We start from the raw sequence: 101,108 nt of genomic DNA, 5'->3' as shown, positions 1-101,108 counted from the left end.
TTCCATCCTAGTCGACGTAGCTCAACCCTTCAACTTAAATTAGTGTAACTCAATGTTCGATGATGAAGGATCCAATTCTGGGACAAAAGATGAGTGAAGTCAATTATGATTGAGAATTTAGACTAATTGATTTGGGTTGAAGGTCGATACGAACTAGTCTAAGTTAAAGGAGTCAAATTAGTTTAATCCAAAGGTTGAGATAAATATTTTTAAAATAAAATTTTGCCTTAAAAGAAAAATTATTTTATTTTTTCCAAAAAAAAAATCGAAATTCAAGATATTTCAATTATTCCATGTAAACAAACTATTTAAGAAATAAAGATAATTCAATTACAAGTAATTCAAATACTATATATTTTTAATTCTTTTTGGAATGTTTTGAGTGTAGGGTTGAATGTCTAGTTAAAACAACTTCCTCATCACCTACTTGAATGTCTAAAATAATTTGTTCCCCAACAGATTAGGAAGTATTTATTACACGTACTCCATTGTTAAAGTCATTTCAAATTTGATTGATTAAATAATTAATATTACAATAAATATGTGATAAAAGTTTCAAATTTAATTGATTAAATAATTAATATTATAATAAATATATGATAAAAGTTTCAAATTTGATTGATTAAATAATTAATATTACAATAAATATGTGATAAAAGTTTCAACACTGTCTTTAACTTGTATTTATAATTTTTTCGTAAACATTTAACTAAAATCAACTTAATTACAATCAAACTCTTTTTAAACTTGATTATTAATCTATTTAAATTAATTAAATATTAAACTAATTTTTATCTTTACTGACAGATTTTTTTCATACTCAAACAGTCTGTCGTATTATTATGAGTAATAATCGCATGTATGAGTAAACTAAAATTGTATCTTCACAAAAGGATTTAATGAATATATTTTGCAAGTCAAATCACATAATCATATTTGTTATATTAGTGAAATAAGGATAATAGTATAAAATATTATTTTATTATAATCTTTCATTTATATTATTATGTTAATAGAATATTTTATTATTGGAAATATCATTGTAGTGGATGTATTAAAAAATGGGATGTCAAAAGTGAAAATTTTCTTCAACCATATAAATTTTCAAATGTTACATGGACTTGCACAAATATAAAGACACATTTGAAAGATGTCATGGTATTAAAAAAAGATAGAAGATAATTAGTAAATTTGAAAAAGATCATGAACATGAGAATTAAGGGAAATACTAATAGGTTTATGGTAAATGAGATTATCACACTTCTATATCTGGATCTTTTGCATGATATCCTGGATGAGCAGGGTGACATTAGAATGAGAGGATCCCCCTTTCTCCACGGCTCTTTCAGCCATCTCACTCAATTCTTTGACCCTTTTTCTTCGTTCTTCACTTTCACTTGTCACATCCATTATCTCCGTTATTGCCTTTTCAACATCTTCCTTTTTGACTGCCACGCCAATTTCCTCTTCCTTGCCCCATGTCATCTGAATTTCCACCCCAACCTTCACTCCAACTTTTAGAACGTGCACCACAAAACTTTCATTCAAAAACTGATCCGCAAACAGTGGCCACGTAATCATTGGAACACCAGCACATATGGCCTCTAAGGTAGAGTTCCAACCACAGTGTGTTATGAACCCTCCAATTGCAGGGTGTGATAATATTAACAATTGAGGTGCCCAACCCCGAATCACAAGGCTTCTACAACTTGTTCTTTCCTCAAATCCATTTTCCTCGATCCACTTTTCCAATGCTGCTGAATGATTTCCTTCCCTGATGACCCAAATGAAGGGTCTTTCTGATGCTTCCAAGGCCAAACCAAGCTCTATCAACTGGGGTGCTGTTAAATTGCACAGGCTTCCAAGGCATGCATAGATTACACTCCCTCCCTTCTGACCATCAAGCCATTTTATATGTTCAGATTCATCAACTGAATCCCTACCTCTTTGAACCTTATCCAAGTGATCCTTGTTAATAAGAGACACAGGTCCTATGCACCACACTTTATCATCTTTCACCTTCTTGTAATCCCTTGCATATTCTGGCTCCAATTCTTCAAAAGAATTCATGATTACCCCATAAGTATCCATTTCAGCAGCCATAATTTCACTACTAAAATATTTCCAGCTTTCATTCATCGGCTGTGCAGACTGGGCTTTGGTGATTTCAATTTTGTCAGCGATACCAGGCACAACAAAGAAATCGGACTCAGACGTTATACTCTCCAGAGCATTATAGATCATTATATTATGCTTACACAGAAGAAAAAAGCAACTTACTCCGACAAAAGAAATCCTTGGAGTATTGAATATTTTGGCGATGTGGGATGTATATGGTAAGCACATATCAGATATGATGCAGCTTGGTGCTGGTGTTAACTCTTGAAATAGTTTTTCCACCGGTTGTTGCAGAAGGCTTGTTGCTTGGAAGAAACCTGTGGCAGTGCCTAGTGAAGGTATCATATCGAGATTCTCACACCCATGTGGTACTCCTGCTTCTTCACATGGGAATTGAACTTGAACTAATCTGATGGGAAAGCCAGACTGAATATAACGATCAAAGATTGAGGTGAAACGAGATGCATTATGTGGCGTTGTGACTACTGTCACAATAATATTGCGTTGCACCAATATTTTGGCGATGTCCATCATAGGGATCATGTGGCCTTGGGCCATCAATGGAAACAGGACAAAGTGTAGCTTTTGTTCTTGCGAAGGCATGCTTTTCGGGTGAAATGACAAGTACATACAAATCACAATACAATGAATTCGACTGGTTCATGTATAGTCTTTTTGTAAGTTATATATAATTGATGTATAGGTGAATGTTCACGTAAGCACTTACGTAACATAGGATTGTGTGCCGCTTCTGATTCAAGTATTTAGCTTTTTTGTCCTCTGGTTTCAATCACATCATTAGAAGTTTTTTTCTAAATATTAATCCATTTTAATTAAATTTACCTAAATGAATTCATCTTGATATAATTCGTAAACTACACTTATTCACATCCTTGATATCATCAATTTTATTTTTCTTCTTCTTTATCTATTTTCAAAAACAAATTGGAACTTCCGATCAATTTTCCAACGTGAAATTAGATATATTGAAAATTTGAAATATATTCACTTGAAATATATCTGGGTTGGTATATCAGGAAAATCAGGACAGCATATATAAAATAAAATAGTGATTATATTTTTCCTCTTTTCAAGGGTTATATTGTTGCTTGAAGAAATCTATTGTATGATTTTGATATTATCTTGTTGTCTTTAAGAATCATACAATAGGTAAGATATTTGCGTTTCATTCCACACAAGACATGTACGGGAGGAGTAAGAATGAAAATGACTTTATCCCACTTTTTTATGTAAAAGATATCTATAACAAATATTCTTTTCTGACACGTTTCATAAAATTAATAAATAACAATTAAATTTAGAATATAATTAATAAGTTATTATATTAACTAAATTAAAAATTATTGATATTTAAAATAATCTATAATATTAATAAAAATTATATATTAACTTGTGAATTAAAATTAAAATTAATTTATAATATTATAGCTACTTACTATTATTAATTTTAAATTATTTCATATTTTCAAATTAGAAACTAATGTAAATAAATAATAAATTGTAATTCACAAGCTAAACCTTAACCAGGTGGCTGTTGTTTTTATTTTCCTTTCTGGTTTTTGGAAAAAATAGTGTTGTTGGTAGGTTTAGGAAAGATATTTTAAGTTTCGGGGGTTTCAAGAATCATCAATTCAGGAGGACATCGTCAGAGGGACAATGTTGTTGATGTGCAAAAATGTTTTGGACACTGTCGCTAATCTCACCAAAAGAAATGTTGGTGGAGTCATTAGAACTGGTCTCAACGTTGTTGTTCAAGAGTTGATGGCCTCACCGCCTTCTTAGGTCAAATATGCATCGACTTTGGTAGTTGATTGTTGCATGATGTCTTGGATAAGGGAAGTGATGGCAAGATGAGAAGAGCCTCCTTCTTCAACAGCTCTGTTTCCCATTTGGCTAAATTTGCATACCCTTTCTCTTCTCTGTTTGCTTTCTTCTCCATCTTCATCCATCACCATGCATATTGCCCTCTTAATATCATCCTTCTTCACCATCACACCTCTCTTCTCTTCCTCTCCCCCACTTCAACGGAACTTCTACCCCAACGCTCACCCCAATCTTCAACACATCAGTAACAAGCTTCCCATTAAAAAACTGATCAGCAAATAAAATGTATTATAAACAAGAATAAACTATACTTCACTTCATCTAACATAGAAAACTCAATTATTTTCGTAATAAATACTATAATATTTGTTCAGAAAATAATAGTAATAATAATAATTAAATAATGTTACTTGGGTATTTAAAATGTTAAAGTAAAATTAATAGTTATCTATGTGCTTTAATTTGAAATATCTAGGGCTATATAAGGCCCATTTACGGTTGGAGAATTTGTCAATGATATTAGAACATATCACAGATTAATCTTTACATGTCGTATAATTTTTTTTAAACTATATTTTTTTAGATACTATATAAAAATACATTAGAATACATATTATTAAATACCAATTTTAACACAGATAGCATAAACATAGACACTAATATCTAAATTTGTTTATATGTGCATTCATAAGTATATGTGTGTAAATTATATTACTTATACGATGAAAATTTAAATTATAAAAAAAATGTATATAATGTTAGATTATGAATATTTTTAAATTAATAATAATGAGCAATAAACCCTTTATTAATCAAGCAATCTTTAATATTCCATAAAATATTATCTGATTGGTTATGGGTAATAATGGATCAAATAATGTATTTTATTTTTTAATTGTGGAGCTTCACTAGTACAAAAACTATAAAATTCAATAAAATTGAGCGGGAGATTGAAAATTCATCCACTTTATCTTAGCGCGTAAGACCCTCTTTTCTTATCGAACTTTTCTCGAACCAAGTTTGACGACCATCACATGTAATCTTTATTTCATTTGATACAAATACATGTTAATTAATTACTTTATGTATGATTTTTGTTTGTTTTGACCGATTATTTTCGTGTTCTTGTCCTTCATATACGCATTCTGTTTCTATGTCCCTGGTGACAACACTTTATTATAACGAACCCACCTTTTGAAGGTTAGTTTTCATTTTCGTTTTGAAGAACTTATTTGTTGAATTTGTTTGTTGTTTTTTTTGTTGAACTTGTTTGTTGTTTGATTGAACTTATTTCTTGTTTGATTGAACTTGTTTGTTGGTTATTGTTGTTTGATGTTGATATCACACTACACGTTCATAGTTCTTGCTTTATAAAATACCAAAAATTAAAATTTGTTGTTTTTCTGCTTTTCAGGTCTCCTAGAGTTGTAAAAAAGAGATCACAATTAATTAAAAAAACAAAAAAAATAGATTAACATCGTATATTGACAAAATTCAATGTTAAGTTAACATCGTATGTGGACAAAATTTGACCTTATAATTTAACCTCCTGATATGACGTCTTTCGCGAATTCGCCGTTAAAAGGCCAAAATATTCGACATTGTACGCGATTTTTGTACTAGTGTCTTTAGGTTTTGATTTCTCTTCCAACGAGAATGAAAAGAAATAAACAAAAACAATTATATATAAACAATTAACGGGTTAGTGGGTTAAACAAATTGACTCACTAACTCATTTAGTTATAATTGTTTTTAATAAAAAAATTACAATTTTTTAATTCAAATATAAATAAACATCACACTAAAATGATGTTAAACTCCACACACAATTCAAAATAAAAACACAAAAGTATCATACAATCCAAGCATAATTCAAAAACAGTTTTTAATATTGATAATTTTTGTATCACTTGTCCATTTATAATATTAGAGTCCTGAATAGATAAATCTATAATATTTTTCTCTCTTTAAACTTCTTATTTATCACCATCTACAATATATAAAACTAATAATATTAAAACACAAAATAATAAATAATTAAATTAAATTAGGTGGGTTGGTGAGTCAACTTGTGAGTCAGGTTGAAAACTAACCCACATAAAAAATTACATATTTTTCAAACCTAATCCGACTCAAACTCCGAGTTGACTCACATATTAGAACCCATTTTTACAACACTAATATATATATATATATATATATATATATATATATTATATATAACCTAAATTGATAAGTTATAATTCATATTCTAAAGTCGTGAAGAAAGTCTGGGAATTAAAAGAAATTTCACAAACCGAAACAAAAGACGGAGAAGCAACTGATATTAGTTTCAGGGCTTCAACCTTGACGTGGACCCCACGAACATGCTAAGCTTTTCAATTCTCATACGGAAAGTGAATGACAATTGTGTTTTAGGCCACTGGAATTGTATCTGAAACTTTTTTTTATTGAAATGTGGACAAAAATAATATTCCACCGATAATTTTTTATAATATTTTCCTTTCAAAAAATTAATCGGTGTTCCTTAAAATGCCATAAAATGTCTCTTAAATTTCATACAATGAGAGTGTGTGGTAAGTGTTTAGAGTAATATGTATCTAAACCGTGCCCATGATCCAAATTGAAAAAATTCAATACGACGTAGATGAAAAACATACCACGCGTATACAAAAAATTGATTATCTACCGAGTATCGTGTCTAAAATAATACTTATTTTTTACAGCCTGGCATAATTATATTAGGAGTGCTTCTCCCTACACCTCACCAGTCACACTCCTACACCTCCCAATTGATAGTTATATCTTTCATTTAAAAAAATCTAAAAAATTATAATAATGATTTAATGATTTTTCAACTGCCAAGAACTCTTAATCCTATACTATTATACTGTAACTCCTGCATGCACACTATGCTGTTTTAGTTTTATGCTTTTATTTAGGTGTTTTAGTTTTTATTTTGTTTTTCATTTTCTTATATATATTATTATAATAAATATGTTTAAAATAATCAAATAAATATATAATAATAAGTAGTTAATAAATAATACTTAAATAACTACAAATTATAAATTAAGAAATAAATTAATAAGTCAAATATTAAAAATTTAAGCATAATAAATATTATTTAAATAAATAAATAATTTCAAAAACATTAACAAACAGATATAAATTTCAAATTAATTACATTATAAATAATATTTAAATAAACATCAAATATTAAAAATTAAAAAAAGTTAACAAATCAATAAAAAAAGTTTTAAAAAACAACAAAAACACAACAAATTAAATTTAAATTAATAAAGGGTTAAATATGTTTTTAGTCCCTAAACTATTGGCCGTTTCTGGTTTTCGTCCCTCTTTCAAAGTAAGGTACAATTTGGTCCTCATTTTGTTCGAAACGTTCGTTTTAGTCCTCGGAATTTTGGTTTTAGTCCTCATTTGTTGCTAAATGAGGACCAAAGTTTTAAACAGTGTTTAGTTTTCGAGGACTAAAACGAACGTTTCGAAAATAATGAGGACCAAATTGTACCTTACTTTGAAAGAGGGACGAAAACCAGAAACGACCAATAGTTTAGGGACTAAAAACATATTTAACTCATTAATAAATGAATCAAAATCTAAAAAAAATATAGAACAAATAATTAAATAATAATTCATATGAAAAATAAAATATCAATAAATAATTATAGACTAAAAAATAAACAAACAAATTTAAATTTCGAAATTAAGAAAAATTAATTACATTAAAAATAAAATTTAAATAAATATCAAATATAAAAATAAAATACAAAATTACAAAATATTAACTACAAAATATTTAATATTTAAATAAACTAAAAATAATATAAAAAACAAATCAAGTTTAAAAAACAATTAAATGTAATAAAGCAAATAAAAGGAATGAAAAAGCAATGCTTGAACGCATTCCAAGCTGTGACAACAGTAAAACCGCACTTCCAAGTGCGGTAGCCGCATTTTCAATTGCGGCGCGGTATGAACCACACTTTCAACTGCGGTTAGACGGTACGACGAGCTCTAAATCGCACTTCCAATTGTGAAGAGTTCTGCAACCCCTCTTCCAACACTGGCATGCTCTCAATTAGTGGGGTTAAGGCCTCGACTTTCGTCCCATCCAGCTTACAAATGCATCCCAAGCACATACAATCTTAGCATACAAATAGCATATACAAATACTACATACAAACAATTCATACAAACAACATATATAAACGCGACAACAAGTAAAGTGAGAGAAATGGGAGGAGCACTGTGAGAAGAGAGGAGAAAGGGGTGTAGGATTTCAAACAAGAGTACAATTAGAATAATAGAAAAATAAGAAGATGTAGAGATACTGGTGAGTTGTAGAAACAAACACTCTTATATTAGTTTGTGATTGATATATTTACATATAAATAATGAATTTGAAGGATTTAATAATAATTTATTGTGGCTGCAGTGCATGGATACGGAAGGTGTAAGAGTTTTGGCGTCACAAAATTCTCTGCCAAAAAGATGCAAACAAAGTTGATAACACAAATACGTGTTGTCACTCTTTGCATGTGATGGTCAGCTCAGGAACTTCTACTTATCTCTCCCTACCACCTCTTCAGCTGCAAAGATAAGCTTCCTTATGTGAATCCATGAAATTTATATTACATCACCAAACGAAAATTATTAGGAAAATTTAGTTAATAATCATTTATTTATGTGTTTAATCTAAAGTTTAAATAAATAAATTACATAAAAATATGATACTCTTTCGAGGGTTGACTATGCTCCAATCGTCCAATTCTCTTCAAGAATGCAATCCACACAAACCGGTGAAAGATACTCCGACACTCAAGTCAGATAATTTTCATAAAGAGTTTTCTATTTTTCTAAGATAGAAAAATGTATCTTTCTTTAGCTGGACATTAATAGTATATTTACAGGGCTTATAACAATCAAGTCCATTAATTAATCATTAATACCATTTAATATGACAATCAAACCATTAATATCGTATATTTATATTTGACAGAACAATCAAAACATTAATGTTGCATATACGACAGTCAAACCATTAATACTTGTTAATATAACTATTAACTACTCATAAATAACCGTGACACTCTTAATTAGACTTTAATTAAATTTGGAAGATAAAAGAATAGAAAAGTTTAATAAAAATATGTGAATAATGAAAAATAATAAGAATCAATATTGGAAGTCTTATATTTATATACGTGGTTATAAATATCATTTTACAAAATCCATTTATTTGAGATTAATTTATGTTTGAAGTCTAATTTTTAACCATAAAAATTAAAATATGATATAAAATAACAAATAAATAATTTAATAATGACATTATTAATAAACTAAAAAAAATAAATAACAAAATATTGAAAATAATATACTTTATTTAAAAATTTATGTTAAATTTAAATAATATTTTAAAAATAATCTCACCAACTATATTATTAGAAGGTGAAAATTGTAAATTCCTTAAACTTTTAAAGATATAAAAATAACTAACTATTTCAGTATCAATTTGTTTTTCTAAAATTAATGTTCATATTGCAAAATTTAAAATTCGAAATATATAGTAAAAAAGTTTGAATTTGAAATGGTAACAAGCTTGAATTTGAAAATCAAAATGTAAAATAAATATATAAAAATTGAAGCATTTTTAATGGACCCCAGGACCCACTTAATGTCTCTAAAAGAATATCATATATTTTTAACCTATAAGAAAAATTCTTATTTAGGATGCAAACAAAAATCTAAAAAATAAAAGATAATTTTTTAATAAAAATATGTAAATAAAGAAAAAAAATAATAATAAAACTTAAAATTCATACAAAACAATAAATAAATAACTGAATAATGACATTATTAATAAACTAAAAATAATAATAATATAAGATTGTTGCATGATGTCTTGGATAAGTAAAGTGATGGCAAGATGAGAAGAGCCTCCTTCTTCAACAGCTCTCTTTCCCATTTGGCTCAATTTGCATACCCTTTCTCTTCTCTCTTTGCTTTCTTCTCCATCTTCATCCATCACCATGCATATTGCCCTCTTAATGTCATCCTTCTTTACCATTTTCTTTACCATATCCATTGATGTTACCATGTCGAAATTCTCACAGCCTTCAGGTAGTCCTGCCTCTTTTGCTGGAAAATGCAGCTGTAGAAGTCGGATTTGGAGACCAGATGAAACAGCACGAGAAAGGACTGAATTGAAACGTGATGCATTTTTTGGTGTTGTGAATATGGTAACAACCACACCACGGTGTGCCAATATTCTTGCAATATCAATCATTGGGATCATGTGGCCTTGAGCCAGTAGAGGAAACAAGACAAAGTGAAGATTTTCTGTTAGGAAAACCATGACTGCAAACGAAATGAGGCTTTCGAGTGTGGCTTTGATGTTGCCCTTCGCATTTGCTTAATTGTCCCAGTTTTTATAACGAGTGCCATAATTTTTTAAGGATAATGTAAGAGAGAATATGCATATATTTTGAGGGATTTAATAATAATTTATTGTGGTTGGAGTGCATGCAGTACATGGATACCGAAGGTGTAAGAGTCTTGGCGTCACAAAATTCTCTGCCAAAAAGATGCAAACAAAGAAGTTGATGACAAAAATCTTTGCTGTCAGGGCTTCTTTCAAATTCTAGTTATCTCTATAAAAGATTCAAATATTCCAGTATATGATAAATGATCGGGGCAACTAGAATATAATAATCATTAATAAATAGTTACTTTATTCTAGTTAGCAAAGTCAGTATAGGTGATTCTCTTACTAATTTTTTTCTTAAATAATAATATTTTTAAAAGAATTACCTATATAAGCCAAGTGAAATAATTTAGCTAAATAAATATTTTTTAGTGTTCATCATGAATATAATTTAGCTAATTGTTATCACTCAAATTATTTTTTGTCAATAAAAACAAATGTTATTTTTCAGTTGATATGACAGTATTAAATTTTCTTTGTAAATATGAATGATGATGGATTTCTTTTTCAGTGATATAGACCATAAAATTTTCAATTTATGTGAATTAAAATTGTTTTCAGTTAATGTAACTTGAGATTTTGTTTTTCATTCTAATATTTAAGTTAAAATTATTTTTCAACTAACGTTAATTGGGTTTTCTCAATTATATAACTGCAATATATGTTTTCTTTGAGTTAATTGTTATTTATATATTGAATTAGTGATGATTTTGACAATAGTTTAATAATAAAATAGAATGTTAGAATAGAATGTTATATATAACATTTTAAATTTCGTAGAAATTTTAAATTTTCTATCCAAATCACCGTATAGAGGAGTAGTAATTATGCTCAATTGATGAAGAAAATATTTTTGTACTTTGGACTCTCCATATACCGTAGGTATATTAAAAGATTTAATATTAATTGAATGCCTTTTTTACATTTGATATTATTATTTGCTTTTTGAAGCATTTTGGTTTGAATTTGGCTCCAGAAACACAAACCATCCTAAGGTAATTAAATTGCTTAAATGAAAAATCGTTTTTAGTTTCACAACACGACAGAGCCCTCCATGATACTCAATGACATTTTGAGGATGAAACTCTTGAAAAATGGCGGTAAGGTGAGATTAAGAGACAAGAACTCCAACTCCAGTGTGATGTTGAGGTGCTTAATGAAATTTAAGATGAAACTCAAATACTCAAACAAAATTTAAACACTTTAAACATAAAAGATCATATGAGATTTCAAAGAAAATTACCAAATAATTGATAATATTTAACAGATATTTAAATAATTCGGAGTCACTTAGTTAAGTATAATTTAATTTTTAATTTACAAGCACAGGGAGGCAGGGAGGCAGGGAGGGAGAGAGGGAGAAAGAGAGAGACTTGTACACCATTAATTCTTTAATATAGAAAAGCAAATAATGAAAATACTAAAAAAAGTCCTCCCTCGTGTAGTTTCAAGTGTATAATTAATATACAACAATTTACACGATCACGACACTAATATAAATGTACATTTAAAAGGAGAAAGAAAGGAATAATGTTCAATTTCAAACTTTACAAGAAAACAACATACTTGAGGAGGGAAATGGATAGAATAGAATACAGAAGAGGCGATTGCTAAAGCAAAACCCCGTGCAAGAACGTCACCAACAGCCATGTTGCCTTAACATGACAAACATACAAAGCAGCAGGCTGATCCACTCAACCTTCCTAAAAAAGCTCATGGCTAATCCTCATTTAAGTTATATAATCTAGAGCCGTTGCTAGTTCTTCACGGACTCTGCATCATTGTTCCTTGATGTTGAGTCCACCCATGAACATAAATTGGAGGATTTCAGCAACAAGCCCAGAGCGGCAGAACATGTTGCTCTAACAACAGAATCAGGTGATCGACTCATTTTCCCAACCAGCATACCAAAGACCTAAAAGAAGACAGACAAATCTGGTGAAACCGAGTTTTAGCCGAAATGCCTGAAAATTGCAACCGCGTCCTGAAAATACCTGTGAATGATAAACAGATAAAATATGCTGATTGTCCGATAGAGAGAGCATGCTGCTGCAGAAGTATATAGCATTTGCCTGAATTATGGGCCATGGTGCGTCAAAAGCCTGCCTCATCAAGAAAGCAAATAATTAAATTCTCAAGGCCTTAGATTTAAACAGCAGGAAAAATAATTCATAACACACCAGTGCTTGGTGAGGTTTCTAATGCCTTCTTGTACAATTATTTACAAGCTTACTTGCATTGGGGAATTATCAAGTAGGAAAGTCCATGAAAAGAAAATTCAGCTAAAATGCATGAATTAAATAATGTTCTAATACATATTGGCCCTTTATCCAATCTTACTATGCTCTACACATTCGACCAAAGTTGACAGATCATGCTTCAACAATGCAGAGAAGATGAGGAATATTTTGTACGACTTAATACTTGAGAAGAGGATGTTTAGAGAGATTTATTTTTTAGTTACTTGAATGGAAAAGCACCCAGCAAAGACGGATATATATGCACGCACACCCTGAAATAATTTCCTTTTAAGATTACAAGGAAAATGAATAAGAATGCTTTCTCCCAGGTTTATGAATGGTGTTTTCTATGTACATGAAGCTATATCCATAAACCTTAATATGAATCTGAATAAATTCCAACTTGTAATTCCAATACAGATAATTCTCAAAAAAGAAAAAATGAAACTTATATACACATATATAAAAGAGATACAGTATCTACATTAGATTCTTTCAACTAAAATGGAAAAAGAAAAGATATTACAACTCATTCATCCCAAAAGAGAGATTGTTTAGGAATGGGGTAACAAAAGAACTGCATGTTCAATTTTGATTAATTTCGAGAGAAAATGAATTATAGTGCACAAACAGGGTAACCTTGCAAGGTCAATGATTTCTAAATAGTATAAAAAAATTTATTCTGATAGTACATGAATATTAAACTCCAAGAGAAAAAAAGATTGGTTTTAAAAAAATTCAAATGCTGTCTCATACATTAAGATTAAAGCTTTGGCTATAAAATTATCATGAAACACAAAAGTAAGTTGATCCAAGCACATATAATCTTAATTTCAGTCAGTGAAAAATATGACTAATTGTGTTATAACCAAAATTGTGAACAGGAACCTGCACCGATGAAGCCATATAACTATCAACTCTGATGGGAAGATGTTGAGTAAATTGCTTTGCAATATCTCGGAGAAAGTCCTCATAGTCACTTCTATATACACAAAAGACGCCATTGTCATAATTATACAGCATAATTATACGTCATTGTAAATTATTCAAAATAATAACAAACTAGGCAATTTTACAATCTGTCAAACCATACCGATGATCAGAAAGGAAACTGTGTGTGTTTAGTACAGCATGCAATCGTTCAATTTCCATCAATGGGCAAACTTGTTTCATGGTATTCTATCAAAAAGGAAGCATTTATCATGTCAGATATTTCTTTACAAATCTCCAATTCAAGAAAATCCACGATGATGGTCAATTACCCGACAGGCTGATCGGACACTAACATCTTCATCATGAAGATGCAAGACCAGGCGAGGAACAGCAGCATGCACCTTTCAAAAAAATCATAAAATGAGCTTGCCGAAATACTTAGAGAAGCTAAAACATGACGATCACCAGTTCAGTTAGTCTACTATGCAATCAAAAGGTGCACCAAAATAATGGAAGACATATCACCTTGGAATACTTGGATGATAAACTTGTCAACTTGGTTGGTAATATTTCTAAGAATATATGATTTTTTTGGATACTGGTTATATAACAAGAAAGAAGTATGATGTGTACCTACTAAGAGATTAACCTTTTGTTTTCCTTGTAATAAAGTATTTTACTAGGTTTTGAAATTGCCAAGTTGCAAATTCCAAATTTGGTTATTGGATAAAACCAACTACCTTTAAATTGGAATATGTGAAGTCTAAGATTATCATATAAACATATCAGTGCATAACTTTATAGTAGCACAAGATAAGAGTGAAATTCTGTATTTGGAGATTAGTTAAGGATGGAGGGAACTGGGCATTGTACCCAGCTCGGGGCTTTAGTATGGGTAAGTCTACAAATAGCCGGTTGGCAGAAATAAGGCACAAATAGTTCTTAACTACAAGCTTAAATGTGGCCAATTTTTTTCCTGTGTATGTACCAAACTTGTATTAATTATCATTTTAAGTTAACCCAAATGGTATTCAGAATGAAAACGTGGTAAAATTGCTATCAGCTAGTTATGTCACCTGTTAGAATCCCGTTTTTTTATGCTGCAGTCAATATGTCCCTGTACAGTTGTAATTACATAATTGGGAGATTTAACTGCATTTCATAATTAGGAGGGTTAATAATCTGACAATATATTTTATATTTATTGTACAAGAGCATTGATCCTAAATTGTAGAGATAGATTATATCCATCATAAATTAGGGTTTTCAGTTGTTATGTCTTTGTATTCTATTTAAGAGCAATTGCTCCTCTATGAATAATATCAAAAATAATTTTTCTAACATGGTATCAGATATTTAAAATCCTTGGGGGCCAGTGTGATCTCTTGCGCAGCCTACATTGCAGAAACATCACAAACCTTTCTTTATTCTATTGTATTCCTTCTCGGCCTACATTGTCACAGTTCAAACCTAAAAAAGGTCTGATACTCAAAAAGCTCGATTCACCACATAGGAGATTCTAAGATTAATATGGTTGTTGGACACACTAACAAAACATGTAGACTCAAGTAATTGCTCCTTAGCATTCGCATTCGCAGGTAATATTTTGTACTCCTACACACGTGAATTTTAAGCATAATTCAACCCTACAAAACTGGTTTGTCTAAAATTAATAGGATTGTTGAACACATTAACAAAACATGTAGACTCAAGTAATTGCTCCTTAGCATTTGTAGGTAATATTTTGTACTCCTATACATTATGTTAAGAAGTGAACTTCAAGCCTAACTCAACTCCACAAAACTGGCTTGTAAAGTGAGGTTTGTACCCACTTATACATTATAAATTAGCATTTTCGCTAGGATAGACTCAAACCCATAACTCTAATACCATGTCAAGAAATAGACTTTTTAAGCCTAACTCAACCCCACAAAATCTGCACCCACTTATACATTATAAGTTAGCATTTTCGCTAGGATAGACTCAAACCCATAACTCTAATACCATGTCAAGAAGTAGACTTTAAGCCTAACTCAACTCCACAAAATCAGATTGTAAAGTGAAGTTTGCACTCACTTATATATTCTAAATTAGACTTATCTTTAGTTGACGTGAGACTTCTAACATACTTAATGTCGTAAGTTCCTCTAAAGCTCTATGGGTAGTTGATTCTAAAGCCAAATACCACATGTCTCAATGTTCTAGTGGGTTTATATCTTATACAGCCCATGCAACTAACTAAAAAGTTGCACTTCGAGGATGGAACTTTCATCATAGTTGCTGGAAAAGAAGATATTATGATAAATCAGAATCTAATTCTGAAGGGTGTTCTAAATGTTCCAAAATTATTTGCTCTAAATCAGAATCTAACACAAAAAATCGCTATAGGAAAGACACTGCCACACACCACTACTGTCCCCGGCGTGTGTAGTCCATATGCTAGTTTCGGTGAGACTCACTTGTCGCCGCTGTCACAAAAAGGGTCGCCGAAACTTCCTGAGACTATTCCACGGGTCGATGGAGTCCTATTTGGCCCAAATTTGAGTAGAATCTTATCAAGTCCTTATTTCCCCATTTGTTTACCAATAAGTCTCTTGAGTCTTTTAATCGTGATATTTGTCAGTTGTCAAAACACCATCGTGCATCTTATCCTATTAGTCATAAAAAGAGTACTTCTCAATTTGATTTAATTCACTCTAATGTTTGGGAACCTGTCCTAGAATCTATTTTTGAAGCAAAATGGTTCATTACCTTTATTAAAAATTGTATTCATGTCACGTGAACATACCTTATAAAAAATAATAAGTTTTCCAAACCTTTGTTAATTTTTTCCATTTTGTCCAAATTCAATTTGGAAAAAATATCAAAAGAATCAAGTCTGATAATGGTACTAGGTATGTGAATAATGAATTTCTCAATTTTTTGTCTCATAATGGTATTGTTCGGGAACTAACATGTGTAAACACCACATTGTACAAAGAAAGAATTGTTATCTTCTTGACATAACTTGAACTTTTCTTTTTCAGATGTCTGTTCCAAAAAGTTACTGGAGAAAAGTTGTGTTAACTGCCACACATCTCATCAACAGGTTACCCACCCTATCTTAAATGACATTAGTCATATAGAGCTTCTATTGCCTATTGTTCCTTATTTCGCCAAAATATCGAGTCTATCTAGTCAAGTCTTTGGATGTACTGTAATTGTTCACTCTCATCATCCTAATCGTGGTAAATTAGATCCCAGAGCTCTTCAATGTGTTTTTATTGGGTATCCTTCTAATAAAAAATGGTACAAATGTTATCACCCTCAAAGTCATCACATCTTTAACAGCATGGATGTCACCTTTCATGAAACACAATCCTTTTATATCAGTCCACCACTTTAGGGGGAGAAAGGACTTGAAGTGGATGAGCTCCCCTTCTTGTCATTACCATATTTCTCTTTGCAGGATGCCCAAAATCTGAGCAATGAAGCTACCATAGTCCACAATAAAGAAGAAGAGAAAGATGATATTTTTTGGCAAAAAATATGAAAGAAAACAACCAACTTTGGCTCTCGAGCAAAAAAAATGTCTAATATGGAGGTGAGGATCCCTGAAGATAACAATGAGAAGGTAAGTATTAACTAAGGATTTACCCATTGCATTGAGAAAGGAAAGAAGATCATGTACTAAATATCCCATTTCTCACTATGTTTGCACTAATTGTTGAATAAAGTGAAAACTATGTAAGAGATTAATCTCTCTTTTTGTTAAATATGCACAGAGGGTCCTCTATTTATAATAGAAGAAATATGGGCTAAGCCTAAAATATAAAAAAAAAATAATAACAAACTAACTAAAGATAAAAGATAAGATAAAGATAATATATCTAACACTCCCTATCAAGCTAGTGCATACAAATCGTATGTACTAAGCTTGTTGCTAATATAATCCCATAACGTCTTAGTGAAAATATCTGTTTCTGCACTCAAGTGACACCAAATTGTTAATGATTTATGAACACGACATAAAAGACAAAATACCAGCCTAGAAGATTCTCCATTTGCAACAAATCTGGGAGGTTGCTCTATATATATATCTTCTTACAAATCACCATTGACGAATACATTATTGACATCCAGTGGATAAAGACATCATTGTTGAAGAGCCACCATGACTATAAATAAACTAATAAAAGTCATATTTACCACGGGAGTAAAAACATATATAGACAGGTTAAACACAATGGTGACCAAAGGGAGGTCAGACGAGACAACAGCAGAAGAAGTCATGGGTGAACATGAGAGAAAAACCTTAAAAATCTAAGATTCTGCAATCAAGGCACCTGAAAAAGGAAAAAGAGCAATCTCGATGCTCTGAATAGTTGCCTAAGAGGAGACAAGACGTGTGACAATGCATGACGAACTTGAAAGAGGAAAAAGAGCGACCTCGACTCTCTTAATTGCTGTCTAGGAGGAGACGCGACGTGCCACACACACGACGAAAAAGGGAGCAGATCCACAACTTCAAAAGGCACTAAAAGCGCGTCGGAACTCCGATGAAGGTGTTGTTGACGGCACAGTGGTCACCTGGTCGAGACGATCAAAACCGTGTGATCGTCGGTCGAAACTGGAACTCCAATAGTGGTAGCGGTAGACAACGACAGTAGACGATGACAATGCCGACAACGGTAGATGGCTTCGCCGCCAACATCAGCAAGTGTAATGATAGAGGCAACAATTTTTTTCCTCATAATAACCTTATGCTTTAGATATCATGTTGAAAATAGTGACAACTATGTATGAGATTAATCTCCCTTTTTGTTAAATATGCACATAAGGTCTTCTATTTATAATAAAAGAAATATGGGCTAAGCCCAAAATACAAATAAAAAGTAATAACAAACTAGCTAAAGATAAAAAATAAAGATAATATATCTAATACTAATAATCTTTCTCATAAGCACAAAAACTTTATTGCTGCCATTGGTGCCACAAAAATTCCTACCTCAATCCAGTAGACCATGAAACTTGAACATTGGAATCAAGCAATGAAAGAATAAATGAATGCATTAGAAAGAAATTCAACTTGGGAGATTGTTCATAAGCCAAGACACAAGAAGCCAGTGGGGTGTAGATGGATATTCACAGTGAAAGATAAGGCAAATGAAACAATAGAAAGATACAAAGCTATATTGGTAACAAAAGCCTATACCTAAACTTATGAGATTGACTATGAGGAGACGTTTGCCTAGTGACAAAGAAGAATACAGTTCGAGTTGTTCTCAATTTGGCTGCTCATTTTGGTGAGGACTTATGCCAGTTGGATGTGAACAATTCCTTTCTTCATGGAAATTTAGAAGAGGAAGTGTACATTTAGCTTCCCTTAAGTTTTGAAGTGAAAAATGAAAGAAAGAGGGTATGCGTCCTAAAGAAAGCATTGTATGGTCTTAAGTAATCCCCTAAAGCATGGTTTGGAAGATTTACAAAAGCAATGGTTTCCTTGTGATACAGACAAAGCCAAGGAGATCATATTCTATTCATAAAGCACTCTTCTACAAGTAATTGATTAGCAAAAAATTAACGTTAAAAGAAAAATTAGCAGCCTAACTTGAAACAAAAGACCTAGGAAAGCTCAAATATTTTCTTGAAATAAAGGCTGCTTACTCCAAGAATGGTGTGACCCACACGTCGTCGTCGTCTCGGAAAAGGTCCCCCGAGAGTCATGATTGCGTTCTACGGCATGTCTGAAGTAAAAATTATTCCTTTGGGTCTTAATGACCTACAAAATATAGGGGGTACCTGTCAGTTGGATGGTCGGAATTTCTTACAATGGAGCCGGTTTATTCGAAGGATTCTCAAGGGACCTTCAAGACTTGATCACATAAATGGAGGAAGACCAGGACCAGGACCAGACGACACTCATTTTTCAATTTGGGACAATAAAGATTCATTAATTATGACTTGGATGTGGCAATCCATGATTCCCGAGATAAGTAGAAATGATATGTTTCATTCTTCTGCACAAGAAATATGAGATGATTTACAGAGTACATTTTTATTAAAAAAGGATCTTGCTGCTTACTATGCCATTGGAAGCAAGATATTTAATACAAAACCGGGCTCCCTTTCTGTATCAAAATATCACAAAATCTTGAATGGTCTTTGGATGGAATTCGATTAGAACCAAACAATAAAGATGTGTAAAATAGATGCTGCCGCACTTGATTAATTCAATGAAAAGGGAAGAATCTTTAAATTTCTCCATGGCCTGAACCATGAGTACGACCCAATCTGGGTACGGATTTTTGAAAAAGAAAAATTACCCACCCTATCAGAAATTTTTTTATGGTAAGAGGAGAAGAAACTCGGAAAACTGTCATGCTTAATGAGGGGATCTCCAATACAGGCTCTGCCATGACAACTAGAAAGGGAGTCCACAAGGGAAAAAATACTGGGGGAAAGTCGTTTGATAAAGGTACTCATGGGGATTGTTGTTCATACTGTAAAAGATCTGGACATACCAAGGAAACATGCTTCAAACTCCATAGAAGAAAGAATGTTCTCGAGCACATGGGAAACAACAAAGGGTCTACTCTTTTGAGTCTGTGAGAAATAGAGAAGATTACGAGAAATCTCCCCTTGTGTATCATGCATACACATAGGGTAGTTTATTTATAATGTAAGATATGGGCCAAGGCCCTTAATACAGAATGGGCTGAGCCCAATTAACATAAACACACATCTTAACATCTAACACTCCTCCTCAAGCTGGAGCATATAAATCATATGATCCAAACTTGTTACAAAGATAGAGTCAATTCTAGGTCCTCGTAAGGACTTAGTGAATATGTCTGCCAACTGGTTACTTGAGTTAACGAACTCAGTCTTGATATCTCCGGATATGATTTTTTTTCGAATAAAATGACAATCAACTTCAATGTGCTTGGTTCTCTCATGGAAGACAAGGTTAGAGCTAATATGGAGAGTAGCTTGATTATCACATATAAGTGTCATGTGAGTGACATCTCCAAATTTCAATTCACTAAGTAATTGTTTAAGCCACACAAGCTCGCAAGTAGCTGATGCCATAACTCTATTCTGCTTCTGCACTGGACCTTGCCACAACACTTTGCTTCTTACTTTTCCAAGATATCAGGTTGCCACCAATAGAGACAATATCCAGAAGTAGACCTCTTATCAGAAGGGGAACCAGCCCAATCAGCATCTGAATACCAAACAATTTTTGTATCGTTGTTAGGACCATATAACAAACCTGTTCCAAGTGATCCTTTAATATACTTCAGTATGCGAACAACTGCATCTCAATGGTCTTCACATGAGGAGTTTAGGAATTGACTCACCATGCTAACTGCGAAGGAAATACCAGGACGCGTAACAGTAAGATAGTTTAATTTACCAACTAATCTTCTGTGTCGTTCAGGATCTGAGAAAGGCTCCCCTTGATTTGGTAGGAGTTTGATGTTAAGATCCATAGGTGTATCAATAGATTTAGATTTCATTAACCCTGTTTCCTCCAAGATGTCTAACGCATACTTCCTCTGAGATATGACAATACCAGTGTTGGATTGTGCTACTTCAATACCCAAAAAGTACCGGAGTTTGCCATGATCTTTGGTTTGAAAATGATGACAAAGGTACTAGATGCCAAGATAGTCGCTTCCTATGAGAACAATGTCATCGACATACACTATTAAGTAGATACATCCAGCACTTGAGTGGCGATCGAACACTGAATGATCCGCTTCACTGCGAGACATACCAAATTGTTGAACAACACAGCTGAATTTACCAAACCAGACCCGAGGAGACTGTTTTAGGCCATATAAGGATTTGCGAAGACGACATACCAATCCAGATGACATCCCCTGAGCAACAAAGCCGGGCGGTTGCTCCATATAAATTACTTCATGCAAATCACCATTAAGGAAAACATTTTTGACATCAAGTTGGTAAAGAGGCCATTGTCGAAGAGCGATCATGGCAATGAATAGGCGAACAGAGGTCATTTTTGCCACTGGAAAAAAAGTATCACCATAATCCAAACCAAAAATATGTGTGTAGCCTTTGGCAACCAGTGGAGCTTTCAGACGATCAATTGTGCCATCAGGGCCAACCTTGATAGCATACACCCACCTGCAACCAACAACAGACTTTCCAGATGGTAATTGGACAAGCTCCCAAGTTCCACTTTTTTGTAAAACACTTAATTCATCCAGTATGGCTTGACGCCAACCAGGATGAGTTAAGGCATCACCCACCCACAGACTTGGGAATTGACACAGAAGAAATGGATGAGAGACATGTATAAAAAGATGGAGATAATTTGTGGTAACTAAGAACAGTATAATGGGGGGAAGGGTTACGGGTAGAGCGTATACCTTTACGGAGGGCAATGGGCAGGTCAGACTCATTTGCTGGAGCCGAAGGAGACACAGGAGGCGGCACAGGAAGTGAGTCATGAGGGAGACGATTGCGACGACTATAAACTTGAAGGGGTGGTGGTGAAGTACGATCCTGTGGTGAATGAGAGTCTAAAGGAGGAGGCAAAATGGGTGGAACATCACGAGGAGGATCACAGAAAATAGGAATATCAACAGTAGCAAGTGGAGGTACAGAACTAGAAGATAGATATGAAAAGTAAAAAGAAGATTCATCAAAAGTGACATCAGCAGAGATAAAATGACGATTGAGGGAAGGGGAAAAACACTTATAGCCCTTTTGTGACCGTGGAAATCCTAAGAAGACACATTTGTGAGATCTAGGAGATAACTTATCAAGACCAGGACTAAAATCAAGAACAAAACATGTAAACCCAAAAACTCTAAGAGGTAATGGATGTAGAAGGTCATGAGGAAATAAGATAAAATGAGGGATTTTGTTATCTAGGACTGAAGATGGCATGCGGTTTATAAGGTAACATGCACGGAGAACTGCATCACCCCCAAAACGCGAGGGTACTTGACCATGAATTAGAAGTGTACGAGTTGTTTCAATAAGGTGTCTATTCTTGCGCTCAACCACCCCATTTTGTTGAGGGGTATAAGCACATGAGGTATAGTGAAGAATTCCATGAGAAGCCATAAAATGTTTAAACGGTTGAGAAAGGTATTCACGGCCATTATCACTGCGTAAAGTTCGAAAAGAAACCCCAAACTGTGTTTTAATTTCATTGAAAAATGATTGAAAAATAGGAAACAACTCAGAACGATTCTTTACTAAAAACAACCAAGTACATCTGGAATAGTCATCAATAAAGGTAATAAAATACTGAAAACCTAAAGTGGACTTAACATGACTAGGTCCCCAAATATCAGAATGAACCAATGAAAAGGGGGACAACGCTCGTTGTGAGACACTACGAGGAAAGGAACTACGGGTATGCTTTCCTAACTGACAAGACTCACATGACAAACTTGATAATTTCGACAACCTCAGAACAAGTTGCTGCAATTTGGCAAGACTAGGATGACCGAACTAAGCATGAAAGGATGATGACTTCATGATTACGCCAATATGTGGAGAAGGGCAGAGATGATATAGGTCATGAGACTCGCATCCTGTGCCAATCATGTGTTTCGAACTCCGATTCTGCAACCAAACAGAACCTTTGGTAAATGAAATAACATAATTAAGGGCACAAGTTAGACGACTTATGGACAATAAGTTGAAGGGAGACCCAGGGACATAAAGTACATGATCAATGGATATAGACGGAAAAATATGAACAATACCAACACCATGAGATGAGACTCTAGACCCATCAGCCATTGTTACCGAGGGTAAATTATCCGGACATGACAAGGAAGAAAACAAGGACTTGTTACTAGTGATATGATCGGTGGCGCCTGAGTTAAGGACCCAAGGTCCGAGGGAGTGAAAGTGAGTCAGACCAACAAAAGGTGTACCTATACGTGCAACAAATGCAAATGTACTGGAACTAGAGTGTTGACGATCCTCGTACCATCTGAAAAATTCGTGAAAGATTGCAGGGTTTTATACAGTATTAGATGAAGTAGGATGGTCTGCAGACGGTGATCGGGGAGATGGATCAGAATTAGCCATTGCTACAGGTCGAGGAGGACGTCCATAAAGCGCATAACATCTATCAATTTTATGGCCTAACTTGCCACAATGGTCATACTTTGGTCGTCCTTTACCTGGCTTGCGAGACCGACTTCGATCATCACGTTGGGAAGCCATATCTGAGGAATCATCAGTATGAGGAGATGTCTCAGTGACTGGTTTGCTCGGTATATGCAAAAGAGCAAAACAAGTAGAAGTAAAGTTGAGTATGACAGAAGAACCCAAAATTTGATCACGGACATGAGAGAAATCATCAGAAAGTCCGTATAATGCCAACATGAAAAACTTTGATCGTTGTTCCAGTTCTTCAGTAGGAGTGGAACCAGGAGGTAATAGCTCATTAAAATCATGAAGAAGGACATATGAACTTTACCCAAATATTTTGTCATGGGACCAGGACTCGCGGACCAGTAACAGTGAATAGGTCTTGACAAACACCATAAAGACGCTGAGTGTCATTTCTGTATAACAACTTCGCTTGTGCCCATACTTCTGAACATGTTTCATATGATCGAAACATTTGTTTTATTGAGGAGTGAATGGTGGACTTTATTACAATGCATAGCTGCACATCAATTTTCATCCAGCGGAAAGTGTCATCTATGGTAGCAGTAGTCACATTTTGAGTAAGGTGATCTACGTACCCCTGACTTTTCAACCAAAGTTTGATGTCGGACGCCCATGTTGCATAATCTGTGCCATCTAACTTGTCAATGGACAAGTGTACATTCACATAATTGGTGTATATTGAGGGATCAGAAGATGAGCCACCAACAGAGGTGTTTGTAGACGAGGAAGACGCCATGGAGAAGTAGAAACCCTAAAAATCCAAAGTGCTTCGATTGACGCAACGATCACAGATCCAGAAAGAGGGCGAGGAGGCGATCACGACGGTCCTGATCGGCGGCGGAACTCTCCGGCGACGCGCCGGCACACGCGGCGGGAAGCGGCAGCATCGACGAATGTTGCGACGGCGGTGATGTGTGTCGGAGACCGTGGAGTTGGCTGGAACTAATCCTAAGCTCTAGATACCATGTGAGAAATAGAGAAGATTGGGAGAAATCTCCCCTTGTGTATCATGCAGAATGGGCTGAGCCCAATTAACATAAACACACATCTTAACATCTAACAAAGTCTTTTACTTGTGATATTTGTCAATTGTAAAAAACACCATCGTGCATCTTATCCTATTAGTAACAAAAAGAGTATTTCTCCATTTGATTTAATTCACTCTGATGTTTAGGGTTCTGTTATAGATTCTATTTCTGGAGCCAAATGGTTTGATACCTTTATTGACGATTGTACCCGTGTCACGTGGACATACCTTATGAAAAATAAATCCAAAGTTTTTCAAATTTTTGTTAATTTTTTCCGTCTTGTCCAAAATCAATTTGTAAAGAATATCAAAAGAATCAGGTCTGATAATGGTACTGAATATGTGAATCATGAATTTCTCAATTTTTTGTCTCATAATTGTTTTGTTCATGAACTGACCTGTGTTAGCAGCCCTCAACAAAACGCAGTTGCAGAAAGAAAGAATCGTCATCTTCTTAAAGTAACTAGAGCTCTTCTTTTTCGAATGTCTGTTCCAAAAAATTACTCGGGAGAAGTGTTAAGTGCCACATATCTCATCAACAAGTTTCCCACTCGTATCTTAAATGACATTAGTCCTATATAGTCTTTATTGTCTTTTGTTCCTTCTTCTTCCCTAATAACGAGTCAACCTATTCGAGTGTTTGGATGTGTTGTTTTTGTTCACTCTCATCATCCTAATCGTGGTAAATTAGATCCCAAAGCTCTTAAATGTGTCTTTATTGGGTATCCTTCTAATGAAAAAGGTGTTATCATCCTCATAGTCGCCGCGTCTTTATCACCATGGATGTCACCTTTCATGAAACACAATCCTTTTATGTTAGTCCACCACTTCAGGGGGAGAAAGCACTTGATGTAGATGAACTCTCCTTCTTGTCATTACCATGTTTGTCTTTGCAGGATGCCCAAAACCTGAGCAATGAAACTACCATAGTCCACAGCGAGGAAGAGGAGGAAGAAGACAGTTTTTTGGCAAAAAATATGAAAGAAGAAAACAACCTACTTCGACTCTTGAGCAACAAAAATTGGCTAATCCGGAGGTGAGGATCCGTGAAGATATCAATGAGGAGGAGGTAATTATTACTGAGGATTTACCCATTGCATTGAGAAAGGAAAGAAGATCATGTGCTAAATATCTTATTTCTCAGTATGTTTGCACTAACAATCTTTCTGATAAGCACAAAAGTTTTATTACTGCCATAGAAATTCCTACCTCAATCCAGGAGGCCATGAAACTTGAACATTGGAATCAAGCTATGAAAGAAGAGATGAATGGATTAAAAAGAAGGCAGTATGGTGCAGGTGGATATTCACAATGAAACATAAGGCAGATGGGACAATAAAAAGATATAAAGCTAGATGGGTGGCAAAAGGATATAAATCGAACTATTCTCGCTTTGGCTTCTCATTTTGGATGGGACTTACACCAGCTGGATGTGAAGAATGCCTTTCTAAATGGAAATCTAGAAGAGGAAGTGTACATGGAGATTCCTCTAGGTTTTGAAGTGAAAAATGAAAGAAACAAGGTATGCCTCTGGATGTGTGAAAAAATGATAGAGTACCCCGTTCTAGTGCAGAAGATTAATTTCGAGCTCTTGCTCAAAGAATGTGTGGAAGACTCTGGATGAAAAATCATTTTCGATGATCATAAAGTCAAAGTGGATAACCCGGTGCAACTACACTGTGATAATAAGTCTGCCATGAGCATAGCCCCTAATCCAGTACAGCATGACAGAACCAAACACATTGAGATTGACAGACATTTCATCAAAGATAATCTTGACAGAGACTTTGTGATTACAACTCATGTTCCTACAGAACTTCAAATAGTAGATATATTTACAAAAGGGCTTCCTCCAGGTAGATTTCAAGATCTTGTAGGCAAGTTGGGAATAATGATATCCATTTACCAACTTGAGGGAGAGTGTTGTAATTAAAGAAGATATCTTTAGAATCTTCCTAATTAGAAAAAATAGATGTATAATCTTGTATTTTATGTTGTTTCCCTAGTTTCCTTATGTCCCTTTTTAGGAGAATTAGATTGTTACAAATAGAGGATATGAGAATGTATTTTTGATCATTCAGAATAATAAAATCAGTTCTATTTTCTACTGAATATATACATAGGGTACTCTATTTATAATAGAAGAAATATTGACTATGCCCAAAATACAAATAAGAAATAATAACAAACTAGCTAAAGATAAAATATAAAGATAATATATCTAATAACAAAATTTGAAATTACGAAGCTAGGCAAATTGAAATATTTCTTCGGCATTAAAGTGGCTCATTCCCGTAGTGGAATTTCATCTCTCAACAAAAATATGTGTTGGATTTATAGGCTCAAACTAGTAAATTAGGATGCAAACTAGTAAAGACACCTATTGAACATAATCGCAAGCTTGGTGAATCAATTGAAGATGTAGTTAGGGATAAGCAATCTTATCAAAGGTTGCTCAAGAAATTGATCTACTCATCTCACACTAGGCTGGACATTGCCTATGTTGTAGGGGTTGTAAAGCAATTCATGCATAATCCAAAGGAGACTCATCTCTAAGTTGTTCATCACATTTTACAGTACTTGAAAGTAACTCTTATAAAAGGAATTCTATTCACAAAGGGGAGTGAAACAACCTTAGAAGCCTACACAAGCATTGACTATGCAGTTTCTATAGATGACAAAAGATCTACCTCGGATATTGCACTTTTCTTGGAGGAAATTTAGTTACTTGGAGGAGCAAGAAACAAAATGTTGTAGTGAGATCAAGTGTAGAAGCAAAGTTTAGAGCCATGGCGTAGGGATATGTGAAATGGCATGGTCAAAGATACTTTTAGAAGACCTGAAGATTGATTGAAAGAAGCCTATGAGATTGTATTGTGGTAACAAGTCAACAATAATTATTGCACAAACATGTGCAACATGGCAGAACTAAGTATGTTGAAGTAGAGAGATACTTCTTCATATAGGAGAAATTGGATAGTGGGACAATATGTAGTACACCTTTTGTATCTTCTAGAAATAAACTTGCAAATGTATTGACAAAAGGGCCACATTCAGTTTATTTATCACAAGTCGGGAATGGATGACATCCACTCACCAACTTGAGGGCGAGTGTCAAAATCCCTTGATTTATGCTGTGGTTAATATTTCCTGTACAGTTTTAATCACATAATTAGGAGATTTAATTACATTGCATAATTAGAAGTATTAATAGGCTGAACGTATATTTTATGTCTATGTATTCTATTTAAAAGCAATTGTTCCTCTATAAATAATACCAGAAACAGTTTCTCTGACATCACCTAATAGCAATCAAACAAAAATGGATGCTAACAAAAATAATTGCAAATAGTAGTGCCCCAAAAGCAAGTTTCCTTATTACAAGAATAAATGCCCTTTTCTATACCCATCCACATATATCCACTTCTGACAACCACCAGTTACATAGTAGCATTAGAGTCCATAATTAAAAAACAAAAATGGGAGAAAGAGGAAAGAATAAAAGCTACTACTGCAATCAGAGTTAGCTATAAACCTGCTCAACAAATGCCTCACTTAGTGCCCCAGTTCCATATTTGCTTAGGGCCCCAAATACTGCAAAAGAAGTGGCTCGCATCTTTGCATTCATGCTTGCCTGTTTCATAAAAGTGGTAAGAATTTCCGAAGTAAGAGTAATTAATGGAAAGTTCTCTATTCTTTCTTTTACAGAAACTAAGGATATTAGTAATATGAAGGCAGAATAAAATATCCAAAGAAAATTATAAAAGCAAGAAAGTACCTTCTAATATACAGATACATATATAAATTCTCACTTTTGATAGAGATAGTGCATTGCTGACTTCTTGTTAAATGTGTGCATTTAGTATATGCAAATACAAAAAATAAAGAAATATCCAATTACTAGATATTAGGGATTTAATTGATTTTTTGTACCCTTTACAGTTAACATACTTCAGTATAAATAGAGAAGAGCTTTACGGTATTGCACAAATTAGTCAATAATTGCCCACAAACCACTGTGCCTCTGCCTGATTATGTCCATGTGACTACACAACTAGCAAGGGCTCCCTCCAGTGAGCCCCTCTGGCCCATCCTTGCCAGATGTGGCTTCACGTGTTCCTGGGTGAGTATAGTTCTTGAGCCTATCATTGTGTTTAATTGCAAGTTTCAAACTACGAGCTTGAACCCCTATCCCTTCCTATGACAAGGTGGTTAGTCAACAGCAGTTTCATTTCTACATTCCAAATGCTCTTGGACATTCCACATCTTCTGATGATTCTTCTACTCTAGTCTCTCACTTTTAGCATTCAGTGATGCCAATGACACCATAAGATTTTGGTCTAAATCAAGTGTGCTGGTGGTCCAAGAAAAAAGCAGGAATTGACAGCTTGATCTACCACAGAAGGTGAATATTGCAGTCTTGCCAGCAGTCTGGCCAACACTGCTGATAAACTCCTTTAGCTGCAGTCACTACTAACTGACTGCAGATTCCTATCTAAATTCCCGTGCTTTCATGTGACAGTACCTATCTCATAATCCAGTTCTATATACAAGAAAATGATATGGAACTTGGTACCTTTTTTGTTCGATAGAAGGTGCTTAAAAGGAGTCTCTCAGTAACTCACTATCATGCTGCTGACCAGAAGGCTGACATTTTAACCAAAGTTCCCTCACCTCTTCATTTCTCCATCTTTAAGAGCAAACTAGGAGTGATTGAAAGATTTTCTCTTGGTCAACCTCACTGAGTTTGAGGGTGATTTGCTACAATCGCTACCAGAACTGCTCCACTACAGCATGCCATATAGTGGGCAGGGGATGCTCCCCACCCTTATATCCTAACTAAGGCAGGTTGGAAGTTATCATAACTAAAATGAATTTCAGACAACCCTGTTGAAATATGGTGTAAATATTGCACATCTACTGTACAATAAATATAGATTTTTTGTTAAGAAATCCTTTAAAATTAAATGATTGGGATTAGGAGTTTATTTGGTAGATTTGTATCAGATATAGTCTTTATGCCTGGAGGTTTATTTCCTCTATTTGAAGAGATTTATTTTCTTTCATTAGGATTTTGTTTTTCCTTTAAATACATATGTATTGTTTTTTTCTAGATCAAGAAAAGTAATTCAATCATTATTGAACCTACAGTTTTTTTCACAAAACCTCATACTCTAATTAGGTGCATCCTTTGCTTCAGGCATCCTTTCACAAAGCTTAGTTTGCCTAGTGTTTGGGTTAGCTTCATATAGCTTGTTCTAACTAACATGAATACCTATTAATTAGTAAATGTGAAGGTTCCAGGACCTCTAGCAGTTAGTTTGGTTAAATTACTGCTTGTAACTGAATGTCAACTAGGATCCGTTGTTGTTAAAAAATATCAGTACGTATGCATCTAAAAATGAGTGAAAACATTTAAGCTTCAAACTCTCATTCTCTCTCACTGCTTTTTTTGTGATTCTAGTTGAGAAGTCTCCCATCACCATCCTTAGTTATTAGAGTGCAACTTATATATCTGTTGGGCAATTTCACTTAATGTCAACTAGTTTTAAGATGAAATCTTACACAGTATCATAGCCTACTACTTATCTTGGTATACACCATCGACTGGTTGGTTTACAAAGCATCTATGGAAAAGGATCTAGGGGATTTCATATTGACTAAAAATAGGATCAAATTATAGTATATTAGTAAGTACAAACCTCACTTTACAATATGATTTTGAGTCTGAATTAGGCCTAAACTTCTCTTTCTAAAATGGCATTAGATCTCATCCTAGCAAGGTCTGTTCAGTTATTGTGCCACCTGCTATTTAGTTGTTATTGGACCACCTAAAAGTATTGTTGTAATTAGAGAAGATATCTTTAGAATCTTCTTAATTAGAGAAAATAGATATATAATCTTCTATTTTATTTTGTTTACCTAGTTTCTCTATTACCCTTTTTAGGAGAATTAGATTGTTACAAATAAAGGATATGAGATTGTATTTTTTAATGATTTGAGAATAATAAAATCAGTCCTATTTTTCAACTTGGTATTAGAGCCATGTTTAGAGCCTATCCTAACGAGATCTATGTGGGCATTCTGTTCCACCCGCTATCGGATCACCCATTAATGTCTACTCTCACACTCGAGATCTCTATACTTCGGCGTGAAGGGTGTGTGTTGGAAGTCTCACATGAATAGCGATAAGGCCAATTTATAATATATAAGTGGGTGCAAACCTCACCTTACTATCCGGTTTTATGAGGTTGAGTTAGGCTTAAAATCCACTTCTTAATATGGTATCAGAGCTCCCGTTCTTGGGGCTCTGTTCCGCTGCACAGTTGCGCCGCCACTGCTGTTCGACCACCACCACCGTCGTTGATTGAGGTTGTTGATAGGGCAGAAAGGTGTACCCAACACCGGCGATCACAACGCCGGAAGTCACTCCGTGAGAGAAGCCGCCACGCGCCGCCACTGTTGTCGGCACGTGTAGCCCACACCACCACCTCCGGCGAGACCCTCTCGCTGCCGCCGCCACAGAAAGAGTCGCCGGAGCCTCCTGAGTTTGTTCCTAGGGTCGGTGACAACCCGTTTGGCCTATATTTGAGTATATTTGAGTTTTAAGTTTTGATCCTTTTCTCGGTGTGACCCACACGCCGTCGTCGTCTCGAAAATGGTCACCGAAGACTCCTGGTTGCGTTCTACAGGATGTCTGAAGTAAAGATTATTCCTTTGGGTCCTAATGACCTACCAAATATAGGGGGTACCTGCCGGTTGGATGGTTAGAATATCTTACAATGGAGCCAATTTATTCGAAGGGTTCTCAAGGGTCGTTCAAGACTTGATCACATAGATGGAGGAGGACCAGGACCAGACGACACTCATTTTTCAATATGGGATAATGAAGATTCATTAATTATGACTTGGATGTGGCAATCCATGACTCCTGAGATAAGTAGAAATTATATGTTTCATTCTTCTACAAAAGAAATATGAGATGGTTTACAAAGTACTTTTTCATTAAAAAAGGATCTTGCCGCTTACTATGACATTGAAAACAGGATATTTAATACAAAACTGGGCTCTCTTTTCGTATCAGAATATCACGAAATCCTGAATGGTCTTTGGATGGAATTCGGTCAGAACCAAACAATAAAGATGTGTAAAACAGATGCTGCCGCATTTGCTAAATTCATTGAAAAAGGAAGAATTTTTAAATTTCTCCAAGGCCTGAATCATGAGTACGACCCAATCCAGGTACAGATTTTTGGAAGAGAAAAATTACCATCCCTATCAGAAGTTTTTTTTATAGTAAGAGGAGAAGAAACTCGGAGAACTGTCATGCTCAATGGGGGGATCTCCAACACAGACTCTATTATGACAACTGGAAAGGGAGTCCATAAGGGAGCAAATGCAGGGGGAAAGTCGTTTGAAAAAGGTACTCATGGGGACTATTGTTCATACTGTAAAAGATCTGGACATACCAAGGAAACATGCTTCAAACTCCATGGAAGAAAGAATGTTCTCGAGCACATGGGAAACAACAAAAGATCTACTCAAAGATGGGTAAATCATACTACCTCAGAACAGGAAGCCCCCATCTAGTCCCCCCCCACCACCAGATCTTGATATGCAAGCTTATAAGGAGAAACTCGAGTGCTTGGAAGCAATGGTTGAATCAATGTGTAACCCCTCTGGATCATGTACTTTGTCCATAAAAGGTAAGATTTGTCTCAACATTGTTGGTCATGTGTCTCAAGGTATTTGGATCCTTGATTTGGGTGCGACTGATCATATGACACCTTTTAGTGTGTCTTTCGACTCATGGTAAAAGAAATAAAGAACAACTTATTACAGTTGCGAATGGTCAGGGTATACGTATATGCGGCTCTAGGAATTTAATTTTGGAATGATCTATTGTTTTGAGGGATGTTTTACATGTTTCTCAATTAACTAATAGTCTTATCACTATGCAAAAACCCACAAAGGATTCAAATTGTTCAGTAACATTTTTTTTAACTTATTGTGTTTTTCAGGACCTTGTCACGGGGAAGACGATTTTAACTGCTAAGGAGCAGAGTGGGTTGCATTTTTTAGACTTTGATGACCAAAGCAACCTAAAAATCATGAGTCAACAAGCTACATTTGAGACGTGGGCAAATTCCCAAATATGGTTATCATCAAAGGCTTGGGCATCCTTCATTTAGGCTTATAAAATGCTTGTTTCCCCATTTGTTTACCAAGGAGTATGTTGAGTCTTTTAATGGTGATATTTGTCAATTGTCAAAACACCAACATGCATCTTATCCTATTAGTAATAAAAAGAGTATTTCTCCATTTGATTTAATTCACTCTGATGTTTGGGGTCCTGTCACAGATTCTATTTCCGAAGCCAAATGGTTCGTTACCTTTATTGACGATTGTACCCGTGTGACGTGGACATACCTTATGAAAAATAAATCCGAAGGTTTTCAAATTTTTGTTAATTTTTTCCGTCTTGTGCACAATGAATTTGGAAAAAATATCAAAAGAATTAGGTCTGATTTTTGGTACTGAATATGTGAATCATGAATTTCTCAATTTTTTGTCTCATAATGGTATTGTTCATGAACTAACATATGTTAACACCCCTCAACAAAATGGGGTTGCAGAAAGAAAGAATCGTCATCTTCTTGAAGTAACTAGAGCTCTTCTTTTTCAAATGTCTGTTCCAAAAAATTACAGGGGAGAAACTGTGATAACTACCACATATCTCATCAACAGGTTACCCACTCGTATCTTAAATGGCATTAGTCCTATAGAGTCTCTACTATCTTTTGTTCACTCTCATCATCCTAACCGTGGTAGAGCTCTTAAATGTGTCTTTATTGGGCATCCTTCTAATAAAAAAGGGTACAAATGTTATCATCTCAGAGTCGTCGCATCTTTATAACCATGGATATCACCTTTCATGAAACACAATCCTTTTATGTCAGTCCACCACTTTAGGGGAGAAAACATTTGAAGTGGATGAACTCTCCTTGTCATTACCATGTTTGTCTTTGCAGGATGCCCAAGACCTAGGCAATGAAGCTACCATAGTCCACAGTGAAGAAGAAGAGGAAGAAGACAATTTTTTTTGCAAAAAATATGAAAGAAGAAAACAACCCACTTCGACTCTTGAGCAAGAAGAATTGTCTAATCCATAGGTGAGGATCCCTGAAGATATCAATGAGGAGGAGGTAAGTATTACTGAGGATTTACCCATTGCATTGAGAAAGGAAAGAAGATCATGTGTTTAATATCCTATTTCTCAGTATGTTTGCACTAACAATCTCTCTGATCAGCATAAAAGTTTTATTGTTGCCATTGATGCCACAAAAATTCCTACCTCAATCCAGGAGGCCATGAAACTTGAACATTGGAATCGAGCCATGAAAGAAGAGATGAATGCACTAGAAAGAAATTCAACTTGGGAGATTGTTGATAAGCCAAGAGACAAGAAGACAGTAGGGTGTAGATGGATATTCACAGTGAAACATAAGGCAGATGGGACAATAGAAAGATATAAAGTTAGATTGGTGGCAAAAGGATATACCCAAACATATGAGATTGACTATGAAGAGACATTTGCCCGAGTGGCAAAGATGAATACAGTTCGAGTTATTCTCGCTTTGGCTGCTCATTTTGGATGGGACTTACAACAAGTGGATGTGAAGAATGCCTTTCTTCATGGAAATCTAGAAGAGGAAGTATACATGGAGATCACACTCTATTCATAAAGCACTCATCTACAGATAAAGTCACTTTATAGCTTGTTAGGATATAGGGTATTTGGATATAATGGGAAATGGGATTAGGATAGAAGGCAGAGGAATTGTATAAATAGATTGATTGTATAGTTAGAAGGGACTTTTTGAGACTTTGATTGTTGACAGGCCTTAGACCTGTGAAGGGGATTATGCCCCTGTATCTTGACTGTACAGACTATTCCTTTGTTAATAATACCATATTCTTTCCATTCTTCTCTGTATCTTTGTTGTGAGAGGTTGAGAGGGAGTTCTTGATTAGGTTTCTTGTTCAGAAACCTATCAAATTGGTCCGACCTGTCGGATCTCCTTAGAAGAGGGGAACCGAACGACTGAAGGCAGTGAGGCTACCGAGCAAGGCCAAGCAGTGAAGAAGAAGGAGGACACCGAACGACTGAAGGCGGTATTAGAAGGCAACCGAACGATGGAACGTAGGAAGAGGCTGAGCAGTGAGGGAGAAGAAGGGAACCGAACGGCTGAAGGCGGTGATCCTTTTCGAGTGATGGAGCGGAGAGTGGTGGCGGTAGAAGGTCAGTTGGAGGCTGTCGAAATTGCAATAGCGGAGACGAAGGCGGACACGGTAGCTCTGCAACATGAAGCGGGGGCTTTGAGAAAGGAGTTGGCGGCGATGTGCCAGGACATTCAGGCGATTTTGAGAATGCTGGAAGATCGTAATCACCACCCGAACGGCCAACAGCAGGATGGAAATCAATTTTCGGTGAATGAGAACGACGGTAGACGCGACAGAGAGAGAGAAAGAAAAGGGGAATGGAACCAGGACAGACAATCTAACCGGAGGAAACGGGTGGAATTACCCGTGTTTAAAGGAGGGAATCCATTGAATTGGATCAACCGGGCAGAAAATTTTTTCAAAGTGCAGAGAGTGGCCGAAGAAGAAAAATTGCAATCAGCCTTCATCAGCATGGAGGGATACACGGGGTTTTGGTTTCGCTTTTGGAGGGAGAAAACCAAGAACAACTCTTGGGAAGGCTTCAAGAGAGCGATGGTGATTAGGTTCGGAGGGGGAACTCGAGGGTCGGTCTATGAGAGGATGGCGACCATTAAACAGGTGGGGCCGGTGGACGATTACATTTGAGATTTTGAAGTTTTGGTGGGACAGACGACCAAGATTCCCGAAGAAGAACTTCTGGGTTACTTCATGGCGGGTCTCCAAGAAGAGGTGTGTGATCACGTGAGACCGCATGATCCACAAGATTTGATGACAGCCATGCAAATCGCGTGTAATGTGGAGAAGCTGTGTAACCTTTCAAAGATCGGAGGCGGACTGACGACCAAGAATCAAAGTTCATGGGGGAGGACGACCAGGGTGGTAGTGCGAGTCGAACATAGTCGCGATGCGCAGGGCCGAGGAGGGGTAGCAGAGAGTGTAGGATCAATGGATAAGGAGGCGACCCAGGGAAGCGGAATAGTGAAACCCAGTTTCGATGGTAGGGGAAAAATATCTGAAACTTACCTTACTCGGAGTTCGTGAAGAGAAGGGAGGAGGGAAGGTGTTTTAGGTGCGCAGGGCCGTTCAGTCCAGGCCATCAATGCCAGGAGAAGGGATTACGAATGTCATATTGGCTGAAGAAGAGGAGGAGGATTTGCCACCACCCAAGCCTCCTGACTTGAATTGAGGGCATAGCCAGTGGATTCCCTTCATATGATAACCCGACGAGGAAGAGGAGCCATGAGACCAAGCTTCCTGATTCCAACCTTGAGGACAAGGTTGTTCTACAACGAGGTGTAATGTTAGGATATAGGGTATTTGGATATAATGGGAAATGGGATTAGGATAGAAGGCAGAGGAATTGTATAAATAGATTGTTGTATAGTTTGAAGGGACTTTTTGAGACTTTGATTGTTGACAGGCCTTAGATCTGTGAAGGGGATTATGCCCCTGTATCTTGACTGTACAGACTATTCCTTTGTTAATGATACTAGATTCTTTTCATTCTTCTCTGTATCTTTGTTGTGAGAGGTTGAGAGGGAGTTCTTGATCAGGTTTCTTGTTCGGAAACCTATCACTTGCCCATGTGGATGATATGATTATTGCAAGAAATGATGAAACAAAAAAATCCACATTAAAAGATAAATTGGCAGCTCAATTTGAAATGAAAGACCTAGGAAAACTCAAATATTTTATTGGAATAGAAGTTGCCTACTCCAAGAATGAAATTTTCATCTCCCGAAGGAAATATGTACTTGATCTCCTCAAAGAAACAGGAATGTTGGGTTGTAGAATCTCAACAGTTCCTATAGAACTGAATCACAGAATTGGAAGTGAAGAAAGTGCTCCTGTAGTGAAGGCCCAATATCAGAGATTGGTAGGAAAATTGATTTATCTATCACACACAAGACCAAATATTGCTTATGGAGTTAGTGTAGTAAGCCATTTTATGCATGATCCAAGAGAGAGACACATGCAAGCAGTCGACAAAATTCTCCAATACTTGAAGTCAAGTCCAGGAAAGGAGCTATTATTCAAAAGGAAAGACACATTGACTATGAAAATATATACTGATGCTGACTATGCAGGTTCTATTCATGACAGAAAATCTACTTCTGGGTATTGTGTGTTTCTTAGAGATAGTCTGGTAAGCAAAAAAGCAAGATAGAGTATCCCGTTCTAGTGCAGAAGCTGAATTAGGAGCTCTTGCTTAAGGAATGTGTGAAGGACTCTACATGAAAATCATTTTGGATGATCTTAAAGTCAAAGTGGATAACCCGGTGCAACTACACTGTGACAATAAGTCGGCCATGAGCATAGCCTATAATCTAGTACAACATGACAGAACCAAACACATTGAGATTGACAAACATTTCATCAAAGATAATCTTGACAGAGGCTTTGTGATTACAACTCATGTTCCTACAGAACTTCAAATAGCAGATATTTTTACAAAAGTGCTTCCTCCGATTAGATTTCAAGATCTTGTAGGCAAGTTGGAAATGATTGATATTCATTTACCAACTTGAGGGGGAGTGTTGTAATTAGAGAACATATCTTTAGCATCTTCCTAATTATAGAAAATAAATATATAATCTTCTATTTTATTTTGTTTACCTAGTTTTCCTATTTTCCTTTTTAGGAGAATTAGATTGTTACAAATAGAGGATATGAGAATGTATTTTTTAATGATTTGAGAATAATAAAATTAGTCCTATTTTTTCAACTAGTATTTTTACTTTCACACTTGAGATGTATTGGAATCCCACATCAACTAGAGATATGGTTTAATTATAACATATAAGGAGGTGCAAACTTCACTTACAAGTCGGTCTTATGAGATTGAGTTTCACCTATCTAAATTTTGACTGCCTTGATGTCAATTGGTTTTAAGATGAAATATGTCAAACATACTAGCTTTAATAAACATTTAGAACCAAAATAAATACTTAAGCAAAATAAAAATGATACATATAAAAGTAACTTTACATACTTGAAGATTTCGAAGCCTTATTGAAAGACTAAGCAAAATGGGCTCAACTGCATCATCAGGTGAAGAATCAAGAATCTACAAGAAACTCAAAAGCAAAATAAAGCAACTAAACTTAGAATGAAAAAAAAGTAAATACAATCAAAATTGGAAACAAAGAACCTCACCATTAGTAAGCATGATACAGCAGTTAATTGCACAGATTCATCAGAATCATCTAGTAGAGCTAATATAACCCCCAAGACTTGAGTTGTATACTTCAGAATATGAATCAGAGGGATCTGCAATTTCAAATTTAGTGATGTTGATATATAGATTTACTACTTGTAATTCAAACTCTAACTCATAACATATGCCACAATTCAATGATCATATTGGATTAAGGACTATATATATACATACATATATATATATATATATATATAGAGAGAGAGAGAGAGAGAGAGAGAGAGAGAGAGATAGATAAGCTATTAAAAAACCTTAAAACTGAAAAATAAACTAAAAACAACATAGAAGTAAATATGATAACATTCATCAAAGTCTCAATCTGATGATTGTCACTACACAAACAACCACATTTCTCATATAGAAAAACTAATTATATGCAAAAAAGAGAAGATAGTTGGCAAGAAATCAAGCATATAAATTGGCTTAAGTTCTTGTTAAAATAAATATTATTGAAGACAAAGAAACCATGGTGGCATAAGTCATGACAAAGTATCATAGGTGAAACACAATACCTGCACTAATCCTCGCAAACATAATCGTCGAACAGTTGAAGACTCATCTGATACATGTCGACATAAAACCTCAACCATTTGCTCCAAAAGTGAACCAAGTCCACCACTATATAATGAAGATGAAATCAATATGAACTTCAATTGAGGATCATAATAAGTCAACAAATGCATAAAGGAAAGCAGGTGATTAATTAATATAGTGCCAAGACAATAAACTGCAATATTCCAAATATTTCAAGTTAAAAAGATAAACATTGTCAATGAATGACTTCATCCATAAAATTATTTCAAAAGTTCTATTGAATCAAGAAAATATACATTGCATACAAACAATTATACTGACTAGAGTTTATTCTAGTTAATGCTAACTACAGTTTACAATTTCAAAATATTCTCTTATTTATACACAATTATTTTAGAAATTAAATCAATTTTATAACATGTTGTTTACTCAACTTTAAAGAAATGATTATTTGTTTCATTGACTTTTAAGATTTTTTGGTTGTTGATGAAAAGTCCCTATAATTGTGATCACCCATGACCCTACTTAGTTGCAACCTCTTTTGGGGTTTCCTTATTAGAGACTCAAAGGTAGGGATTAGAGATTGACTAATAAGACCAATATCTACAAACTTTAAAACAAAAATTTTACTATCGAAATTTTAAAATATTTTATACAACCAATATAAGCATGATAAGATCCAACTACAAGTTGTGACTTGAGTCTCATGTTGGAAGCATGGAACTCTTTTCTAGAAGTTGCTTTCAAGTACTGTAGAATGTGATAAAAAGTTCCAAGATGAGTCTCCTTCCTTTGGATAATGCGTGTACTGATTTATAACCCCTACAACATACACAATGTTGAGCCTAGGGTGAGACAAGTAGATCAATTTCCCAACTTGTCTTCTATAAGAACGCCTATCAACAATCACATCTTCAATTGATTCACCAAGCTTGTGACTGAATAGGTGTCTCTACTTATTTGCATCCTAATTTACTAGTTTCAGCCAATAAATCCAGCACATATTTCTGTTGAGAGATGAAAATAGCACTATGGGAATGAACAACTTCAATGCACAAGAAATATTTAAAATTCAGTAATCAAACATTTTTTCAAGGCTTCCATTCTCCCCTGAGTTTGTTCTCCAATTATCTTTGGGCTTCAAATTAGGAGAATAAATAGGAGAAGGAGCATAACTAGACTGAGTAGATGGCAAATTATTAGGAACATGACTAGACTTAGTAGATGGTTAAGTATTAGACTTAATAGATGGTGGGGGTACTAATGGGACTTAAATTTGGGAAACTTAGGTACTATGTCGAGAGTGAATTAACCTTATCTTCAATGCATAAGTGATAGGATCTAAGGTAAGAGGAGAGAAGGAAAGGGAAGTGTACTTTGTTCTCAATATCAATACAGAAATCCATTCTTTCTTTGTTCTTTTGATTACTGTGAGTGTTGATAGTTAGGTTTCCAACCCAGGAACCTAACATAAGCTTTCCCCCTAAGGCTGAAAATATAGTGTGTTTTGATCAAAGGTGACATCATGAGACACCAATAAATATGCACTTAACAGCCCCAAAATCAAGTTTACCCCATGATTAGGATAAACATGGACAACAAATACACAACCAAAGACTTGAGGTACAACATGATCTGTTGTCCTAAAGTCTGAGAAAAATTTGGAGAGTACTTGAATGAGACTAATATTGTTTAGACTTGTTAAGGGTAGAAGATTGACCTAATAGGTAGCAGTAAAGACAACTTCTCTCCAATATTGTTTTGGTACATTCTTATGGGGAGGAGAGGCTCAAGTTACATTTATGAGATGCCTAATTTTTCACTTTGCCACCCCATTTTGTTGTGGGGTGTTTCCACAACAAGATTCATGAATTTAGAGAGTACTTGAATGAGACTAATATTGTTTAGACTTGTTAAGGGTAGAAGATTGATCAAATAGGTAGCAGTAAAGACAACTTCTCCCCAATATTGTTTTGGTACAATCTTATGGAGAGGAGAGGCTCAAGTTACATTTATGAGATTCTTAATATTTCATTCTGACACCCCATTTTGTTGTGGGGTGTTTACACAACAAGAATTATGAATTATCCCTGATTCATTGAAGAAGGAGGAAAGTGTTCGGTTGAAAAAATCTTTGGCATTATATGAACACACTCTTTTAATGGTTGTCTGGAATTGATTTTTAATCCTGTGGATGAAGATGTTGAAAACCTGTTGTAATTAGAGAAAATATCTTTAGAATCTTCCTAATTAGAGAAAATAGATATATAATCTTCTATTTTATTTTGTTTACTTAGTTTCCCTATTTCCCTTTTTAGGAGAATTACATTTTTACAAATAAAGGATATGAGAATGTATTTTTTATGATTCTGAATAATAAAATCAGTCCTACTTTCAACTTGGTGTCAGAGCTATCGTTCTTGGGGCTCCGTTCCGCTGCACAGTCGCGCTGTCGCCACTATCCGACCACCGCCGCTGCCACCGTTGTCAGTTGGGGTCCTTGATAAGGCAGAAAGGTGCGCCCAACATAGGCGATCACAACGCCGGAAGTCGCTCCGTAAGAGGAGTCGTCACGCTTAGCCACGCGCCTCCATCGTCGCTGGTGCGTGTAGCCCACGCGCCCACCTCCGGCAAGACCCACTCGCCGCCGCCGCTGCCACCGCCACAGACAGGGTCGTCAAAGCCTCCTGAGTCTGTTCCTAGGGTCGGTGACGATTCGTTTGGCCTATATTTGAGTAGATATGAGTTTTAAGTTCTGCTCCTTTTTTCTCGGTGTGACCCACTCGCAGCCATCGCCACAGACAGAGTCGCCCGAGCTGCCTGAGTCTGTTCCTAGGGTTGGTGATGAACCGTTTGGCCTATATTTGAGTAGATTTGAGCTTTTAAGTTCTGCTCCTTTTTTTCTCGGTGTGATCCACACGCGATCGTGTTAAAAAGGGATCTCGAGCACTTGAAAGCAATGGTTGAATCAATGAGGTAAACCCTTTGGTTCATGTACTCTGTCCATAAAAGGTAAGATTTGTCTCTATATTGTTGGTCGTATGTCTGAAGGTATTTGGATCCTTGATTCGGGTGCAACTGATCATATGACACCTTTTAGTGTGTCCTTCGACTCATATGGTAAAAGAAATAATGAACTTATTATAACTGCGAATGATCAGGGTATACCTATATGTCGCTCTGGGAATATAATTTTGGACTCATCTATTGTATTGAAGGATGTTTTACATGTTCCTCAATTAGCTCATAGTCTTATCTCTGTGCAAAAACTCACAAAGGATTTAAATTGTTCAGTAACATTTTTTCCAAGTTATGTGTTTTTCAAGACCTTGCCACGGGAAAGACAATTTTAACGGCTAAGGAGCAGAGTGGGTTGCATTTTTTAGAGTTTAAAGACCAAAGCAACACGAAAATCATGAGTCAACAAGCAACATATGAGACATGGGAAAAATCCCAAATATGGTTACATCATCAAAGCCATGGACATCCTTCATTTAGTCTTATTAAGTCCTTATTTCCCCACTTGTTTACCAAAGAGTTTGTTGAGTCTTTTAATTGTGATATTTGTCAATTTTCAAAACACCATCGTGCAACTTATCTTATTAGTCATAAAAAGAGTATTTCTCCATTTGATTTAATTCACTCTGATGTTTGGGGTCCTGTCATAGATTCCATTTCTAGAGCGAAATGGTGTGTTACTTTTATTGACGATTGTACTTGTATAACGTGGACATACCTTATGAAAAATAAATCCGAAGTTTTTCATATTTTTCTTAATTTTTTCCATCTTGTCCAAAATCAATTTCCAAAAAATATCAAAAGAATTAGGTATGGTAATGGTACTGAATATGTGAATCATGAATTTCTAAATTTTTTGTCTCATAATGGTATTATTCATGAACTAACCTGTGTTACCACCTCTCAACAAAATAGGGTTGCAGAAAGAAAGAATCGTCATCTTCTTGAAGTAACTAGAGCTCTTCTTTTTCAAATGTCTGTTCCAAAAAATTATTGGGGAGGAGCTGTGTTAACTGCCACATATTTCATCAACAGGTTACCCACTCGTATCTTAAATGGCATTAGTCCTATAGAGTCTTTATTGTCTTTTGTTCCTTCTTCCCTACTAACGAGTCTACCTAGTCGAGTCTTTGGATGTGTTGTTTTTGTTCACTCTCATCATCCTAATCGTGGTAAATTAGATCCCAGAGCTCTTAAATGTGTCTTTATTGGGTATCCTTCTAATAAAAAATGGTACAAATGTTATCATCCTCAGAGTCGTCGCGTCTTTATCAACATGGATGTCACCTTTCATGAAATACAATCCTTTTATGACAGTCCACCACTTCAGGGGGAGAAAACATTTGAAGTGGATGAACTCTCCTTCTTGTCATTACCATATTTGTCTTTGGAGGATGCCCAAGACCTGAACAATGAAGCTACCATAGTCCACAATGAAGAAGAAGAGGAAGAAAACAAATTTTTTGGCAAAAAATATGAAAGAAGAAAACAATCCAATTCGACTCTTGAGCAAGAAGAATTGTCTAATCCGGAGGTGAGGATCCCTAAAGATATGAATGAGGAGGAGATAAGTATTACTAAGGATTTACCCATTGCATTGAGAAAGGAAAGAAGATCAAGTGCTAAATATCCTATTTCTCAGTATGTTTGCACTAACAATCTCTCTAATAAGCACAAAAGTTTTATTACTGCCATTGATGCCACAGAAAATCCTACCTCAATCCAGGAGGCCATGAAACTTGAACATTGGAATCAAGCCATGAAAGAATAGATGAATGCATTAGAAAGAAATTCAACTAGGGAGATTGTTGATAAGCCAAGCGACAAGAAGGTAGTAGGGTGTAGATGGATATTCACCGTGAAACATAAGGCAGATGGGACAATAGAAAGATATAAAGCTAGATTGGTGGCAAAGGGATAAACCCAAACATATGGAATTGACAATGAGGAGACATTTGCCCCAGTGGCAAAGATGAATACAGTTCGAGTTATTCTCACTTTGGCTGCTCATTTTGGATGGGACTTACAACAGCTGGATGTGAAGAATGCCTTTCTTCATGGAAATCTAGAAGAGGAAGTATACATGGAGATTCCCCCAGGCTTTGAAGTGAAAAATGAAAGAAACAAGGTATGCCTCCTGAAGAAAGCATTGTATGGGCTTAAGCAATCTCCTAGAGCATGGTTTGAAAGATTTACAAAAGCAATGGTTTCCTTGTAATACAAACAAAGCCAAGGAGATCACACTCTATTCATAAAGCATTCTTCTACAGGTAAACTCACTCTATTGTTTGTCTATGTGGATGACTATGGAGGTTTTATGAATGACAAAAATCTACTTTTGGGTATTGTGTGTTTCTTGGAGATAGTATGGTAACATGGAGAAGCAAAAAGCAAGATAGAGTATCTCATTCTAGTGCAGAAGCTGAATTTCGAGCTCTTGCTCAAGGAATGTGTGAAGGACTCTAGATGAAAATCATTTTGGATGATCTTAAAGTCAAAGTGGAGAACCCGGTGCAACTACACTGTGACACTAAGTCTGCCATGAGCATAGCCCATAATCGAATACAGCATGACAGAACCAAACACATTGAGATTGACAGACATTTCATCAAAGATAATCTTGACAGAGGCTTTGTGATTACAACTCGTGTTCCTACAGAACTTCAAATAGCAGATATTTTTACAAAAGGGCTTCCTCGGGGTAGATTTTAAGATCTTGTAGACAAGTTGGGAATGATTGATATTCATTTACCAACTTTAGGGGGAGTGTTGTAATTAGAGAAAATAGATATATAATCTTCTATTTTATTTTGTTTACCTAGTTTCCCTATTTTCCTTTTTAGGAGAATTAGATTGTTACAAATAGAGGATATGAGAATGTATTTTTTATGAATTTGAATAATAAAATCAGTCCAAATTTCAACTAAACCTGACTCACTTCACTTTTTTGTTTCAAGAGAAATACCCATAAAACTTGTGTGCAATCATCAATCAATATGACAAACCAATGAGCCCCAAAAAGATTAGGAAAAGTAGCACAATCCAATGATGGTATTGTCATATCTCAGAGGAAGTATGCGTTAGACATCTTGGAGGAAACAGGGTTAATGAATTGTAAATCTGTTGAGACACCTATGGACCCTAACATCAAACTCCTACCAAATCAGGGGGAGCCTTTCTTAGATCCTGAACGGTACAGAAGACTAGTTGGTAAATTAAACTATCTTACTGTTACGCGTCCTGACATTTCCTTCGCAGTTAGTGTGGTGAGTCAATTTCTAAACTCCCCATGTGAAGACCATTGGGATGCAGTTGTTCGCATACTGAAGTATATTAAAAGATCACCTGGAAAAGGTTTGCTATATGGCCCTAACAATGATACAAAAATCGTTTGTTATTCAGATGCTGATTGGGCTGGTTCCCCTTCTGATAGGAGGTCTACTTCTGGATATTGTGTCTCTATTGGTAGCAACCTGATATCTTGGAAAAGTAAAAAGCAAAGTGTTGTGGCAAGATTCAGTGCAGAAGCAGAATATAGACCTATGGCATCAGCTACTTGCGAGCTTGTGTGGCTTAAACAATTGCTTAGTGAATTGAAATTTGGAGATGTCACTCACATGATACTTATATGTGATAATCAAGCTGCTCTCCATATTAGCTCTAATCCTGTCTTCCATGAGAGAACCAAACACATTGAAGTTGATTGTCATTTCATTCGAGAAAAAATCATATCCAGAGATATCAAGATTGAGTTTGTTAACTCAAGCAACCAGTTGGCAGACATATTCACTAAGTCCTTACGAGGACCTAGAATTGATTATCTTTGTAACAAGCTTGGAACATATGATTTATATGCTCCAGCTTGAGGGGGAGTGTTAGATGTTAAGATGTGTGTTTCTGTTATTTGGGCTTAGTCTATTCTGTATTAAGGGCATTGGCCCATATCTTACAATATAAATAAATTACCCTATGTGTATGCAAAACACACAAGGGATATTTTCTCCCAATCTTCTCTATTTCTCATAGGAAGCATTCAGGTCTCTGGGTATTGTGATGCAGATTGGGCAGGTTCACCTATTGATAGACGGTCTACTACAGGATATTGTGTTTTTCTGGGAGGAAACATTATTTCATGCAAAAGTAAGAAACAGAATGTAGTAGCTCGATCAACGCGGAAGCCGAGTATAGGGCAATGGCATCACTAACATGTGAACTTATATGGGTGAAACAATTCCTTCAAGAGGTTAAATTTTGTGACATCCATACTATGAAGATGTATTGCGACAATCAAGCTGCTCTCCACATTGCATCAAATCCAGTGTTTCACGAGAGGACTAAACATATAGAAATTGATTGTCATTTTGTTCGTGAAAAGTTGTTGATCAAAGAAATATGTACTGAGTTTATTGGGTCAAACGATCAACTCGCAGATATATTGACCAAGTCATTAAGGGGTCCTCGATTGAGTTTATTTGTTCCTAGCTTGGTACATACAATTTGTATGCTCCAGCTTGAGGGGGAGTGTTAGGATATTTATCCTGTTTTATCATCATTATAGTGTGTCAAGGGTTATCTTATTTATCATGATTATATTGTGTCTAGGATTACTCTATTTATCATGATTATATTGTGTCTAGGGTTACCCTATTTATCATGTACTTGTGCATCAATTTATTCTTATAAATAGAAGATTGTGAGAGGGATCAATCAAGCCCTCTAGAATTATTTTACAGTTTACTAAATGATTTCATGATCTCACATACAAACTAGGAACGATACATATTTATTCACTATCTTGAGGGGGAGTGTTATTAGTAGGATATTAAGTGTACTACTAGAAGCTATTAGAAGATTTTAGAGATCTCTCAACAATTATTACTAAGGGTTTCGGTTCTCTATATATAGATAGAGGTTGAGGTATTGTTTCAAATTAATCAAATGAATAAGAATCTTCTTTCTTACAGATTAATCTTTTCAAGTGGTGGCAATTATTCAAAGTGTCATTATATACCCACTCACCTATACCGAACAAATTCTGATAGTGCAGCTGCTGCAGCTTCCCTCTGATATTTCTGGGGTCGATGCAATGAGTTTTTCAAAAATAGACAAATATTTTGTACCTATATATCGAACAAGGAAAGAAAGTTGGTAAATCAGGTTAACACTTCAGAAGGCATACAATGTTTTACTAAATAGCTCTCAAGGAAAGAAAATGATCCCCAACAATATAACTTTTCTATCGTATTATTTGCCGAAAATGAGAGCAGAAGGTCAAATGCAAGACATTCTTAAAAGCAGAAAAAAAAGGTGCAGTCACTTCTGCTGGTTAGTCAGGTTCTTTCCTTGATGTAGTCTATTCCATAGTCCAAATATCAGTCAAATCAGTATTCGTGAAGGAAAAAGAGTAGGAAGGTGACTGATTGGAGCTAGAATAAGTAACTAATAAATAAAGAAAAGATGAGACACCTCCTATTGAAAAAGAAAAGGGAAACTGAAATTAACACCAAATCACAGACCACTATATTGATGACAATAGTATTTTAAACAAAACAATCAGCTAAAGTAATCATTGTATTCCAGTGATACCATCATAACCTATCCAACCTAATGTATGCAAAAACTGATTTTTGAAATATTGATTTCATTTCATTAGGAATAATAGATATTCATGACTAGTGGGCAGGCATCAAATAGCCTATTACGCACAGTCCTTCAAACTGAACTAAATAATATTAAATTATTGAGACTTGTCCAATACAAATAAAATAACAGTCAATTGATATAATTATCATAACTTTCAATAAAAACCAAGGCTTAAAACATATAAAAGCTTGCATTGTTAAGAGAATAATCAAATGGTTCAGATTCGTATCTCCAACATGCATAACCACTAATAATCCAATAAAGAGAGAATTGAACTCCAAACATTTTATCAAAGAGATTACAATTTAACATACAATGTCAACAACTTAATCATCATAAACTGAAAAGCCTTGACCTATCAAACAATTTCCAGAAATGGGTTTACTTGAAAAGGTGACTCAAGGTTTGATTTACATCTCCAACACCAACAACTAAAATTTCATCAATATATACTCAAATATCCTATTAGCATTTTCCCTTTGGTCATATAATCATTAACTCATGGGGTATTCTGGATATGTAAGGTAATGCTTATATTTGAAATCACATTACCTCTTTTGGTCGCTTTATAGATATGCAGCCTGCAATGTCTCCAATGAGACTAATCCACCTTTCATTTCCTGATAGTTCACCATCTCTAGCTAAAATCTAGATAAATGAACACTTTCTGTATTAATTTGAAGACCATATCTTATACTCTAACACGAAGCAATTTTAAATTTGTCTACCTTGCCCATCTCAAGGTCACCAACACATTCACAGAATGCCTGAAATGCAGTAAGAAGATTCCTGCACAAGAATGAAAGTGCAAATAACTGCTTTCTCTGAGTAGTTTTTCACAAATTTTATTTTACTTGTAATTTGTTCGGTTCCCTTGAAGATGCCAACTATACCATATGATATAATATCATGTTCGGAAAAAAAAAATAATGATAGGTCAGACGTTAAAACTCACTTTGGGGTTTTTACCTACAGAATTAAAATATCTCCCCAATTCCATTGAAAACCATCCCAAAATAATATGAACTGTAGATTTCAAAACATACCCTTTTAAAATTATCCCTAATATTTAAATTTGAAAGTGTTATTTATACGTAACACAATAAATTACAGACATAGTTGATTGGCAACGCAAATGTGATGCTATCATGCAAGTGAAATTCCAGTGTAAACTTAGTAAGAACAGAAATAGGCAAAAGCAGAAGCACAGTTTCAAAGTGGTTACCTCAATGGTTCATGCTGACCAGAATAGGTTAAACCGTGACAGCTTCCAAGTTGCAGTGTAAGCTCAGAAAGAACAGAAGCATAGTTTTGTTCAACGGCCCTTTTTCCAACTTTTCCCCCACCTCTGCATCAAATAATGGTTTGTAAAATTATTAGATCATTTATGTATCTTAAAGGCAAAAAGGCATTGCTGATAATGCAGACCTGAAGAAAGCAGTAAGAGCAAAAATTGCAGCTTGTAGTTTGCCATCTTCTGTATGACTGTCAACGGGACTATCCTCAACTCTGTCCACATCAGCTTTTAGAATCGGAATCTGGCTAAGGACAGATATCACATGTTCTAGAAACAAAACTGACAGTACCATGTGCTGAGAAAATGCCTGGAAAAAGTTGTACCCAAAAAAACTCAATTAATATATTAAAAAAATCTTCAAATAGGAGTAAAGATGACAATATGCAACTCGTCTTCTAATAATATTTCAACACAAATGTTACTCTGTCCATGTAAAAATTAAAATCAATAGTGTCATCACCTAATAGCTTAAGCTTTTTGGGATAGTTTGTTCACAACATAGTGTTAATTAAAGCATATATGATCAAGTGTTCTAGAGTTCAGTTGATGTTGCAACCATTGTTCTAAAAGAAGGTTAAAAAAGGTAGTGCTAAGCATCACAATATTAATTCTCATCCTAGCTGTGCAGACACCACCACAAATAACAATCATATGCAACACCCTAATCCATAAAATAAATGAGAAAAAAAAATGGAGGAGTAGACCACAACCCACCAAGAAAACCTATGACAAGGAAGTTGAAATCTTTCTCCAAAAATATTAGAATTTAGTAAAGGTATACTATCCTATCTCTCACAGTTTAGGGTAGAATCTTATATTATTATTATGCGGAGAATACAATCCATATATACAAGGCTAGAAGCTATTTTAGGAAGTCTCAAATTTAGGAAAGAGAATATATATTTTATTATCTGTCTTCTTACATGCATTGGATATATATACAAGAGCTTATTTAATGAGCATCCTATTCTACGGAACAAATCCCTAAAATTGTGGGATTGTTATTCTAGTAATAATAGCAAGATACAAGGAATATAACAAATTAACTACGTGGGAATAATATCTAAAGTTTCCTAAAATATATTTTGACACTCCCCCTCAAGCTGGTGAATGAGTGTTTTCCATTCCCAACTTGGATATAATTCTTTCAAAATTACTGTTGCTCAGTCCTTTGGTGAGTATCAAGTTTACCTTGAGTGGACACATATTGGGTGCAAATCAAGCCACTATCAAGCATTTTTTTTTATAAAATGTTTGTCCACTTCAATATATTTCGTTCTATCATGTTGTATTGGGTTGTGTGCTATACTAATTGCAGATTTATTATCACAATATAACCTCATTGGTTCATCCCACTTTATCCTTGAGTCTTCCAATATAATCTTCAGCCATAAAAGTTCACATATTCCTTGGGCCATTGCTCAAAATTCTGCTTCAGCACTAGATCTAGCTACCACACTTTGTTTTTTGCTCTTCCAAGTTACTAGGTTTCCACCAAGAAAGGTACAATATCCAGTAGTTGACCTCCTATCCACAACTGAACCTGCATAATCAGCATCTGTATATGCCTCAAGACTGACACTCTTATTTCTTTTGAACAAAATTCCTCTTCCAAGAGTCCCTTTTAAATACTGGACAATTCTAAGTGCAGCTTGTAAATGTGCTTCCTTTGGTTGGTGCATAAATTGGCTAACTAAGCTCACAGCAAATGCAATACCTGGCCCAGTGTGAGATAGGTAAATGAGTCTTCCCATAAGTCTTTGGTACATTTCTTTATCCACAGACACATCCTCCTCTGCACTTCCCAACTTTATATTTGGATCTACAGGTGTACTTGATGGTTTGCAAGTTGTTTGACCTGTTTCCTGTAGCAAATCAATGATATATTTTTGTTGGGATATGAAGATTCCTTTCTTGGAATGGGCTACTTCAATCCCCAAAAAATATTTTAGCTTCCCTAAAGTCTTGATTTCGAATTCTTTGGCAAGGCATTGGCTCAACCTTTGTTGTTCCTTTTTATCATTCCCAGTAATAATTATATCATCCACATAGACCAATAGTATTGTTACTCCCCTTGAATCAGAATGTTTGATGAATAAACTGTGGTCCCCTTGGCTCTTTTTATATTTAAGACTTGTCATAACTTTGGTGAATCTCCCAAACCATGCTCTAGGTGATTGTTTCAACCCATATAGTGCCTTTTTTAATTTGCAAATTGTGTTGGACTCAATTTGTCCCGTATACCCGGGTGGTATCTCCATGTATATTTCTTCTTCAAGATCCCCATGTAGGAATGCATTTTTTACATCAAATTGTTGCAGTTCCCAATTGTAGTTCGCTGCCAATGACAAAATTACTCTAACCATGTTCATTTTGGCAACTGGTCCAAAAGTCTCTAAGTAATCCACTCCATATGTTTAGGTGAATCCCTTGGCCACCAACCTTGCCTTATACCTCTCAATAGTCCCATCAGACTTGTACTTTACTGTATAAACCCATTTGCACCCAACTCCATGTGATAGGGAGACTAGCTGCCAAGTATTGTTTTTCTCCAACGCCTCCATCTCCAAGTCCATGGCTTGTTTCCATTTTTTGTCAGTTAATGCCGCAGATAAGAAGAAGGTGTAGTTGTGGTGTTTAGGCTTGTGAGAAAGGTTTTATGGGTAGGTGAGAATTTTTCAAAGGATAAATAGTTTGTCAAGGGGTAAGGTTGTTGTTTGGTGCATCTTCTGGTGCCTTTTCTAAGAGCAATTGGGAGGTCTAAATTATGATCTATCTGTTCAACTGGCTTTTCAAAAGGAAATTCATCACAACCAATAGAGTTACAATTTATAGGATCAAAAGGAATTACCTCAAGTAATGTTGCAGGATTGGATTCTTGAACATGAGTAGATCTTGGAATGGCCTTTCCTCTTCGTGTGTACACCAAATTTTTCCCAAACTTTGTATTATCATGTGGTTTAGTTGTTGGTCCTGCAGATTGAGGTATTCGATTCACCTCTACTTCTTCCTCTTCAGCTTCATCTTCACATATAGTGGTAGTATTGTTTTGAATTTTTGTTTCTAGTCCAAAAGACAGATTTGGTAATATAAAAGGTTCATCTTCCTCTCTTAAAGACTCCCCCTGAAGATGAGATTGGTCAAAGTAGCTTACTCGCTCATTGAAAGTAACATCTCTTGACACAATTTTTTGGATGGGGATGAAAACACGTATACCCTTTTTGTGTGGTTGAGTACCCCAAGAAAATACATTTTATTGCCCTTGGGTCAAGTTTTCCTCTTCCATTACTATGAACATGTACAAAAGAGACACCCAAATATTCTAGGTTGAAGGTTATTTGTATGGATTATATGTGGGTAGAATGAGTTTAAGACTTCCATGGGGCTTTTTGAGGATAAAACAGAAGGTAAACTATTAATCAAGTAACAGTGAGAATAGCTTCCCCCCAAAATCTTTTTGTAACATTATTTCGGAAAAGAAGTGATCTAGTTTGATCTAATAAGTGCCCATTTTTCCTTTCTACAATCCCATTTTGTTGGGGTGTGTTTACACAAGAGGATTCATGGATTATTCCTTCCTTTTGACAAAAAGAATTTAGAGTATGATTGAAATAATCTTTAGCATTATCAGACCTAATTATTTTTATATTAACCCCAAATTGATTTTTAATCATTGAAACAAACTGTAGAAAAATATATTTGACCTCATATTTGTGTTTAAGAAGGAAAAGCCATGTTACCCTTGTACAATCATCTATAAAGGTTATAAACCATTTAGCCCCTGAAGTACTAGGAATATTAGAGGGACCCCACACATCCGTATGAAGAAGATAAAATGGAGAATTGCTTACTTTATTGCTGATAGGAAAAGGTACATGCTTGTGTTTGGCAAGCTCACATGCCTCACAATGAAGATCTTCTAGATTTAAATTTTTAAACAAGGAAGGAAATATTAACTTTATGACCCAAAATGAAGGATGTCCCAAACGACATTGAAACAATTGGATTTTTTCTTTGTTGGCCATGGAGGATTCAGTATTTAGAGAGTGACTCTCAACGGGCAGACTCAAACCTTCCATGTAGTAAAGGCCATTCCATTCTCCAGCATGTCCAATCGTCCTCCGTGAGTTCTTGTCCTGCCATATACAAGAGTTGCTATGAAAAATTACATTACGTAAGAGGTCCTTGGTAAGTTTTTATATAGATATCAAACTTATGGATAACTTAGGAACATGAACATTTTTTAGTATCATGTTTGGGGTTATTTGGACATCTCCTTGTCCAGCTGATGAGGGTTCCATTAGCAGTAGAAATTTTCTTGCTGCTAGGACATGGGGAATATGTGGAGAAGTGTTTAGGGAATGGTGTCATATGGTCTGTGGCTCCAGAGTCTAGTATCCAATAGTGGGTAAATGGGGTATTTGAGACATTAAATCCACAAGAAAATAGGAACTTACCATAATATGTCAATGAACACGTACGTGTGGGTTTTTCCAATTTACTGAGAAAGGACCTTACTCTTTCTAACTCCTCATGGTTGAGTTGTAGAGATCCTTCTTGACTTTCAAGACCAGCAGCAACATGAGCTTGCCCCCCTCTCCTTGGAAGGCCTCCTTTGTGTCCCCAATCTTTGCTTTGAGGTTTTCCATGTAACTTCCAGCATTTGTCCCTTGTGTGACGTGGCTTGTTGCAATAGGTGCACCAAACTCCTTCATTTTTCTTCTTTGTTCTTGGAAAAGGGCCTTCTTTTTTTTGTTCTGCACCCATGATTGTTGCTCCTTCAACAATCATAGCTAAATTATCCGCAATTGGGGTCTCAAGCATTAGACTCTTTCTGCTTTCTTCACTCCGAATAATTGCCATTACTTCATTGAGTCCAAGAACCTTCTCCTTGCCTATTATTTGGATTCTGACTTGATCATATTCTTGGTTTAGGCCTACCAAGAAATCATACACTCGATCTTGTTCAATGTATTCTCTTAGAATTGTTGAATCCTCAAAACACTTGGCCTTTATGACCCTGTAATGATCTAATTCCATCCATAAAGATTTGAGTCGATTAGCATACTATGCGACAGATTTAGTGCCTTGTTTAGCTGCCATTGTTTTTTCTTTCACCTCATAAATCTGGACAACATCATTTGCCTTAGAGTAGGTTTGCTCTATTGCAATCCATATGGCCTTTGCAGAAGTGAGGAACATGCATGTATCGCTTATTTTCGGAACCATTGAGTTCCATAACCATGCCATTATCATGGAGTCTTCTTCATCCCATGACTTGGATCTGGCATCTTCTTCCGTAGGAGCATCATCAATGAGATGGCTGACCTTTCCTTTCCCTTTTAGAATGGTCTTAATGAGTTGAGACCATTTAAGATAATTTTTTCTATTTAATCGATAAGCTGAATGAAAATTCTGCAATTCTCCATTATTCTGGATCTTGTCTACATTTTCCATTTCAGCCATTACAAAAATGTGCAATTAAGGCACAAAAACAAAGACTATGATGGAACTTTAGGGTTGGGCAGCAATGAAGGTTGTGATGGAATTCTAGGGTTAGGCAGTAATAAAGGCTATAATGAAAATACATGGTCAGAGGCTCCCAAGGATCGAGAGCTCTGATACCATCTTAAGAAGCGGGCTTTAAGCCTAATTCAACCCCACAAAATCGGCTTGTATGGTGAGGTTTGCACCCCACTTATATATTATAATTTGGCCTTATATCTAGTCAATGTGGGACTTCCAACACACACCCTTCACACCAAGGTATAGATATCTCGAGCATGATAGTAGAAATTAATGGGTGGTCCGATAGTGGCCCGACAACGGCTCTAACATGACTCTGATACCATATTAAATTTAGGAGAGAGGATATATATTTTATTATCTGTCTCCTTACATGCATTGGATATATATACAAGAGCTTATTTAATGAGCAGCCTATTCTACGGAACAAATCCCTAAAATTGTGGGATTGTTATTCTAGTAATAATAGCAAGATAATAATAGCAAGATACAGGGAATATAACAAATTAACTACATGGGAGTAATGTCTAAAGTTTCCTAAAATATATTTTGACAGGAACCATAATAATAACTCCTAGACAACCAAATCCCTATGATTCAAGGATATCCCCATTATTCCAAATAATTATAATCTGCTAAATAAGGAAAAAAATATAACTAATAAGAAACAATGATTCTAATAGAAATAAAACAGATTCTAACACAATGAGACTTACATAGAATGCATCCTGCATGGGCCATCCTCCACGTAACCTAGATATATCCTTTGTGATCGTATCCCTTCCAGCAGTAGCCAGGACTTCATCAAAAACAGTTTTTGAGCTAGTGTTTTCAGCCAAAGAAGAAATCTTTAGCAAGTAAAGGATAAATTTGCCAGTAGAAAATGACAGACACCAGAAACATTGAAGTAAAATCAGAGACAGGTATCAATTATCACTGAAACCCTAGCCTATATCAGGATGATACCAAGACTATGTATGATCATAAGAAATGCAGAAGATCGAAAAATTTGATATGGGCAAATTCAAGAGTTACCAATTTTCTCCCAGGTCAAAGCAAATTCCTTCCCATCTCACAACCTCCCACAATTTATACTGTCTCTTTCCATCATACAACACAAGCACACCCCATGATCTAGCTTAGTTAGAATATTCACTCTCCTAATTTTGATCAAGTGCTGCACATTTTCATACTTCTTACACACTGTCATTATTTAATAGGGGATCCATTAGTGAACAGCTTGAAAACAACATATACCGATTATATATGAGAGAGAAAAACAAACAATACCTTCCTAACAAATTAAAATTATGACAAGATATTCAATGAAATATGTCAACTTTAAAAATATTAAAAGGATACAGCTCCAAGAGTTTCCACACGCAAATGCTTGTCAGTTGCATGCACAACAGCAGAGATCAATGATTGGGTTGTCCTGTGGGCAAAAACATTATGTCATGTCACCATAACCTATGCTCAAAATTACAAGTTCAAAAGACAGTACGATATCAACAAAGTTCAAGTAACATTGTGTTGGTGTATACACTATGCTTTAAACCTTGAGATATCAATTTCAGTCAATTCCCCCCCTCTCTTTGTAACAAATTCAACAACAGCTTGAATAGCCCCTTCAGCTGACTGCTTGATCTTATCACATATAGCAACTGAGCAACCATGCAGTGTAGCCACCATCTGCACACCAGTGCCAACACAGTTATTAAATGTAACTTAGACATGATCAATACACAACTTGAGAACAAAGAAAAATAGTTCTGAAGGGCTTGGAAGACCCTTCTCAGTTCTATTATTTATATAGATAAAAATCTGATACAATAGATAGATGGAAGATGAAGAGATTGTCCTAGACTGCTAGGAACAATCATTATAGATAACCCAACACACAACTACCTACTTTAGGCCCTGCTATATTAATCATAGGTAGACTTAATAATTATTCTAACACTCCCCCTCAAGCTGGAGCATACAAATTGTATGTACCAAGCTTGGAACAAATAAACTCAATCCGAGGTCCCCTTAACGACTTAGTCAACACATCTGCGAGTTGGTCATTTGATCCAACAAACTCAGTACATATTTCTTTTGACAATAATTTTTTCCAAACAAAATGACAATCAATTTCTATATGTTTGGTTCTCTCGTGAAACACTGGATTTGATGCAATGTGAAGAGCAGCTTGGTTATCACAATACATCTTCATACTCTGGATGTCACAGAAGTTAAGCTCTTGAAGGAACTGCTTCACCCATATAAGTTCACATGTTAATGAAGTCATTGCCCTATATTCAGCCTTAGCTGTTGATCGAGCCACTACATTTTGTTTCTTACTTTTCCATGAGATAATGTTTCCTCCAAGGAAAACACAATATCATGTAGTAGATCGTCTATCAATAGGAGAACCTGGCATCACAATATCCTGATACTTGAAGGCTTCCTTTTTCTTCATATAACAGCTCTTGCCCAGGAGCCTTTTTCACATACCTTAGAATGCGAATGATAGCATTCCAATGGCCAACACATGGAGCTTGCATAAACTGACTAACCACTCCAACTGCAAAAGATAGATCCGGCCTTGTAATAGTGAGATAGATTAGTTTTCCAACTAGCCTCGTATATCTCTCCGGGTCGGAGAATAATTCACCTTCTTCTGTTGTTAATTTTTGATTTGGATCCATAGGGCTATCAACCGGTCTACAATCAATCATGCCTGTTTCTTGCAGAATATCCAGAGCATACTTCCTTTGGGAGATTACAACTCCATCTTTTGACTGAGCTACTTCAATGCCTAGGAAGTATTTGAGGCTCCCAAGATCCTTGGTTTGGAAATGTCTACACAAGTACTCCTTCAATTGAGATATTCCAGCAGTATCATTTCCTGTAATAACTATATCATCAACATATACTATCAAGTAAACACATTTCCCGAGAGACGAATGATAATAAAAGACTGAATGATCTGCTTCACTACGTTTTAGCCCAAATTTTTGAACAATGGAGCTAAACTTTCCAAACCAAGCACGTGGTGATTGCTTGAGCCCATATAAAGATCGGTTCAATTTACAAACCATACCAGACTCCCCCTGAGCAACAAACCCTGGAGGTTGCTCCATATAAACTTCTTCCTCAAGATCACCATAGAGAAAGACATAAACCTGAGTGTACCCTTTTGCAACCAGCCGGGCTTTGAGCCTATCAATGTTACCATTAGGGCCGACTTTGATTGCATATACCCATCGACAACCAACAACCTTTTTGCCCGGGGGAAGTGGCACAAGCTCCCAAGTGTGACTGTGGTCAAGAGCCTGCATTTCTTCAATCATGGCTTGTCGCCATCCAGGATGATCAGGTGCTTCTTTCACATTTTTAGGAATAACCACAGGAGATACTGAGGATAAAAGGGAATAAAAGGAGGGCGACACTCTGTGATAACAGAAAATTATAAATGGGATGAGGGTTTCGAGTGGAACGAGTACCTTTTCTGAGAGCAATGGGCCAACCAGAATCATCTTCACCAGGAGGCGTGACAGGAGATGGTGACGGAGAAGAATCTGAAGGAGGAGATCCACCATTTTCTGGAAGAGGATTACTCACCGGGGTACTATGTCGAAGGATATCAGTATGTGGAGAGGAAGGTTCAGGAGGACCTTGGGCATGACTTGGATTGACAAAGGCATTGGAGATATTAGACTCAACCACTGGAAGAGGAAAGACCTGGTGGAGGATATGAACATCTTGAACAGAGGGAGAGAAGAAAGGTGTCTGTTCAAAGAAGGTAACATTGGCAGACATGTAGTACTTTTTGGTTTCAGGAGAGTAACACGGTACCCTTTTTGAAGCTGAGAATAGCCCAAAAAGACACATTTGATCGCACGAGCAGAGAGCTTGTCGAGCCCCGGAGACATGTCGTGAACAAAACAAACACAACCAAAGACTCGAGGAGAGGTGTGAAAGAGAGGATCATTGGGAAAGAGAATGGAGAAAGGAACTTTATGATTGAGAGAGGAGGAGGGCATCCTATTAATAAGAAAACATGCAGTTAAGATGGCATCCCCCAGTGATGAACAGGAATATTAGCACCAAGCAAAAGGGTACGAGCCGTTTCAACCAAGTGTCTATTTTTTCTTTCGGTTATACCATTTTGCTGGGGTGTATGAGGACAAGTGGACTGATGCAAAATACCATGGGAGCTAAGAAGTGAAGAAAAATTTGATGAGAAATACTCTTTAGCATTATCACTTCTTAAGACTTTAATTACGTGACCAAATTGGTTCTTGATTTCATTCAAAAAGGATGTGAAAATGGGTAACAATTCAGAGCGATCTTTCATTAGATAAACCCAAGTACATCTAGAATACTCATCAATAAAAGTAACAAAATACCTAAAACCAAAAGAAGAGACGCGACTAGGTCCCCAGACATCAGAATGAATAATAGAGAAACTAGAAGTACACATTGATTGAGACCTTTTTGGAAAGACAGATCTAACATGTTTTCCTAGTTGACAGGACTCACATTCTAAAGTCTGAAGACCACTAAGTTCAGGACACATCTTTTTTAACTTTGACAAGTGAGGATGGCCAAACCGATCATGTAACACTTTAGGGGGAAGAGCTGCGACACAAGATACCCGTAGACGAGATCCAAAATGGTATAAACCTCCAGCTTCATATTCTTCTCCAATCTGTCTCCCCGAGCCACGCTCCTGTATAACAAAAGATTTTGAATCGAAAAATATTGAACAATGTAACATTTTGGTTAACTGACTTAGGGAAATTAAATTGAATGGACAGTTAGGGACAAAAAAAACAAATTTCAGAGTTAGAGAGGGAGACAGGGAGACATGACCGACTCCCTTTGAACAAGTTTTAGAGCCATTTGCAAGGGTAATGAAATGAGGTTTTTCTTGGAGGGAAAGGGTTGAGAACAATGAGGTATTACCAAAAATGTGATCAGAAGCACCCGAGTCAATTACCCATGAATTTAGACCTTCCATGGATTGAGAAATGCTAGTTGTGGACGTACTTGGGGACTGAAAAGATTGCGCCAAACTGTTAGACTTTAATCGCAGATACTCTTGATACTCTTCCTCAGTGAACTTGGAGTTGGAAGTGAAAGTTTCAGCCTTAGAGATATTGACGGTTTTTGAAGGAAAGCCATGCAAGGAGTAGCAGTTTTCTTGGGTGTGACCCACCCTCTTACAGTAAGAGCACTGTGGACGTCCTCGACCTCCACGTCCTCCTCCTCTAGTGCCACGTCCTCCTCTTCCTCGCATGGCAACCATGACAGATGGTTCCATTGTTTCATGAGCTTCCTGAGACTGAGACACAGGAACACGAAGAAGACGTGTGGTCAAGGCTTCCAAGGAAGGGACCTCATGACTTGTCAGAAGTTGATCTCTGATGTGATTCAAATCTGGATGCAAAGCACGGAGGATCATCACCATATAATACTTGTCAAGCTTCTTTTTGATATCTTCCGAAGATTCCACTTCGAAGAACATTCTCAATTCTTCCACAGCTGCTTGGGCTTCAGTCATGAAGAAGACCATATCATGGTCTGTCATTTTGAGACAGGCGAGCTTGTTTGCGGTATCATAGAGACGTTGAATATCATTAGCATAAATGCTTTGAGCTTTCTTCCAAAAAGTGTGACATGTCTTGAAGGCTCTAAGAGATATCAAAAGCCGGGGTTCCACAGATTGCCACAATAGGGCACACAATTGGAAATCAGCTTGTTTCCATTGTTCAGCTTTGTCAGAAGATACTTGGCTCCCATCCTGCTCGAGGTGGTCATAATGTCCTTGACCAAGGAACCACATTTCCACAGCAGCAGACCAACATAGATAATTCTTTCCGTTTAGCTTTCCGGAAGTGATTGAGGGACTTCCAGAGAAAGAAAGAGCAATTCCAGACGCCATTCTTTGATAAAAACAGGAGAAGGAACCAGAAAAACCGTGAAGAACCAGAAAACCTAGAGGGTTTCTTAGGGTTTTCTTAAAGGGGAGCTTCTGGACACACCAAAGTAAGATTTTAAGGGTCAGAACGGACAGAGGAGCAGAGGGCAATAGATATGGAGGTGGCGCGACGACTTTTCGGTGAGCAGAGGGCGGCGAGTGGACAGCACGCGCCTGTTCGCAGCGCACAAAGAGTCTGCGCGTGGCGGAGCGTGGAGGAGAGTCAGGCGAACCCACCGGTGGGGTTGGCTGTCGTGTGAAAAGGCAAACCAGATTTAGTGGTCGTCGGACGGAACAGTGACGGCGGCCGGCGGCAGACGGCGGCCAACGGCGGTGGACAGCAGCGGACAGATGCGAGGTGGCGGACAACCAAGTTGAAGAATTTCAAACTGCAGTTGACAGCTGCAGATAGTGGCGAGACAGCCGCGGACAACGACGAACGACACCGGACAGATGCAAACAGCAGTGACAGTGCTAGTGGACAACCCAGGACAGAAACCAGAGCAAGATGAACCTGCTCTGATACCAACTTGAGAACAGAGAAAAGTAGTTCTGAAGGGCTTGGAAGACCCTTCTCAGTTCTATTATTTATATAGATAAAAATCTGATACAATAGATAGATGGAAGATGAAGAGATTGTCCTAGACTGCTAGGAACAATCATTATAGATAACCCAACACACAACTACCTACTTTAGGCCCTGCTATACTAATCATAGGTAGACTTAATAATTATTCTAACAACACACACTGAGAATCAAAGACACTTACCTCCTCTTTTGTCAGCAAAATGCAGAGGGAGGAAACAATCCTGTTGAAAACTTCTGATGGATCAATAGAAGTATCCTGCATATATATACAAATATACATGAAAATCAAGAGCTTTGGTCTCATTTTTTCTGACACTATAAAATACAAGATGGAAAAATCAGAACAAGAAGCAAGGCAATAAACAAAGTGGTCAGTGAACTAACATTCCTCAATATGGCTATAACATCCTCAAGAGAAGATAATGCACTGTATGACAATTCTATAACCTCAGGAGATATAGATGAACCCGCAGGTCTTGGAAGTGAAAGAGAGATGCTAAAGAGTAAATCAATAATCTGCACAAAAACAATTAATTAGACTATTAATTAGACTATTTAAGAACAAGTCCACAATATCCTCCTTACAGAAGTTAAGTAGAGCATGCACATTATAGAATATAGACCATACTATATTCCTGAAACTATTCAAATAGTGAGTGCCTTTTCTTTAAAGGAGCACAACTTCTCATATACTACTTACTTGTGCTGACACTTTTCGGACTTCAGAATTTGGGTCTGCACATCGTGGAAGGTACATTATAACCCTATCTCCCAAGCACAGAGCTTCTCGACTTGGCAGTACAAATGCAGCTAGTGGTTGATAAGAAAAACTATACTTCAGAATATATGAAAGAAGAGCAATTCAATGGTATCTAATGGAACAACATATTTACATGGAAGCTTTGAAAAATTCCTAAACAGAGTCCTGTCTATTTGCTTGTTATGTGCACAACTCCCATGGCAGCCCAGTGCACAATACCCACTAACACAAATCATCCGAAACTTTAGAAGCATCTCGTGTACAGCAAGGCAGCCTCTTTTCCTCTGATACTCAATGGGCGAACAGACAAATTGATCAATTTGCCTCAAGATAAGCATTAACAGCTCTGCTCGACTTCTTCCATCTTCTCCACTATATATTAAATTTTTACTAATCAGCATGAGTAAGAAAAAGTAACTATACATGGACGGAATGACCAGATACAAAAAACATTCATGACAAAAACTGACTGGCAGGTGTGTTTAGAAGGAGTGTGATAATGATGTTATGTTTGTAGTACACAAGATGCAGAACCAACAACAAACAAGAACTGATAACCCAGGATGGAATTAAAAACAGATCTAACAAAAGAGAAACAGTTTTCTTTATAAATGAACAATAAAAATAAAATGATGCACAGTTGACACAGTTCTAAAGAAAACAACAAAGTTGAATAATGTTCAAAAGAACAGGTAATATAACAAACTAGAAATAAATAATTAGAAGATTTTAACTTAAATTACCCAGAGAGAAGAATTGCACATAAAAGGGTAATCAAGTTGTCTATAAGGGGATTGACAACATCAACTGGATCATTTGGTATAGCAAAGAACCCCAATGTGGCCTGTCAAATTCATCAGGAAACTTGGATGATTAAAAGGTAGGATTACAAATAAATCAAATGAAACCCACATACCTTCATCACATGGTTCCTAGTTTCAACTGTTAGCTTTGGTTCCACCGAGACCAACGTGGTGCAGGCACTTATAGCAAGGGCCTAAATATAAGAAATCACATTAGCAAACTAAAATATTCTCAGCTTTAAATGACCGTCTTCATCTTAGGCATAGCTCAATTCTATATACCTGAGTACGCAATAGGTCATTGTAATCAGCAAAACCATCTTCATCATCCCGACCCATTAAAGTTAAAATATAATCAAGCAGTTGGTCCCTTCTTTTCAGTGGAAATGGTGAGCCACTTTCAGCAGCATTAATAACAGCATTACCTGCAATAAATCAAGCTCACAATTAATAAAATAAATTCAGTCACAAAAATTATTCATAAAACATAAATAAATCATGAATAGCATGATTTCTACAACTATTGTATATGGGGAAAAATAACCACAACTTTCACAGATCTTCACTTTCTAAAGTAGGCTTTAAAGCAATCCCTTTTTTTGCATAAATTCAAGTCAAGTGAGAAGAAAAAAATAGAAGATAAGTGTTTATGACAACCATATCAGCAGTTAAAAATGAAAGGGATAATAATGAGAATGAAAAATAATAAAACTCTGAAAAGATAACTATAAACCTAGTAAATCAATTGCTGTGATGACCGCTTGCTTTGCTTTGGGATGACGAACATGAAGAAGTCGTGAGAGCACATTGGTGCCCTGCCCACAAATAAATGAAACAATGTAAATCAACTTTCCCTGATTACAAGCATATGCAAAAATAAGCAAAAAAACGCACTTACAGGAAAGGAGACACTCAACCTACACTTCGTTTACTATTTTGTTCATTCATGCATAATTTAAACAGAAGATTAAACCAGGACACAATCCTTTTTTTAAAAAAATAAGAAAAACCTAGGTTCTGATACAGACTGGTTCTATAACTTTAATTGGTTTTCAAAAGGCAAACTAATGAAACTGTTTAGAAAATTGTTTTTGTTAAAAAGTGGACTTTAAGGCTAATTCAATCCCAGTAAAATTAGCTTGTAAGGTGAAGTTTGCACTCACTTATATACACCAAACTGACTTTATCTCTAGTCGATGTGAGACTTCCAACAGATACCTCTCACGCTGAGGTATATACATCTCGAGCGTGAGACGAGACATTAATGCACTAGAGTAGAACATATAGTTTCTACTTATTTCCATAGTCATGGATCCCCATAACCATGTAATGATTCGTGAGCCGTCATTATCCCAAATCTGAAAATTAGGGTTATCCATGGAAATTGCCTCCCCTTCAATATGATTGAGTCTACTCATACCCTTTAATGTACTTATGATAAATTGAGCCCACTAGAGATAATTTCAACCTTTAAGGCGGTTTTCATCAGGTAAGCATGGAAGATTGGGATTACTTAGTGGAATTGTCATGCCAAACAATAAATAATAGGGATTCCTTTGCCCTCTCCTAAATGATAATGAAAGGTAAGACAGAAAGCTCAAGGGATGACAGCAGTAATGGCACCAATGACAGCAGCTGTGATGGCAGTAGCAGTGATAGCAACAGTGACGATGATAACAGTGATGCAGTAAAGGCAACTGTAGTGGTGAGGCAGTAGCTACAGCTTCAGCGAAAGCTCCGCAAAAACTCTAACGACAGCTCCAGTGGGTGGCAGCTGATGGGGGTAGCAATAGTAATTAAAAGAAAAATAGCTGCACTTTAGATGATGTTAATGAGAACCATAACTAAGACGGAAAGAAGAAATGTGGATGCAGGGCTCTAGATCATGAGCTCTAATACCAACTTGAAAGGATTAATACGAAAGAAAGAAGATTATTATTTAGTTAATTAATTTGAAATAGTATATCAACTTCTATATATAGAGAACTCAAACCCTATAGTAATAATTACAAGAGATCTCTAGAATCTTCTAACAACTTCTAGCAATACATTTAATATTGTTGTGATTACAGGAAATACCTATAGAATTTTCCTAATTAGAGAAAATATTTGTAGGATCTTCTAGATTATTTTTTAGTATATTGTTTCCTTATTTCCCTTTTTCAGAAGATTAGATTGCTACAAATAGAGCAAAGGAAAATGTAATTGATAAGAATGAAAATAATAAAGTGTTTCTCTTTTTCAAGTTGGTTTTAGAGCTCCCCATCTTGAGAGCTCTGTTTCCACTTCAACAATACCCACCGTCGCCGTTGTCCAATATCCTATCATTTATGACTCTTAATATGAAAGCTTATAAGGAGGAACTCGAACGCTTGAAAGAATTGGTTGAATCAATGAGTAAGCCCTCTTAATCATGTACTCTTCGATGAAAGGTAAGATTTGTCTCGATACTATTGGTCATGGGTGGTATTTGGATTCTTGATTCAGGAGCAACTGATCATATGACACATTTTCGTCTGTCCTTCGACTCATATGGTAAAACAAATAGAAACAACTTATTACAGTTATGAATGGTTATGATATACCTATATGTGCCTCTGGGAATATAATTTTGGACTCATCTATTGCATTGAAGGATGTTTTACATGTTCCACAATTAGCCAACAGTCTTATCTCTGTGAAAAAATTCACAAAAGATTTAAATTGTTCAGTAACATTTTTCTCAACTTATTATGTTTTTCAGGAACTTGTCACGGGAAAGACGATTTTAACTGATAAGGAGCAACGTGGGTTGTATTTGTTGGAACTGATGACCAAAGCAAAAATAAAATCATTAGTCAACAAGTTACATCTGAGACGTGGGCAAATTCCCAAATATGGTTACATCATAAAAGGCTTGGGCATCCTTCATTCAATCTTATCCGTCCTTATTTCCCCATTTGTTTACGTAGGATTTTGTTGAGTCTTTTAATTGTGATATTTGTCAGTTGTCAAAACATCATTGTGCATCTTATCCTATTAATAAAAAGAGTACTTCTCCATTTGATTTAATTCACTCTGACGTTTGGGGATCTGTCGTAGAATCTATTTCCAGAGCCAAATGGTTTGTTATCTTTATTGACGATTGTACCCGTGTCACGTGGACATACCTTATGAAAAATAAATTAGAAGTTTTCCAAATCTTTGTTAATTTTTTTTGTCTTGACCAAAATCAATTTGGAAAAAATATAAACAAAATCAGATCTGATAATGGTACTGATACGTGAAACATGAATTTTTCAAATTTTTGTCTCATAATGATATTATTCATGAACTAACATGTGTAAACACTCCTGAATAAAACGGGGTTGCAGAAAGAAACAATCATCAGCTTCTTGAAGTAACTAGAAGTTCATCACTTTCAAATGTCTGTTTCAAAAAATTATTATGGAGAAGTTGTGTTAACTACCACATATCTCATCAAGAGGCTACCCACCCGTATCTTAAATGGCATTAGTCCTGTAGTGTCTTTATTGCCTTTTGTTCCTTCTTCCCCCTAATAACGAGTCTACCTAGTCGAGTCTTTGGATGTATTTTTTTGTTCACTCTCATCATCCTAACCGTAGTAAATTAGATCCCAAAGCTCTTCAATGTGTCTTTATTGGGTATCCTTCTAATAAAAAAGGTTATAAATGTTATGATCCTCAAAGTCGTTGTGTCTTTATCACCATGGATGTCACCTTTCATGAAACACAATCCTTTTATGTCAGTCCACCACTTCCAGGGGAGAAAACACTTGAAGTGGATGAACTCTCCTTCTTGTCATTACCATGTTTGACTTTGCAGGATGCCCAAGATCTTAGCAATGAAGCTACCCTATTCCACAATGAGAAAGAAGAGGAATAATACAATTTTTTTGGAAAAAAGGTGAAAGAAAACAACCCACTTCGACTCCTGAGCAAGAAAAATTGTCTAATCGGGAGGTGAGGATCCTTGATGGTAACAATGAGGAGATAAGTATTACTGAGGATTTACCCATTGCATTGAGAAAGGAAGGAAGATCATGTGCTAAATATCCTATTTCTCAATATGTTTGCACTAACAATCTCTCTGATCAGCATAGAAGCTTTCTTACTACCATTGATGCCACAAATATTCCAAACTCAGTCCAAGAGGCAATGAAACTTGAACATTGGAATCAAGCCATGAAAGGAGAGATGAATGCATTAGAAATAAATTCAATATGGGAGATTGTTCATAAGTCAAGAGACAATAAGGTAGTAGAGTATATATGGATATTCACAATGAAACAAAAGGCAGATGGGACAATAGAAAGACATAAAGCTAGATTGGTGACAAAAGGACATACCCAAACTTATGGAATTGACTATGAGCAAACGTTTGCCCCAGTGGAAAAGATGAATACAGTTCGATTTGTTCTCGCTTTGGCTACTCATTTTGGATGGGACTTACACTAGTTAGATGTGAAGAATCCCTTTCTTCATGGAAATCTAGAAAAGGAAGTGTACATGGAGATTTCCCCAGGTTTTGAAGTGAAAAATGAAAAAAACAAGGTATGCCTCCTAAAGAAAGCATTGTATGGTCTTAAGCAATTCCCTAGAATATGGTTTGGAAGATTTACAAAAGCAATGGTTTCCTTGGGATACAGACAAAGTCAAGGAGATTATACTTTATTCATAAAGCATTATTCTACTAGTAAACTCACTTTATTGTTTGTCTATATGGATGATATGATTATTGAAGGAGATTATGAAACAAGAAAATTGGCGTTAAAGAAAAATTGACAGCCCAATTTAAAATGAAAGACCTAGGAAAACTCAAATGTTTTCTTGGAAAAGAGGTTGTTTACTCCAAGAATGAAATTTTTATCTCCCAAAGAAAATATTTACTTGATCTCCTCAAAGAAATAGAAAAGTGGGATGTAGAACCTAAACAGATCCTATAGAACAAAATCACAATTGGAAGTGATGAAAGTGCTCCTGTAAAGAAAACCCAATATCAAAGGTTGGTAGGAAAATTGATTTATCTATCACACACAAGACCAGACATTCTTATGCAGTTAGTGTACTGAGCCAATTTATGCATGATCCAAGAGAGAGACACGTGCAAGCTATGAAAAAATTCTCCAATACTTGAAGTCAAGTCCAGGAAAGGGGCTATTATTCAAAAGGGAAGACACATTGAGTATGAAAATATATACTAATGCTGACTATGCAGGTTCTATTACTGATAGAAAATCTACTTCTAGGTATTATGTGTTTCATGGAGATAGTATGGTAACGTGGAGGAGCAAAAAGCAAGATAGAGTATCTCGTTGTAGTGCAGAAGCTGAATTCTGAGCTCTTGCTCAAGGAATGTCTGAAGGACTCTAGATGAAAATCATTTTGGAAAACCTTAAGTCAAGGTGGACAACCTTGTGCAACTATACTGTGACAATAAGTTTGCCATGAGCATTGTCCATAATCTAGTACATGACAGGACCAAACACATTGAGATTGACAGACATTTCATCAAAGAAAAAATCTAAACAGAGGCTTTGTGATGACAACTCATGTTCCTACCAAACTTCAGATAATAGATATTTTTACAAAAGGGCTCCCTCTAGGTAGACTCAAGATCTTATAGGCATGTTGGGAATGACTGATATTTATTTACCAACTTGAGGGAGGGTATTGTAATTAGAGGAAATATCTATAGAATCTTCTTAATTAGAGAAAATATTCATAGAATCTTCCTAACTAGAAAAAATATTTGTAGGATCTTCTAGATTATTTTTCAGTATATTGTTTCCTTATTTCCCTTTTTTAAAAGATTAGATTGCTACAAATAGAGGTAAGGAGAATATAATTGATATGAATGAAAATAATAAAGTCACTTCTCTTTTTCAAGTAATACCCTACCAACAATTTTCAGTTTTGCATTTAATATCCAACTAATAACACATAAAATAACCCAAGAATATACAAACTGCCTTCAATGAAAACAATTCATTATTTAGTCCACAGCAAACCAGTAATGATACATAAAATACAGGAAAACATTTTTTTTTTCCTGTTCTTAAAGAACTCCTAGAGTAAGAGATTTAAGAAATATTTCACGATATCATAATGTTTCAAGAGAATCCTAGATGATATCTTAAAACTTACTCTATTTTGAGTTGTTTCCCTAATTACAATTTTTGTAATTATATGCATGTCTTTTAAAATCTAACTTATCAACATATCTCATCATGTATACAGGAATAAAATCATGTATAATTATTTGTATTTACTGCAATTGCATCCAACTTATATACAATGAACTCCACTGTATTTATAATGATATCATTTTAACATATTTGGGAATATCCTACATTCTCTCAAGATTTATTCTTTTATATTTTGTGATTTGTTTCCTTAAATTAGGATATTTGAAATTGTAGGGATATCAACCAAATTTCATTAGAATCTCATTAATAGAAATAAGAGATATTTATAATGATACCATTTTAACATATTTGGGAATATCCTACATTCTCTCAGGATTTATTCTTTTATATTTGTGATTTGTTTCCTTATTTAATTAGGATATTTGTAATTGTAGGGATATCAACCAAATTTCATTAGAATCTCATTAATAGAAATAAGAGATATTTATAATGATACCATTTTAACATATTTGGGAAAATCCTACATTCTCTCAGGATTTATTCTTTTATATTTTGTGATTTGTTTCCTTATTTAATTAGGAGATTCATAATTGTAGGGATATCAACCAAATTTCATTAGAATCTCATTAACAGGCTTATAATATCATGTATCCAGGAAAAATATCAATATAGCTGTTTGTATTTATTGTAATAAACTTATATAAAATAGACTCGGTCGAATACTTTAGACACACAGTCCCACATCTCTAACATCATTTTTCTCTTTCAACAGTACCTAATTATAACTGCATTTAAAAAGAACTGAGAATGGTTCCAAATGAAACATTAATTATTCCTTAAGTATCTGATCAGAAAAAAAGCAAGACAACAAAAACAAATGCAGAGAAAAAAGATGACCTACAACAAGGGCATTTATTCTGGCTTCAATAACTGTTGATGGGGCATACTTTGCAGCATATCCATACATTAGGGCCAAAGCAGCATGAATGTCATCAGACTCTTCCGTTCTGAAACTATCTGAAAATAATGACAGGATCCTGCAACAAATAAAAGCTACAAATAGATAAGACAGTCTGAAACTATATGAATCTTGAGAAAAGAAAAAGGAAAAACAGAGCATTCAGCGGGTAAGTTAAGGAACACTTGCAAGCTGATATCATGTTCTTATGCAAAACATATTGTTCAATAAACCAAGTATATATCAACAAAAAACGACAAATTCTGAATGTAATATAATCTTCGAAAGAAAAAGAAATAAAAAATCATTTTAAGAAGACCTGATGGAAGGGTAAGTAACAGACTCCAGACAGAATCGAGATTTGGCTTGTATATGAAGGCAAGGGAAAAACAAGGGAGAAAAACAAGAAGGCAGGGAACGTGATTTGGAAATGTGCATAACGTGATTGAATAAAAAGATTTGGAAACAGAGAAACCATTGAAGAGATTAAAATCCTATTAGCATTCTATAGTTTCCTTTTCCTGCTAAAGAGGATCTATGTAAATAGATTCCTCGGTTTCTGATGCCATTTAAGTTACTAATAAAAACAGAAAATTCCAGTAATATTATGGTGATATAAAAGCATAGTTACTGTTTTAGTTGACATTATTATACAAGGGGCAATAATTTCATAAGCTATCATTAAAAAACTTAAGGTTTTGAATTCCAATGTGATATATATTAAACTGCAAACATCAAAAACATGAAAACAAAACATAAAGGAGAGAAAAGAGGATGAAAACAATTCACAAGTGTAGCAGTAAGATCTGAACATCAAAACTTCATCAAATAACATTTTGAAAAAAAAAACGGTATACACTCAATCCTATAAATCTGGCATAAACCTCTGAAATATGCCTTGCCCAACATTGTCTAAAATGTCCTTCAGCTTGTCCAATACTGTATCCAAGTGTGATGCAGCAACCTTAAGAAATAGAAAGTATGTTTAAGAAGCAATAGGAAAGGAAAATGAATCCAACAAGATCAAAATAAATAAACTAAAATAAATAAAAAGATTAAATCACCAATCCCATTGCTTTTGCCAATCCAAGTCTGTTTGTTGGAATTGCAATGTTTGCCTGCTTGTACATCCAATCTATTTTATCACGGACATAAGCTCTTTCATTAACCTTTTGAAGCAGAATGCCTAGGCACCTGTGTTCAAGTACAATACCTTTTTCACACCCTTTCCAATCTTAAGTAATGGTAACTTGAATTTTCAAAAGGCACGTGCATGTAGAGAACCAAATTGGAGAATCCGTAATTATGCAAAAAGTTGGAAATAAATACCATGGTATATGGGTGTTTATGCTCAGACTGGTAATAGTAAAAAGAAAAAATAAACATGAAAAATGTTTTGCTCATCTGTTTCAATCACTTCTCATCACAGGCTTTAAAATTCTTACAAAAGCAGATTTAGGCTCCGTACATGGATAATACAAGTAAATTGGGGTTTTCCCCAATACGCCCACTCACATCCAGCACTATTAGGCTTCGTACATGGATAATACAAGTAACTCTTTTAATTGATCTAGAATAGATTCTCATCACATTTTACAAAGTGGCTTTAGGCTTAACTCAACCAGCTTAATAGGTAAGGATTTCCCCCACTTGTATAGTGTATTTTGACATTATCTCTAAATGATGTGGGACTTAATTTTTTTCCGAACAAGAACATTTCTGAAATCAACATAACAAGTTTTTAATTCATAGAAGGGAACCACTAATGTAATATATTGCAGTGAAAAATTGAATTGATTCCCATTTGTTCTTGTACTCCAATTGTTTCTTTCATTAAAGATTTGATCATTTAGGGAAAGTATTGAGTTTTCCCTAAGGCATGTGAACTAATTTCTGTTGACTGGATTTATTGGTTTTGACGGAACAAAAGAAACCAATGTGCACGGCAATGTGTAATATCTATGCTACTCTTTTGTGCATCAAGTTGGAGAACAATTCTTACATTTTTATGAAAAATTCTTTTTCTGTGCATTTCATATTGAGAAAATAAGTAGCCATCTTTTGGCTTGTACTAGTAAAGTTCATGGTCATTGTTTTTATGACTATGTCTTATCATACTTTATAGTATCTTAGATTATTACCCTTTAGGAATAGTTCCCCTATTTTTCTTTATCTTTAAGGATTTTTACCACATTTGCTTATTTCACAATTTGTTTTCCTAATTAGGTTGGATTATGATAGGAATGGGAAAAATGAGAAGGCATGTAAAGATTATTATAGAAGGAAAACTAAAGGGTGCAGTTGAACAATAAATGAAGAGGTGTAAATGGTGCACAATAAAGGAGGCAAATGAATCTGTGTTTTCGGAGTGAGTTGGTCTATATAATTAGACCAATCAAATCCTTTGAGGGACACATTTTTCTTAAGAACTTGGAGTTTTAGATGAGTATTAGCTCATGGTAAAGGAGAGAGCTCCTTTGTATGTGTTTTCTGTTTTTTCTAAACAATAGAGATAGCACGGAAACGGCTTTTAATCATTGGTTCTTTGAGTTTCCTTTCTCCACGTCTCTTTCTTTTATGTTTTGTTCAAGTATCCAAACAACTGGTCTGACAGAATTGTTTATAAGCAAAGATATCCTATGGGACATAAAGGAGATTAAAGAACTTCTTCAGGACATCAAAAAAGGAAAGAAAATGGTAAAAACGGGTTTGGATATTGTGAAATATAGCTTGCAGGATGTATAGGATTAATCTCCCTTGTGTAGAAAACACAAATAGAGTAATGTATTTATAATAATGAGAATGTGGGCTAAGTCCAAATACAAATGAATATGTAAAAATAACATAATTAACATAGAAAATATGTTTCCTTAATTAAATAAAATCAAAGAAGAACACAAAAATAAGACAAATATGGAAACACCACAATCTAACAGATTGATGAGTCAATGAAAATTTACAAAAAGGATCTCAATTGGTAAAACAAGTGTTCTATGACAAGAACAAAGAAAATCATCTCTCAATGAATTCATAATTAAAATATTGACTATTAAAAGCTTTAGCCTTTAGATACCAAGTTGAAAATAGTAAAACTAGGTAAAGGATTAATCTCACTTGTGTAGTAAATACACATAAGGTAATGTATTTATAATAATGAGAATGTAGGCTACAAATGAATATGAAAAAGTAACATAATTAACATAGGAACTATGCTTCCCTAATTAACATAAAACACAATATATCTAACAATGTTAAGAATTGGACTTTAAGCCTAACTCAACCCCATAAAATCAGTTTATAAGGTGAGGTTTGATCCCACTTATATATACTATAAACATGTCTTATCTCTAGTCAATCGGGATCTCCAACACACACCGAGGTATATACATCTCGAGCGTGGGATTAAACATTAGTAGGTGATCCAATAGTAGCCCAATAACAGGCGAAACAATATGCCCAACAAACGACAAATCTCGCTAGGATATGCTCTAACAATGGCTCTGATACCATGTTAAGAAATTAACTTTAAGCCTAACTCAATCTCACAAGGTAAAGTTTACACCCACTTATACATTAATAACTTGTCTTATCTCTAGTTAATGTGGGATCTCCAATACAAGATATGAAAGAACTTAAAGAATTGCTTAAAGTTATCAAGAAGAATGAAAAAGGGGGTTCAAAGGGGTGGGAGAATTCAACCGATGTAGAAGAGAAGAAGGAAGAACAATCAGTCCCGAATAACAACTATGATTAGGAGAACAAGGACAATAATGCTTTTAATAAAGAGGAGGAAGAACCAATTCACCCTTGAGTTAAAAGGTTGGAGTTGTCAATGTTTGTGGGAATTGGTCCTTTAGGAGGGATAACTTGAGCTAAAAGATTCTTTGAGGTAGAGGAATGCATATTACACAAGGGAATTTAGAAATAAAAGGGGTTATTTATTTAGTTGTTTTCAAAGAGAGACTTCCTAAGACAGTCAATAAATAGTTTCCATTTGGAAGGTATTACGGGGCTATCTTTTCGGTATTGAAAGTCTTTGACTTCGATGACAGGGAATAACCTGTGTGAAAGGAAGCTTTTTCCTTTGTAAACATTGTTCTTTAACAGCTAATAAGTGAATAATTCAGTTTGAGATTTTATCTCTGGTTCTTCTGTCTTGTTTTTCTGGTCTTTGTTTCAAAGGGGCCTAACAATTTAACTCACAAACAATGATTAATCATAAGCTACTAATTTCATATTCTGCAGTGAACCTGAATATTACCAGTACAAATACAATTTCATCTGCCTTATTATGTGTATATAAGATAAAATATAAAGCAAACAACTTCTCAAGTAACAGAAAGCAATATTTAACATGTGTTTCTATTCCATTTACAAAAGAGAACACTTAATGATAGAGCATTGATACCGGTGCAGAAGTGCGGTGTGTTCATCATCAGAAGCATAAAGTTCATAATGTTTGGCAAAAACATTTCCAAGAGACATAACCCAATCTGCATCTTGAATCACATCCAAAGATTCTGCAAGAAACTGCAGCCCAAAAATAGAGGTCATACATTAGCTTTGAATAACCACAATTTGTATACTGATCCATCATTGTATTTTTTCTTATCAACATAAACAATTTGAAACATGTTTGATCACTTCAGTAGAACTATCATAATGCAGTTCACAATTAACCTATTTGAAAAAATATTTTAGTTGCAAACAAACTAAATACTCCACCTACTTGAACAAAAATAGCTCATGCATTGAACAGAAAGTTTGCCTTCATGACAAGTACTTCTTACAAATTATTGAACTATTTATTATACAGTTGAACAACGTGAGGGTAGGATGTTAAGCAATTCATTCACACTCACATTGATAATCATGTCATCCCAAGTGTCTTGATATGACGGATCCTGCTTTAAGTCCTCTGTATCACTAACATATGCCTTCATCTTTGGAATCTAGAGCTTACCCAAATACAGAAAATAATTACACTTTGGTCTATAATAATCATCCTGAAATTTTAAGTTATAATGTAACTGATTCAAAATAGCATATTACAACAAAACTATATTTTAAAATGAACATAAGTATGTGAAGCTTTTTGATTATTTCTCAATAACAAACAGACTTATGCAGGCAGACACATTAGATACAAAATTATAAAACTGCTAAAGTGTTTTCTTCATCTAAAACTTTACAAGACAAGAAAGCCTAGCAAAGCACAAAATTTTATGATTCAACATTCTCAGAATATTTGAATGACTTCACTTAAGGAGCTTATATAGGCTTATTACAATAATTACACATATATAGAGAAATTTAGAATCCTCTAAATCCAAAATGGCCGGCCTATAAATCCAATATATTCACTTATAAACAATACTATTATAAATAGAAGATAATTTATTACAATTTCAACAAGCACAATTAAGATATTTAAATGCAAGACCTTCACCAATATTTATTTGCTCAACTTGGACATGCTTCAATAATGATGTATAACCAAAAAACTTGACTGAATGTCAACCTCTAACAAAAGGTAAAGAAATTCACAAAGCACTGAAGATTTAAACCGGATAACATATAATTTTTAGCAAAAAATGTTACCTCATCTTGCCAAAACAAATTAATATTTTTTGGAAATAGAGGTGCCAAAAGACATAGAACCTGCAGAAAATATGTTTACATGTCATCCAATGGAATGTGTGCAACTAAATTTGAGAAAAAAAGAAAAGCTTAGTGAATGACACCATCAACCAATAAAAAGAATTCATAAAATACATATTAAAATAACATTCCAAATAGTTTGAGCGACCATTCCGAAGAGTTGAGACTTGGCCTCAATCTAATGGCCCTTTTACCATCATGTGTAAGATATATATTTAAAAATGTATAAAAAATCCTTAAACATAACAAGAATATAATGTAAATCCAAATTAAAAGCACGTTTCTTAAACTGTCATTGTCAAAATAAAACAATTATAAATCGTTGTCATCATAAATTAGTTTCCATTATTTAGATTTGGAAATACCACTATCAATCTCATTAGGTTCTCAAAATGATTCGTAAATAGAACAATTTCCATCTTTGCTTTCCAAGATCATCGTCACTTCACCAGTTGTAGTTTTATTGCATATAAATATTTTAAAGATATGGACATTTTTCCAACATGTATCAATGATGTATCCAAAAGTATCAGTATATAACATGTGAAAGAAATAAAATATTGAAGTTTCACAGATTTTGATACTTCATTGACATGTATCAATGAAGTAGAGTATTTGGAATAGACTAACCAAATTGAAGTATAAGTATTTCATAGATGTTTTTATAAGATACTTCTTGGATATTTCTAGTATACTTCCAAATACAAATAAAAAAAGTATTGAATCTTTTGGCATCTAAACTTTAAAGGTTTTTTCTAGGATATGGTTTGGTTGCTTGAAATAGTATCTAAAAAGTTTATCTTGAAGCTTCTTGAGCTTGTCATATGTTTGGTCATGTTATGATAAAAATTGGAGAACAAATTCCATCTCAGTCTTTGAAAAGAAACAATGTATCCAAAAAAGACCTAATATTTGGTTATATGTTCTCGAACCTTCAACGTTTGTCTAGAAAAGATGAAGGTATTATTGTATAAAAAAGGACAAGAAAAGATGAAGGTATTATTGTATAAAAAAGGACAGACAAGGTTGATGAACATTTGTGGAGATATATCCACATGATGATAGTTGTTGTAATTAAAAGAAATATCTATAGAATCTTCTTAGAGAAAATATATATAGAATCTTCTTAATTAGAAAAAATATTTGTAGGATATTCTAGATTATTTTTCAGTATATTGTTTCCTTATTTCTCTTTTTTAGAAGAGGTAAGGAGAATGTAATTGATATGAATGAAAATAATAAAGTCACTCTCTTTTCCAAGTATAGCATTGGGCTTCTTGATTTGGCAAAGTTCACTCTTGAAGAACTAAACTTAGAAGCTATGTGTTTTCTAAATGATGGTAACAGAGGATAAAAGGATAGAAGAATGATACAATTAGCATTAGACAGTAATTTAGCAAAGCTTCTAAAGTCTGTAGGCTATTATAGAGTCAATACTTGTTAAGTTATATAGAAGATGTTTTTATTGATACAATAATCACAGAAGAAATATCTAGTTCCTAATAGCATTAACGAAACTATTCAACAAACATGTTAACTTCTTCAAGTTTTAGCCCAAAGCTAATAAAAGTTTATTTTTTTGTCCATGGATTGGTAAATGTTAGTATATATACGGAATTGCAACATAAAAAAATCATGCTGAAGGCCTCTATATGTGACAATATATATCAAAGAAGAATTTATTGAGAAATATTATGAAGATATTAAGGGATGTCATTAGCTCACTGTCAAAATTTGAGTGGCCAATTGTTCCCTTGCCAGAGGATTATGCAAAAGCACCACCAAGCGAGCCAGAAGTTCCTGCATCAAGCATAAATTATTCAACCAGGCAATATGTGCTGATACAGGAAACAGTGGTTCTTTTTTAACAATTGAAAGTGAATTATAAATATTAAAAAAAATTCAAACTATTAGTGATATCCTACCTCAGCAATTGGTATATCAAGACGGGTTTTACACTCACTCAACATATCATTGCTATATGACCTATGCCGCCACAATTCTGAGATACACCTGCAAACCTGTAAAGTAGTAATGATGTCATTTCATTTGCCAAAGAAAAAATTCTGCAAAAATACAAATTCAATTTTGCAGTAAATTTATACTTCCAGATAATTTGCAAATCATACAATGAATGGATAAAATTAATCATGCATCTGAAAATCAAGCTGAAATTCCCAACAGAACTTTTACCGTGGCCACAGCACCAGTGTAGGTTCGTGGAATAATCATCCTCAACAGAAAAGGCCAAAGAATATGCTGTACAATCCAATATCAATTCAAAAGAATTTGTGGGTAAAATTAGCAAATAGAGAATTAAAAGAAATAATGAGCCCACAAAAACAAGTGAAAAATTTTTATCAATAAGGAAAAGAAATAAAACTTACCTCCATTTCAGGAATCGTAATAGTTACCAAAAGCAGACCTTTTTCACAAACTGCTCTTAACTCACTAGGAGTAACTGCTCCAATTTTCATCTAAGAAGGATCGTCAAAACTTAGGTGTCGATGATAAATAAAATAAATGTATCATAGAAGAGAGGAGGAAGAATAACTATAACAATGAACGTTCAATTGAAAGGTGAACTAGAGACTAGAAAGCTCAAAACGACAGAGTCTTCCAATCATATCAACATATGAAAGTTCTCCTAAAGCACTGAAAACAATGGGGTAAAGAGGACTATATCCAAGAAAGTAAGAAGTACACACACAATTTGGTATTAAGCTCCAAGATATAACCATATTTTACTAAAAATTCACAAGAATTCTTGGCAATTCAAAGATATGAACTTTGCTTGTTTTTTTTGCTTTGAGGGAAGGGGGAGAGAAAGTACCTCTATTCTCTTGTTTGGTATGTTCTCGAGATCACTCCTATTGTGATCAGTTATAGCACAATGGCGTACAAGATATTCAATGAACAACTCTCCAGACGAACCAACCAAGTAACAGTGAGAAGCCATAACCACAATTAACTATAAACAAAGGAGGAAAGACTGAGAAGCCAAAATATATTGACCTATTACTGAAAGACGGTATTGTCTCATTTAAATATTAAAAAACCAACACAGAACTTACCTCAGATAGTGCCTTTCGAACAGCTAAATTCTGCTCCTCAAGCAAGGACTTTACAGCTTCCACTAGTAGAGATATTTTACTATGCCAAGCTTCTGACAGCCTTCAAATTAGAATTATAGATTACATTGTTATTAATATATATGAATAACTACCATCAGGAATAGAGGAGGCAGGAACCTTGGCAAAAGATGCTTCAAAATGCAAAGAGCACCAAAAGTCAATGGTTCTTCCCTCAATCTGCATTTCTGGAAGCAGGTACAATAGAGACACATATGCATTATTTGTAAATATTACAAGAAACACAAAAAAGTATTGTTCAACTTGGAAAAAGAAAATAGATAGAGAAAACAAGGAATAAAAAATACTGACAATAAAATGCCCTCTTGGACTGAACATGCGAACATCATTTAAAGTTTAAAGGTTAAAATGCTTTTTAATCCTTATTCCCTAACGAGGAACTAAAACCAGATTACTTTTGATAAACGTATGTACTAGAATATTTTACCATAAGTGATGTGATTTTACTCATTAGGGAGTAAAACAAATGCTTAAGATAAAAACTAGGTACTACTTTGAATTTACTTTATTTATGGACAAAAAAGCAAACTAAATACACCCAAAACTGAGGTTTGAAATTTGATGACCTTAACTTTAATTGATAAGTTTTAATAGTTATAAATAGCCACCTAGTTTTAATCCCATTTGTTGGTTTCAAAAACTTCAATAAATTTTGAACAATATAGGTTTTTTGTACTTACTAAAGAAAACATACCAGCCAAAAAGGAAAAAATAAAGACAAAAGAAACAGCATCCCCTGTTTCTATTCAAGCTTCTTCAAGAAATTTAATTAATTTATCCTGATGTTTTATTTGTTGACTTTATCTATATTCTACTATTATATTATTCCTCTTTTATTCTTCGTAAATTTTATTTTTTAATCAACAAGGTAGGGGCCAAAAGAAAAATTACTTTGAATTAACACCATACAGAATTACAAGCATACTACCAATTTTTAAGTACTTACATTCACAAGGAACAAAAACAAATCATCTGGATACACCAAGCCAACGGTCAGAAAGCAATGCTGAACCTCATTATACATCTGTGACACATAATTGAATAAATTAAATGTTTACCTCTTTTACTCTGGATAATGAAAAAGGAAAAAATTATTCTAAATTGATATTCTCAGTGATTAACTAAAGATGCATCCACCCTCAAATATTAGTAGGTTAAGATTATGACACACTTCATATTGAAGATGTATACATCTTAACCATTATTAACTTCGGAGATAACTTAATATTAGAGGACACCCTTATCTAAAAGAAAACCAATAAAAGCAAAAGTACTGGCACAAAGCCAAATGAAAGCCTCCAATGAAATCCACAAAAACACGAACAAAATGGAGAATTATCATCTCAAAAAGATTCTCTAGGGTCCAAACCCTTTCCGTGCATCATAGAGAACCCATTAAAAATCCACAGAATCTAATCCCGATGAGGCTCCACTAAAATGAGCAAGAGTGTACCGACCCACTCTCGGTTTTAATCTAAAACACATTGTGCTCTTAATCCACTAAAAATTGTATGCGTAGATACACCATTCCTTACCCAGAAGAGCTTTAATTCTAGCCCATAAGGAAGTGAAAGAATACAACTCTATCTTAAAATAAGAGACAAGTTATTCAGGCTAAAAAAGCTAATAACAAATTCTAGAAAAATATACCATCCCACAAAAAAGAACATCTTTACAAAACCATAATGATAAATTCCACTGACCTACACAACCACTATAACCCCACATTGCAAAAGGCACCCATAAAAAAGTAAACTAATTATTATACCTGCAGTTGGAACCTAAGTCCAAGAAACAAAAGGAACATAACAAATATATGCTAAAAAGAATTGCACTACTAAATTCAAAGCATAAAAGTTGAGTTGGTAAAAAATGGAATAAAGATAGACCATTGTAGCAACAGGTGCAACAGTCGTTATCATATTCAAACAACTTATGTTTCCAACTAATGAAATCGATAGTATTACCTTTAGTCCCACAGAATAATCTGATTGGTCTTTGCCGTCATTATTCGTAGATATCACAGGTAGAAGTGTTGATAAAACAATAGTCAAATCCTGCAAGCAACGATTTTATTTAATTTCACAAGTGATAAAAGTACAGCAACATATAGCACAAGTTTGGAATGTGTCCATGATTCAGAGAGAATGATAGTGTTGCACTTGCATACATGCATCATTGAAATGGTGATTCGTAAAGCATCAAGAAGATAAAATAAGAAATGTGTCAAATGTTTTAAGGGACAATAAATCTTGACCACCAGTTTCAAAAAGCTGTTGCACTGTCAACCAGACAGCATGCCTATTAGGGCTCAATAATGAAGCCTCAGAAATCTGCAATCCATGTCCTCCACTGTGGCTTTAACTTCAATTGTCTCATGTTTTCCAAAATTTTCTGACATTGGTTGAATCCAGAAGCTCTTCTCCTTTAATTCACTGTTGGCTCTCTCTTGTTTATATTAGACCCAAAAGAATCATAAACTCTCCCTCCCCCAACCCTGGCCAGATAATGTTTGTCTAATTTGTGAATGCAGCATACTTCTCTTATAGTCTATAACAAAGTCTGCATAGAAGTTCTTTTTTCTCACACGCTAGGCATATGGCACCTTAGAATCCCAACTAGATTAGCACCCCAAAGCTCAGCAATCATATGCCATTACATGAGAATCCATAACAAAAACAAAGAAAAAAGAATACAAAAAACATGGGGTAGCACACCAAAACCCATGCCAAAAGAAAATACACCCATAGAAACAAGGTAACACATAACACCAAATGCTTAGCCAAACCTAAATTCAGGAAGGCCATATCTATTCCTAAAAAAATCAACACTTCATTAACATAATTTATTTATATATTTATTCCACTTTATTTTATAGTTTCTTTTCCATGTAGTTATTTGTTCCTTTTTTATCTTTATTTTGACTTCTGAATACCACTAAATTAAATTTTTGCATTCTAATATATTTATCATTTCCTATGCACTGATTCAATGGGTTATGAACCACTGTTTCTCAATTATCTGGTTGAAACAATTTTTAAAGCATTTGTTTTAACTTCTTTACACCCATAAATGGAGTTATAGCATTTGACACCACACTGCAGTATGATCATTGGATAATTTTGGCTATCATATTACGAACATACAATCCAATATGAACATCAGAAGATTATATATTTTTTGTGAAAGAACAAATTTAAACTAAACAACCACAGTCATCCTTCAAACCATAATCATTCAATATTCAAAGCCTCATTCATTTACAATTTACTATGAGCATTAGATTAGTGACATATACCAAGGCATTACAATTTCTTATTTACATAAGCAGATATTCCAGTATGCTTATGAAGCTGTCCCCTCATTCCTACTAGAAAAGGGTAGAAATTGCTTTAGAGATGACCACATTACCAGCAGAACAACAACAACCCAGTTAGCCCTCCTTTCCCATGACGATAAGGAAATGCAGGTATATAGGAGATGGTAGAAATACAAGTGCTTAACCCACACAACAAAAGAAAAATAAAGGTAAAGATTTTCAAACAATGTATAGATGTTCATACTACATCCTAAAGTAAGCAGTGACTCTCCCATCACTTAAATGATATGCAAACAAATCAAATACAAATTTTTAAGGTTTGATTGAAAATTACCACATAACCAGAAGTATGATAAAAAAATTCTAACATACCATGAAACGTTTTAAACAAGAACATTATAGTATTCATACCTCAAAATCAAGCATAGGAGGACCACTTTCGGACAACAAAGAGGCATTTAGCAGATTGTGGAGACTGCATGTAGCCAAAAAAGCTATATCTTGATCTTTTTTATACCTGACATAAGAAGATATGAATATGAATCCATCTAATAATACTAGTTGATATTTTAAGTGTCTTCATATTTTAATCTAGTGAGAAATCACACATTAAAGAGAAAAAAAAAACCAATTAAATATGAACAATAGATAACTAAAATATAAAATGCTTTAAAGACCATACTTACAAGTCCAATATTGTAGGGATAAGCCTTGGTAGGGCAGTCTTTAACTGTGCTCGTGTTATGAGACCTACCATCTGCCCCAGTGCTTCTACAGATGCCACACGAACCTAAAACGAAATAAGTTTAAATAAGACAAAGATCAAAAACAATCAAGTAAAAAAGTCATAAATTATACACTAAAATACTCATCTATGTTCATCAACCACACAAACAGAACATGTTCAGAAACTTAACTTTTATAGATGTATCAGCAAAAAAAGGATCCAGAAAATTATAAAGACTCATATAAGGAGCAGAATGCAAGAACAGAAGTAAAGAAAAATAGTAGTGACCTTAAGGTCTCTTGAAGCTGCCCAAACTCTCAACAAAAGCTCAAAAGCTGAATTTAGAAATGACCTGCACTACATAGAGAATTAGAGATATTTCACACCTTCAGATAAGAAATAAAGGGAACAAGATGTGTTGAATCAGAAAATAAACTAGAAGACTGTATATTGATCTCACATGACATCAGCATCTTGAGGAAAATGTGAAGGAAAGTCTATACTATATTGCCAAGACGCTTGACACCAACACTTAAATGCTGCAAAAAATGATAAATTATGAGTTAACTGGATCAGATTATCAGTAACAATAACATCTTTGAGCAATAGTTAGCCAAAAATCATCCTCCCCCATTCGCCTACCATAAAAAATGAAAGCTCAACACAAAAGGATCATAAATTTTCAAAATTTATATTTTAAAACAATTTTCAAAATTTATATTTTAAAACAATTTTAAAATATTTCAATGATGTATCAGCCATAATATAACACATTACCAACTAAACCTAGAGTGAACTTTAAAAAAACGTACAAAGAAAATAAAATCACCAAAATTGGCATGCTCCAAAACCAGGTAGCCAAGATTTTTCACGTCCATGCTGATAGAAATCTCCAATTTTACCATCCATTCAAAATGTTAGCCTACTAATAACACCAATTTATCTTAAAATGTTTTTTGGCCAAGGTCTCTTTGAAATATTGTCATCATAAATCACTTCCAATTATTTACAAAATGGAATAGTACTAGTAATCTCATCTGGTTCTTCAAATCAACCATAAAGAGGACAGTCACCTTTCTTGTTCACAAACGGACAGTGCTTCCATGGTTCCATATTGTATGTTTATATTACAACCAGCGTAGTTGTACTAGATTTTCAAACAAAAATTATAAGCCTTGATTCTTAACAAATAGGTATCAATGAAGTATCCAAGAGTATCAAAATTGGTTACATATACGTGAAGCCAATCAAAGTACTATCCAGTGCTTCATAAAAGACATCAAAGATAGAAGAAACATATCCATCAACAACGTAACAGAAAAATCACCATACCATTTGCAAAAATCGGGCGATGCATTTCTCGTACATTTCCAAGAATTGGCAAAATTCGGGAAAGTACACCTTTCCAACGTGGAATGAACTGCATGGCTGTATCAGATTTATATGGAAGAAAAACTCATCAGCGTTTACAATTGAATGTGTGATCCCACAGAAAAATTTGGCAGCTGATGTACATAGTTAAAATTGATTACTAACGATCAGTAGAAGCAAATTCTGCAAGGATTTGAACCATAGCCTGTACTGCTGAATTGGTCCCAGATAAATGAAGAAAAATTTCTTCCATCATCTGCAACACCAATCCAGGGAAAAGGTAGATCAAAGACATGAGATCAAAAATCCAGGGAAAACTAGGGGATGTGCAAAAAAGAGTTTATATAAAATATATATGGAAGGCAGTGGTACATCCCATGAAAGTAAAATGAATGGGAGATATTACTTTAGCTTGATAGAAAAATACTTCAATAATTCCAAGTACAAGGATAAAGTAAAACTATGGAGTACGGACAACAGTTCTTAACTTATGATTCAACTGGTAAAAAAGAAACTGTACTACAGTAGGGTTGCATGCAACTGATCTTTCTTTCTCTTGGTCATACTTGTTTCAATGGCTCTGTAAACCTATCTTTCCATTCTTTATCGAACTCAATTTTTTAATACAAACAAAAACCAATTTCAATAGTTAAAAAGAAAAAGAAGATATCTTACGAGATCAGGTAAATGTGAGCCTATTGCAACAAGTAGGCTTGTTGCTGCTCGTTGCCAGTCAGAATTTAGTTCCTGCAGAAAACAATCACTGTGAATTAAATAAAGCATTAGCTGAAACTTAGCAAATCTGGTAAAGCCATAAGCTCAAATATTCTAAGATGACCATGATATCAAGAAAATAACACACAAGGGAGGATCCAATAAGAGTATAATAGACTTTGGATATGTTTAGATAAACTTCTCCATCAACAAGGGCTTACCATCATTTCAAATAAAGGAAAGACCAGAAATATGAGGAGTACTCATCTAATATAGGTCTCAAATACTATGAGAAAAAGAAAATCTATGTCGCATAATCATGTGATACTAATGGTGACTTTGGTGTGAAGAAATGAAGAGGGTAAAATTAATGTAAGCTGTTTAGTAGGAGAGAAAGAAGGAGAAATAATTATAAAAACAGCGAAATCCACTTTTTTATTTCTCACTTATCTCTACACATCTCTCTCGCTACGTCTGTTATATTTTCTTCAACCAAACACATGTAACTTTATTTCTCAGGTATTTTCACTCATCTTTTTCATTTGCATCTTTTTCATTTCCATCTTTTTCATTTCCACCTTACTCGTTTCTCTCTTCCCCTCAAAAACAAGGCATAAAAGTTGACAATAGTAGTTTATTGATAAACCCAACACAACAAAACACCACAATAAGACAATATTGTTTTGGAAAAAGTCTAATATAAGATAAAAACTCTAACAAATAATACCAAATCTAAAACCCTAATTTCAAACTTTGAATCACTATTTGTTCAACCATCTCTTAGATGAACACCCAGAATGGTGCTTATCTATCAAAAAAATTATGTCAACCAACTTAACATCCAATCCCAAAAGTCAGACAAGCTTTTTTTTTAGGAAATCATCTTTCAAATTTAAATAAACATAGTCATAGTAACCTTAAGCTTCCTTACTTCTGTTACTCTAGAGGAAAGTAAAACAAATCAATCAAATGTTAAGGTAACACCAATTATCAAACCTTCTAATCCTCGACTCTCTTGTCTGGATCTTAAATTGACCATGGCCAATGCAGCATCACAGATAACATCCACATTACGTGTCAGTCAGATAAATTAATTTCTATCAAAAGTAGGCAGATTTAGAGTGTTTGCATTTGGGAGACATATGCCACAATAATCAAGGATTTAATAATCTGTGCCAAGTTCAGGAAACAAAGCTGCGTTCTTGGTATCTTTTATGAGGGTTAGAAGGTTTGATAATTGGTGTTACCCAAACTGTGAAGGTATAAACCTTCTATCAACAGGTTCAGCATGTAAGCTGTCTTTTTTTTGTCCTCTAGTAAAATGAATTTCAGTTTTGAAACCAAATTATTTGTGCATATGGACAATGAAAGGGGGAGGGACAGCCACATTTCAAACCTTGAATCACTATTTGTTCAACCATCTCTTAGATGAACACCCGAAATGGTGCTTATCTATCAAAAAAAATTATGTCAACCAACTAAACATCCAATGCCAAAAATCAGACAAGCTTTTTTTTTAGGAAATCATCTTTCCAATTTAAATAAACATAGTCATAGTCACCTTAAGCTTCCTTACTTCTGTTACTGTAGAGGACAGTAAAACAAATCAATCTAATGTTAAGGTAACACCAATTATCAAACCTTCTAATCCTCGACTCTCTTGTCTGGATCTTAAATTGACCATGGCCAATGCAGCATCACAGATAACATCCATACTACGTGTCAGTCAGATAAATTAATTTCTATCAAAAGTAGGCACATATAGAGTGTTTGCAATTGGGAGACATATGCCACAATCGTCAAGGATTTAATAATCTGTGCCAAGTTCAGGAAACAAAGCTGCGTTCTTGGTATCTTTTATGAGGGTTAGAAGGTTTGATAATCGGTGTTACCCAAACTGTGAAGGTATAAACCTTCTATCAACAGGTCCAGCACGTAAGCTTTCTTTTTTTTGTCCTCTAGTAAAATGAATTTCAATTTTGAAACCCAATTATTTGTCCATATGGACAATGAAAGCGGGAGGGACAGCCACATTTCAAACCTTGAATCACTATTTGTTCAACCATCTCTTAGATGAACACCCGGAATGGTGCTTATCTATCAAAAATATTTATGTCAACCAACTTAACATCCAATCCCAAAAATCAGACAACCTTTTGTTTTTGGAAATCATCTTTCAAATTTAAATAAACATAGTCATAGTCACCTTAAGCTTCCTTACTTTTGTTACTGTAGAGGACAGTAAAACAAATCAATCGAATGTTAAGGTAACACCAATTATCAAAACTTCTAATCCTCAACTCTCTTGTCTGGATCTTAAATTGACCATGGCCAATGCAGCATCACAGATAACATCCATATTACGTGTCAGTCAGATAAATTAATTTCTATCAAAAGTAGGCAGATATAGAGTGTTTGCAATTGGGAGACATATGCCACAATCGTCAAGGATTTAATAATCTGTGCCAAGTTCAGGAAACAAAGCTGCGTTCTTGGTATCTTTTATGAGGGTTAGAACGTTTGATAATTGGTGTTACCCAAACTATGAAGGTATAAACCTTCTATCAACAGGTCCAGCATGTAAGCTTTCTTTTTTTTGTCCTCTAGTAAAATGAATTTCAATTTTGAAACCCAATTATTTGTCCATATGGACAATGAAAGGGGGAGGGACAGCCACATTTAAAACCTTGAATCACTATTTGTTCAACCATCTCTTAGATGAACACCCGGAATGGTGCTTATCTATCAAAAAAAATTATGTCAACCAACTTAACATCCAATCCCAAAAATCAGACAAGCTTTGTTTTTAGGAAATCATCTTTAAAATTTAAATAAACATAGTCATAGTCACCTTAAGCTTCCTTACTTCTGTTACTGTAGTGGACAGTAAAACAAATCAATCGAAGGTTAAGGTAACACCAATTATCAAACCTTCTAATCCTCGACTCTCTTGTCTGGATCTTAAATTGACCATGGCCAATGCAGCATCACAGATAACATCCATACTACGTGTCAGTCAGATAAATTAATTTCTACCAAAAGTAGGCAGATATAGAGTGTTTGCAATTGGGAGACATATGCCACAATCGTCAAGGATTTAATAATCTGTGCCAAGTTCAGGAAACAAAGCTGCGTTCTTGGTATCTTTATGAGGGTTAGAAGGTTTGATAATTGGTGTTACCCAAATTTTGAAGGTATAAACCTTCTATCAAAATGTGGAAAAGCATTGTTAAAACTTAAAAGGTAATCCTCTTACGTTGATAAAAAAGAAACAAAAATTAAACGTATCCTGCATCAATTCAAAACGGCAAAAGTACCATGCGATCAATTCAAGCCCGCTGACATCTCCATATACGCGCTCCCTCTATTCTATAATTAGTTTGAGTTGGTGCGAAGTAAGACCGAGTCTCCAAAAAACCACACGCAAATTAACTTACTCCTACTAAGCCAACAACATAAATAAAAGTGACTGTCACTGAATTGTGTCCATTACTATTACTACTGCAGCTAGCTACTCACTCCTGCAAGAAAGCAGAAAACAAAGCACCTTAGAGGAAATCAGCTCCGCGGTAGCAATCTTAGCTAGCTTCGCCAAGAAAGCAGAATCAACGTCTCTTGTGTCAAGAGACCGAACGCCGAACGCCATCACTTGGAAAACTCCAGCCATGTTCCCGAACCGCTGAAAGACCACAAAAGAGAATTAAAATAAATTAAAGAATGGAATAATCGAGTAAAACCTAAGCATCGAATGAAAAACAAGATAGAGAGAGAACGAGAGAGTGAAAACGCACCCGACGTCCACCACGCGACACGACGGCACAGCAATCAAGAACAAGAAGAGGATTCCTGAGAAAGACGCAAAGAATTGTGAGGATGAAATAGGAAGCGAAATTGAAGAAATGCAACCAAAAAAAGAAGTGATTACAGCGCGGCAATGTTCTTGAGAGAGGACATGGAGGCCTCTCTGACGGAGGAAGAGTCATCGGCGAGCAAGGAGAGAAGAACCTGCACGGCCTCTGCAAGAAAGAAATTAATTTATGATTGATTGAGATTAAAAGAAAAGTGAATTTAACGAATGTTCGGAGAAGGAGAACGTACCGGATGCGGGAATCGAAGTCGAGGAAGCCATGGAATTGGAAGGTGCGAGAATCGCGAATGCGAGAGCAACATATATAGAGAGAGGAGTGGTATGGTGTGGAGACGTGCCTCTAGACGCCAGGACACAGACAATGCTGCGCTGGTTATGTCATGCCTTCCGGAAATTAAATATAGTACTCCTCTCTTTCTTTCCCATTTAATATTATGGGTTCCGTCCCATCAACCATCAACACAAGAACATTTCTTTACTTTTTTTTGTTAGAATTTAAGATGCACTCCTCCTCTTCCCCCGAAAAACAAATTTTTCTAACAGCTAAAATGATTGGAAACTGTTTTTTAACAGCACAATAACCTATGTTACAATTAATTACAATTAATTACAATTAATAATGTGTTCATAATTAGTTATAACAGCTTTAATCAATTTTAAATAATTATGACAAAAATATTTATACTCAAAACCAATCAAAAGTTATTGTTAATATCAATTTAAAATAATTTTCATAAATCTAAAACTTATTATAGATAATAATTTGTAATTAAATACTAATAAATTTTAATTTTCAACACTTATTTACTCAAAAATGCTGTTTATAACTAACTTTCTTTAAAGTAAACCAAGAAACTCAAGATACATGTTTTTTTTTCCAACCATGTAAAGTCTGTAAATTTATTATTTGTGAAAATTTATAATTACATGTCAAAAAACAATGTTAGAATATATTATTTATTTTTAACTTTTTATTTTTGAAAGTGCTTATTTATATGATATTTTTAAATAAAATAAAGAAAGTTAATGTGAACTTATTAAAAATATAAAGAATGTTGTTGTTTATTAAAAACATAAGGAAAGAGAATATTTATTTACAAATTAAAAATTATATTAATATAAAAGATAAATAATTTCTATTTTAAAATTAGTAGAAATATCATAGCAGTGTCAGATGTATCTTTTCTTATTTTAAATCGTTTATGAAAATAGGAAACAATTCCTATAAAAAAAATGCTTTCAGAATTCAAACATGTTTTATGTTGTACACATCCCTTATTTTTTTTGTTTGGTATATTTAAGAGTTTCATTTTCAAATAAAGTAATCTATGAATTTTAACATCTCATCCAATATTACCATCACATAAAATTTATTAAAAAATTAAAAAAATATATGCAAACAAAAGATAAAAATTATATTTTACAAAACAAAATAAATTATATCTATTATAAAAATCTAAATTAATATATCAAGATAAAATATTAAACTACTTATTATTTATGAATCAAAACTAAATCAACTAAATTACCATCATAATAATTTCTCTCAACAAAAATATAATAAACTTTAAAGTGTATACGTTTAAAAAAATACAAACATAAATATTACCTCTCTATCCAGCTTTAAAGAATCCAAAAAGTTATGATGTTATTATATATATATTGGTTTACAATATACGTAAAAAAAATCAGATCCTTATTCTCATTCTTCTCAATCCTCTTTCACTCTAACATTCTCTATGTCATCTTACATTAGCATCAACTGAAACAAAATTTGAATCTCTCTCACCCACACACACAAACCCGCGACACCGCACTTTGTTGCTCTTGCTCTATTCGTTCGTTTGTTTTTCACTTTAATAACAAAATAATTGATGATTTTTATATTAATTTTTGATTGGAGGGTTAAAAAACTAAACAATGAGAATGGAAAAGATATAACACAACCTCAAATAAAAAATAAACATCAACATCATTAATTGTTTTGTTATTCAAATGAAAAACAAATGAATGAACAGAGTAAGAATAACAAAATACTGTGTTACGGGTTACTGTGTGGGTGAGAGAGAGGATGAAGATGAGAGATAAACAAATTGGATAAGTAAGAAAGGTGGATTAGTGTTAGACGAGTGTTTCTGATTTTTTTCATTTGGAGTTACGATAAGGATGATAGAAAGAATGTGGAGTGAGAGATAGAAAAAGAATTGAGATGAACGAGGGATGAGAGAGACGTAAATAAAGGTTTGTGAGTTTTTTGTTTTTTTTTTGTTTTAAGAATAAAAATTATTCAAATATCATTGACCTTAAAACTTAGAATCCATAATATAGAAAAATATTTTTGTTTACTAAAATCCGGTATTTTTATACACATTACTAAAATATACCAATTAAAAAAAACGCTTAGATATGTTAACAAATTCCATATATGAATATTATATGTATACATACATATATATATATATATATATATGGGGGTTTGCTAATTTATGTAAGGTCCTCTTTTAGTTAGTACATTTTAGCAAAATGTACTAAGTTTTAATAGACAAAAAAATCCAGAAAAAACATACTTTAAACCCAAGGCTATTTTAATAATTTTAATATTTAAATTAAAATAAAATAAATAAAAGTTAGTTATTTACTATCCATGACTTAATAACTCCCTTTTATTTTTTTTTATTTTAAAAAAACTAATAACTACTCATACACGGGACAACAATCATGGATGATAAATAACTACATGACAGCAACCATGGATGATAAATAACTACGTGTTAATAATCATGGATGATAGGGTTTAGAGTTTAAAATTTAGGGTCTAGAGTCTAGAGTCTAGGGTTTAGGATTTAGAATGTAGGGTTTAGTTTTTTTTAAATAAAAAAATAAAAGATAATTATTAAGTCGTGAATTGTAAATAACTAACTTTTATTTTAAATTAAATATTAAAATTATTAAAATATCCTTGGGGTTTAAAGTATGTTTTTCTTCAAATGGAGATTTTTTTTCCATTAAAACTTGATACACTTTGCTAAAATATACCAACTAAAAAATGACCTTACGTAAATTAACAAACTCATATATATATATATATATATATATAAGTGGAGGGCTTCTGGTTGAGAATATCTTTTTTAAGTGTCTAAAAATACGATTTACATTAAAATATTATGACATTTATATAATAAATACATTTTCTTAACTATAAGTGAAAATCGTGCAACGAAAAAATAAATGGAAATGTAGAGAATGCGTACATGACCACCATTACCATTATGAAAGAATAGTTTAGAATCGTTAGATGTATATAACTTTTAAAAGGTAGTTCAGATTTTTCCTTTTCCTTTTCTTATTTCTCTTATTTATCTTTTCCTTGTTTACCTTTACGTTCCTTGTTCAACTACTAAGCCCTCAACTACACACCATCACAGATCATGGTGTACCACAAGTCGTAGTAGTTCGCTTTTTTTTTTTCTTTTCCTCCTTTTATCTCCTTAACGAGGGCCCGAAAATCCCTGAATTTAAACCTCAAACCATCACTAACCATTGTATTAACACAATGTTGGTAGAAAATAAGGACGTGTCGAGAGAGAAAGTAATGTATTATATGTATTATCTCTGCAAGTATCTCTTTAGGTTACGGAGACCACAAGGTAAGTCATACAACTAAAAAAATGTATGAGAACACAACTAAAAAAATGTATGAGAACATAGAACTAATATAGTTTAATTTTGGTACATACACAAAAGTTTATTATACTGTGATCTGATGATAAAATACCGCGTTATTCAGCAAGTTTAGCACTGCAAATAACAAAATAATTAAATAACGTGTTTAGCACATCATTGTATAGCAAACATTTGAATTTGCTTCTTCAATCTGAAGTGATGCAAATGGCCTTTTATCTTCTGTGGAATGGATGTGAGATTTTCTTCTCAAACAGTATTTCATGTTCCCTTTCGTCTTCTACTTATTCATTTCATTCTTTTGGCTTGTTCATTTCCTTCTCGTCATTTGGTTTTTTTCATCATGTTGGTATTATAGATTTTGTTGTAAATTTTGGCCGAATTGAATAAGACGCACATACGAGCCTGAATATTTGACAAATCATTTGCATCACCCACTGCTGTGAATCGCCAATAATACAGATTTAAGTGGTTGGGTAGTCACTTTGGTTTTCATCATCGATAGATAATGTTTCCCTGACAAGGTCACTTTTTTCTCTCATCTACAAATTTCTAGCAAAGATACATAAACTGCATTTGGAATTTCAAGCATGGTACAATAATGAACCTCTCAACGGATACTTCCAAATCAGAATATTTCAATTACTAATATCTTGATTTTTGACCAAATATTTCAATATGGTGGTTTAATAATTAACGTATATTTCCTCATAATAGATCAACAATCAACACTTACCAACTGTAATTATGAGTTCATCCCCCCCTTCATTTTGTCGGGTTCTATTGCCTTATTTTGACAAAAAAAAAAGTGAATAGGCGACCCAAAGATTTTTGTAAATTATACGACATATGACCATTAAGATAAACCCAAACTAAACAAATGGAAAATGGAGATTTTATTGGAGAACTAATCTGTTATTCCATTAAATTCTGATATGGTTTTTACATATAATAATGTAATATGAGACTACATGGTCCTACAAAATTTACAGAACTAATGGCAAATAAAAAAAGATTTTTTAATATGCATATTTCATGATAATTTATAGTTAAAGAAAGGAAATTTGGCTGCAAACATTTGAAATATGCATTACTCGTAATCGCGGTCAAAATTCAAAAGGGAGAACCGATTGGTGCTGCAAGGCCGAGGTACCGCATTATCTTTAACCGACGAAGCTTTCTTTCTGATTTCACTGGATATGTAACCTCCTGGAAAAGAATTTATACAATAAGCCCGTTAAAAACAAGTTCCAATAGTGATCATGCCACAGGTTCTAAATTATAAACTTACATCAAAGTGAACTTTGGGTTTACGTTCCCTTTTCCCTCTTCGTCTCTCTTGAAAATCATCACTTGTTTTGCTTGTCGTTCTAGAAGGGCAGTTATCTGTTCAAACCATAACTTCGTATTAAAAAGCAAAAAGAACAACCAAAAAGAATAAACCATTGCCAACCAGTAGATAGCTGTCGAATCTGACAAACACACAAGACATCAAGAACATTAAAAGATGCATGGATAAAAACAATGCACATGGGACTCTATGAAGATAAGTGCCCCACAATCCTTTGTTTGCTAAATAGAAACGTGACTAATCTTAATTAGAGATGTGAAAATGGATTTTGGGTTGAGTCAACCTGATTGATTCACCATGAGTTCCAGCTGATATGGGTTAAACTGAACTTGACTCACCTAACCCATGGATTAAATGGGTTCCAACTTGATTGAAGATGAGTTGATTCATAACTTGCCAACAACAATATTTTATTAATTTTTTTATTATTTTTTTATAAGTTTTTTATTATAATTATTTATTACTTCAAATTATATTGGTTCATAATTGATCTTCTTAAATACTAGAATGTTATTCAATAATGTTTTAATAATTTGGATGTTTAATTTATTTGTTTGCCAAGTTACTTTTTTTTTTTTATTTTATATATGTTGATACTTTAATTTCCAACTACTATCTTTATAGTAATATTTCGAGAATTAGGTGAACACTTTGATTTTCCTATTATAAAAAAAATTGAGTAAATACACTTTTATTGCACTGCAATAAATTTTTAGAATAAATTATAAAAATAAAACATTCCTAAGTAAGTCAACCCACTAATCCGTAGTGGGTCAAATCGGGTTACAAAATTTCTAGTTCACCAAAAAGTGAGTTGGGTAGAGCTTATCCTTTTTTATCTCAACCCATAATGAGCTAGCTTAGCCCGTAATGAGTTGGGTTGACTCACTTGACACCCAACTTGTCAGACTTCATGCCAAAAGGGCATTCAGTTGGGTTAGCCTCTTAGAACTTCTTCAAACACTTTTAACACTTTTTGCAAATAAATTAAATGACTCTGTGATCATGTGCCTCGGGAACGATAAAGGGAGACAAAAACACAACAGCATCAAGGCGTGCATGAGAGTGCATGGCTGCTTTAATGCCACAACTCCAACGATGCAATGGTCAACTAGGCAAGGTAACTCAAATAGTGGGGTTGTAGTTTGAAAAGACAACCACCATAGAGCAACAGTGAAGGAAGTGATAGAAAATAGATGGAAAAATATGCACGCCAAAGAAGGGATGCTGGAAATTGGAAAGAGACAATATTCGAAAACAAAAACTGACACCATCCATTGGGAGGGCACAGATTCATATTAGGCTATAGATACCATGTAGAGATAAAAGATAAAGAGTCATATGATGGAATCCTTGTGTGTCTAAAGCACAACAATATATCTGGTCCTATGTCCATATAGTAAAAAGTAAAATACATTTATCAATACTGAATGAAATCGACATTGTTCATAGCATTTATGTGGAAAAAGGTGAAGATATCATTCTTAGGATCACTACCAATAATTACCTATGGGATGTCAGTGGAAGGAGCTGGGCATAAATAGACCCAACACATATCAGTGACACACACAACAAACCATATCATGACAAGTGTTCTAGTTGACAATAGTTTCTCATTGAAAGTGATCTCAAAAGACACTTGAAAGAGTATCATCTAATGAACTATACATTAAGTCAAGCACTGTGGTAGACAGAACTTTTGATGGCTCATAAAGAAGTGATTGCAAAGAAAAATTTGTCAATCCGATTTATCGTGTTACATTTGAGGTAACAATTCATATGACAGAATGAAACTAAGCTTCCCATGTCATACTGTATTTGATAGTTAGACGTGAACTAAATCTTCAAACTATAATGCAAAATCAACCATATGGAATGGAACGGGATGATGATTGCTAATAAGCCTATGTGAAATTGCAAATTCTCTAGTTGAATCATCATTTGTCACAATGAGGGTCATGATAGAGGTTGAAAATAGTTTATTTTCTATACTGTGGCATCCCCCATTGTGTTCCTTGTTGTGACATCTCTCTTCACTATACACAAAATAATTTAGAGTATAAATCAAGACGGTACCAAATGGACGTTCTTGCATATCAGATTGAGGAGAACTATCAGCCGTCAACTTTTGGCAAGAACTAAGCTGTGCCTTCTTCTGCAATGCCTAGTATTAAAAAAAATAAAAAATATTACCGAGAATGGGGAAGAGGTTATAAAATAGATAATATACAGACTCCATTGGCTGAAATTGTAAAATTTATTGGAGCAAAACATACAAAAGTTTTGCTTTACATTAAACATACTTGCTTTAAAGCCTGTTGAAAATCTTCTGAAGGGTTATTGCTCCTTGCTTCAAACGACTGCAATAAAAATCATGTACAGAAATGATTAAGCAAACAATCATAGAACTACTTTCTTCACAATTGTTGAAAATTATGTCCTGCTTAACAGAAAATTGTGTAAAATAACTCCCTAATTCCATAGCAACAAACCTCTCAACAGAAAAGAAAAGGGAAATTCATAAAATTCAAAATAAAATTTAGAATAGAAGGATTGACAACAGCAGAGGCAATATGCTTAATCCAAATCATTATTTTAATAGTTCAGTACAAAAATTGTGTGACATGTTGCACGGAAACGTATTAGAAAATTGAGAAATAAGCATTTATTCACCCTCTGCTTTCTCATTTAGAAGATGAGGATTAGGCATTCTATATGCCTCTCTTCTAGCATGGCTTTACTTGGATGTTAAATATCAACAAGATGTAAATACAAGATAGTGGCTTGATTTCTAAAGTTATAAGCACCATCAACTTGTTATATATGTACAAAAGCATATTGCATGAAAAGGGTTAACTCACCTCCTCAAAAGTTGAAATATCTGTCATTGGATCAATCCAGGCACTGATAAGGAACAAAGAAACATCAGTGCAATAAGTAGACAAGTTAGACAACCAAGAAACTTCCGTCAGGAAAATGTATGAGACAATACCTGGGAAGATTTCCATAAAAATGCACTAAAACATGCCCATCACTACCAGGTTTGGATAACGCAGAAGTTTCTTCCATGATCTGAAAAGTTTATTTTTTTAATTAATATAGATAAATTGGCCATGAAATTTGAAAGCAAATAGTGACACAGAGAAATAAACTCCATGCCAAAGTCATGAGATGATCTATTTGATTAACTATTATGTTTAGAATGTTGGATTCAAAAACATCAAAGGTATGACAGATTTACACCGATAGTTTTTTATCTTGTAAACTACAAAAACGTTCCAATAATTGGTTTTCCTCGTATCTTTTGTAGATAGGTTGAGAAAAGTGTTGACAAATCAAGCACCGTAGATATGAATAGGAAAAAAATGTTCAATATTCAATAATTAAAGGATACAAATTTCAAGTGAACATGAATTGATCTAAAACATTGATCTTAACTTCTATAGCTCCCATAAATCAATATTGTCTCACAAATCTCCGAAGGAATAAAAAGCAACATGGTGGAATGAGTAAATAGAGAAATAAGAAGGAAGTTTATCAAAGTTTACCGAGATAATAAAGATAGTACATTATAGTACATCAATTATTAAAAAGGGAAAAAGGCAAAGACAGTGACGCTTAAACTGATTATAACCTAATCTATTTATTATATGGAAAGTCATTTCAAAATTTGAAAGTAAGTTCTCCAATTTTAAAGAAGACAAGGACATGTTACAATATCCTGATGTCAGTGAATTTTCCTGAAGAACTTAGGTGGTAAATGAACACTGCACGTAAAATCAAGAGATTCTTCAAGGATACCAAAAAGAGATGACCGACTTTGTATCAGTGGATTCCTTTTGTCTATCAAATGCCATATTGACTCATAAACCAGCACACATATAAAAGTAAATACCTCAGCAGGCCACCACAATTGACACTCTGTCCTCGCCCATACAACGCTTCCAGGAGTTGCAGCTAGAGAACTGCTATCACTGACAGATGATTCAAGAGTTATAGATTCAAACATCTTGGAAATATCATTTCTTTCATTGCAATCATCCCTGTATAAAAACAAGAAACTTTTTTTAAGTTTCAGTCTACTAAGAAACATAAAAGCCACAACGTCTTAAACTCTACTTATTTGCACTAGCACAATTGCACAAAAACAGACCTATTACGACCAAGATCAAGACTTTCATCTCGGACAGCTGAATCAACTTCCACAACTCCAGCATCAAAAAACTCAGATGAGCATACTGGTCTACCCTCTTGGTAAATGCTACATCGAACCATCGTATTTTCAGAAATTTGTTTTGTTGTCATTCCCTTCCCCTGCAAACTTCTTGCAGTGACATTGCTCAACCTCACCTCACCAGAAGACGAACCTGCATGAAAATTGGTCAGATCAAAGATAAGTATATTTTAAAAAAATTCAATCACAGTTTGGCAATGAAAGACAGACACTGGATTTAAATCCTAACAGAATGGTTAATTTAAATTGAATCACATGTTACACACGGCAAGATGTTGGAAGGAAGAGAACAAACTACTGGCAAAACCTCCATACTTGGCAACATCAACAACAAAGTTTTAGATTACGAAATGTATAAAACTAGCCTGAATAAAGTCATATGGATCTAAAAACAAAAATTAATTCCTTCAAAATTTTGACAAAGCTTATCAAACACATTATCTAAATGGAGCCACTCAACCCTAAAGGTTGATGCATGTGACTTCTGATACGGACTGTAAAGGTCCATGCAAAAAATACCATATTCTTCACTTTTCCTCCAACACAAATACACATGACTGGAAGATTGAAATAAAAAAGTTATGAATAATTTTCAGTACACACAAAACCATTTAGCATGGTAACAAAAGAAAAATTTCATTACATTGGCAAAAAAATGCAAAACTTGGAAAAGCAACAAGCACGTTGACACGTTTATTTCATTGCTCAACCACATTGCTAACAAGCTACCATCCAATAAATTTTTAAAACATCGTCATCTATGAAGACGTGACACAATAAACAGCAAATCGAACTGCTTCAGACCAAAGAAGGAAGAAGGGATTTCATAATCCCATTTCCAATTGCTTCTTACCATACGAAATCATTACAATTCAATTATTCTCAGATGCACCGAACAGAAAAGCAGAAAATGAACTAAATGCGGGGAATTGCACGAATGGCACTAGCTTTGCAGTCAACAGTTGACGATTAATTCAAAGAAAAACGAAACAAGGATCCCCACATAAAAATCAACAAAATCAATTAGCAACAATAAGCCCACACAGTGAACAACAATCATATTCCCTACCGAAACCAAATTCAGGAAGCAGTAGACTAAACGTGAAAAAAGAAAATTCAAAAGCCCTTATTGATAAGAAGCAGAAAAGGTACCAGAAGCAGGGTTAGAGAAAGAGGAGGGAGTGCGTGTGAACACAGAGAAATCAGTGCGACGCTTGGGAGGTGAGCTTCTTGGCTGTTGAGAATGTTTTGACATGTGAATTATCAATTGGATCTTCTTCTTCTGATTGTTGTTGTTGTGAGGTGTGGTTCTCTTCTTGGCCATTGGTGTGTGAAGAAAGAAATAGAGAACCCTAGAGGAGGTTGGCAACAAAATCTTGCAGCATTGACGAAGTTGAAACTAGGGAAACATTAGTATTTGCAAGTTAAGATGCGGGCCACCTATTTCGTTATTATTCCTTAATCCTAGTAAGTCCCAACCCAACAGAAATCGGAATTGTAGGACGAAAACAATTTCCTTAAACTTGACAGTTGCCAGTTGCCACCACCACTACCAACTAAAATACTGCTCCAACATGGCAAGCTCAAAGCTGGTCACTCCACATCTTATGTTCCATAATCCAAAACATCATCTTTTCCAAAGTCCAAAATCGTATTTATAGTTTTCCTGATAAAAAGAAATAAACAGAACAAAATTAAATATCACATCACTTCCATCAAAAAATATATAACTAATATAAAATTTGTATTTTTGGTTTGGAATCTTGTTTTTGACATATTCTTGATCTGATTATATAAACTTTAACTTAATTGAACTAAAGATAAAATTCGTATGTATGAATTGAATTGGATGAATTTGCAGAAAATTCATTTTGCCCATTATACTTTAGTTTTCTCTTTTTAGGTACTCGAAATTTTGAAAATAGGTGAAACTGTCTCTCAGACAATCAACACTTTCACCAGGGTGGCTAGCACGTGTAACGTGACTTAGTTACGTGACAACATGGATAAAATTCACTTATTTAAAAAAAATTGAGGACTAAACCTCAATTTCATAAAAAAAATAAAATAAAAAGGTAAGATAATATCAAGTTTATCCGATTCGAGCTTGAAGATTCAAAGACACAACCTTATTTAATTATTATTATTATAATTTAAGTATTTAATTATTTAAATAATTAATATTAATAATAGAAATAACATTAAAAATGATAGATCTCTTTAAATGAAAAGAAAAACATGCATTTAATTAGAAAATGACTTTATGCATCCATCACTAACATGATTGTCATGAAAGACCTTATAAAGAGTTGAAGTTGGTCAACAATTAAAAGTTATTCCAATGATTATTTTCTTCTACAGTCTATATAAAGTTTTTTTAATATGAAAAAAAGAAGAGTGAGACAACGCGCATATATATAATTAAAACGCCGCACAAAATTCTGAACCAAAACTAAGGTTTCAACAAAAAATATTGCTATTGTTATTTCAACGAGCTAAAAGGAAGAATGCTTAAATCATACACACACGAATGTCTTCACCTAACAAGCTAAAATGTGATTATGTATATCACTAAAGTCCTAACTTTATGATCATTTGACAAAAAAATCTAGTTATATTAATTAAAAATAATTGTTGTTGAAAGAATATTTGTTTAACTCAAAGTAATTTTTGAAACAATATTTGTCTAAGTTAAACATGACTTGAAGAAACAATATTTGAATGGGATAGTTAGAAATGATTGAAAGTCAAAAGATTACTTTTGTTGAGTTCAAATGATTTGAAAAATAAATTGGTTAAATTATGAGTAACTTAAAAAAGAACTTAATTGAGTTAAAAATAACTTGATATAATACTTCATGGGTTACTCAAAAATGACTATGATTTCAAACAATATTAAAGAAGTTTGTTAAGAATAATTAAGTCCAAACCCTTTTAAATGACTAATAAAAAAATAACTATAAATCTAAAGAATATTTATATTATAATACGGAACTCAATAAATTGATTAAAAAATATAAATAATTTGTGGGATCAAACAACAAAAATCATGTATTTCACTCAAGATCTGATTTTACAAGTTTGATCATTTCTACTGACTTAGAAGAAAAATAACAACTTAATTTTTTTTAAATAAGTAAATCAGACATTTAATTAAAGCTCCAGCTAATAAGTTTCATCATACATAAAATATCATTATTTTAAAATATCATTAAAGCTCCAGCTAATAAGTTTATTTTAAAATATAAAATCATTTAAATATCATTATTCAACGATGATAATTGTGAAAAATGTATATAATTTTTTTTAAGCATAATTCAACACATTATTTTTCTATATGATCTTAAACTTAATGAATTAATGGCTCATAGACTTTCTCTTCTTATTTTTTCAACTTATTTCAAACACGATCATAATAAAAAAGTTCACATGTATATCATAATAAAAACAAAATTATTTTTTAAATTACGGCAGAAATACTATCCAAACAAATAATGCACAAACAGACGTACTATA

The 101,108-nt window shown here is 34.4% G+C and overlaps 2 protein-coding genes and 2 pseudogenes across 5 annotated transcripts; all 4 read right to left on the bottom strand.

Annotated features, from left to right (window-relative positions):
- Positions 1 to 1,121: 1,121 nt before the first annotated feature.
- On the bottom strand, positions 1,122 to 2,845 carry LOC124825528 (UDP-glycosyltransferase 73C1 pseudogene; annotated as a pseudogene).
- An 8,999-nt stretch (positions 2,846 to 11,844) lies between these two features.
- LOC124826446 (ARM repeat superfamily protein) lies at positions 11,845 to 88,742 on the bottom strand. Of its 4 annotated transcripts, none has more exons than XM_088116415.1 (51): positions 88,557 to 88,742; positions 88,384 to 88,463; positions 88,250 to 88,304; positions 88,006 to 88,137; positions 84,420 to 84,491; positions 83,910 to 84,000; positions 83,706 to 83,801; positions 82,834 to 82,912; positions 82,662 to 82,725; positions 82,333 to 82,436; positions 82,058 to 82,163; positions 80,295 to 80,384; positions 79,274 to 79,351; positions 78,427 to 78,494; positions 78,250 to 78,349; positions 78,009 to 78,146; positions 77,563 to 77,652; positions 77,369 to 77,434; positions 77,101 to 77,196; positions 76,901 to 76,975; positions 75,116 to 75,175; positions 74,377 to 74,466; positions 73,923 to 74,044; positions 70,579 to 70,708; positions 70,399 to 70,478; positions 69,458 to 69,593; positions 63,142 to 63,223; positions 62,691 to 62,833; positions 62,522 to 62,602; positions 62,349 to 62,449; positions 61,739 to 61,977; positions 61,546 to 61,655; positions 61,230 to 61,361; positions 61,027 to 61,101; positions 55,844 to 55,977; positions 55,648 to 55,720; positions 55,002 to 55,133; positions 48,891 to 49,066; positions 48,688 to 48,810; positions 48,191 to 48,251; positions 48,015 to 48,110; positions 46,839 to 46,939; positions 38,780 to 38,885; positions 38,207 to 38,320; positions 38,043 to 38,117; positions 28,362 to 28,460; positions 13,974 to 14,045; positions 13,805 to 13,890; positions 13,600 to 13,693; positions 12,466 to 12,573; positions 11,845 to 12,386 (listed from the first exon to the last, which is right to left on the bottom strand). In XM_088116415.1, exons 1-51 carry the CDS (start codon positions 88,626 to 88,628, stop codon positions 12,228 to 12,230), a joined length of 5,142 nt encoding a protein of 1,713 aa, XP_087972541.1. In that variant the 5' UTR covers positions 88,629 to 88,742; the 3' UTR covers positions 11,845 to 12,227. The 4 variants fall into 4 exon arrangements, with proteins under 4 accessions (XP_087972541.1, XP_087972538.1, XP_087972539.1 ...); XM_088116412.1 differs by having other exon boundaries at positions 88,384 to 88,474; positions 88,557 to 88,741; XM_088116413.1 differs by lacking the exons at positions 83,706 to 83,801; positions 83,910 to 84,000; positions 84,420 to 84,491; ... (2 more) ...; positions 88,384 to 88,463; positions 88,557 to 88,742 and having other exon boundaries at positions 82,662 to 82,730; positions 82,834 to 82,903.
- On the bottom strand, positions 51,177 to 54,215 carry LOC148198051 (uncharacterized; annotated as a pseudogene).
- A 4,138-nt stretch (positions 88,743 to 92,880) lies between the features above and the next one.
- LOC124826448 (uncharacterized) lies at positions 92,881 to 99,215 on the bottom strand. Its single transcript, XM_088114964.1, has 9 exons — positions 98,745 to 99,215; positions 97,512 to 97,725; positions 97,254 to 97,401; positions 96,351 to 96,430; positions 96,220 to 96,262; positions 95,662 to 95,718; positions 95,435 to 95,522; positions 93,299 to 93,393; positions 92,881 to 93,216 (listed from the first exon to the last, which is right to left on the bottom strand). Exons 1-9 carry the CDS (start codon positions 98,914 to 98,916, stop codon positions 93,121 to 93,123), a joined length of 993 nt encoding a protein of 330 aa, XP_087971090.1. The 5' UTR covers positions 98,917 to 99,215; the 3' UTR covers positions 92,881 to 93,120.
- Between the last annotated feature and the right edge of the window lie 1,893 nt (positions 99,216 to 101,108).

This window comes from Vigna umbellata, chromosome 5, assembly GCF_029865625.1.
Source record: "Vigna umbellata cultivar VRB3 chromosome 5, Vumbellata_1.0, whole genome shotgun sequence".
NCBI lineage: Eukaryota > Viridiplantae > Streptophyta > Magnoliopsida > Fabales > Fabaceae > Vigna > Vigna umbellata.
Note: the sequence above shows the minus strand (reverse complement) of the source record. Positions and strands in the feature narration are given on the sequence as shown.

Bases quoted from the DNA above. Each gene is read 5' to 3' on its own strand.
- LOC124826448 (XM_088114964.1), bottom strand. From the start codon at position 98,916: ATGGCCAAGAAGAGAACCACACCTCACAACAACAACAATCAGAAGAAG. The intron at 97,726-98,744 runs GTACCTTTTCTG...ATTTTCATGCAG, and splicing joins TTTCTCTAACCCTGCTTCTG to GTTCGTCTTCTGGTGAGGTG. The intron at 93,394-95,434 runs GTACCGTCTTGA...TGGTTTGAACAG, and splicing joins TATGCAAGAACGTCCATTTG to ATAACTGCCCTTCTAGAACG.
- LOC124826446 (XM_088116415.1), bottom strand. From the start codon at position 88,628: ATGTTGCTCTCGCATTCGCGATTCTCGCACCTTCCAATTCCATGGCTT. The intron at 46,940-48,014 runs GTAATGTGATTT...TTCGATATATAG, and splicing joins CTATAAAGCGACCAAAAGAG to GTACAAAATATTTGTCTATT. The intron at 13,694-13,804 runs GTATGGTTTGAC...TTGTGTATATAG, and splicing joins AGTTTCCTTTCTGATCATCG to AAGTGACTATGAGGACTTTC.